At 45.8% G+C, this 144,179-nt stretch overlaps 1 protein-coding gene across 1 annotated transcript; it reads right to left on the bottom strand.

The window, feature by feature from the left end:
* Positions 1-46,560: 46,560 nt before the first annotated feature.
* IYD (iodotyrosine deiodinase) lies at positions 46,561-81,809 on the bottom strand. Its single transcript, XM_090031469.1, has 5 exons — positions 81,533-81,809; positions 60,305-60,499; positions 55,112-55,271; positions 52,108-52,264; positions 46,561-48,949 (listed from the first exon to the last, which is right to left on the bottom strand). Exons 1-5 carry the CDS (start codon positions 81,717-81,719, stop codon positions 48,767-48,769), a joined length of 882 nt encoding a protein of 293 aa, XP_089887595.1. The 5' UTR covers positions 81,720-81,809; the 3' UTR covers positions 46,561-48,766.
* Positions 81,810-144,179: the final 62,370 nt, after the last annotated feature.

Genomic DNA, 144,179 nt, shown 5'->3' with positions numbered 1-144,179 from the left:
TTTTTCTCTCCTGGCACCAGTCCCATAACCACAGAGCTGGTGCTGAGGGATCGCAGAGCAGGGGCTGGAGAGCTCCCTGCTGGCAGCAGCTGGGAGCCTGTTTCCTGTCCAACAGACTCTCCAGTCTGTTCCCCACCCAGATCCATGATCACAGAGCTGGGTAGGGAACATGCTTTCCAGTCCCCACCCTGCAATCACAGAAAGGGGTGTGGGAACTTTCCTAGTCAGGGGCAGATCCCAGCCCCGTGGCCTGATTAAACAATCAAGACATGGAGCTTGGAAAGATCTGCAGGGGTGGGATAGGTTGCAGCTGCCTGGTGGGGCAGCTAGCAGTGAGACCCTGGCTGGGTGGAGAATCCCCACGCAGCCAGGGACTCACTGCTACCTGCCTCACTGGTGACCAGGGCAGGAGGTTGGGACCTGACCCTCCCCTGCACCTCTTTCCAAGTCCCCTGCCCCGATCAGAGACCTGGGGCAGGAGCTTCCTACTTCCGAAGCAGGGGGGCACTGTCTCTGCAACAGGCAGCCCCCTAGGGGCAGGGAGCAATGTTTCAGCCCCGGCCAGGATACGTCTGTCTCCTGGTCTGGTGCTCCCTGCCAGCCATTAGGCTAGCACCCATGGGGAACCATAGCTCCCCCTGGTGGCAGCAAGGCCCATTGTAGGGCTCCAGGAAGCAGGAAGTTTGCTGCCATTAGCAGCAAATCTGCTCCCACTTCCCTGCATGTGTAGATGGCTGCCCAGGAGCAGTTATGTGTAATTTACTTGCAAGTAAACTGTTTCTGGATCTAATGCACCTGTTGACACACCCAGTAACTAAACTACATTTGAAAGAATAGTTGCTGCAAGAAATGGTGCATTCCTCAATCTGGAATCTACAAGACTACTACACTGAGGTATTAAGAAAAGTGGATTTCTTTTACTCCTTTAGTTTTTCCTTCCAGAGCCAAATACTTAATGAGTTCTCTCTTGTAATCAGTGGCAATATTAGCTGGATTTAGCCTTGAAAATCCATTCTCCCCTTTCATCTGTTTACTTTCTTTGCTATAATCTCTGTTATAAAAACCTTGCTGGTATAGTACTATCTGAATTTGAAATTTCACAGATTTCATAGACATCAGGGCTGGAAGGGACCTTGGAAGATCATGGAGTCCAGCCCCCCACCCAACGGGGAGGAAGTCAGCTGGGGTCATAGGATCCCAGCAAGATAAGCATCCAATTTGCTCTTGAAGGTGTTCAACGGAGGTGCTTGAACCACCTCCGATGGCAGGCTGTTCCAGACCTTGGGGGCTCGGACAGTAAAGAAATTCTTCCTTATGTCCAGCCTGAAATGGTTTCGCAGTAGTTTATCACAGTTCGACCTCGTCATCCCTTGGGGCGCTCTGGTGAACAAACCTTCCCCCAAATCCTGGTGGTCACCACTGATAAAATTATAGGTGGCCATCAGATCAGCCCTGAGCCTGTGCTTTTCCAGGCTAAAGAGCCCCATGGCTCTCAGCCTGTCGTCATAAGGTCTGTTTTTCTGACCTCTGATCATGCGCGTGGCTCTCCTCTGGACTCTCTCAAGCTTCTCCACATCCTTTTTGAATTGTGGAGCCCAAAATTGGACACAGTACTCCAGCTGCGGCCTCCCCAAGGCCGAGTACAAGGGGAGAATGATGTCCTGGTCTTCTGGAATTTTGTTCTCCTCTCCCTCATAACGTGCTCTTTGCTTTGGCTTTGTGTTGTACATATTTTTAAAAAGTGCTAATTTAGCTGGTGATCAGTGGGATCACTCACCATTCAGGCATTTGAGGTTAATAAAAACACTTTGTTGTAAGTATTACTGCCCCTACCCAATTCTAATGAAAAAGGTAGGTAGGACTGGCTTATCAGGAAAATATCACTGAAGTATAGAAGAAGTTTAAGCAAAGTTTACAGTCTCCTGAATCAACATGCCAATACTTTAAAATAGTTGGCTAACAGAACCATAATGTGAGGTCCCTTCCAGCCCTAAACTTCTGTGAATCTTTGTAAGTAGGGCACGCAGCTTTACCACAGTGATGGTAACGTTCATCCAAGACAGAATGTGCTATGCATGCATATTAGCAGCTTCTTCACCCCAACAGTTCAGAAAATTTCACAATATTGATACTGCCTTTTCACAGGTTGGTAGTGTACAACATGACACAGGAGGCAGCAGGCATTCTTCACCAGAACCACTTCAGGGCACATGGATGTGATCACATGGCATTCCAAATTTTCCAAGCTCTCTTTGCTTGGGGATATGTTATCCGAATACTTTTTAGCTCTGGGATTTGGCTGTGGATTCTCTCCGTGCCCAGGCTCCATTCCCTGCAAAAACACTCTTCTAGCTTTGTAGACCATAACCAGTGTCTAAAGAAGTGGTATTCAGTCAACTTAGACTCAAGGCACCCCTTGATAAACAAGAGGCACTCCTGGGAAAATGCCGGCTCTTAGTTTTCACTCATACTCATTTTTGACTAGAGAAAAATGCTTGAGTAGTTCTTCTGTTGCAAAGAATTCATGAAGATCACAACAGGTCAGATAGGAATCCATAGTATTTAATACAACTTAAAATCTCTGGGTTTATCTTGTGAAATGTTTGCATACCCAGCAGTGTAAGCACTGTGTAGCCCTACGGACCCTGGTTGAGAATCACTGATCTAAATGACCTGCAGGTAAACAACTTTCAGAACACCACTGCAAACGTCTTCTGCCACATTAAGAATTGGCACACCAAACTGGTATGCCATGAACTTGTGGCACTGCTCATTCAGAAAGCACCACGCGTATTTAAGTATTGTGCAACAAAAGAAAGTGGTAAGTGTTCATGAATGGATTTCTCTAAATATTGTGAAATTATTACAAAAGCCTAAAACTATTACTTTGTTTATATATTTAGCCCCAGTCCTGAAAAAGGGTATGGACTTACTGGGACTTTGCACCTCTGGGACTCAAGGTGAACAGTGCTAATTCGGTACAGAAACTGCCTGCTCTAAATTTCTCATGGCCCTTTAAGACTCCTGTTTCTCACAGCACCATATGCCTATATTTGGCCCCTGGCAAATGTTATACTCAAGATGCATTCAAACAGTTAATTGTTAAAAAATGTCAACTGGCTACATGTTCAGAAGGGTAATGGCACAAAAAAAGCCACAAAATTATTGCACAGTAAACGCATAACAACTCTGTGGCTGGTTTTCATGATGCCTTAAAATGAATATGTGGCTGAGTGGACTGCACCAGGGTCTCCAGCTAGCTCCATATAGTCTCTCTGGGCCAGCTGATTGTCTGCTGGTTCCAGGATGGCACCAGGGCTCAAACCCCAGTACAGCCCTAATGCTGCTGGCAATCAGCTGCTCAGTAGCAGGATCAGGACTGGGGCTGCTTGGTGCAGCCCTGATACTGCCAACTATTAGCTGATTGTTGGCTGGCAGGGATCACACTAAACTTCAAGCCTGGTATGGCTTCAGTCCAGCTGAGAATCATCTGATTGTCAACTGCTCCAGGGACTGCAGCAAGGCTCAAATTGTTATACACCAAATAGCAATGCCCAAGACAACTACAGATTCCCATATGTACACGTTTTAAACTTTTAGTTATACTAGAAATACTAAGAACTATAAATATTAAAAGTCAGTGGCTTGCATTTGGAACAAGAGGTAGACTTAAAACTTCTGTAAATATACCATGATAAAGTGCTGCAAAAGAAAGGATTATAGATGTTGTAGCCATTAGAACACACAGATGTGCATTGAAGTTATGCTGCCTGTCATATGCCTAAGTTCTCTTTGTGCAAGAAGGCTGGAAATCTTGGTGGCCTTTTTGGCCTGTTGGTTGCCAGCAAACAACGTGGTCTGAACTTCAGAAATTCATAGATGTAGGGTTGGAAGGGACCTTGCAGATCTTCTAGTCTGACCCCCTGCCCTGGGCAGGAGAGAAAAACTGGGCTCAAATGACCCCAGCCAGGTAATCGTCAAGCTTCTCTTGTGAAGGCTGAACAGATTAAGGTCCTGTAGCCTCTCCTTGTCGGGTCTACCCCGCTTTCCCCGGATCATGTGCTTCTCATCCCTCCTGAAGTGTGGCACCCAGAACTCCAGCTGCGGCCTGACCAGTGCCGCATAGAGGGGGAGGATCACCTCCTTGGCCCTGCTTGTGATGCATCTGTGGATGCATGACAAGGTGCGGTTAGCCTTACTGACCGTGTCCTCGCATTGGCGGCCTATGTTCGATAATGATTCCAAGATCTTTCTGCCACTGTGCTTTCAAGAAGGGAGTTCCCCAGCCTATAGGTATCATGCTGGTTCTTACTGCCCAAGTGCAGCACCCTGTACTTGTCAGTATTGAATCCCATCCTATTCTCATTTGCCCACCCCTGTAACCTGTCCAGGTCCAGCTGTATCCTGTTGCTTCCTTCTAGCATGCCCACCTCACCCCAAATCTTGGTGTCAACCTCAAATTTAAACAGGGTGCTTTTCATGCCCTCGTCCAAGTTGCTAATAAAGAAATTGAACAGTGCGGGCCCAAGGACTGAGCCCTGGGGGATCCCACTGCTCACATCCCTCCAGGTTGAATATGACCCATCTACCACCAGTCTCTGAGTGCAGCCCCTCAGCCAATTTGCTATTCATCTGACTGTGTAGGCATCAATGCCATAGTCGCTTAGCTTTTTAATGAGAATGGGGTGGGACACAGTGTCAAAGGCCTTCCTGAAGTCCAGAAAGACTACATCCACCGTGACACCTGCGTTCAGTAATTTTGTGACCTGATCATAGAAGGCAATCAGGTTGGTCTGAGAGGACCTGCCCCTAATGAAACCATGCTGGTTGCCCCTGAGCATCATCCCCACTGCTGGCCCTTCACAGATGTGCTTCTTAATAATCTTCTCAAAAAGCTTCCCCAAGATAGAACTAACGGGCCTATAGGTGCCCGGGTTCTCCCTCCTCCCTTTTTTGAAGATGGGGACCATATTGGCCCTCTTCCAGTTGTCTGGCACCTGGCCAGAGCACCACGAGTGCTTGTAAAGTCATGCCAGCGGCCCCACAATAACCCCTGCCAATTCCCTCAACACCCTGGGGTGGAGAGCATCTGGACCTGCTGATTTGAACATGTCCAGCCTCTCCAGAAATTCTCTAAATCGGTCCTCCCTGACGCTAGGCCTGGCGGAGTCTCTCCTGAGTCCATCCTGAATCTCAGTGGGCGAGTCCCAGTCCCTGCACAAAAAAACGGAGGCAAAGAAAATGTTAAAAAGATCTGCTTTTTCCTCTGGTGCAACCACCAGATTGCCTAGCATATCCTACAGGGGCCCCACATTATCCAGTGCCTTCTTCATACTCCCTATGTATTTAAAAAGGATTTTTTTTGTCCTTGATGCTAGCCCTAGTTCCATATCTGCCTTAGCTTTCCTAACAGCCCCCCTACAGACCCGAGCAATGGAGGTATATTCCTCTTTGGTGATAGCCCCTCCCTTCCACTGGGTGTATGCCTCCTTTTGGCAATCAGGCATTCCTGAATACCCTTGGTGACCCAGGGGGGCTTTTGAGCACTCTTTCCCCCTTTGATTCTTGTTGGGATTGTCACCCCTTGGGGTCTGAGTATCGTCTCCTTAAAGAACGACCACTCATCTTGGGCACCTAGTTCCTCTACTCTGCAGGACCTTAGTGCCTCTCTTACCAGTCTCTTCAGCTCATTGAAGTTGGCCCTCTTGAAGTTTAGGGCTATCACCTTGCTGCAGGCACCCTGTGCTGGATGGTGAATTCCAGCAAGCGATGATCGCTATCACCCAGGTGGCCAAGAACCTGCAGTCCCCTCACCAGGACCAGGTCCAGCAGGGTATTCCCCCTCGTGGGACTGTGCACTTCATGGGTTAAGTGGAGGTCCTGTATTGTGGCAAGGAACCTTTGTGAGTGGTCAGACCTGGCTGACTGCTCCTTTGAGCAGATGTCTGGGTAATTTAGATCACCCAAGAAAACTACACCCCTTGCCTTAAGTGCCTCCGCAAGCTGACCTGAAAATTTGAGGTCCAGCTCTTCCCTTTGGTTGGGAGATCTGTAGTAGACCCCACCGTTAAGTCCCTTTCCCCACGACCCCCCCTGTATTCTGACACAGAGCACTTCAGCTTGCCCCTCTTTTGACCCCAGCCTGATAGTTGAGGATGTGTATTACTCTTTGACATAGTGTGCCACACCTCCACTTTTCCTCCCTGCTCTGTCCTGCCTGTATAGTCTATAGCCCCTAATGTTAACCACCCAGTCATGGGATGGATTCCACCAGGTGAGCCCTACTATGTCCGGATTTGAATTAGCTATCCGGAGGGCAAGTTTCCCCTGCTTATTCCCCAAACTAAGCATTGGTGTAGAGGCATTTAAGGCCTTGAATTGGTGTGCGTGCCACCCCCTGATTCCCAGGACTATCCAGATCCCTGCCACTTACCTGGGTACTCCTTGTGCACGTCACCTGTCTTGGTTGGGAGGTGTCCTCAAGTTCTCCTGGGGCCCCATCCCCCGGCAAAGCTAGTTTAAAGTGCACCACATAAGATCAGCCAACCTGGAAGAGAAGACACGCTTGCCTTTAGGGGAGGGGTGTAGCCCATCCCACTCAGGCAAGCCCCCTGTGTGAAAGTATGGGTCGTTATCTAGGAACCCAAGGCCTGCCTGGTGGCACCAACTCTGTAACTGTTGCTTGACCTCAGCGAGGCAGGCCTCGGGTCGCTGTCCGCGTCTACTCACCAAGAGAATAGATAGCCCAGGAGGCCCCTTCCAGTGCAATGTTCATATTAATCCCAGTGAATATCTCAGTATAGCAGGCAGACAACAAACACATTACACTTTTCCCATGTGTCAGAGGATTATATTAAATATCTTACATTTGCTTTAGACCTGCTAGTGTGGTTGAGCAGTCTAAAGTGCTGGATTAAGGCTCTATTTGCTTTAGGGGTGTGGGTTTGAATCCCACTGCTACCAGCAAGCCCTTTGTAAGGGCAACCAAAACTTGGAATGGACTTCCAAGGGAATGCTCTCCCCTACCCTGGGGGTCTATAAGAGCTATCTGGATAGGCATCTGGCTAGGGTCATCTGACCCCAGCACTCTTTCCTGCCTAGGCACAGGGTTGGACTTGATGATCTGTTGAGGTCCTTTCCAACCCTAGTATCTATGAATCCCTGTAGAAATCCAACTCTTTGGATCATCACCTAATTCTCAATTAACAGAAGCTGGAGGAAGCATGGATGTAGTTAGATCAAAGCTCCATGGGATCTGTCACCCAGAGCTTGTCTATGATTAAATGACAATTTACTTGTCTGTACATAAGTTTGAGTTTCAATATGGGAGGAAGGAAAAAACAATTCAATGCCAATAGTCATGTATGTAAAGCTTCTGTGATGCCAATATGAGAGAAGGGAAATGAAACATTCAACAGCAGATAGGAATCCTATGCAGTGTTTTGGGGGTTTTTTTGCGAGGGGTAGCAAAAAAGTAGATCAAGGTTTTCAGATTATTGTGTGAATTGCCATAGTGATATATACTTTTAAAAGAGAACATCTAGCTATGGCCTAAAGCCATGAAGTTTTTGCTTATATGGAGTATGTTTTAACACTGGTTGAAGCCTATGGAAAAAGCTCCTACTGACTTCAAAAGGCTATTGATGAGAGACTGTAATTCCCCTATACTCATCTGCTGCAAACTGAGTTTAGAACTACTTTAGAAAGCACTTGAAAAGGCAACGTAGGAAGCAAGCACTTGCTGACCAGAGGATGTTAGATTACCAAAAGGCTTTCCTTTCCTCCTCTTGTGTCTGTTATTCATCCCGGGACAGACCACACAATCATACAGCTCCAAACCATGCTCCACTAAAGAAGAAACAAGTGCTTACACAAAATAAGAAGCAGAGAGTGATGGGAGGTAAGTGTGAAATTTAAATTAAAAAAATATATATATATATATACGGAAAAGTGGAAGCAAAATATAGTAAGAGAGTTTCTTTTGCTGAATAGGACTGTCCATTGTTCAGTCCTCAAGAAGCCTGTATTCCTGCTATCCCTACCCCAAGGGACATATTTTCAGTCAAGAAACATACAAGGAGTCCAATTCATACTGTAGCACCATTCATAAAGCATATTACAAAATATTGGCAAATTCCTTTCTTGAATCCTAAGAAGGTCAAGGGCTTTTATTAAAAATTAGTCCATTTGAAACCCAAACACTCATAAACATGCTTGGAGAAGAAATAAGAGCTGCCTTTATAGCAATGTGGTTGCCTCTTCCCCATATAACTTTTGTGGGAAAAGCACAGCATTCAGTTCTGGTTCATCTCTGGGATAATTAAACTTTTGGGCATTGTTTTATGCCCTGCCAAGACCCTTGCATCTCAAAACCTGTCCTGCCTGCACGGTGCTAAGGAATATTCAATCCCCAGTGGAAAAAAACCCCCTAGGGCTGTCAATTAATCACAATTAACTTGTTAATCAGTGTTTATGTTAATTGAAATGCATTAATTTTATGTGTGGTTTCGGAGCCTGTGCCTAGGCCCCGCTCTGCTCCCATCACTGCTGCCTCTGGGCCACCCAGTGGTGGCAGTGCAGAGGACTGCAGGGAAGCCTTGGCATGGGCTCTGGGCTGCTGCAGCGGGGGAGCAGGGGAGGGGTGTGCACAGACACACAGACAAGCAGCTGCAGCCTGCAGGCAGCCAGGAATGCAGCCCAGTGGCATGTAGAGCACCACCCAGCAGGCAAGTCTGTTGGGGAAAAGGGGCAGGGGGAAGGGATGGGGCAGGGGAGGGAGTCAGGCAGGGGCAGGGGCTGGGGAGAGTCATGGGACAGAGGGGCACATAAGCCCCAGATATGTGTGGGGTGGAGGCGGGCTGCAGCTGTCTGTACCCTGCTGCCTTTGCCTCAGGAGCCACACACTGGCTGTGCCGCATGTCCCCTACCCACCCAGGGATGCACAGCTCCCAAGGCAATGGCAGCAGGGTGCAGAGCCCTAAGGCCACCTCCACCTTGTGCACAAACCTGGGGGTGCGCACAGCACCAGGTGCTGTGCGCCCCCCTGCACCTGGACCACTGTTCTGTCCCACAATCCACCCCAGCCCCAGGGCCCCATTTAACCCAGTCCCTGCCCCACCCTCCCTTACCATGGGAGCCTCAATTTGCCTCCCCTAATCTCTGCCCTCTTCCATGCCCCTTCCCCTCCATTGACTTAACCTGCTGGCTGGTGTCTGTGTTTGTCTCTGTGTGTGTGTCATTGTGTCTGTGTGTTTACCCCTCACTTCCAAGCCAGAGCTCCCCCAGCCCTGCTGTTGCCCTTCACTCCTGACCCACAGTACCCTATATTCTGCCAGGGCATTAGGGAGCCCCCACCCCAGGCTCCAACTTCCCCCCCACACACACAGCCCCACACAACTTCACAAATCCCCACACACACTCCACCCCCAACCATATGAGGTACCTGCATAATTTGAGGTTTTCTGCACATAATTTTGAGTTTTAGCTGTGCAATTAAAATCATATTTAATTGTGACTCATTTTTTAAGCATGCAACTAATTATGATCGATTTTTTTAGTAGTTTGACAGCCCTAAAAAATGTGACATTTACTTGTGTTGGAAACACTGAAAAAGTTGAAAAAACAGGTATAGAAACAAAGGATGATTCCAGGAAGCTCTTGGCAGAGATATCCATTACAGAAACAAAAATACTTCTTATTTTGGGGTGAATCTTCAAATTACTAGGTGCTTTCCTGAACTGAGCTCTAAATGAGAAACACAAACCCTTTATTATCTACCTAGCATAAATACAGAATTGTAGCCATTGGTGATTCAAAAGTGATGGTGAAAAAAAATATTCTCTAGGTAGGACATGAACAGAGCCTGAAATGAGGTGGGATAGAAGAGAGCAAAAAGAAAGAGGACAACGAAGAAAGGTAGTCACTTTTCTCACAGAGAAAATTTCTACTCTAGATTGAATGGGGATGAGTGACTGGGATTCTTTCACCCAAAATCTTTCCCTTCCCTACACAACCAAGTAGTTCAGCAATCATAGGGTGAAGTTAAACATTACACTTAGGCCATACAAAGGGCACCTAAAACACACAAGCATCCACATATTAAAACTCATTAACTCCTGCTAAGTGTCTCAAAAGTTACACTACTTCAGACAACGGTTAACTCTAGGCCATGCTATCTAGCTAATGTTAGGGTAACTTCGGTCTGCTCCACAAAGATTTAAAAAAAAAATTGCAGTCCTCCAGCATCCCAGGATGCATGGCTCCCCTCCTTCCCTGCCCCCACCCCATCCCTCATCCCACACCCAGCAAGTAGAGTCCAAGGGTGTCCCCACGACTGGGAACATGCTGGGGACAAACAGAAGCAACGCATGTGCTGGTATAAACCCCCCACCCTATGCTGAACATTAGCAGCATGGGGAACGCCTGCGTGTAGTGTGTGCCAGGTGCAGTATGCAGTGCTGCAGACTGCACGTTCGCACTCAACTGGACGCAACCCAGGTATCCTCCCTCTTAGCCATGGCCTTGCTCACCAGCGCTCTAGTCGCAAGTCAGAGCTGTGCAGGCAAGAAACATTATTAACTCTTAACATGCAACTATTTGCAGCATGTTCTAACTTTAGCACCATTTAACATTCCACAAATTTAGTATTGTCATATGTTAGCAGCTTCCAGTTGAGGGGTAAGAGTCTGTCAATATAGAATCGATATGTTTTCTCTCTTTCTTTTCTCCTGCCACCTTAGGCATATTTTGCCCTCTTCACCCCAAGATGGCTTTGTGGAGTGTGAAGCAGAGTAACTACACTGTTTAAAAGGAGGAGTTGGAGACCATGGTTTTGTGCCAAAAAGTCAGGACTGACAGACTGGAAATCAGGGTTTTCTTCCCAGCTTGATTCTGTGCAAGTCACTTAAACCCAGAACCTCAAAGATAATTCACTACCTAATTTTCAGTAAAAAAAGTTAGGTATCTAAGCATCTTTGAGGATCCAGGCCTGGGCATCTCTATCCTTCTATCTGAGTACTTGTAATGCAAGGATATTGCTACCTCCCACTCCCTGATGATCTCCCTCACCCACCCCCGATGTCACAGGGGTATCATAAAGGTTAATTCATTAATGGCATTTTGGTGCTATGGCAGCCTTTAATAGAAGATCACAGAACTAAAAAGTCTTCATACCATTTTCTAAATGTTATTAAGCCCATTATAAGGGTCTGAATCCTCTTTTCCAGTGCAAATATCCAGGAAAAGGGGCTTTTGGAGTCAATGGATGGGAGGCGAAACAGTCTTTCCTAGAAAACTTCTTAAAGCACATGTCCAGGAGGTTAATGACCTCCACAATGACTCCTTAGGGACCTCGTACTCTCCCCTATATCTCCCTAACAATGAGGCTTCCATGCTGCCAAGTTTCCTCACCCTCAACTACATCTGGATGACTTTCCCCCAGGTTGAAGGGAGGAATGGAACAGTGAACAAGGCCCCAGGCTGCATTATTTCTCTGCCAGTATTTCCAGGGCTGCTAGACAGGAGGTAATAGGCCCACAGGGACAGTAGAGGGGGAGAAGGAAAAGGGATCCTCAGTTGTCATCATTCAGATTATCTGGTCCAGAATCTATGTGAAATAATTATAGAGAAGCACCAACCATCAGAATATGCAGGGCTTTCCCCATTACTGTGACATTAGCAGTTCCCAGGCAAGACAAGAAAGCATGGAGTCTTGCCAGTTTCACATGGCACATGAACAAGGCACTTACTGCTGACTCAGAAATATGTACTAGTGGGATATGGCTGCTGCAACAGCAGGTTTTCTTGTAATTGTTCTAACAAGAGGCTTTTCCTGCAGAATTTACCGCAAGGTCATCTCTGCACAGATTACTGTTACTGCCCTGAAAGGCTGGCATTCTTTGTAAGACAGAATGTCCCCATGGGTTCAGTAACCAGAGAGCATTGTGGAGACCATATGCAGTAGTGGCTGGAAATGACCTGGAATCTGGCCTGAAACTTTTGGGGTTACATTTTATCAAATTTAGTAGGTAGCAGGTCTTCAAGAGTTAGAACTTTATCAAGATCAAATGAATTGAGCACTGTAAGAATAAGGGCATGAGAGAGAAAGACAAAGGGGCAAATACTTTGACAGCAATCAAATGAAAGAGTAGTAAAACGTTACAGCCAACTCATTGCACTAACTGCATCCAGCAAAAACCTCTCGGCCTGGCTTTATACAAAAGTGCGGCTATAACGGGAGAAATGACAACCGTGAATGAAAGTCCTGGGAGGCACTGAAGCAGATTCTAAGCTCTTGATCACACTGCTCTTGATCAAGAAACGTTTCCTTTCACTGCCATCAGGAAAGATGTGCATTCTTGAACCCCACCCCTAGCATCCAGTGTCAGCTATGGCAGAAGTCAAAGAAGAGAGGTAAAGGTATGTGGCTGCCTACTACCCCTTAGTGGAGCTACTATGCAGTGGGCACTGAAAATGAAGAAACATGCAACCAAAGAACATTCCTGGAATCATTTGGCCCATCACCCTACAAATATAATAACCATATGTGGGCAACTTTATATCTGCTAGTGCAGATGGGAAAACACAGCTCTAGTTCTGTTATGGACTGTATCAAGCCATAGTGATTACAGTAACACAAAGCACCTAACTGACATGTAAACTGGAGAAATGTACCCCAAAACTGCTTCAGGCACTATGATGCTTTGTTCCAGCTATGCTGAAGCAAGTGCTGCATGCCCTTAGTGCAGAAGTTAGATTCCCTTGTTCTGAATGCTTTATTTGAGCTGTCACAGAGCATGGGGAGAATTCTGTTTCACCTAGTGGACAGCCAAGGTACAGCTCATGACTAACTGTGTTATCCAGCTATTGTGTAGAAGCAATTCTATCACCCTCTCTAGGCATGAAAGTGCTCCATTATAAGGACAGGAATGCTCTCCAGACCTGCAGACACCTACTTGTTCCTATAAAGGGGACCCTTATGTTCCCAAGGGAGGTAATAGAATCTCTCCTGCACAGTAATCAGGTAACTCAAAGTTAGTCTCAAGCTACACTTTGGTCATCTACTAGATCAATGCTTCTCAACCTTTTTTGTACTAGGACCTGTTTGTAAACATCAGTGGCCAATCCCAACCCAGTAAGTAGTTTAAGTAGAAAACAGCCCCCTGGCCCTGCCAGTGCCTCTTACTCCCTCCCCCACACCTCCCAGCCCTCACTCCTGACCCACTGCCCCTTTCCGCCAGGTCCCAGCCCACTCATGTGTGGGGCAGAGGGTAGGAGTGTGGGGGGAGGCGCATGCCCCCCCATATTTGTGCACCCCCAGTGGGCATGGGGTTCAGCCTGGCTGGATCAGCATGGGCAGAAGCCATTTCCATGGCCCAGCAGGAAGGACCCAGTGTGGGAAGGCAGGCAGGCATCAAGACTCATTGCTATCACCACTGTTGGAACACCTGTGCCACCAGCAGCACAAGGAGTGATGGATTGGGGGGGGCATGCTGCCCTCACCTCCTCCCATTGTCAGTGTGCTGGGCTGTGACTACCCCACCACCATAGCTTGACCACCCATGCTTCCTGCCACCCCACATTTCCTCCAGGTTAGAACTACAATCTGAAGGGAGCAACAGTGGTAGCTGGGCCATGGTAGCAGGGTAGAGGGTGAGTGGCTGGTGGCAGGAGGAGGGGAGGGCAGCACACCCCTCCATCCATTACTTCCATTACCATGTGCGTGATTACCCCCCTCCCACTTCCCCCAGCCCCAAGCAGTTGCCTGCAGGCTGGAACTCTGCCAGCCTGCAAGGGGAAACCCAGGGTTTCCTGTGTTTTTCTCCTTTAAAGGAGAATCCTCTTTTAAAGTTTGTCTGCAACCCTTTCATATACTCTTGCAACCCAATTTTGGGTCGTGACCCACACTACATGACAGAATTTTACCCCATGTGAATTGGTCCTGATTTCTGGAGAGAATGTCTGTGAGCTATCATAGTTAACAGATTCAGCAACAGAGTAGGATAAATAATAAAAGAAATGCTTGAAATTAATTTGTTTGAATATTTACCCAAAAAGTAGGCAATTGTGGCATTTTTACTTCCACACTGCAAGAACTTAGCTGGCAGGAATGTTCACTAAAGCAACTTTCAAATCTGCATACATATTTGCAGATATTAATTTTAAATTTGAGTGAAAAGTGCATGCATCTTCACAACCATGGAACAGGAAAACAAAGCATGCAAATTACTTGCCCATACTTCAACCAAATAACACAGCCTGAATTAAATAATGAATGTTTACAGTAAACTATTTGTCTTAGGCTGAACAAAAAAGATTCAGACAAACATGGTCAAATACTATCAAGTGGAGATTAAATAGAAAGAAATCAGAATTTGTTTGCACAATGAACAGAAATGGCTATATTCATTAACCAGTTCACTGCGAAATATTTGTCCTGCTCTGTGTAGAGACAGATTTGAAAATCTATAGGGAGCAAGTTTCAGGAAGATGATGCAAGGAATTCAGCATACCCTTGAGAAGTCACTCAGTCAATGACACAGTGACCCTCTGATCCATTGTTACAAGTATCACACATCCTCCCAAGGCATAGTTCATTAAGGAATATAAACAGGGCCATGAAAGAACAAGTGAAACAGTTTACATTGATTATTTTGATCCATATCATCTAACAGGGACTCAAAACTCAAAATTGTTCAATTCAAAGCTGGTTGGAAAAATGCCCAGTGGCCTTGTAAAATTACGTAAGACTGGGGGCTTTCTCAGGATTTTGTCAGGGACCACTAAAACTTCCCTTCCCCCACAAAGACAGTCAACTATTTAAACATAATCCCAGGAAATCCTGTGTTATTTACAAAAGATATTGTCCTCCTGACCTGTGCTTTTCAGTTCTCCTCAGATGCAACTGGTGGTTTCCAAATGAAGCTTTTGGACATGCATGTATGTTACAGTTGGACGAGAATGCCAGGCCACAGCCTTGAGGCCAAGGCTGCAGTCTACCCGGATAAGCTAGTCACCCTGGTCTGCCACTTTTTTAGCTGACCATCCAGACTGAGCAAAGCTGGCCAAAACCCTCCATCTGGATTTGGCCACCCCCCTGCTGCCACCAGAGTGGCCAGCCAGTGTCAGCTGACCTTCCACTTCCCCCCCCATATAAAAGCTTGACCCAGAAGTAGTAATGTCCACGCAACAGGGCTCAGTCCTTAGCAAGGTGCTTTGTTGTTCCTTGCAGCTTGTGTGTCCGCCTACTCTTTGCTTCATCTCCTAGGACCCCAACCTGGTTTAGCCTTTGAGTCTCCAATGCTTCAGTTTCCTAATTCATCTTATCTTGAGACCCTATTCTCTGCTGAATCTCTTAGCTTCCTGACCTGGCCCACACCTGGATTCTGCCCACACCTCCCAACCCCAGTTGGTCCCTTGAACCAGCCCCTCCCAGGCCACTTACTACCAGGGGACCAGGACTGGAGCATAGGCAGTGAGGGGAGGCAGGGGCTAGATCAGAACTTGAGAGCCAAATTACTAGAGGAAAATCTAGGGGCAGAAACTGGAACACAGGCCAGGGTCAGGATCTAGGAATGAGATGTTGAGTCACTAAATCCAAGGGATAATTCACTAGCCAAAATCTAAGAATAGAGCCAAACCAAGGTCAGGAACCAGAAAGCTTAGCAAAGCAAAGGAGGCTCAGAACTGTTGGCTAGTCTGCTTCTGCAGCAGGGGTTAAATGGCTGTGTAGTGCATCCAGCAGCCAATCAAGCAGCTAGGTAGTTATTAAGCTGGGGCAGAGCTTATTAGCTAGATCACGGGTGAGCAAAATGCAGACCACGGGCCAGATGCGGCCCACCAGGCCATTCTATCCCGCCCACAGGGCCTCCCCAAAATTTAGAAAATTAATATTTATCTGCCCCTGGCTCCCTGTCATGAGGCCCTCAATGGCTTGCCAAAACTCAGTAAGTGGTCCTCCACCCAAAATAATTGCCCGCCCCTGAGCTACACACTCAAGGCAGATGTGGCTGCCTAGGCAATTAGCCCAGGCTGGGATGCCTGATTAGGGTCCGTAAACACTTTCTTATTCTTTATCTAATGGAAAGTGTCAAGTACTGAGAACAATGCAAGGCCTTTGTGCTTAATATTGCAACACTGATATCACAGCCATCCCTAACAGTCAATTACAGCATCAACATATAATCAGGAGGTAACCTGCCCACTAAACCTCTTGTTCAAGGCCAGCCCTGGCATAGAGCAAAAAACCCTACCTTGCAGGGGTAGTTTTGTGGCTGACCAATCCAACAGTAATATCTGGAGCAGGCCCCTCCTATTATAAAGTCTACCGGGGAGGAATGAGGAAGAGACAATCTGTATAAGGTGCCACTGTGAAACTCCTCCCTGATTCTTCCAGCAAATGAATCAGGTTTCTTTCCCTTTCTCCCCACAGAGAATGAGCCATGGGACCCATCTGCACAGTATGTTGATTGCTTAACTTTCCCAGATGTGCAGGAATTCCAAGGATCTGAGCTTTTGCATCACTTTTTGCCTCCAGAAGCCCTTTTCCCCCATTTTCTGGCATTACCGCTTTTGCACAACCCCCGCCAGTTCAGCTCTGCCTCATTCCAGACATCAGTCATAGATAGAATCCAGTCCCACTCCAAGAGATATATATACATGTGGTCTGTAGCATGAGAGAGGAATGAAATGGTGCTGTAACACAGCTCTGTGATTTGCTGATGGTGTGATTTGGCCCAGTGAAGTTAATGAAGGGATCAGATTGTGCTCCCTGGAGTCATGCAACACCACTTCACTATGGAAGCTGCTCCATTGATTTCAATAGTGGTCAGATTCAGATGAAGAAAACAACAACCTCCAGAAGAAACTCCCTTTCTTTTATTGCTAACTTGTCTGAGTATCTGTGTCACTTTATCAGTCACTTCACCTGCAACAACAGGATATAACTGCTACTTACAGCTGCAGTTTATCTTTAAAATAACAAGTGATGGGAGCTGTGCCCAGCAGGAATTTCACACTGAGAGCATGGACAGGTTTAATATGTCTGCAGTACAGCTCTTAAAAAACTGTATTTACACCAGGGAAACAGCCTACACCCCATGTTTTGTTGTATGAGACCTGCCATTTCTGGGAGGGAGGTTGGGGAATCTACCACTCTTTTAAAGCAATATCTGACCAGGATATTTAGGACAGTTAGAAACGGAATGGCCTAGAGACTGGGACAAGCTTAGGTATTGGAAAACCTGGGTTCATTTCTCAAGATAATATGTTTCAAGCTGCTTTGTAACAACTTAAGAGAATTTTATAATCTTATGTTGTTGTGAGGGTGTATATTTGCATGTATGTTGTTATGCTAGAAGGTATTAAGGGATGCAACCAATCCCAACCAAGTTAAACCCCTCCTCTTCATTCAGCCTGACGATAAGGAACAATAAAATGCATCCCTGTATAGTGTAATTTGAAATCCAAAGGATGAGACAATATGATAAGGCCTCAGCAGAAGCTTAGCTATGTGCAGGCCTTTCTTGTAGGTTGATTGCAAATAGAAGGACTGAGGCGCTGGTTGTTTGCAGGTGTGTGTAGCTGTGCACGAAAGGGACAGAAATCCAGGAGAAAGAGAAGCAGTGGTGAGCATAGCCTAAAGGGAGAGGAGTGGGGAAGGGAAAGGAAAGCCAAGAGCCAGATCTTCTTTTAGACACAGAGCTCACTAGAAAAGCAGCCTTAGATTTCTGAGCAAGGAATTTGCTTCCTTTAGTTTGTTCCTACTTGTTGGGGAAACAAGACTTTGTGTACATCTTATGTAAACAAGCAGGATTGTGCCAAAGAAATACCTGACTTTTATCACCATCTTTTTCTCCTAAGGGGAACAACACAGCAAAGCCTCAAGTTGAATCAGTGCTTCTTAAACTTTTGATACCTGGGGTACACTTTTCCTGGATTAAAACCCGTGGCACGCTTCATTCGTACACCCAATAAGGAAAGCAGGGAAAAGCAGCAGTAGCGGCACAAATGCTTTTTGCAGATGTATGGTCCTTGCACAGCTTTCCAGTAAGTGGAAGCTGCAGGCACATCACAGCCAGGGAGCACCAGGGGCTGGGAGAAGCAGGGAAGAAGAGGCTGGGAGAAGTGAGGGAAAGCACTCCTTGTGGTAATGTCAGGCTAAACCAGGATAGCAACCCTTCCAGCAGGGTACATGGAGCCATTTTGCTGTGCTCAAAGCCTATCAGGACTGAAGGGGGAGGCGTAAACAAACTCTGCGCTACCATGAGAAGTGATGATGTGCAGGCACAGGTAGAGGCACCAGGACACTTCTTGGCGAGGACTCCCTGGAGCTCAGCACAGTGCGGATGAGGGGGCTAGGTGAGCGGGCTCCATCTTCCCATGATTGGATGGACCTGTGAAAGGAGAGGAGGGTGAAGGGCATGACCTGCACCTACCTGCCCAGCATGGGGGCATGGCAAGAGTGCAGAGCAGGGCACGGAGGAGTGTGGCATTGAGCACCCAGGTGCATGGCATGGCCATGTCCCTGGAGTGCAAGCAGGGCGCTGTGGCATCAGTTTGTAGATGTCCAGTCTCAGTGCCACTGATGCTTCTCTCAGCCCCCTCACATCTGCAGTGTGTACGGCCTCCAGCCATTGGGGGTCTGTGCCAGGCAGGACCCCTGTGGGGCATCTGCAAACTGGCACCACTGCCAAACCCTGCCTGCACAATAAGGACATGGCCAAGCTGTGGTCTGCTGTGCCATCTTCTGTACCGTGCTCTGCACACTCACTCTGTCCCGCCCATCCTCCCCCACCCCCGTCACCTTAGAATAGAATAGAATAGAATAGAGTAGAAATGAATAATTTTTCATGGCACACTTCCACTGCTCTTTCAGCACTCTTATAGTCCTGATACTCTGTTTTGTGCATCCCTGTGCAGCCTTGGACTGCATGATGATCTAGGGGCCTAAGTGCTGTATAATTGTCATTATATGTGCCTAGTGCCAAAATTTAGATCCTCAAAATCTATAGGCAGCAACATTTCTATTGCTAAGATGATGGTAGCCAGGTGCCTTGCTGATTGCTATGCCCTATCAGTGTCCATAAAGTAGGCATTCCACTCTGTCTTGCTCTAGAGCCTGACCCAGTATTGTTCTCAGAGCCACCTCTTGGATTGAGCCCCACAAAAATACAGAGGGGGAAGTAATGATGCTCTTGTGATTCTGAGTAAGAACTCTATTGTTGGAAGCTTACCTCTTTCATTTTGCAAATGGATGTTTGAATGCCTAAACTACTGGGTACTCTGGGGGTAATGTCTGTTAGTCAAAGCTGTACTACTTCTCATTTAAATATCCGCTGGGCCAAAGAGAGAAAGAGAGAGATTGAATCTATAGACCAGTAGTGAAGGCACTCAGCTGGGAGGAGGAGACACCTGGCATCCAGGTCCTGGACCTATTAATAACTAGTACATAATACTTGAACATTTGTTGGCATAGACTGGAACTTAAGTGTTCCCACAGAAGACTACTAATCCTTAGGTAATACAGTCACACTCCCATGGGGTACCCCTAAAGCAGCCTTGCTGCTACATTCCAGGTTTGGCACTTGCAAGCTGAAACAGCTGGGTGACACTTCCTGAGAGCACTGGGGACATAATCTAGACTTCCCCCTCAGATTTCACTCTGCCTATTAGGTGCCTAAAGTAGAGATAGGTGTCTAAGCATCATCCTATCCAATGCTGATCAGGTTCCATCAATGCATCTACGTTTGCTTTACTAAGAATGCAGGAACAAACCAACCTGATGTGCAGGGAAACTAGCAAGTATGGCAGAAGACCAGCCTGGCTTAGGAACTCTACAGTAAACTAAATCACAAAAAGGAAGCTTATAAGAAGTGGAAATTTGGACAAACAGCTAGGGAGGAGTATAAGCGTATTGCTTAGGCATACAGGGATGAAGTCAGGAAGGCCAAAGCACAGTTGGAGTTGCAGCTAGCAAGGGATGTGAAGGGTAACAAGAAGGGTTTCTACAAGTATGTCAGTAACAAGAGGAAGATCAGGGAAAGTGTGGATCCCTTACTGAATAGAGGAGGCAACCTTGTGACAGAGGATGCAGAAAAGGCTGACGTATCCAATGCCTTTTTCACCTCAGTCTTCACAAGCAAGGTCAGCTCCCAGACTTCTGCACCTGCCAGCATAATTTGGGGAGCAGCCAACAGTGGTGAAAGAACAGTTTATGGACTCTTTAGAAAAGCTGGACATATACAAGTCCATGGAGCCAGATGGGATGCACCCAAGGGTGCTGAGGGAGTCGGTTAATGAGATTTCAGAGCCATTGGCCATCATCTTTGAAAACTCATGGCTATCAGGAGAGGTCTTGGATGGTTGGAAAAGGGCAAATATAGTGCCCATATTTAAGAAAGGGAAAAAAGAAGATCCAGGGAACTACAGGCCAGTCGGCTGCCTCCCCGCCCTCCACCCTGGGCTTTTCCCTGCCCTCAATCCCCTGCTCCCAGCTGTGGGAAGGGTTGGGTGGGGGGGAGTCCTTCCTGACCTGGTGTGGGCCTCGGTACCTGCTGCATGGGCAGCACCTCACCGTGCATGGCTATGGCAGAAGGACAGGGTGCACGGAGCTGGCTGCCTCCCTCACAGGGCTGCTCTGCCACCCAGCTTTTACCCGACATGTGACTGCCAGTGGCCTGGCAGCCAAATCTTTGTGGCCCAGTGCTTGGGAACCACTGGCATAGAGTGCACCCTCAGCAAGTTTGCAGATGACACCAAGCTGGGGGAGTAGTAGATACACTGGAGGGTAGTGCTACGATTTAGAGTAACCTCAACAAATTGCAGGATTGGGCCAAAAGGAATCTAATGAGGTTCAACAAAGCCAAGTTCAGAGTCCTGCACTTAGGACGGAAAAATGCCATGCACCAGTACAGCCTGGGGGCTGACTGGCTGGGCAGCAGCTCTGCAGAACAGGACCTGGGGGTTACAGTGGACAATAAGCTGAATACATGCAAAGTATGCCCTTGTTGCCAAGAATGCTAATGGCATACTGGGCCGCATTGGTAGACGTGTTGCCAGCAGATCAAAGGAAGTGATTATTTCCTTCTCTTCAGCACTGGTGAGGCCACATCTGGAGTAATGTGTAAAGTTTTCAGCTCTGCACTACAGATAGGATGTGGACAAACTGGAGACAGTACAGGGCAACAAAAATTGTTCCACGGGCTGGGGAACATGACTTCTGAGGACAGGCCGAGGGAACTGAGCTTATTGGCTAGGGACAGACATTATACATAAACTGGTTTAAGTGACTAGAAACTGGTTTAAACCTGTAACAGAACAGATGTTATGTACACATAAGCCAGTTTGAAAATGGCTGAAACCAGTTTGAGATAAACCTGGTTGGATGTAGTATCAGACTTAACTGATTTGGCTCAAACAAATTTGTGCAATATCTGTCCCAGACTCCTTGCTGGTTTAAGATAAACCAGACTCCCCCAGCATCGTGGCAAGCTCTCTGGGCTGGGTGGGACTCTCTGCTCCACAGCAGGGCTTGCCCCTCCCCTCTGCTCCCTGGCTGGAGCTCAGGCAGAGACTTGCAGGCACACCAGGGTCTGCCTGTCTTCCTCTGCTCTGCCCCCACCACCCCTGCCCCCCTGCTCTCTGCTTAAGTAGGAAATCTCCCATCTCCCACAGCAGGGACCCCAGCCCCACAGACCCTAGACATGTGGCATGCTAGCTAAGATGCAGACGTATGTATGCATCTCCAATTTCACTGGGGCAAGCAGACAGAACTGTGACTGCTTAGGGCTAATCAACAGGTCAGCTGGTAAGCTGTTTAAGAAGAGTTTGAAGTAATGGAGAGAGGCTATTGTTTTACTGATCGGGTGATAAACAGTGTTATCAGGCACCTGCTGGCTTGCTCACCTGTCAGCTTGTGCAAGGCAAGGGAGAACTGCTCTAGCACCCCTCGGCTTCTAGCCTGAGCCACATCCCTGGATTTCCTCAGTCCAGAGAGAATGTCTATCTGGTTACAAACGGGTTACAAACGGGTTCATCCTAGCCAAGTTAACTTAACCTGCAAAGATTGAATCAATTCAGGCTCAGACTTTTTGAATGTCTGTCCCTAGCCATTTAGTCTAGAGAAGAGAAGACTAAGAGGGGATATAATAGTAACCTTCAACTACCTGAAGTGGGGGTCAAAAGAGGATAGAGCTGACTGTTCTCAGTGGTGGCAGATGACAGAACAAGGAGCAATGGTCTCAAGTTGCAACAAGGGAAGTTTAGGTTAGATATTAGGAATCTTCTCACTAGAGGGCAGTAAAACACTGGAACAGGTTACCCAGAGAGGTTGCAGAATCTCCATCCTTGGAGGTTTTTAAGACTCAATTAGACAAAGCCTTGGCTGGGATGATCTAGTCGGGGCCGGTCCTTCTTTGAGCAGGGGCTTGGACAAACTGACCTTCTGAGGCCCCTTTCAACCTTAATTTTCTATGATTCTATGGTTTGTAACATGTCATCCTCTTAGCCTTAAGGAGAGCAGCAAGGAGAAAGATGATCTACCCACTTTTGCTATTAGCAGTTTTTCCAGGGACTTGAGTCAGGTGGAATAGGCTTGCAGTTAAGGCACCCAATCGGTGGAATAGAATCTGGCTCTCCCTGTCTCAATTTCCCAACACTAATAGCACTCTTAGGGAGGTAATGTGAGGCACTCAGCTATTGCAATGACAGCAGACAGACAGACTCCATGTCCATTTCTGCCTCCCTTTAATTATGCAGAACAGTACCTTTATTCCACAATTAACCCACTTTTCTTCTAGGTTTTAGCTTGATACACTGATCAACACAGGCTGTGTCAGATATGGGATTCCTCATCACAAAAGGATTTTGTGTGCACACAAAAACAGAGGTACTTTTTTACATTATATCAGGATGTAGGTGTGATGGAAAGGAGCCTGCTGAATGCTGGATGAGAATTTTTATTTGATCTTTCCTCCACCCTGCAAAAAAAAAAGAAAATTATCTAGTCTTTCTAGTCTAATTGGAGTCTTTCATGGGAGCTAGGCCTAAAGGCCATGGGATCATCGGCTTTATTTCCAATTCCATCAAAACAAAGGATTTCTTCAGGGAAAGAAATCTAAAATCTTGAAACCTATCATGTTTAAGGAGCACAATTCCTATTTGCTTCTATGGAAGCTCTGTATTTGTGGGGGAGACTTGCTTCTACTGAGATGTAACGCCACCAGTTAATTTTTATAAATGGTCTATTGCCAAATTTAGAGTAATTTAATAAGACAAATACGTTGGAGCAAATGCATTTGTTTCCAGGGAAAGGCGGTGATAATCTCTGCATTACTCAGAGCTCTGAGGATTCATTCTTCCTTATTTTAAGCACTCTACTCACTCACAGTGCCCCCCTTCTCCATTGCATTGTCTAGCTAAGGTTATCTCCTGTTAGGGACCCTCAACTCTGGCAATAATTCAGATACTTCGGTCACAGGTCAGCCCAGAGGAACAATCCTACCTCGCTTTGCATGCTGCTTCTCTTCTGAGAAATGCTGCAGGAATGCTCTTGTAGTTTACAACCATGCCTCGGCACTGTGTGAAGAGATTCCTGTGGTATACCCATTAACTGACTACTGCTAGGAATACAATTCATCACCTCCTACTTATCCTCCCACACAAAGCCATGAGATTTGTTCTTTTCTTGATCAACCTGGAATGCTCAGTGTGCTCAGGTGGACTTTTGTCTTCAATAATTCTTTTAAATACAAGTATAACAACCACAAGAACTTTGGAGTGGCAACCAAGGCCAGATACACACATTCAAAAAGCCTGAGGCAGAATTGATCTAAATTATACGGTTTTCTGTAAGCAACATAGTTTAGATGGGTAGTGAACAGAACACATATTCGCCCTTTGCTGGGGTGGGAATAGCAAATCTTAAACTGGGGTCTGCCATTTTTAAGCCAATCTACCTGTGTGAAATTTTGTTCTGTTATAGGTATAGATTGGTTTTGTGTGTTGTACTTCTGTTCTGTTATGGGTATAGACCTGTTTCTGATCATTTATACTGGTAAAAGTGTAATGTGTGTACCTGGCCCAAACATACTAGACTGTGTGGCATGGGGGGGTGGGGGCTAGGAGAAGTCAGTGTAGTAGAATAGACATACAGTTTGACTAAGAAGCCACGTATGGAAGCGTAGGCTACATCCTTATGTATGTATATGGTTTTAGTTACAAAGTAAGTTAAGTGCTAGTGTTATTGAAAATATCCAGTATTTCACCTGATGTTTGCACTACAGATATTACATCAAGAATGAAAATGTGGTGTACTTTTCTCAGAAGCCTGAAACATCTTTCTCATTAATTATGGTCCACTGGCTGCAGTGTCAAAAGTTCAAGGACTGTGCCTGGATGATGCAAACAAGAATTGTTTAATCAAATGTTAATAGAAGAACCACATACGGCTCCCACCTATTTATTTAGGATCATGCATAGAATAGGCTTGGGATTTGCTTCCATGACCATTGCACTTAGACACCGGCTAGAAAACATGAACGCTCAGTCTTATAACAAGAAGTCACTTTCTTCCTGATGAAGAAAAAGAAGGTACACACTAGAGAGAAGAAGCTGCTTCTATGATCATCATTCATCATGTTTATTAATAAATTTTACATCATCCTTGAGAGGGAAAAAACTCCAAATGTGAAAGGCAGAGGGAAACCAACCAACCAAACAAAAAACAAATCAAAGAGGATTCTATGTTCCCTCTTACTATTTTGTTTCCCCTAGTGTACGTGTTTCACTGCTGTCAGAACGTGCACAATGTTAAAATATTTTCAAAGTGTTTATCCTTTCCTTCTTGGCCTCCTACATTTCCAGTACTCTTTTAGGATCTATGACTCTTACGGAAAGAAAAAGCTCATGATTAATGTGCAAATAAGGACAAGGTTTAGTCACATACAGCCCCAAAATGAATTCTGAAATAATGATGTGCGCAGCAAAACAAAGCTTGAGTTATCAGATCATCTCTGTTTCAAGGTCTGCTCTGTTATTTTTTTCTTCTGAGTGTCTTATGTGGATTGATTCAGTATACATAAAAAATGACACATAAAGAAGTGTAAAGGTACAAAGTGACTTATCCAGGGTCACAGAGGGAGAGTGACTAGATTAGCAAGTCCCAGGTTATAGCCACCTGACTATTACCTGTCACCAAGTGTCACCGCTTTTTGCATGTTATATCTGCTTTATAACTCAACACCACACAGATGTTCAGTGGGATTGTTTCCACATCCACGTATACATGGGGAGATACAGGATTTTTTGAAGTGGAGTGCGGGAGCAGTGATCAGAGCTACAAGGATGGCTGCTCCCCCTTTCCTGGCATCCTCCCTCTCCCCTACATCCACACACATACACGATCACTTCGGACTAGACATAAGCAAAAACTTCTTTACAAGTCAAGTGCTGAAGGTTTGGAACAGGCTCCCCCCAGTCACCCACACTGGCAATGTTCAAAAAGCGTCTTGACACCCATCTTGCTGGGGTCACCTGACTCCAGCAGTCTTTGCTGCACATGTGCAGGGGGGCTGGATCTGATGTTCCAGCCCCTAACAATGATGAAACAGGGGCAGGCAGAACATGCTACAGGAATCCTTGAATCCAATCCCCCTATGCTCTCAGCACCCCCTCCCTTCTCCTCCATGCTCAGCAGCACATCCCTTCCCTTCTGGCCCTCTCATCCCCATTCGCTTCCCACCCCCTCGCCTGCCACTGCTGCTTCTATCCCATGTGACCTGGGGGCTGCTCCAGCCACAGAGCCAAGCTCAGTTGGGGACAAGGGCAGCAGTGATGGAAGGTTTCCCCCCGCCCCACCCCTTGCCTACTCCTAGCCTGGTTGGGAACCCCTGGGGGGGGATGAACTGTTGCCATTTTCTCCAGCTGAGCCCAGTGCCTATGTAAGTCAGTTGGAGTGGGGCTGGTGCAGCTCTGGAGCTCCCCTCTCCCATGGGTCTGTGGAGGATAGCAGGATCAGTGGCAGTGGCAGGGGATGTGCCACTGAATACAGAAAGGAAAGGAGCAATGGCAACATGTAGGGGATACACAGGGGTTCACGTGCACCCCTTGAGAGTGCCGGTGCACTCCCTGACTGGCTGCGCTTGCCCCTTAGGCAATGAGCAGGGGGGCAAGTGGGAGTGCTGGTGCCCCCCGTGCAAGTGCCGGTCAGGGAATGCTTCCAGAAATGGCTGCAGTGATTGGTCACAGTGATCGGCTATCTCACGATTGGCTGTGAGGAGCCCCCCCCGGTTGGTGGGATTGGCCATGGTCGCGGGGGGGGCACATCCCCCCCTGACTGAGGTGGCACCAGTCGCCCATGAAGATGAGGTAGGGAATACTTAAAGTTCCCAGCTTCTGCATCCACAGCATGGCTCAAAAGGGTGGTGTGACTGTGCCACTGAAGCCCTCTGGCTCTGCCCCTGCATATTCATAGTTTCAGAATTCATAGTTGTTAGGTGCTAGAAGGGACCTTATGGAGCATCAGGTCCAGCCCCTCTGCACTTGGGCAGGAAAGGCTGCTGGGATCAGATGACCCCAGCAAGATGAGCATCAAGACTCATTTTGAAGATCACCAGGGTGGATGACTGTACCACCCTGCCTGTTCCAAGCCCTCAGCACTTGACTTGTAAAGAAGTTTTTCCTTATGTCTAGCCTGAAGCAATCCTCAATCAGCTTGTGCCATAATTTCTTGTCCTCCCCTGGGGGGCCTTAGTGAACAGATGCTTCCCCTAAAGTCCTTAAATTAGTGGTTCTCAACAGGGGTGCCATGGCACCCTGGGTGCTTTGAGAACCTTTCAAGGGTGCTGCAGGGTTTCATGCAGTATTATTAGGTGTGCACATCATTAGGTGTGCAAATATAATTGTCAAGATATACCCAAAGTTTTCAAAGAGGAATCTCTAATGTCAAAAGCATTCAGACACATTGTGGTCCCCGAGTTCTTTGCAATAGAAAAATTGCTCTATTATTTTTCAGTAGTCAAAGAACAGGTGCAAACTAAGAGCTGCCATTTTTAAAGGGGTGCCTCGAGTCTAACAAGGGGTGCTTTAACTCTAAAAAAGTTGAGAACTGCTTTAAGTGTTAAGAAAGAGAGAGATTTTCAAAAGATACAAAGGACACTTAGGCAAACAGCTCCCATTGACTTTCAGGCTCATGCACAAAGCTCTATTAGAAAATCCCTAGCCTATGTGCCACCAGTAATTAATTTCTCATCTTTGACACTATATTAAAGATAGTTTATGCATATCACTTTACCATGTATACAAATTTGCATTTTGCTCCTTGCCTTCTACCTTTTTACTATATTTTCTTCTGACAAATGACTGGATCTTAGGTCTACTGAAGTCCATTGTTTAAAGGGATTTGTAAATATTTATACTAAGGTTACTTTACACTATTTCTAGCAGTGGATTAGAGTCTTAAATGAATTTAAACAGACCTTACTGCCCACTCTAAAACTCTTTTAACTTGCCAGGGTGAAGTCAGAGACCCTTAATGTAAAACTGAATTATGTTCCTTGGTTTCTAAAAAATTAAGAAAAAAGTTCTTTAGTCAATTTGGTTTTCTGTAATTGATCCATTTATGTAGCTGTATCCAAAACAGCTGTAAACCCCTTCAGAGCAATTTCCTGTCTTCTAATCATCTTCTTCCTGTCAGATGGAGGAACCTTAACATGGAACTCCCAGAGGTCCTCACCATTTAAATAGCACAAGAAAACCAAAATAATTTTATTCACATTTGTGAAGCCTATGGAACTAGTTGTAATTGGATAAGTTCCTATTTGAAGAGACTGACCACCTCCTACATGCTAGCTGTAAGAAGGGGCAGCCTATGGCGATCTGAGCAGGGAGAGAAAAATCTGAATAGGGAGAACATTAGGGAGGAAAGGAAAAGCAAACAGGAAATGTACTTTACAAAAAACAGGACGCTTTCTTCTCAGGAAGGGAAGGACCTCTTATTTAAAGCAAGCTCATATACTTGATAGTCTTTTTGGACGACTAATTTGCACATCTATGTTTCACTCATCATTCTTATAGTAGTAATAAAAGCATAAGGATTAATCATTTATAACAAAACCTTGGCTATTCAAGCATGCAGCAGATTTTTAATTATTGCACAACTCCCAAAGCTTTAGGCTTTTGACCCTGCAGACAGGAGATTAATAAGTTTATGGACAGGATTATAGGAGACTTAGAAGGGGATTGTACAGGATATTGTCTAGGCCTGTGTCTTGTGACTATTCAGTGTAATTCTGCCATCTAGTGGTCCCAAGATAATGACATTCAGTACAGGTCATGGACAAAGTGACACACATTGTGTGAATCAGAAAGAGACAGACGCACAAAAAATATTAATGCTATACAAACAAAGAATAATGAAAAAATTCCCTGGCAGGTGACAAGGTCTTATTTTAGCAGCTAAAGACCAATGAAAATCTGGCACATTCTTTTGACTTAAAAAAGCAGACCAAACATTCTTAGATAGTGTTGGTGTTCTAAGAAGTAAGAGGAAAAGGTCCATTTATACATTTTAATTGCTATTCTTTTGAAAAAGAATTTTCTAAAGGAAAAAAAATACTGACAAGTAAGGAATAAAATTATTTCATTATAAATAAAGGCCACATTCTTCAAAATAATAGACCAGAGGGCTCCAACCCAACCTTATGATGCTTTAGGAACTCTGACTTGAAAACCACATGTTGGGGTTGGGAGCAGGGAGGAAAAAAGAGGGTAATTTAGATTTTAAGCTCTTTAGAGTACTGGCTTTTATGTTGATTGAGGACCTACATGTTGGAAGAGTCACTATGGCTTTGCCCACACTAGGCTGGGTTCAGGAATGCTACTGTGAAGCTCACCCTTCTTTCCTACTCGGTGGGTGCGCCTACACAAGATGCTTTACTGTGCATTAGACCAATCTAATGCTCAGTAAAGCATCCCCATCTACACATGCACAATAGATTAGTGTGCCATTTGCTACTACCAATACAGACAGATACTAAAAAATGGTGCATTAACTAATGCCCAGTAGTGCCTATGTAGACGCTGATGTCAGGTGCAAACTGTGCCCTGTCAGCTGCACCAGCAGGGGGCCAGCCACATGGCTGGCAGTTTGTGCAACCACATGGTCGGGACAGCTCATTGGCCCCCATGGCCTGTGCCAACTTCTGCCTGCACCCTGGGTACTGGACCCCACCATCTCAAGCATGTGCAAAGTGCTGCAACCCCACAGACTCCAGCTCTGCCCTCCCAGGGCCCAAGCCAGCACCTGCCTGGCCCATGGGCTCCATACTCCATCGTTGTGGGCACATGCTGGGCCCTGCAGGCCTGTAGACACCAGCTCTGGCCCCCAGGACTCCACACAGGCACAGTCTGCCCCCCAGTCACTTTACCCCACCCCAGTGGGCATGTGCCAGCTGACGCCAACACCCAGAGTCCCGGCCTGAACCTAAAGACCTTGGCAGCAGCTGCTATGTTGGCCTCACCAACAATGGAGAGAGTGGCCCAGGGGCTAAACCAGACTGAGCATGAGACCATGGACCTCACTGCAATCTGGAGTGACACGGAGGTCCAGCAGCAGTTTGGCCAGTCCACCCAGGCCAACATGCACATAGATGCAGCCATGGTGGAGTACATGAGGAAGCACAGCCACCAGTGCTCCAGTCACCAGTGCTGTGTGAAGGTCAAGGTCCTACAGGCCCAGTGGGTCCAAGTCAGGGACCACAACTGTCAGTCTGGCCCTGCCCACAGGTCCGTGCCCTTCCAGTGGCAGCTGGACCAGATCTTGTGCCTAATAGACCCTAGCAAGATGTGCCACATCTATTCCAGCATAGGCAGGCTGCTGGCACCTACACCATGGTGCAACGACCACAAGGACTTAGACAGGGAGGGCCTGTTGGGCCTCAAGCTTCAGGTCTCGGCATGCTCCCTGACCATGCCCTCAGATAGCAGCTTGGACAGCCTGAGCCACCACCTGCCTGCCAACTCCAGCAGTGTACCCCAAGTGAGAACAGGCCACGGATGGCCCCAGCAGCAAGCACCTCCAGCTTCTTAGGCAGCCAGGCACCAGGCATCTGTGCCCCAAGACACCGCAGGCAGCCAGGCCACCTTACCACAGCCAGGGACTGAGTCTAACCACCAAGAATGCCTGCCATGGGAGAAGAGCCAGGAGGAATGGGGTGCCATGGCTACCCGTGCCCATGCCAGCTTATCTGCCACCTCCGGGGCTGCATGCCTGGATCCAGAGGCCCCACACAGGGCAATGGGGGGCCCTTGATTCCCTGCCCTGACTGGCTGAGCTCCCCCCCTTCCCAGCAGAGTTTCCATTCCCAACATGCAGAGAGGAGAGAGGCAGCTCAGGACTTTATCAAGCCGGCCATGTACTGCCAACCAGGCATGCAAGGGGCCTGTCATAAGCAGAGAAACTCATTAATGGCAGCCATGATCTCTTTGGTCTCAGTTGCCAGGCACTTACAGTATAGGCACAGATACCCCTCCAAGTGGCAGTGCATGATGTGGGGGAGTATAGGCTTGGTGGCTCACCCTCACTGCCCACCTCAAGTTCACCAAGGCCAACATCCACCTACAGCCTATGTACTGCACAACATCTGTGAAAACTGAGTGAGCTCTTTTATGAGGCATGGACAGAGGAGGCATGGTGGGTGGAGGATGCCTGACATCGGGAGCCTCATCTGTGGCAGCAGCACCAAGGATGCCCCTGCCCACACACACACCATGGCCCCGGGTGAGCCACACACCTGGCAAGGAGGGCCACCAGGTACTGTGTGCACAAGGCATTGGCAGACCACCTCCTCTTCAACTGCCCCCAGTAGGGCACCTGGCTAGCCACTCACTGACCCCAGGCCCACAGTGCAACCCCAAGACCATGTGTACTGTGGACAGTTTCCAAACACCAATCTTTATTTCCTTCCAGGACATAGCAACAGACTTCCCTCCCTCCCCAAAAACAGACTCTTTCCCTGCCCAACACTAGACCCCAATCCTAACCCCAACACCTACCACCAATAAAGCACCCTTTTCCCCATGAAACTATTTAAACTAGTTCATTGACAACTATCAGGTGCAGGGAGGGAGCACGGAGTGGAGGCACTTATGATGTGGATCCCAAGGAGAGGTAGCTGGTACCCTGACTTCTGGTGACACCACTGCATATATGGACACCGGTGAGGTCAGTGGATTGGGGACTAGCCCAGGAGTGAGGGCAGGTGCTGCTCAGACCTCTCTCCCTCCTCCTCCACAGGGCTGGGGCCAGCAGGGCCTGCATGCAGAACAGGCTGAGCCTGCATGCAGCTCCCATTCAGGGGCTGCCTGGAGTCAGGGCATGTGGCAGGTGGAAGCCCAGGCAGGAGGCCAGATTTCTGGTGGATCAGGCTCAGGAGCTGGGACAGGGGACCCTGGCCATTGCAGGAGGCACTGCATCTCCTTCTAAGCTCACTAGGGGGCTTGGTGCTGGGACATGGGCAGCTGCCAGAGGCTAGATGGGGCTGGGGCTGGGGCAGGGACTGGGCATCATGCAGCACAAAGGTGACTGCCAGGATGTTGAGGACCTGGTGGTCCTCCTCTGTTGCTGCCACTGCCCAGGCCACCATAGCGCCCTCCCAGGCCTGTGCCTCTAGCAGCCTCTCCAGGAGGGTGATGTGCCTCTCCTTGAGGGCAAGGTACATTTGGTCCCTCTCTCATTTGTTCTCCAGGTCCTGGGCTTGCCAGGCCCAAGAGTCCACAAGCTGCTCCTCCACCACAATGACCAGGCAATCAGCAGGACAGTATGGTCATGGGTCCAGCACTGGTGGAGGCAAAGTATGTGGAGGGCACTGGCCAATGGTAGTAGCATCCTTGCAGCTGCATCTCCAATGGCAGCTGTTGGCTTTTTCTTGCATGCAGCTGCTGGACCTGCAGAGCAAGGACAGAGGAGAGTGCGGATAATGATTGCATTGTAGACCTGGATCTTGGTGTCTTTCCAGAGATCACAATGAATAAAGACAGCCAAAGCAATTTCCCAAAGTACGCACTTGCACACTGGATCCGGCTGGATCTCCTCATCAATATTCACTCTCTGAGAGAGGAGGGGAAGTGCTTGACTACCTCCACAGTCTTTCCTTCAATGATAATTTGTAGGGCTGTGTGAAGCTTCGGTCCCTGATTTGATTCAGTGGAGATTCAGCCTGATTCGATGGCTGAATCTCTGAATCTGAATTCAGAGAGATTTGGAAAGATTCAGCGATTCGGACATAGACACAGCTTTAAATGTTTTTTCTACATACCTCTAGGTAGATGGCGGCTTGTGAATGCTGAGATGGTGGGGCACATGGAGCATCCCATAGGAGTGCGAGGGCTCCCCAGTGCGCTTGGCAGCAGACTCAGAAGTGGACCACCAGGGAGTATGCAGGCTCAGCGACTGATGCCTCCTGGGTCTGGGGGGGCACCCAGGGCCCCCCTGTGGCTGATCACTGAGGTGGGAGGGCATGGGATGGAGGGACCCAGCACGCTCCCTGGCAGATGAGAAGTACTTCCAGTTCACTTCTGGGGTGGCCGCCGAGCACTCAGGGGTCCACCCTGCGCTCCTGTGGGACACTACACGTGCCCCAGCATTGTAGTGATTACGAGCCACACCTGCTACATACAGGTATGTAGAAAAAACTTTTCAAGCTATGTCTGATGTCTGATCACTAATTCTCTGAATCAGCATCGAATCTTCAGATTCGGATTTGGCCGAATCGAACTGGAGACAGTGATCTGAATCAATGAATCGAATCGCTGTCCCCAATCCATACTGAATCCGAATCCAAATCCAAATTGAATAGGGCCCATTTCACACACCCCTAATAATTTCAGAAGTGGACCCTACCCTGGCCACAAATTATATAGGTACGAACACATACAGAACTAATCCAGTGCTGTAGCAGGTACGTTGATTGGACAACATCTAGTTCATATAGATAAATAGTAATAAATTAGCTTTGGAATGGAAGGAAATTCCCTAAAGTGAATGTAGGGGACCAGTTCAATAGTGAGAATAGACTCAACAATATTCTTAGAAAAAACATTCCTATTTCATGCTATTTCACTATTTATCATTTTCCATTTGCCCACAAACTAGAGCAGGTTTAGAAAGTGACAATGCTCAGTATGTTTGTAACAAAGGGTGACAGGATCTGAAGTGACTAGAGGTCTTACATAACATGGAAAGCAGAGAGCTGTCTGCTGCCTCAGCCACAGAATAAGGTGAGTCATACCACCGCTGTGAGGTGCAACATCAGGCTTTCACTGTTGGTGTAGGTGACTAGGAATGAGTGGGAACGTGTGTATGGGAAAGGGGTAATAATATGTATAGATCAACAACAGATTTATCAGATCTCAAAAGAAGCAGTAAACCTCATTCAAACAACAGTTCATTGCAGGTTAGATGCCGTATTCTTTAGCCACCCCTTCTGAATCTGAGCATTAAATTAAAAAGGAAAGCAAAGCTGTGTACATACAGATAGCAAGACCCATTTCCTTCCCTGAGATGACAGATGGGAAATAAAGAATGGAAAAGAAAAATAAAGTATGTAGCATTTGGAAAAAAAAAGGATAAGTATTAATGTCTCATTTTACCCAGTTATTACATTTTTCTTGTAGCACCAACATTTAATCTACAGGCTTGGATTTGGGAAGGAGAGAGGCTTTTCAGAAGGTTTCATCTTCTCTTTGTCGTTTTGTTCCCCCCTAAAGTTATCCTGTGTTTTTCAAGAGCAGTGGTATATGAAATCTCCCTAAGGAAATGAAAATCCTTCCTTCCTGAGACTCCAGAGTTACAGATCATTCACTAGGTGCCACTCTTGCTTGATGAAGCAACCACCCTTTCTAGTGTGGTTTTCTGGTCATTGCAATACTTGCAATGGTATGCCAGCAAAATGAAGATGTTAGTGTTCTGTTCAAAACACAAAATTTGGCTGAGAGCATAGAGTAGTTATTTTTGGATCCAGGCTTCATTTAGTCCTCTTTAATAGCCTAAAAATGTATCTTACCTAGCTTACAATTATGTTTGTCCATTACAGCTAGATTTTGAAAGCAGCATAAGGAGATAGGCAGACAAGGTTCTTTCGGTGAACCTGTTATCTGTTATTAGACCAAATTAAGTAATTGGAAAAAAAATTAGAAGCAAGCTTTTGGGTTTAAAAATCCTTTGTCAGGCTGAGGAAGTTTGTGCAGTTGTTGTGTGCTCTTCCTGGATGGAATGAAAAGTAAAGAAGCCAGAGGCTGGGCTGGTATGCATGTGAGACAGGCAGTCGGTGAAGATGTAAATTGAGGAGTCAGTGGGTGAGAGACAGGGTAGGGGTGGAGGAGTGAAAGGGGGGGTGAATGTAGCAGTTAATACTGGAAAGGTACCTGGGGAGTCAGATGTCAGGCAGGTTATGATGTGTCATAAATCCAATGTCTATATTTAGTCCATGATTTTTTGTATCCAGGAGGTTGATGAAGTGGAGTTCATAGGCTCATCTCTGGGAAGTGTTTTGTAAGTTTCCTTTGAGGATCAGGACTGAGAGACTGGAGAGAGAGTGGTTTTCTTGTGAGAAGTGTGCCCCCACCGGTAATTGGGTATTCCTGTTTGCGATAGATTTCCGGTGTGCGTTCATTCTGGTGCACAGTTGTTGTTTGGTCTCTCCTACATATTTTCCACCAGGGCATTTGGTGCATTGGATGAGATATATTGCATTTCTGGAGGTATAGCTGTAAGACCTGGGAATGCTGATGGCTCAGTTGTGGGGGGTAGTAACTGTGGGGGTGGTGGACATGTGTTGGCAGGTTTTGTGTTTCTTGTCATGGCAGGGTCTGGATCCATTCAGTGTGTTCTGGACTGGGCAACATACACCCCCATAAAGAGATAGTCATCTTTAGGTCCTCTGGTAATTGGTCATTAACATTTTGTCAATATTTCCAGTATCTTTAATTTCCAAATATATTTTTTAAATAAAAAATTTTAGTGCTTTATTTTCCTTCATGTTGCAAGACCAGAACTGCCAATGTTACTAGAACCCAAAGAACCACTTTAGGTTGAGCTATTATTGCTTTACACTTACACTATACTTTACATGGTTACAACATTGTACATCATTTAACTATGTATTTCCAGTGCCATTGGTACTATTTTTCAGTAATCTTTTCAATTTTATATTAGAATTTTGCCTTTGGTCAGCATTTTTATTTGTTTGCCTGACAATTATAGGTAAAATAGGTTTGCTATATATACACTTCCAATTTATACTTAGAGCATATGGAAAATTAAATAAAATGCAAGCATCAGTGAATCCTCTACTTTATTATATTAACTCTGCATCACATTTTAAGAAATAACTTGTATGAGAGACATTTAAAAAATTACTTGTCTTAACTTTTCTGAATATCGGTAGCTAAATCATTACTTCTTAGTGTAACTCTAACTCTCAATCATTCATATCACACCTATTGTCACTACAGTAGTTTCAAAAGCCTCGTCAAATTGAAACAGTACTGTCAATTCATAGTTTGGAGTATCTAGGCACATAACTAGACAGAGGTGGTTCACCTTAGTTAAACGATTCCAATGAAGTAGCAAAGCTTACAAGGTCTGAAGTTGGTGTGGGAGCACTTCTTCTGTTCTTAAATCTTTCCTCTAATTCCATAGATTCTCAGGGAGTGGCTATTCTGTACATCTTAAATATGCTTGTGTGCCTTAGTTTACTCACTGCAAAGCAGCAATGACAGTGTATTCACTCACTGGGGCATTGAGGTGACACTATTAAAGTGTGTTGATATACTAAGGTGGGAGGGAGAATCTATATACATACTAGTAAATTTATATTATAAGGCAGAAAACTGACCAACTAAACCCTTTCAGAACAATTGAATCTATCACCCCCGAGAAAACAGCCCACATTTAAGCCATCAGGCCTTCATTAACCTGATTCAGCAGGTACCGTATATTATTAACCTTGGCTAGTCCTTGAGATGCCAGCAGGATCTGCAAGCCGGCTGTAGAGAGCAGCATTCCTGCAGGCTCCTGTAGCTTTACAGCATGGAATACATTATTTTATTTTGTTGCTCATTTACAATAATTCTGTTTTTACAAAGCTATTATTGCAGATGGTCAAGGCTGAATGAGAAGTGGCTCATTCTGCACGCATGCAAGGCAGTGCAGGCTTTTAAAATACTGCAGAGAGGAAGAGTTTGGCTCTGCTTTGAACAAGAGCTTAGCAAATGTTTTATATGTTTTAGCCTTTGTAACTTACCTGGTATCACTGGGAGAAGTGCCTACTAGTCCAAGGTGTGTCTGTATCATATGTTATATTTTGCCCCCTGACAGTGAATTAGGAAAGATGATGCTGTTCACAGCGAGCTGACAGGGAAAAGGAGATGAGGCAGGATTAGTGAGCCAGGTCTATACCCACACAGAATTATCTATAAAATCTTTTTGCAAGATGCAGAGATTGCTGTGTTTATGGGTACTGCATGATTTGAATGGCTTGCAAATGTAAAGCCTGGAGAATTTTAGGCCATTCATAGCACAGGACAAGAGAATGCCACAGAAGTAGTATAGGACTCTAATACAGTAGTGTTCAACAGTTGAGTAGCTTGGGGCCAGTCTGCAGGCCAGACTTGACCCTGAACACCCCTGGATTGGCCCCATGACACCTCCACCTGGTCCCACATGCCTCCATAGCAAGTCCTGCATGCCCTAGCACAGGGCCACCCTACCCAGCCTATGGGGATCCCTGTAGGTCTGGAAACTTGTCTCCAGGGAGTGGCTACCTCTCCACCCTGTCAAGTTTTTGTGTCCACGGGAAGCCTTGCAGGCCAGATGACATAATTGTATGGGCTGGGTCTGGCCCATGGGCCAGGGGTTGAGCACCACTGCTCTAATAGATAATGTAGAAATAGTGGCACAAGCATTCCTGGAGCATGTGTAATGATTCAGTTAATTGGTGCAGATTCTACATTTGATGCATGTTCATATTGCAATTTCCCTGATCTTGTGGTTGTTTGTTTCCACCCCTCTGTAAATAAGGGTATTTTGCAGTATTTTTAAGATGTTGCTTAAAAATGTGCTGCCAGAGCCAATTTTTAGGTAAAAAAGATGTGAATGCTTGTCTCTGCCCTCCAACATCAGCAACAGCCTTAATTCACTAGCAACCCGTTGACCAGATGGCAGAAACTTTGTTTTAAGAGCTTTGCCAACCAGTCCTTGGCAATCTGCTTTTTAAGATCTATTTAAAAGGAGGTAGTATTAAGTTTTTTTCCTAAACACAATGCAGAGGACAGTCACTCCGCACAGCTTTGCTAAGTTTCCTGCTGGCCTCTGGGCTTCACCCTGTCTTCAGCAAACCCTGCCAACAAGCTGTCACATTCACTGGCTTGACTGGAATGACAGGATGAATAGTCTCTGCTCGGTAGGTATCATGATTGTCTGTTGTGCAAACTGAACTCCAGTTAGTTAACTCCAGCTAGTTAATTCCACTCCTCATTCTGAACGCAGGTAAGATGGTTGCATTGTGTTTGCTAAAAGTGAAAGGCAAAGCTCAACCAAGACAGGCTTTTCACTCAGTTTACATTGCAAGAGTGCTGCCAATTTGTCTGCAGTCAGGGCAGAAGGCAGGGTACGTTGTCCTCAGCTGGCCATTCTTACCTGAGTGGGCCTGGCTGCCAAGAGCTTATTTCCAGCATGGCCCTAGTTGCCTGTTTGATTGTGGCTGACTGCTTATAAGCAGCAGCTCTTTCATTGCCAAGGAGGCTACTCAACAGGACAGATGCCCTTGTCTACCAGATACCCCCTGATCGCTTTGCTTCAGGCTTGCCAGATTTTGATCCTCTCCCAAGTCTAGACCCCTACCTGATAGCCAGCTTCTGGCTTTAGTTTTGTAACTTTGTCATATCCTAGTCCCTTACAGCTACAGCTGCATGCTCTGGAAGCCTTGGCTAGAAACCGTGACCTGAATCCCTGCTTCTTGTTCTTGATCTCCCTACCTCATGGCTTTACCCAGAGTGACTGCCTGTGTTTTAGTTCTTTGCAGACCTGACTCTTAACTGACGCATGGAAATTCTCTGTTCCTGACCTTGTCTTCTGATTCCCTATGTCTCAGTTATAGCCATGATATTCCTAGCCCTAAGGCCCCCTCTAGTTCATGCTTTATATACTTCTGAACTTGAGCTGAACACACAGCAAACCAAGCCACAAGATAAGGACCTCTACCAAAAAGATAAGCTGTCTCTTTGTGAATGTCCACCCATCAGCTCAAGCTCAACTTGGGTAGAACAGAGCTTGTAATTCTCTCAAGTCACCCCCATTACTCCCTACTGGGTCACTGTGGACAACATCACCATATTTCCTGTCACTTAAGTCCAGCCCTGTATTTTTTGGTCCCCATGCCCTGGTGACCTCTAAGTCTTGCAGACTCTGTCTCCTTAATATCTCTAAAACATGCCCTTCTCAATCCAGTCATACCACTAATCCAGGTTCTCTGCATCATCTGGCATCCTGATTACCACCACTTCTTTTTCTTTGGCATTAACAAATGCAATCTTCCTGCCACTCAGGTCCATGCAGAATGCTACTAACAATATTGTTTTCCTAGCCCACTGTCAACCCTCTTGATAAATGCCTTCACTGTTTCCCTCTCTGCAACCCTGGCAAACAGAAACTGTTTGTTTTCACTTTCACGGCCCTTCAGTCAATAATCATCACTATGTTAGGAAACCAGGATGTGGGTGATTTTGCATAGTGGTTAGGCACCCATTGCACATGTGCAGTCTACATCAGCTCCCAGAGACAGGGAGTTCAGAGGGGTCTGGCAAAAGAACTGGATTTGGGGCCCATAATCAGAGTCAGGATAGGACAAGGTCAGAAGCCAAAGGGTAAGCCAAGTGTTAACCAAGATCAGAAGCCAGAAGTCAAACCAGAATCAGGAGCAGAGAAATGGAATCAGGGAATGCCAAAGACCTTACCAAAATTCAGAACTAGGCATCAAAACCAGTAAGGATGCACACAGAAAGCCAAGGACAAGAGCAGACAAGGATATTGAACAGTGGATCTAGCTTGCAAGTGCTGGAGTGGGCGGGCCCTCCTGCCTTGGCCTCAGGGGATTGGCTACTTTGATTACCTCACTCATGTGATCTGGGTTTGGTGTAGATGATGCTTGTTCAGGGGATGACTTGACCTAATTTTGTGACTGGGACCAGCTGGGTCCAGGGTTCTCCCCTGGCCTCATGCTACCCTACCTATCGTCTCACAATCATTACCAAGAAGTTGATTCCCAGTTCTGATCAGTCATGATGCCAGGCTCCATTGCCTGCTTGTTACATTTTCTGACAAGCACTTACATGCTTTCTCTGATGTTCTGAAGGAACTCCCCAGAATCAGAGCATTTTTTGTCTAGCCAGGTCTCAAAAATGTCCAAGGATGGAGATTTCAACACTTCACTGAGTAACACTTCTCCAGTGTTTTACTACCCTCCTAGTGAGAAAATTCTTCTTATATCTAACCTAAACTTCCCTTGCTGCAATTTGAAACCATTGCTCCTTGTTCTGTCATCTGCCACCACTGAGAACAGTCTAACTCCATCCTCTTTTGAACCCTGCTTCAGGTAGCTGAAGTCTGGTATCAAATCCAGTGGTGCAAGGAAATTTTTAATTTTATTTATAGAAACACTCAGCGGTAACTGGTGAATGGTTTAGCATTCAGTGCTGATCAATTGGTGGCCTGCAGAGCACCTCCCCATCTACAGGAGCCAGAATGTGTGTGGCCAGGCAATTCCACACAATGGGTCCCTGACCAGCGTTTGCATGCTGATTGTAGGGGGTGTCGTGTCCTGCCTGCCCATGTCTTTGTCTGGCCACTGCCTCCCTCACTTCCCTCACTTCCTCAGACCAGGAGTTGCTGAAAACCTTCCCCCCGGTCTTGCAAATATTGTGGAGCATGTAGGCTGCCACAGTGAAAGCTATAATGTTTTCTGGCTCTACTTTGAGCCTGTCGTTCAGTGACCTCCACTATGCTTTCGGACAGCCAAATGTGCATTCAACAGTCATCGGGCATTTGCTGAGGTGGTCATTGACTATAGTCTTTTGCTGGGTAGTAATGTGTCTTCCATATGGCTACATGAGCCAGGACAGGAGGGGGGTAATCCATGTCCACTATGATAAGTAGGGACACAGCAATATCTGGGATCATGGCATCAGGGACCCCAAGTGTATATTATCCTTTTCCCCTTATTCCAAGCAGCAGTGAGTTTCAAAAGACATATGCATCATGCGTGCTGCCTGCCCAGCATGTGTACATGTTAGTGAAGTATCCTCAGTGATCAACTATGGCCCAAGGGGTGAGCTTTGGGGGATGGCAGGGCTCTCAACGCCCAAGATTTTATTACTGTGACCAGAGAAAGGCACAGTGGGCAAACCAAGGCAGGTTGGTGAACTGGCTGACCTAGAAATTTGCTAATGTGGGGAGTGCTAATTGGGTGTGTGCTCTGACAGCATCAAGCTCACCAGGGATCAAAAGGTGAACAGGATGATTGGCAGTGTTGGCGATCAGAACAACTTCAAAGCAGTCAGGCAGGCTTGACAAAATTCTAATTACCAATAAAAGCCAGCAAACCTCCTACCCCCACCCTCCCACAACCTAGTGACTATTTCCCCATCTTCACTCCCCCTCTTAAACAAGGGGTACGTGAAGTGAAGAGCTGAACAAAGCAGATAGAAACCGTTGTTTACAATACCAAAAAATAAACAAAATTAAACAAACCACAGGAGAACTTTTACAAGATAACAATGCATAATTACTTAGGATTACCATACATTCGGGTTTTCCCAGACCTATTCTCTTTTTAGATCCTCTGATCTCTATCCAGGTGGTTTTTTAAATATGATGAGCTTCAAATTTTTCCCCAGCACTTCCTGGCTTGCCCTAATAAGAAGCTGCTTTGGGCTGGGGGCAGTGCGATTGGAGGCAGGGTGCACACACACGCGGTTGGCATGTAGCCAGGCAGAGGATTGGCGCAGCCTGGCACCTGGACACAGGTAAGTCTGCAGGGGGCAGGGGCTGGAGGGGTTGAAACTATCAGGGGTGTGTGTTTTTGTGTAGGGGATGGGTACCTGCCAGCACTGGGGAAAGGTGGTTGGGTACCCGGGCTGCAGCAGGGTGGGGGAGATACCTGGTGCTTGCCCCTCCAGTGGGGGAAGGGGGTCCTTCAGGGGCAGCAGGGAGCTCTATCACTGGCCTGGTGCAAGTGGGTCCAGTATCTGTGCTCGCAAGGGCAGGGCAGCCGGGGGACACTGCAGGGCTGGGGGATGAGGGGGTCAGGAGCACGGGCACTGGCAGCACTAAAGGGTTGTGGGTTGGGAGTGAGGGGCACTGGCAGGGCTGGGATCTGTGGGTCAAGAGTGAGGGGAAGCAGCAAGGCTGAGGGGGCTGTGGCTTGGGAGTGAGCAACAGAATGGGGAGGGGCAAGGCACTGGCATATCACTGCTCCCCCACTGTCATATACCCCTTCCCCTCCCCCCTGCATGACAGGTGTCCTCACTTTTTGAACTAGAAATATGGTAAGCCATGAAAAAAAATCAATCTAAGCAATAATCATTTCTAAGTAGCCATGGGACTCTTTAGCCTGGAAAAGCACAGGCTCAGGGGTGATCTGATGGCCACCTATAAGTTTATCAGGGGTGACCACCAGGATCTGGGGGAACATCTGTTCACCAGAGCGCCCCAAGGGATGATGAGGTCGAACGGTCACAAACTCCTGCAAGACCGTTTCAGGCTGGACATAAGGAAGAATTTCTTTACTGTCCGAGCCCCCAAGGTCTGGAACAGTCTGCCAGCGGAGGTGGTTCAAGCACCTACACTGAACACCTTCAAGAGTAAATTGGATGCTTATCTTGCTGGGTTCCTATGACCCCAGCTGACTTCCTGCCCTTTGGGCAGGGGGCTGGACTCGATGATCTCCCGAGGTCCCTTCCAGCCCTGATGTCTATGAAATCTATGAAGTAAAAGAAACTGGCTCTAAGGTAGAATCTCAGAGCTTGACTGAGAACTTGTGGATGGCAGAGGGTGGATCCATACTGGTCTGTGCTGCTCGCAGGTAGGGGCAGGGGCAGGGGCAGGGTCTGGGCCAATGACCAACTGACATAAAATCGTAGCCAGAAGTATTTGCCAGTCCTGCCGGGACTTGGAATGCCTCCTGGACTTGGTGCAGATCCTTTTGTGCTGCACAGCCATGAATCTGCCTGTAGCCTCATGGACCTGTCTGACCATCTCACACAGCCAATGCTCACAGTCCCTAAAGGCAGTCAAGATCCTGTCAGTTCATGCATCGGTGGCAACCTGCCTTGGTAGCCTGCATGTCCTTGGCTGTGGCATTGCATGCGGAACTGAAAATCAAGAGATGTGGGAAATAGAGTGAATTAAGGATATTAGGTTGCTCTAAAAAGACAGACTTGGTGAATCTTGTGAGCAGATAAGAAGCTGTTGGCCCAAAATGGCCGAGAAGGTGTGCTAGGCCACGGGTGGTGGCAGCCCCTGATTGGCTGCAAACAAGTGTCCACTAGGGCTGTGCAAAAGGAAGCGTTTTGTTTCGACCAGCGTTTCGACATTTTGACAGAACAGTGTTTCATTTTTATTTTTGTTTTGCATCAAAACAGCTGTTCCATTTCGTTCTGTCGAAACATTTTGCCGTTTCGACCCTGTTTCAATGTTTCGTCCATAGGATATAATGGGGAAGGTTGAAACAGGCTATAATTTTGTCATTTCTGGCTTGATTTTGATGAAGCTTGCAGAAATGGTAGTGTCTTCTGAGGGCATGACACATACCAAATTTCAAGAAGATAGGTGTAGGGAGTTCAGAGAAAGGTCACCCCAGAGTCTTGAGAGAAAAACTCATGTCACATGTATGTGGTAAGCCACAGTGGGGTCAAAACTGCAGGCTTGCTAGCCCCTGCTGAGGCCACAAAGTCTGCCAAATTTCAGGAAGATCAGTGCAGGGATTTGGGGGGAACTGCACCCCAAATTCTTGAAAGCAAAGCTCATGTCATGTGTATGTGTTAAGCCATGGTGGGGTCAAAACTGCAGGGGTGGTAGCCCCTGGTGAGGCCATGAAGCCTGCCAAATGTCAAGGTGATAGGTGCAGAGGTTTGGGGGAAACTGCATCTCAAGCTGCTGACAGGCAAAACTCATGATATAGATGACACTGTGTGTGTTAAGGCGCAGCAGGCTGAAAACTGCAGGGCTGGTAACTGCTGCTGAGGCCACAAAGCCTGCCAAGTTTCAAGGAGATAAGTGCAGGGGTTTGGGGGAAACTGCACCTCAAGCTGCAGACAAGCAAAACTTGTGACATGGGTGCTTGTGCAACTGTGTCTGTCTTGGGGCACTGAAGGGGGGGCGGACTACTGCAGGCCTGGCTGCTAAGCTTCTGTGTTACCAGTTACCAATGAATCATGATTCACTCAGGGACTGGCTTTATGCACAGTACCTAGCTATTACATAATGACTTAATGAGCATGGATTAACACCTACAAAACCAGAGACTAAGGGGAGGAAATAATCAATACAGACAATCAACTCCCTCCAGAGACACAGTCAGGTGCACAAGCACCCATGTCATGAGTTTTGTCTGTCTGCAGCTAGAGGTGCAGGGCCCCAGAACCCCCCTGCACTGATCTCCTTGACAGCTGGCAGGCTTCATGGCCTCAGTGGGGGCTAGTAAACCTGCAGCTTTCACCCTGCTGTACCTTAACACATGGTGTCACCCATGTCACAAGTGTTGCTTGTCTGCAGCTTGAGGTGCAGTTTCCCCCAAACCCCTGCACCGATCTACTTGAAACATGGCAGGATTTGTGGCCTCACCAGGAGCCACCGCCCCACAGGAGTTCCTCATGGTGGTTGGTGGGAAAAGTCTGGGAATTTTTGCTGTGAACACAAGACCTCTTGCAAGTTTTTCTGCCAGTCAACTGTTTGGTTCCAGACTGGGCCAAGCCAGGCATGGGGGCTGTCTGCACCCATGGCAATTCTTGTGTATCTGTTTAATGGGGACCCAATTAAACTCCTTTTAGGTGTTAAATGCTCAGAGAAGAACCCACCCAACTTGGCAGGCAGGCAGGGTCAGGCTTCTTTATACCAGGCATGGTACAGCAGCCATGGGGGAAGCCCTGGTCCACCGTCCCTGCACCCCAGAAAGTCCCTGTCCATGCACGGCATAGCAGCAGGCCATGTAGTGACCCATGTGTCAAGACACTGCTCCTAGAGGCACAAACTAACAGACTGACCACCTGCCCAAGAGCCCATCTGCCCCCACCCCAATGTGAGGCAGGCACAAGCCTCGAGTCTGGCTTGTGCCTCAAGCCTAAACCACCAGGGTGAACCAGAAATAGTGCCTGGCATCCTGGAACTGCAGGTTGGGTTCGGGGGGACTGCACACTGAAAAAAAATTTTGATGCCTGCAGGCTAATATCTACCATCCAGAGACCAGGCACTTGCTTACTGCTTTTAGCAGCAAAAAAACCACACTCAGCAGCCCCCATAAAGCAGGCCATTGATTATTAATTCCATGCATGAACCCCAAACTAGGGGAACAGGATACACCTTTCGCTGGCAAAGGCACAAACTCATTTAAATCACCAAAGACTCGCATACATGTAAAGTGTGATGTAATTAAGCCACACAAAGGGAAATTTTTGTCTTGTGTACATCGTCTGGTCGTCACGTGTACAAGCGCTCTGTTATTCCAATCACATAGTCCTGTGACTCTGCAAGAATTTCCAGTTCTTCCTACTTGTTTCCCAGGCTCTGTGCATTCATGTACAAGCACCTAAGGTAACTAGTCGCCCCTTCCTGCTTGCTCTTCCTCCAGGTCTCTCGCTTTCCCACTTACCTCAGGGCTTTAGTCTCCATCCCCTGGCCAACCTAGTTTAAAGCCCTCCTCACTAGGTTAGTGAGCTTATCTGTGAAACAGAAACAGCCACAAAGCTACATCCTTCTCATCCCTTTGTAAAGCTCTCCTTCCATTATGCCCAGAAAAAAGACTTGCCATTGAATGTCAATGTACGGGGTCCACTACCTATCATACTGACCAAAGCTATCTCATTTTTTAGCCAGTAGAGAAACAATGTAAAGCCTTGTGAGTTATGAGTCAGAAGTGCAATGCAAATTCGATAATAGTAGTGTAGCTAAGTCATACTAGCTAGGTGGGATTTTCAAAAACATTCTGGTGGTCTAGCTGTGCACTTGCTGAAGTCCATGGTAGTTCATGCATCTTCAGTGAAAACAGTGAGGCCAATCTAAACATGTTTGAAAAATCAACACAGAATTATGTATTTCTGGTTCTGCTTACCTCTTTTTTTTTCATCTTTGCGCTAAAGTAGCTTAGCTCTACACTTTTGGGCTAAGGATCTGACTCCTTTGCTTGTAGCTCCCCTTGCTTCTCATGGTCTAAGTAGGTTTGGGATGTGAGTTTGTCCGCTCTCTGAAGTTGTAGTACTTTAACAATACCAGCATGGTAAATCCTATGCAAGAAGGACAATAAGCTATAGTGGGATATCAGATATCTTCTGCCACTATAAAAACCTTAACTGAAATAGCTATGTTGGCACTGCTGGTACAAAGACTACATGCAGACCCAGCCATAGAGAGACAGACTGTTTCTGGTTCAGAAAGTTTAGCTTATTACCCACTGTCAGTGTTAATGGGATCTCAGGGTCTATACCTTGGTGTTGTTGTGCCCCATGAGCTGTTCCTGAACACATGCAACACATCCATTCTCTCAGGCACATTCCAAACTCAGAAATAAGACAGTGAGGCTATTCTTGAGACTTCCATGTCCAGTATGGTTGGTAGTGGCTGCTGGTGATGCCCCAGAATGGCCTCTCTTCTAGGTTTGGAGAATGCTTTCAGGAGCAGCTGGGCATGGCATGTTTTGGAATAGCCCAGCCAGGAAGTGCCATTATGCCAGGCACTCCTAAAGGCTCAGTGTGATAGTCAGAGGAGCTTAAGAACACAGAAAAATTCTGAGCTATAAAAAAAGCACAGTAAACACTGAATAATGAAAACATCTAAAGTGTCTTTAAAGGAATGATTGTGCACTGGAAGTAGCATTGACTGGATAATGTAAGGGCTCTTTGTTTTTCAGCTAAGATCTTAAATTCCCAGGCTTTCAGGCATTCCTCACTAAGGGCTAAATTTCCAAAACATTCAAAGCCTACATTTGAGATAAAATTTTCAGAAGAACTTGGCTCCTACATGAGCACTAAAACAAGTGGCCCCCTCTTCAGTACATTGGGTGTCAGTGAAGGCTTAGCCACTGTGGGAGATGCAATGGGCTGAGTGCTGTAGAAAATCTAGACCAGTTGGTGATTCTTACTTGATATTTTTAATGGGTAGCTGAATATAAAAATAAAACCCCCATGGACTCCTTGTGAGACATTTCTACCCACTTAATCTCTACCAAGATAACACAGTTATTAGAACCAAACAAACGAAAAGCCTTTAATTAATACATGTAAAACAACTGGTAGATGGAATTTTTCATTTTATTTAAGAATGTCCTGCAGGGAAATGCAAGAGCAAAAGTTTCTTATCTACGCTTTTCATTTACAGCTGAAAAAATGACAGCACAATTGTTAAAGAATAGTGGCAGTCCCAAGCAGGTTTGACAAAAGAGCAGTGCTAAAGCTTGATTTGTAAGATTCTCACTGGTGTCTCATCAGCAGTGTAATATGATTGAAGTGGTTGCATCCAAATGCATATTTTAGAAACAAAGAGTTCTGTTTTGTAGCGTTAAAGGTGCTTTGGTGGGTGAAATCTTTAAATGAGTCATTTCTATGTCACAGCTGTGCAATTTTCAGGTTCATTTTTATGAGCTTCTTCTCTATATGTTAATTTGCAAAGTCCAAAAATGGGAAAAACAAAACATATCTTCTTTTGGCAATTAATTTTGTGTGCTCTTTTAATTACAAGTCACCTTTCCAGCAGAATCCCTGATGCAGATGCTAACAGAGAGCACTTTTGTTAGCACAGTGTTGGGGATTAGCAACCTATAGCTTACAGGTCAGATCAGGCCCCACAAGGAATTCCATCCAGCCCAGGTAGCTGAATGGCAAAGGCAATTCCCCGGAAGGAAGTAACAACTGGATCAAAAGTGCAGTAGCGACATGGAAAGCAGCAGCTGGGTCAGAAGATCGGCAGGGGAAGTGATGACAGCCCACCTTTGGAGTGAGCTGTACTAATTTGGCCCACCACTCCTAAAAGATTGTCAGTCTGTTTTGGGAAGATGGGGTAGCTTTGCTGGCAGCAAAAAAAATCCTCTTTGCATATGCTGTGTCCCCTCTAGGGGTTTTTTCCTGATTTAACTCACCAGCATAGCTTTAATGACAGAGGCTTTTTTTGTAACAAACCCAGGGTCAGTGTTATGGTTTACTTCATGCATGCCAAATCAGGAGCAACAATGTTGGATTCTCTAGGGCAGACAAGGCACCAGTGATTTAGCCACCGTATCATGTATACATAACCAGGGCATGTGTGGAGGATACCAGTTAAAACACCTCAGATGCCTTGCATGCTTTAGGCAGGCAAGGTTCTTTGGGTAGATGTGATATCTTTTATTAGGCCAACTGAGTAGTTAGAAAAAAAGTTCTTTGCAACCTTTCAGGCACAATCACCCTTCTTCAGGCACAGGGAGACTCCGCTGGTCTGAGACTCCAAGAAATGAAAGAAGCTAGAAGTGTGACAGGATGTCAGTGAGAATGTAAATAGGTGGAAATTAGCTTGTGTGCTTTAGATCAGTGTTTCTTAACCCATGGTACGTGTACCCCTGGAGGTACGTGAGACACAGGCAGGGGGTACACGGGTGCTGCGTTTTGGTCTTTCCCTGCTCAGGCCGGAAGTTCCAGCCGCCGTCCTCCCACCGTGTCTGGTGCGCCGGGGCTTTTACTCCCCAGTGTCAGCGTGCTGGGGGATAGGGAGGGAGGCCCTGCACAGGCTGCTTTGCCCTGGGTCGTGATGGAAAAAGTGGGACTCGGCTCATGGCAGTGAAACCAGAAGTGCCATGGTGGGACTTCTGGTTTCGCTTTTTCCGTGTCGATTGGCAGGGGGTACCAGAGGTTGAGAACCACTGCTTTAGTCTGCCCACAGCTGGGGGCTCCTATCAATGACACCAAAGCAAAGGCAGTCTGAGAAGAGTCTAGTTCAGACAGGTACAATCTCTATCCTTGCAAAGTTTAATAAAGCTACTGGAGGAGTGCTTGAATAATGCATGCTCAGCAATATCAATTATCTGAGCCACTTAGGTCTCCTTAAGCTCTCTAATGCTTCCCTTGAACAAAAGCCCTAATATGAAAATAGCTGTGCAAGTGACAATCACAAAAGTATCACACAAGGGCAATTTCCCAATTCAGGAAAAAAGTTGTCCCCTCAGGTGGAGAAGCAATTTGAGTGATGAAGGTCATTTAAATGCCATTGTGTACATCCCCTGGAACAGTCAACCAGGCTCATTGATAATAGCAGCTGTCAAATTCACCATGCTTGACTACTCACTGCATATAGTGAATGTAGCCACTGCAAATGCTAGCACTAAAAAGGCATACCAGTATAAACAGCCGGCGCAGCAGATGCATAAAAAAGAACAAAGATGAACTGTGCACAACAGATATGAAGAGAAGCAGAATTATGGGAGTTGTTGATTTACAACAGGCATTTTGGTAGTTGCTCGCCTTGATTTTTTCATGCTCACATAGCTACCATAATATCATCCAGGGGCTTCCGTGTCAGATCAGGCACAGTAGCGTCTTTGCTGGGATATCCAACAGGGAGCAGCAAGAGTAACTTCTCATTTGCTGGGCGGTGAAGCAGCACCCTGAGACGAGGGCCACAATTCAGAGGGGTAGAAGTCACTGTCACCAGACCCACGTTCTGGAATGAGAGAGGAGGAGGTAGGGACAGGCAGAAACACTTTTAAATGAACAGACCAAAATAAAATCCTTACTCCCGAGTCTGTGACTGCCTCTCCATTCCTACAATAATGTCCACTGTACAATAATGTTCATTGACTGCCATTCCTACAATAATGCCCATACTGTCCATCAGGCTTTAGAACTCAACTTTATTTTACTGATAGCCTTAGCAACAACAAAGAAGGTTTCCTATCGTACTTAAGGCAAATCTTGGGGGTTCCTGCAAACATAGCATATTTGAGGATTTGGGGAGGCAGAAATTCAACATTCAGAATACTGTTCTGTCCCCTCTACATGCCATCAACTGCATAAAGGGCCCCACAGGAAGAGCCAAGGGACAGGAAAGGATTTCCCTAATGATGAAGTAACAAAGACTAAAGAAAGTAGCCTCACAGGTCCTACCATATTGGGGTGGGGGAGTGGAGAGGAGCCCACCTGAAGCAGCTATTACAGTGGGGCTTCTGTAAAGAAACTGTCTTTCAAGGAACACAGTCTGGGACACAGTGGTGTAACTACCAGGATTTGTGGCCTGGGCAGCAGAGGCTGGGCCAGTGGCAGCAGCTGCTGTTCTTGCACCCTCTCTAAGTGGGCACCCAGGGCTGGTGTCGCAGTTGCCCACCCCTCCTTTTGCTACTGTTATATTACTGGAGTAGCAAAACTACTGGAACTACTGGTGTAGTTGACCCTATTTCTGAATCCGGTTGCTGCAGCTCCCACAGCGAAGTGTTGTGTACAGGCTAACTAGTGCAGCTGAGGTCCAGGTGAAGTGTAACATGCAAATGTTGACTGCAGCTACCTCCTGAACCAGAAGCAGCAGTGCTACATTCCCATGGTACTGTACCCAACCTAATCATCTCACTGGTCACCAGAGCTACTTAGCACAGCTGCATTCAAGCAGCACTGAGAGGCAGGGCTAACAAACCTGGGCATGGTGCTGCATGAACATGGCTATGCTGCTTCCAGGTCAGGAGGAAACTGCATTCTCACAACAGAGAGCATCAAGCTGCATCCTCTCAGCAGACTCCATAGGACGCTGCCTAGATCTGATCCAGAATTATTTATTTTTGTCCAAATTTGGAAAAATGCCCCAGGTTTGGAGAGCTGAAATCTGGAGCTGTTCCAGGATATCTGGCATGTTCTGTTACTTTAGCACTCCATGCTATGCCACCGCTCAGAGACAGTGATGAGGAGGGTGCTGGGAGTTAGAGCAGCTTGAAGGATTGATCTGATTTATACTGGGCCTGTCTCAGTGCCTGCAGCAAGTGCAACAAAGGGTGTCTCAAGTTTGCTGCCCTCTCTATAGGCAGTACTCCATAGGCAGGGGTGTGCCTCTTAAGAGGTGTGACGTTTTCCCCTTAGGAATAGCTTGTCACCTGCTATGAACATGCACTTTATTTAGTTCGGATTTTACAGAAAAACAAAGACATTCGTTCAGACCAGTCACCTGTTGCCCAGTCTGCCAATGACAACACCCACAAGGAAATGGGGAAACATGACAAACACTAAAGGGCAAACATAACCAAGAGATGAGCATGCAGCTCTCCCCAGTTCAGTGGGGTTTCTGCCTGAGGATTTAGGGCAGTGCATGGCCTGCTATTTAATCTGCTAAGCATTTGGGGAACCTTTGGGATGAACGGAGATCTATTAAATATGGAGGAGTGCCAGTTTCATAACATTTTCACAAGCTGAGCTTCTCACACCCAGAAGTCTGCCCAGCACTCGTAGCTCAGCAGTGGTCTCCCCCCTCCACCCCCAGTGCCTCTTGCTCAGTTCATAGTCATTGACAGGACTCCATAGCGCTCAACACTACTCGACAGTCTTGTCAGCAACTATGCGCTGAGCAAGAGTCAGGGAGGAGGGAGCACCACTGCTGAGCTACAAGGACCATCAGGTATCTGTCTGCATAAAGGCCCAGGGAGGGATTATGGAAGGAGGAAGAGTGGAGCCTAAAGAGACCAAGACCTAATGACTGGTGAGGAGCAAGACAGTACAACCTTTGGGGGCTTAGGATAGCTGCAAATAACTGACTGCAAGGACTCCTAAAGGAACTGAAGAGCAGGAGGTCTGTGGGAAGAGTAGAGCTCCATGGTGGTTGGTGGCCCAAGGTGGTGGGTCTGCTCCCTTCTCTTTTAGCCACATGCCCAGTGTGCCCTCTTCCTACTCAGGTACTGGGAGGGGAAGTGGACAGCTACCCAGGCAGCTACAGAGGAGTGGCACACCAGTGGCACATTTCAGTCACACGGACTGCTTCCTCCTCAGCTCTGTACCTCGGAAGATTTTCCTTTGATACAACCACCAGACATCAAAAAGGGCACAGAAGGGAAAGACTTATTTCACTAGTAACAAGCTGGTTCAGTGTAAGCGCCATTTTCCTGCCCCGTTATAGTGATATAACACCCAGGAAACCTTGATGATTCATATATTTATCTGTGTGTATTACAGATAATAAAATGAATTAAATGTTGAGAGATTAATAAGATTATCTGATTGCCCAGTGTAAAACATGCAGTTTCATATGCCTTATACATGAATTCATCTTCAGAAATGCTTTGAACAAAATGAGTGAAACTGCCTTGCCTACTAAGTGCTTCCTCTTTTTTTGCAGTGCTGTGCCTTATAAGACTAAAGATGATCTCAGAGCAATGATCCTTAAAGTATTTTCTAGGGATTAATGAAAGGAAGGTGTTAATAGTATTATGGTTTATGATTGTCAGACTGCTATCTTGAGAATCTTAGCTCTGCCATTTCTGTGCTGTATGTGCCAGGATCAACTCTCTAAAAGGAGGTGCAGGCAACATGAGACGCACGGTTTTTCTTACTGTTAACCAATATTAAAGGAAGATGGGATTTATCTTCCTGGACCTAAGCCTCTTCATATTGGGCAGAGCATTTTTCAGTACAAATATGTACTAGCAATATAGGAGCATTCAAAGCTTCAAGTTTTCATGTGATTCTATTAATTTTTTGAATAGTAATGTCAAGCTTTTTCACACCTCCCATAAGACTTGGGTTTAGTCCCAGTTTGGGGCTAAGGTTCAGTTTTGTTATTTTATTCAAACCAATTCATCCATGCCTTGTCTAAACCCAACCCAACTGTGTGACAAATCACTGACATACCTGCAGTGCAGCCAGAAGGATACCACAGGCAATAGAAACACTGATCTCATTGTAGTAATGGGTCCTCTTTTTGCCATTTGGAAGTCTCCCATATACCTGCTTAAAAATGAGGATCAGATAGGGAGCTGTATCCAGGTATTCTTTGATCCAATTTGTTCTGCAAAAAGTTCATTGTTAAGACCATTATTTTTTTGTTGCCTAATCCTTTTCACTACATCACAAAATACTTGCATTGGCCATAAAGATTTGGGAAAAGGATGCAACAGTTATGATGATGGGGCTCTTAAAGACAAAAGAAAACTTACCACAAATTATTGTTAGTGAACACTTTAGAATTTTAATAAAATATTAAATGTACTGATATTACTAATAATATTTTTATTTAAAATGTTGAGTGTTTTTTTTTATAGAAATAGACCTGAACTAGAGCCCTAAATCTTAGTACATGTGGACAATATGGATAAAAGACTTGTTTTTTTGTCCAGCTCTGTAGTGTTGTTGTACAGAAATGTGATACAGATCTATCTTTTCTTACCTGTGGCCTAGACTCAGGGCACTTGCCTTCAGGCATCAGGAAGATAGGAAGTGACTTAATCTTCCAAAGCAAAATACTGTAATTCCTACTGCAATGCTTATTTTCAGTCTATCAAGATGGGAATTCCTGACATAGCTTAAAAACAACCTTGTCTCAGTTATGCACACAAACGCAACCATCCACAGAGGCACAGCTGGGCAGCTCCATGCTCAAGACATCCATGCAGCACCTAGGGCAATGCCAGCTGCCGTGAATCTCATTGAGTGGCATGATCAGCCACCACTGTGGTCATGGCTGTTTTTGAGCTCCTGCACAAAGGTGGTGCCTGGGGACTGTCCCATCTGCTCCTCCACAGTTACACTTATAGTCATAGAGCCATAAAGAAGTAAGGCTGGAAGGAACCTCCAAAGGACATCCAGTTCAAAACCCCACCTGGGGCAGGGCCATCTCTATCCAACTCAACCTATGCAAACTCTACATAAGACTACCATCAACTCTGACACAACACAAGATCTAACACTCTAACCTGTCACACAGGTTTAACAGGTGAACCACAGCAGCCAATGTCCTGCATAAAATGTTGTGAATATATGCTCAAGAGGTCCCAGGTAAAGGGCAGGCAACCCAGAGGAACTACAGAGGAACTGCAGCCAACTACAGAGGAAGGCAAAACTGCTCACATTCCCTATCAATCTGACCATGAGGTATAATTCCTTCCTGATCCACAAATATGGCAATCAGCCTGACCCTCAGTAGAGGGACAAGACCCTCTAGCCAGGAACCTCCAGCTTTGCTCCCAGCAGGAACATTGGCACACGCCAGTCAAAGTCCCCAGCCTTGATTGTAGCCAACACCTAATGCCTCTGGGAGGACATATAAATACCCTGACATACATAACAGAAAAGGTGGGGGGGGGGGCGGGCAGAGACAGCCAAAAATGCCCAGAAGCACAGGAAATACCATGGTAGAACATAGGCATTGCTATGCCTAGATCATCCCCAGCCAATGGCTGTCCAACCTTTCCTTAAATACTTTCCATGATGGAGTGATGGTCATCCAACCTAGCTCATTGGCCTGTTTTTCAGACATTTTTACTTCAGTGACATTGGTTCCAGGAGTGGTATTATAGGAACTCACAAAACAAGCAAGGATTTTATTGGTGCTATTTGTGAAGAGATAATATATGTAATACCATCTTATGCAAATATTCTAATCTCATTATTATACAGAAAGAGCTACATTTAAATTATTTATATAGCTCCCATGTATTCTGGTTCTGTACCAGAACAATAAATACTATTGATATGAATAAATAAAAACTATAAATGCTATTATCAAAGAGGTGGGGCATATGGAACTGCTAGCCTCTGATCCCAAATGCTTAATGTAATATGCTGCGAAAGCTCCATTGATTTCAGGGGGTTTCCTTATTTCTCTAAAGCTAAGGATTCATGCAAGTCTTTACCTTGAATCATGTAAGCTAGATTATGGAAAATATCTGCCCCCAAAAGGAGGAATTTAATCCTTTCAGTTATGGAATTGAAACAGCCACTCTATGAAGAAGTAGCCTGGTGGAAGAAGCTGCCATGATCTCAGCTGTCTTCTTAGCTCTATTGAAATGGGGTAGAATCTAAGGAGGGATTAATTTCTTCTCTTTTGGAAAATACCTTGCAAAATGAGGAATACTTAAAGATCCTTGGGCAAAAATATTTTAAAGCAAATATTTGTATTTGATTCAAAAAGCTTCTTTGTTTTCCCTTAAAATAAATAAAAGTATTAGTTAGAATATGTTTTCTGAGCAAACACAGCTGACAAGTTTTCAGTTATGAGTTTACTTTTTCAAGATTTTCAGAAGCAACTAAGCATTTTGGGTGTCTTGACATTTGTCTGTCTAACTTTCATTACTTTTTGCTGTTGTCTGCTCACCCAGTTTTCCAAATCAAGCTCTTTTTGGGCATGTCCAGATGAGAGTACACATGTGTTTCCCTGAAGACAAAGAGCAGTAGCACATAGTTGTGCTGCTGCTACTTGTCCCTGGAGAATGCTCATGCACGCATGCTCTGACATGTGGCGAGTTGCCCTGGGTGGAGTAGAGGAGGCAGCCTTACCTAGTGGCCTAGTGTTGCTGCAGCAGCCGTAATCCAAGTGCATAGAGCCTGGCTGGCAGCTGGAATGTGGGTCTGGCCAGCCAGGCTCTGGTTTCAGGTGGTGCATGTTGCTGCCATATGCACTGCCCTGTTTTTTTCTGCCACAGGTTCTTTTAACACTGGGATTTTCCAGTGTCAGAAAAACCCACCACACTGCAAATCAGTAGCGTGATAAATGCCTGCATGTGTGGTTTGTGGCACTGCAGATGGGTGTGTAGCACTGTAAACTGTATGTGCACACTCATCTGGATATGCCCTTCATGTCCTCTGATTTGTCATCATGTTGAAAAATCTTGGCCGCTTTTTGTATTGATGTTTGTACCTCAGTCTTTTTAGGTCATGCACCCATTTGTCTCCCATCCTTTTCCTGTAGTTTACTTCTTCTTCCTCCTCGATGATCTCCCGAACTTTATGTTTTATTTCTGGATCATGCACTACTACAAAAGTCCACGGTTCAGTGTGTGCTCCACTGGGAGAAGTTCCTGCATACAAGTAACAAATAGTAAATCACTCAACAAAAGGGTAGCAGAAATGAGGCACAAAATCATCATTCTGTTTACTAAAGGACTGCAAAGCAGAACAACAAGAAATTAGGCTGACCAATGAGAGAGAATGGACTCAGTCCCACTGATCCTGATAGTCTCATTTATTTTTCTGTGGAAAAAAGTATTAAGTGCTACTCACTACTGGCTATCCTATTTAATTCTTGTTCAGATTTCTGTCATAATATGAGAAGCAAGGAATTAGAACTTTTTAATTTAATACATTTAAGGTGTCTGTCTAAGCATCACACAGTAAGTAATATTAATGCAAAACAAAATCAAAGCAAAATACTAAATGGACTAAATATGCAGCTGATTCAAAGGATCTGGCTGAAGGGCCCTCAGGCAGTCAAACCTAGAAGCCAAAATAAATCAGGTGCCACATGATTAAAGAAGGACACTGCTGTGCAGAAGTCTGCTAAGTAGCATTCAGTTTAACTTGACAGCTCCAAAAGCAGCTGACACATGTAGGTACATATTACATTTGAACCTCGCCCCTCACATGTGAAGCTGGCTAAAAAGGACTAAGGTGGAGAATTTTGCTAGCTGAATGGACTCTACTTGTTTCCTTTTAAAAATAAATATTTTAACCACTCGTAGGTCTTAGAAATGAATGTTCATTTATCTAAGCGCTGACTTTAATTTGAGATGTACTATGAACAGGCTACTTAAAGACACGGCTGTCTTTCATATTAAATACGGTTTATCAAGTACTTAATTTTTCCTTAGCTTGAGACCATAATTGCAGGTGTTTACATTTTCCCTTTTTTATATTTCTCAGAACTTTTTTTCTAGATTAGGAGATGCTTTATGTGCATTCCAGGCATATGCGTATACACTTTGCTGCATTTGCCAAAACATGTTTAGTTTCTTAATGATTGCCACCTAATCAGGAGACAAAAGAGGCTCATGCCATGCAGGTATAGAAACAAAATGGCTTACTGTGTTTTAAAGGGGAAACAACCGAAAGCAAATGACTGCTGGAATCTTTGTATGAGTACGCCTACCGAGTCCCTGAAATTTCTTAATGCTGCTTTCAAATGTTATATTTTACTAACAACAGCCAGCTTGTAGAGCAACAGAAGTAATGCAGGTCCAGTTCAGAGTAAAGTCAATGCTGTTGGAGCAGAGATGACTTTGGGCCTGGACAGTACAATAACAGTCTGGGGTACATAAATCCTGGAAAAAACACTAAAATTTAATTTCTGAGAGGGTAGCTTAACCCACAGTGAAAATGGGGTAGCTGTGTTATATTTATCACAGAGTAAGAACAGACAGACGTGCAGTTACTGTGGAAAGAATGGTGCACTACAAGTTTACAGCCTCGCTTACCTCATAATATCTTCTCTGGGTGCCAATAGCCAGACTCAGTCAAATGGGGCCCTTGTACACGTGATAAGGGTTTAGTTCTTAAGGGGTGCATGTACATGTCACGAAATTGGCCTTTTAAGTGGATTAATTGCCCTTTTTTACTGGTTTAATGGTGTCACAGTTTACACCTGCGGCAGTGTATTACGTTTCAGTTTCATCAAGCTGTGCACATCTGGCAGTGTATTTCTTTTTAAATGACTTTGTTACTCAGGAAAGTAAAACCCATCCAATGTTTTTTAGTTTGTTATGTAACAAATTGCAGCGATACATCCAGAGAAGGCAGCTGGGATGGTCCATGGGTGCTGAAAGCCCAGGTGTGCTCAGAGAAGCTTGGGCTTGGTGGGCTTTCAGCACCCTGTGCACCATGCCCCCACCTTCTCCTGCCACCAGCACACCCAGCCACCCTCCTGCCACCTTTCTACACTACCCCAGAGGCAAGCCAGCCAATTCTTGGGCAGTCCCAGGTGTCACGAAGGTGCAGAGACAGTGCATGAGGCACTGGAAGTCCGCCAAGCCTGAGTTTCCAAGCCTGAGTATGCCTGGGCTTCCAGCACCCTGTGCACCATTGGATTGGGCCAGGTGCTGCCTGTGACCTGGGGTAGCACTCCCCCACCAGCATGCCAACCAAGCGACCCTGAAGGGCAGTACTGCCTTGGAGGGAAGCACCAGGCCCCCTGCAGCTCAGGGGCTGTGTGACTCAGCAGCAGCTCATGTGGACAGGCTCTGCCAAGACAAGAGAAAACAGTGGCGAGGGGCCTGCTTTTTTTTTTTCCAGCGGAGCCTACCTACCTCTCTTGCAGCTGGCAGGGTGAACTGCCAGCAGGCCCTGAGCTGCAGGGGTTCCTGGTCCTTCCCTCTGCAATAGTGATGCCCCAGGCAGCACCCGCCTGCTAGCAGGCAGCTCCAGTGGGCACCACTGCCATGTAGAGAAGGACCGGGCCCCCCACAACTCAGGACCTGCTGGCAGCTCATCCCCTGGCTGACGGTGGGCAGGCTCTAGGGGGGAAAAAAAGGATCAGGGATTGGGTCCCTGCTTTTTCTTTTTTTTTTCTGGTGGAGCCTGCCTGCAGCCAGAGGGGTGAGCTGCCGGTAGGCCATCACTGTTCCATACCAGTGATGGAAGTCCCTAAATTGAAATGGTGGGTTTTTAACTGACACAATGATGGAAAAATAAGTTTCATGATTTCCACGGTGATGGAACCATTGGAGTTGGAGTACTGTGTCCAGTTTTGAGCACCGTACTTCAAGAAGGATGCGGAGACTCTTGAGAGGGTTCACACGAGGGCCACTCATACGGTCAGAGGCCTGCAGGGAAGGCCCTACGTGGAGAGACTGACGGACCTAGATCTCTTTAGCCTTCACAAGAGAAGGCTGAGGAGTGATCTTGTGGCTGCCTATAAATTCATCAAGGGAGGGCAGCAGGGAATAGGACATGCTCTATTTACTAGGGCACCCCCTAGAGTAACTAGGAACAGTGGCCACAAATTGATGGAGACCAGCAGATTTAGGTTGGACATTATAAAGAACTTCTGCACAGTAAGGGTTGCCAGAATCTGGAATGGGCTTCCAAGGGAAGTGGTGCTCTCCCCTACCTTGCGGGTCTTCAAGAGGAGAATGGACAAGCACCTAGCTCTTTCCTACCCAGAGCAGGGGGTCAGACTCGATGACCTACTGAGGTCCCTTCCAACCCTAACATCTATGAATCTATGAATTTAGGGAGAACTAAAGCCCCATCGCTTGTACAAGGGGCCCAGGGTTGCATTCTATGCCTCCTAAATTGAAACAGTGGGTTTTATTTTTCCATCACTGTTTACATGTAATCAGTCTGAAATCTCATGAAATGCTCAGTGTGCTATTCACAGTAAATTGCTGCAGGGGGCACCACATAACAACCCACCCTGCTGATCTCTTTGTACTAAATTACAGCAGGTAACACTGCACACTGCTAATCCCCACTACAGACTGGTGATGTCTATAGTTCAGTTTGCTGATATGTAACCAAAAGTGGTTAATTAATTTAATGAATTTTAGTGTCATTTCATTAATTCAATTATTTTTTACGCATTTTTAAATTGTTCTGAATTTTTTACATCAATATTTTAAAATTTAATTCTTATTGTATTCTTATTATTTTCATCCCTATCTTTATTTTTATACTTATTTTTTATTTTCCTATTTCTATGTCATCAAGCAAACTTTATTTCATGTGTAAATCCATGTGTTTGGTTTTTTTTTCACTCAACCACCCCTAGGACCAGGGCACTGAAATTCTCAGCGCTTATAATATGCACATAAATACAGATACAATGTTTAATTTCAAAATTAATTAAAGTAAAATATTTTGAAAAACTAAAGAAAGGAAATAAAACATTTTATTTTGGGTCAAATGAAATGATTCATTTGTTTTTTTTTCATTTATTTTTTAAATTTAATTTTTGTTTGCTACAATTTTTTTTATTATTATTTTTCAGAACTGCAAGCAAACCAAGATGAATCAGTTATTCACATGGCTCTTCAGATGATAACCTTTCCCCTGCCCCGCCCCCCTGAAACTTCATTCAGTGCTAATTCACTTTGGGGGAAAGCATCCACACTAGAAGACAGGAGGCGATCCAGGCTGACTTGGACAGGCTCAGCAAATGGGCGGACAAGAACCTGATGGTGTTTAATGCTGAAAAATGCAAGGTTCTCCACCTTGGGAGGAAAAACCTGCAGCATCATTATAGGTTCGGCAGTGCTACTCTGGTTAGCACTATGGAAGAAAGAGACATGGGGGTCATCATTGACCACAAGATGAATATTAGCCTGCAATGTGATGCTGCAGCTAGTAGAGCAACCAAAACTCTGGCTTGCATCCATAGATGCTTCTCGAGCAAATCCCGGGATGTCATTCTCCCCTTGTACTAGGCCTTGGTGAGGCCGCAGCTGGAGTACTGTGTCCAGTTTTGGGCCCCACAATTCAAAAAGGATGTGGAGAAGCTTGAGAGAGTCCAGAGGAGAGCCACACGCATGATCAGAGGTCAGGAAAACAGAACTTAATGATGACAGGCTGAGAGCCATGGGGCTCTTTAGCCTGGAAAAGCGCAGGCTCAGGGGTGATCTAATGGCCACCTATAAGTTTATCGGGGTGACCACCAGGATCTGGGGGAACGTTTGTTCACCAGAGCGCCCCAAGGGATGACGGGGTTGAACAGTTATAAACTACTGCAGGACCGTTTCAGGCTGGACATGAGGAAGAATTTCTTTACTGTCCAAGCCCCCCAAGGTCTGGAACAGCCTGCCATCAGAGGTGGTTCAAGCACCTAATTGACTGCCTTCAAGAGCAAATTGGATGCTTATCTTCCTCAGACCTATGACCCCAGCTGACTTCCTGCCCTTTGGGCGGGGGGCTGGACTTGATGATCTTCCGAGGTCCCTTCCTGCTCTAATGTCTATGAAATCTATGAATTCAACAGGCTGGCATTTAAACCTGGAAAGATACTGTTCATGCTCTCAATTCTTATTCCCTAAGTGTTCCCCATCCTTACTCTTCTCATCCTATGTGGCTGAGCATCAGTCCTAAACTTGTGTCATTATCAAGAACCATTCATCCAGTATTGTACCTGCTGTTTTGATGACATTATCAATAACCTCCTTTGGGACTGGCTCATCACTTATAAATCTGACAGTCCGCCTCTTATTGAGAAGCTCATAAAATTCCTTTGACCTTTTAATCATTTCATCCTCAGAATAGCGCTCGGCAGAGAAAGAGACATGTGCAATGTTTTCATCTAATCCTTGCCACTCCTCATCAATGTCTGCAAAAAAAAGAAGAAAAGTTCAGTCTGTGCTTTTTGGATTAATTTCTTGTAGGAAGCCATTAATATATTTGACATTAATCACTGTACTATAGTTGAACCCAAATTTGCAGCTGTACAGTAGGCCTGTGCAAAGCGGCTAGGATTTGCTTTAGATACAGCCAATTTGGGGAATAGGGATTCCATTCAGTGATTTGAATCACTGTCCCGAATCAATTCGGTTGAATCTGCAGTGCATGGGGGGCTCTGCCACAAGCCCCTAGAAGCCCCAGGGCCGCTGCAGCAGCTGGTGAGTGGGAGCTTCTTTTTTTTTTTTTAAAGGGCTGGGAGCTGGGGCCAGGTGCAGCACCCATGGGGGGGGGGGCAGGAAGAGTCGGCAGAGATTGTGGGGCTTGTGGCAGACCCCCCATGCAGCATGGGGCAATGGGGGGCAGCGGGGAACACCCTGCACCTCACAGCAGCCAGTGGCCAGGGGCTTTTTTCTAAAGAGCTGGGAGCTGGGGCAGTCAGGGCAGCCGTGGGGGGAGGGGCTGGGAGAGTGGGCAGGGATCAAGGGGAACTCAGGGGGCTGGGTGAGCAGGCAGGGGATTGGGCCTGGCAGGGGTCCCCCTATGGTCCCCTCCTCCCTTCTCCAGCTCCCCCTTTCCCTACTTGCCAGCATGGAGTCTGGGTCCAGCTCCCTCCTGCAGTAAGCAGGGACTGTCCAAATTGCTAAAGCTCTCTGAATCTTTTCGGAATCAATTTGAAGAGCTTCAAATTGATTCAGACTTTTTAAGTGGTCTCCTGATGATTTGATTTGTATTTGGAGATTCAGTCACTGAATTGGGCCGAATCTCCTCTGAATCAAATCAGCACCTGAAGCTTCGCACAGCTCTACTGTACAGCACTGGCAAGTCAGAATTCCCTATATTCCAAATGACCAAGCTTTAATTTATACCTCAGGTTATAGCAACCGCTGAATAAATAGGCTTTAAAACAAATAATCAGGAGCATCCTAGCAGCCTAGGTTGTTAACATGCTCTAATCATTTGTTATCTGCGTTACCCTTCAATATATCATAGGCTGATTGAAGTGTAATAAGCCATCTGCAAAACTGGAGGCATTTTTATACATGTTCCAGGAGTGTTATGGCAGGGAGCTGCTCTAATTAAAGTGCCTTGAGCGTCTCGTGTATCAGGGCCCCTGCACTCCAAAATGGTGGTAGCTTATTTGAATACACTTTAGTTAAAGCACCCTTGCCACCATTTTGAAGAGTGGGGATGCTGATACACCAGATGTGGAGGCTGGCTGGAGTGCAGAGATTGCCATGCTCCAGCAGACTCAATTCACTGAGTCTGCTTCAATGTGTTATAATTACAGTGTGTCAGAGCATCTTCCTAGCTCATGTATAGGCACCCTGGGTTCCAAAAAGCTGTGGGAAAAAGGCCAAATGTTACTGGCTGACTTAAACAAAAGTAAAATGAGAGTGGTTTCCTCCTAAAACAAACACCTAAGAAATCAATCAAATTAACAAAATCCAGGGAAGGGCTACTTTTTTAAGAAGTATGAAATTTCCATTGGGGGTTGACAATCAGTTTCCTCAATATCCACGTCTCCTTTCAAAGATATTACAATGCAGAGCTCAGTTCAAACTGTGTGAATTGACAGATGTAGAAATTATACCATACTAAAAGGAGTGGTCAGTTACTCCATGATGTTCAGTCTGTCCACCCAATTCCATGGCAAGTGGAATCTAAGTTGTGGCAACTTGTTTCAAACAGGGGTAAACTGGTCATATTTAGCTTTCACTAACCATGGGACAGAAGTGGGCACACAAAAGGGTTATTATGGATGTTGTAAGCTCCTCCAAACTCTTTTAGTTTGATAGAATGTATTTATGCGTCCACAAGTTTTGGAGTTAAGTTCTGTGATTTTACAGTGCTGTAAGTATGAGACAGGACACAGGAAGGGGAAGAGGGGCATCCACACCTGGAATAAGGCCAGAGTCGATGCGAGATCCTGGTGATGGTCTCTCTTCATTCCTTTCTCCTTGTAAAAAGCTTTAACTGTTGCCACATTTCACTGAAACATGGTCTTTCATTTTCCATGCTATAATTTTTTTCTACATAAAATGCAACTTGTTGGTTCCTTCTACCCTGTGTTCCCCTTGGCTAGGTACAGACATTCAAAAAGCCCCAGGTGGGATTGATCTAAATTACACAGTTTTCTGTAAGCAGTGTAGTATAGATCGGTAGCAAACAGAAAACAATAGCCCTTTGCTGGGGGCGCAAATCTTAAACTGGCTTCCGCCATTTTTAAACCACTCTATGTGTGCTGAACTTCTGTTCTGTTATGGGTATAGACTGGTTTCCAATCAATTATACCGGTAAAAGTGTAATTTCTGTACCTGGCCCTAGAGTTGAAGGGTTTTAAGGGTAACGACTTTTCTTTTTTCCAGTTTTTACATCTGGTGAAACTCATCTGGTGAAACTCATTTAGATTTTATCTATTGACTATTCAGCAATGCTGTAGCTGGCAAAGATACAAATAGCTCCGGAAACTGGGATATTTTCTTCCTAATCTTATTGTCATTATGTTATTATTCCAAAAACATAAGCAGCCTCAAATGTACAGCTGTATCATTTTTAAGAAATATAAACAGAATTATCTCTGCTTTTTAGTATATGCAGTTGTCTTGGAGACCAGTACAATAATTTCACATTTCATAAACAGATTAGTAAAATGTTTCCAAGGATGGACCTTCTTGTAAGAGGAGTTACAGTCTATTCAATTTCACACTTAGAGTCTGAACAAAGACATACTGGCTATTAGACTATTTGCGTTTCGTTCTGCATACAAAGATATCACCAGAATATTGGTCCCTTTTAACATTTAATGACTTTGTAACCACCCTCATTTGTTGTTTACAAGGCATTAGCTCTAGGGCAGTGATTCTCAGCCGGGATGCCATGGCACCTTGGGATGGTGTGAGATTCTTTGAAGGGTGCCACAAGGTGTGAAGAGATTTCAAAGGTGCCCCAAGGTGCAAGGAGATAAGCAGATAAGAGCAGGCTCGGGATTGTCCAAGCCTGGCTGATCCTTTACCCCCACTGCCTGGTCTTTTTGCAAGGAGATCAGCACTAGTATATCAATTAGTTTTTGAAACTGGATGCCACTCAATTCACAAAAGTTATAGAGGGGTGTGTTGAGTCTAATGTAGGCTGCCTCAAGTCCAAGAAGGTTGATAACCTCTACTCCAGGGCAATATCATGAGGTAATAGATTGCAACATATTTTTTCAGGAACATGGTTATATCCCCTATGAAAAAGTAAAACTTGATGTCCAAGAGAGAACGTGCATCCTTTCAGTCTGCCGCAGCATTTTGTGGTGCACTGGGGGCATTTTTAATTCAGGAGGCCCAGTTCAGCGTTCTTGTGCCCTTCTCCTTCAGATGCTTTCACATTGGTGCAGCTACTCTCTACGGTTCTGCAAGGGAAACCCCCACGAATGACAAAATTGCCATTTCCTGGTTCCACAGAATTCCCTTCAGAGATATAAACTACTCTAAATTATTATTTTCTCTCTCTTTCAAGCCTCAGGAAAAAATCTGGCAGCCTGCCAAAACAGTAAATAATACAAACATGCTAAAAGCTTGAGGCGATGCTGTTATGGGAGTAGCAGCACCAGGGAGATGTCAGAACAGCTGGAAGGGAGAGAAAAGAGGGAGAGACAAGCATGTCACAGAAGAAAACATGACACAAAGACAGAAGCATCTTTAGGTAACCTAGAACCACTGTATATAACTTGCAGAAGCAATATGTAACCAGTAAGAGTATATGCCATTGAGGGCCCTGTTACAGGTTCAAATGAAAGCTGGAGAGAAACCAGCTACAGAGTTGTTACACATTTTCCAGCGCTAACTTTATAGCTGTTTGGCTCTTTTTATAGCAGGAATGTCACTTTTCTGCTGTGATAATTACTTTGCAGGTGTGGCTAGTCGAAATTTATTGCACAGTTAACCAGTTAATTGTGTGATAATTACTTTGCACTTGTGGCCAGTCTTACTTTGCACTTGTGGCTGGTCTAAATTTATGGTGTGATTAACCAGTTAATTGCTAATATATGTAATGTTTAGCAAGGGCCTGAGAGAGAGATTTCACAGCACCTTTGTCTAATTTTACTAGTACCCTTTTGCTGCATTCACATCTTACAAGCACATGTACACTGCACACATGCTCAGACCCCTTGACTTGATGTAGCAGGAATCAGCAGGGCTAACCAAAGCACATTTTGCTACATTAAGTCTAACAGCTACAGCTGTTCCATACAACTCCTAATGAAGTCCTCTGTACCTGAAGGCAGAATGTGGTCCAAAGCCTGCATTTAGTTTCAAACTTTATTCTAAATAAAATCAGATAGGCTTATTTATGGAAGTAATAAGTCAGATTGTACTGACTGCTGTTACTGCAACACAGAGACATATGAACACTCTACAAAGCTCATTCCTATCAATTTCTCTGTTGTGATCAAATAAACTGAAATGGATTTGGGGAGAAAATCATAGCAATATCCAACTGAAAATGACCGAAGGACCCAGACACATCCCTATTCTCTTATTATTTGCTTTCTTACAACGAGGATTATTTGGAGTACAGAATGAAAGAAACATGATAGAATGTACTGCACTTTCTATGAAGCCAATTGTTGGAGGAGACCCACCGGTCTGACCTTGGCTCCAAAGCAAATCAATGAACAAACACCCACTTAAGTCGTCATTCTTTATAGTACTATTGCAGAACCAGCAAAAAACTTATTAATTGAAAAGAGAACTATACTAATGTGTAAGCTATTGAAAAGCATAAAAGCAGGCATTAGTAGATGTGTTTCAAGTGACAGAAGGCTGGGGGAAGAACTTGTGTAACCTTCTCCTCTAATTTTAGTTCATGGAAACAGGAAAATGGAGATATAATGGATAAAGAAGTATCAAGAGGATAGAAATTGGAACAGGAAGGGGAGAGAAAGTGGTTATGTTGCTGAAGAGGTGGTCAGTTTGTCAATACATTTAGAGAAAAATCTTTACCTAAACCAGTTGGGGAATTGAGAGTGGATAGTAAGAAGCAATTGAACACACACACACACACACACACACACACACACACACACACACACACACACACACACACACACACACACACACACACACACACACAGGACAACAAAAAGGATCAACCAGAAGGACTAGCATCAGAATTAGAGTGATATGAAACCAAATATTATAGGGATAACAGGAACATTGTGGAACATCAATCATACAGAGAATATCATTATCAAAGGGTATGAGCAGACCAGAAAAGATGTACATTAATGATATGATCCACCCTAATGATTTAAGAAGGGGTATCATAGATCAAAGAGAATCTACTTTGGTCAAAATCACTATGGGACTGGAAGGTAAAAATATGAATATTCTGAAGAATGTTGTCATTATGGAACATTTTAACAAATGTCACTAATAAGGGCAGGGCACAAAAGATTTGTGACACGATAGCTGACAGATTTGTCCACAAAATGTGAAAGATCCAGCAAGATGCGATGCTGTTTTAGACTTGGCTTTGGTAAATAGTGAAGATACTAAAGAAAAGTCCCCCATGGAATAAAATCCTGGGATTCTGAGTTCCCAGTCTATTCAATTTACAGTTAGTGGAAAGACAGATAAAAACAGGTTAGTATTTAAGATTTTCCATTTCATAGTATAAACTTTAAGGAAACTAGTTGGTGAAGTCAAATGGATTAAAGAGCTCAACGATTTGAACATAAAACAGACTTGGAATTTCTTTAAGTCAAAGGTACACAAACAATTTGAAACTTGTGACCAAAACAGGAGGGGAAAAACCTGAGAAAAAATGGATCATCAAAGAAAGCTATGTATTCAAGCTCAGGAAGTTTAGGAATTCAGTGAGAGATACTAGAAGTTAAGCTGAGCTAGGTCTTGAAAAGGAAATTGAAGATAATCAAAGGTTCTTCAACCAGTAAATGAAAAGAGAAGGAAAGAAGTTAGGCCATTATGCCATGAGGATGGTTTTGAGATTAGAGATAATTGAGTGATGGCCAAAATCATAAATGTAAAATAAATTATAGTTTCATATTTATAGTTTCATAGTTACTAGGGTTGGAAGGGACCTGAGCAGATCATCGAGTCTGGCCCCCTGCCATGGCAGGAAAGAGTACTGGGGTCAAATGACCCCAGCAAGGTGATTGTCTGGCCTTGTCTTAAAGACCCCCAGGGTAGGAGCCAGCACCACTTCTCTTGGAAGTTGGTTCCAGATCCTAGCTGCCCTGAAGTAGCGCCTCCTGATATCTAGCTTAATCTACCGTCTGCCAGCTTGTGACCATTATTCCTGGTCACCCCTAGCAGTGTTCGGGGGACAGGGAATCCCCCAGTGCCTGCTGGTCCCCACTGACTAGTTTGTAACAGGCCACTAGATCCCCCCTCAGCCTTCTCTTGTGGAGGCTGAACAGGTTCAGGTCCCGTAGCCTCTCCTCATAGGGCCTGCCCTGCTGCCCCCTGATCATGCGAGTGGCCCTCCTCTGGACCCTCTCCATGCTGTTGACATCCCTCTTGAAGTGCAGCTCCCAGAACTGGACACAGTACTCCAGCTGCTGCCTGACCAGTGCCACATAGAGGGGGAGTATCACCTCCTTGGACCTGCTTGAGATGCATCTGTGGATGCATGACAAGGTGCAGTTGGCCTTCCTGACTGCCTCCCCACACTGCCGGCCCACGTTCATCTTGGCATCAATGATGACTCCAAGATCCTTTTCTGTCTCTACTGACGAGAAGGGAGTTCCCCAGCCTGTAGGTATGGTGCTGGTTCTTCCTCCCCCGGTGCATCACCTTGTACTTGTCGGTGTTGAATCCCATCCTATTCTCGTCCACCCACCCCTGTAACCTGTCTAGGTTCGATTGCAGCCTATTCCTCCCTTGCAGCGTTCTCACATCCCCCTACATCTTAGTGTCATCAGAAAATTTGAACAGGGTGCTTTTCACTCCCTCGTCCAAGTCACTGATGAAGATGTTGAACAGTGCGGGCCCGAGGACCAAGCCCTGTGGAACCACACTGCCTACATCCCTCCAAGTCGAAAATGACCCATCCACCACCACTCTCTGGGTGCGGTCCTCCAGCCAGTTGGTGACCCATTTGACTGTGTGGGTGTCTACACCACAGCTCCCCAGTTTCTTAATGAGAATGGGGTGAGAGACAGTGTCGAAGGCTTTCTAAAAGTCCAGGAAGACTATGTCCACAGCTACCCCTGCATCTAAGATCCTAGCTGCCCTGACAGTGAAGTAGTGCCTCCTGATGTCTAGTCTGCATTTACCCTCTGCCAGCTTGTGACCATTATTTCTAGTCACTCCTGGCAGTGCTTGGGGGAACAGGGACTCCCCCAGTGCCTGCTGGTCCCCTCTGACTAGTTTGTAACAGGCCACTAGATCCCCCCTCAGCCTTCACTTGTGGAGGCTGAACAGGTTCAGGTCCCGTAGCCTTTCCTCGTAGGACCTGCCCTGCTGCCCCCGATCATGCGAGTGGCCTCCTCTGGACCCTCCACATCCCTCCTGAAGTGCGGCGCCCAGAACTGGATGCAGTACTCCAGCTGTGGCCTGACCAGTGCCACACAGAGGGGGAGTATCACTTCCTTGGACCTGCTTGAGATGCATCTGTGGATGCATGCCAAGGTACGGTTGGCCTTCCTGACTGCCTCCCCACACTGCCAGCCCATGTTCATCTTGGAGTCAATGATGACTCCAAGATCCTTTTCTGCCTCTGTACTGACAAGAAGGGAGTTCCCCAGCCTGTAGGTCTGGCGCCGGTTCTTCCTCCCCAGGTGCAGCACCTTGCACTTGTCAGTGTTGCTTCCCATCCTATTCTCGTCCGCTCACCCCTGTAACCTGTCTAGGTCCAAGTGCAGCCTATTCCTCCCTTCTAGCATGCCCACATCCCCCCACATCTTAGTGTCATCAGAAAATTTGAACCCCCTCGTCCAAGTCGCTGATGAAGATGTTGAACAGTGTGGGCCCAAGGACCAAACCCGCGGAACCCCACTGCCCACATCCCTCCAGGTTGAAAATGACCCATCCACCACCACTCTCTGGGTGTGGCCCTCCAGCCAGTTGGTGACCCATTTGACTGTGTAGGTGCTGACACCACAGTCCCCCAGTTATTTAATGAGAACAGGGTGCGAAACAGTGTCGAAGGCCTTCCTAAAGTCCATAAAGACTACGTCCACTACTACCCCTGCATCTAAGGATTTAGTGACCTGGTCATAGAAGGCCACCAGGTTGGTCTGACAGGACCTGCTGCTAATGAATCCATGTTGATTGCCCCTAAGGATGATCTGCCCTGCTGGCCCCTTGTGGATATGCACCAGAATAATTTTCTCAAAAAGCTTGCCCAGGATTGAGGTAAGACTAATAGGCCTATAGTTTCCCAGGTCCTCCTTCCTCCCCTTTTTGAAGATGGGAACCACGTTGGCCCTCTTCCAGTCCTCTGGCACCACACCAGAGCACCATGAGTACTCGTAAAGCCATGCCAGGGGTCCCACAATGGCCTCAGACAATTCCCTCAGTACTCTAGGGTGGAGGTCATCCGGACCAGCTGATTTGAATACGTCCAGTCCTTCCAGAAGTTTCCTAACTAGTTCCTCACTAACCCTTGGCCTAGGTGTGCCTCCCCGGGGTCTAAGTGGGGCCCAGAGGGAGGGTGACTGTTCCAGTCCCTGCTTAGGAAAATGGAGGCAAAGAAATCGTTAAATATGTTGGCTTTGTCATCTGGTGAAATGACCAAATTTCCTAGCATGTCCTGCAGGAGCCCCACATTACCCGGAACCTTCTTTTTGCCCCCCATGTATTTAAAAAAGGACTTCTTGTTGTCCTTGATCTGGGAAGCTAGTCCCAGTTCCATCTCTGCCTTGGCCTTCCTGACGGCCCTCCTGCATCCCTGAGCAACCGCAGTATAATCCTCCCTGGTGATGGCCCCTCCTTTCCATTGGGTGTACACCTCCCTTTTAGCTAGGAGACATTCCCAGATGCTTTTGGTGAGCCATGGGTGCCCTCCTGCCCCCTTTGATTTGTGTTGGGATTACCTCCCTTTGGGCTTGGAGGATCGTCTCCTTAAGGAGCGACCACTCTTCTTGGACACCTAGCTCCCCTGCCCTCTGGGACCTCAGTGCTTCCCCGACTATTCTCCTTAGCTCATTGAAGTCTGCCCTCCTGAAATCTAGGGCTGCTGCCTTGCTGCAGGCCTTTGCCACCTTCCGCTGGATGGTGAATTCCAGCAGGCGATGATCACTGTTGCCCAGGTGGTCAAGCACCCTCAGCCCCCTCACCAGGTTGTCACCTGTGGCCAGCACCAGGTCCAACAAGGCTGTGGGGCTGTGCACCTCCTGGGTTAGATAGAGGTCCTACATTCTGACTAGGAACCTATGTGAGCGTTCAGACCTGGCTGACTGCTCTTCCCAGCAGATGTCTGGAACGTTCAGGTCCCCCATGATGACCACATCCTTTGACCTAACTACCTCCATGAGCTGACTTAAGAATTCCTGGTCTAGCTCTTCCCCTTGGTTGGGTTGTCTGTAGTAGACCCCCACCGTTAAGTCTCTTTCCCCGCAACTGCCTTGTATTCTAACCCAGAGCACTTTAGTGTGCCCCTCCTCTGACTCTGTCCTCCCTGGTGAGGGTGTGTATTCCTCCTTAATGTAGAGTGCCACGCCACCACCTTTCCTCCCTGTTCTATCCCTCCTGTACAGCCTATAGCCATTGATATTCACTACCCGGTCATGCATTGGGTCCCACCACATTTCAGTGTTCCTCACTATGTCTGGGTTGGTGTCAGTTAGCAGGAGGTTAAGTTTCTCTTGCTTGTTTCCCATACTACGAGCATTTGTGTAGAGGCATTTGAGGCCTGCTGTGGATGTGTGCACCACATCCAATTAGATGGAATGTGGCTAAAGGGAGATGACAACTGGTAGTGCTGAATGAGAAACATTAAATGGGGAGGAAGTTACTAGTGGAGTTTCTCAAAGACTTGCCTTGAAAATATTGAATAAGATTGGTTCCATGAATGCTCTTGGCCTAAAAATAGGAAGGTGCTAAAGAAACTAGCTCCTGACACAGAATTGGGAAGCAATAATCACTGCAGAAGAGGACTGGTATATCATCCAAGCAGACCTGGATAACTTTGAGGACTGGAAAAATAGATAGGAATGAAATTATATAGTATAGAGTATAAGGCAAGGTGCTTGAGAACTAGAAACAAGAATTTCTACTATAAAATGGAAGCTTATCCATTAGAAATGAAAAAGAACGAGAAAGAACTGGGTGTATTAGTTGATCACATATGAACCACTCATATAATGTGACTGTGAAGAAGGTGAATGTACTCCCAGAACGTATCAAGTAAGGCATTTCCAGTAGAGACAGAAATGTTTTAATGCCAGCAAACAAGGTAGTGGTGACACCTCATCTAGGATGTTGGATACACTTCCAGTCATCTTATTAAAGACTGAATTCATAAGGGAACTGGTACAGAGAAGTTATGCTAGAATGACACAGGCAACATGGGGAGCCTGTCTGACAAGAAGAGGCTAAAACTTGGCTTGTTTAACCTAGTCTGAAAATGAAGACTAAGAGGGAATATGATTGCTATCTATAACAATGGGGGTGGAAAATATGAGGAAAGGAAAAACATTATTTAAATTAAACAGCATTGTTGCCTTATAGACAAATATGTATAACCTGACCCTACATAAATTTAGGCCAGGAATTAAGTTCCTAACCAGCAGGAGGGTGAAGTGTTAGAACAGCCTCTCAATAGGAGTACTGAGGATAAAAGAACCAACTATTTTCAAGAAGAATCTGTTTTTAGTGGGATGACATGACAAGGCTGTCTGTGATAGCATGGAATGAAATTCATCTCAGGAAGTCCCTTTCTCATTTCTATGAATCTTTGTATGAAGCTGTAGATTATGCTGCCAAACAGTCTCCACTAAGAAAAGACTGCATATATGAACTATACGTCACCCCTACTAATGACCTCAATGGACAATGTTCTGTACATACAGCTGCAAAAACCTTCATCCAATTTTGAATAAAATAGATTACAATTCTTATATTATAAAAAAATCAAGGATTCTCTTAATAGAGTTACAGATTAGCTCTCTAGTTTGAATTGGTGTTTTTGACCTGTCTAAATCTAGGTGGAACATCTGTATAGTTTGGAATCAAGAGTGGGGAAGTATTTTGTTTAACTATGTACCGCGACTATGGAACTGGCTCTTTCCTGTCATCAGAAGTACATAGCTTATCTCACTGTTTAAGAAAAAGCTAAAAAAAATGTTTATTATAATTTTCAGCAGTACTGAAGTGGTTGGAATCCTACTTTGGTAAGTGAACAGTGATCAGGGCCCTCTGCGCTGGTATGTGACCATAAAGGCTGCTAATATATACATATATAGGCTGTAAATCCAGAGGAGAAGTCTCCCATACTGGACCACATAAATAAAGGAAAATTACACAAAGGATAGAAACAGGCAAGGAAACAAATCTGCAGTGTTGGCCTCTACGGCACCAAATTACGGTACTCTAAACCAGGCTTGTCCAACATGGCCCGCCAAGTCATTTTCTGTGGCCTGAGGTCCCTCACTCGGGACAGGCAGGTGGAGAAGGGGAGGGGAGCTGCTCACCCTCGTGGGACTGGGCTCGTGTGACCTCCCATGTCACCTGAGCCAGGTCCCGCCACCGCCCCGAGGGCTGCGCAGCACAGGGCTGCCCCAGCTGTGCCTGATGGGACGAGCTGAGGATAGCACCCACTTTTAGTTGTCTCCAGCTTGGCCCCTTACCTCTGGCATCCCACCCGCCTCCCAGGACCCGCCAGGCTCAGTGGCTGTGGGGCAGGAAAGGGGCACAGTGCCTAGCACAAGCAGTCAGCAGGGCAGCCCTGGGGGGCCTTGGCAGGTGGGGTCCTGGCATGACCTCTGCAGGGCGAGGCAGTGGGAGCCAGTGTCTGTGGGCCCCGCACTCTGGGCTCACAGCACTGAGGCCACCAGTGCTGCGTGCACAGGTAGCCAGGCACCATGGTGAGCAGGGCCGTGTGGGCAGGTGAGCGAGGGGCTGCAGTGCAGTGGCCACCTCACTCCGGCACCCCTCGGGCAGTGCCAGCTCATGGGGCTGCGCTGCTTTGGGGCGGCCCGGGGCAGGGCATCGCTCCCAGTGCCAGGGCTGGGCGCTGCTCCTGCTGTGGCGGCTGCCTGCACCCTCCTGGGGGCCATTTGCCTTTGCCGCAGGGAAGCGCAGAGGAGCAGAGGGGCCCGTGTTCCCCCGAGGCCTTCCTCTGCCAGGAGCCTCCCTGGGCAGACCAGGCCTGAGACCCTGCCAGGCTGGGAACTGGTTTTGCTCCCACAGTTCCACCATCCCCCATCTCACGCATTGGCTGGGCCCCAGCCATGCCTGCCCAAGCACTGCCAAGACTTTGGGCAGTGGTGTTGCTGGTGTGGGCAAGGCCTGGGGAAGAAGTTGCATAGGCGGCCCCTTGACCTGTGTGAGAGCACCAGCTACATCACTTTGGTCACATATTTTAACATGGCTGTCAAATATCTTCTGGGGCTGCCTTCAGATGGTGGTTGTAGTAGACAGAAGGGGGGCCCCACCTATTGGGATGGCTGGTCCAGGACATCATTTACTGTAGTTTGTCACTAGCTGAGCACAGGTTGGGGTTTATGCCAGCTTTGCCTTATTTCAGGCTTGGCCAACATACGGCCCACGGGGTGATAAATATGAATATGGCTCATCGGCCCACTGGGTGATACAAAGTTCATGATCCAGACCCACATTCAAAAAGATTGGACACTCCTGCTCTAAACCTTTCACTCAACAAACAATTGGTTTTCTGACTGATTGGTCTGACTGGTTTTCTCCTTTTTAGGCTGGAGAAAGAACAACAAAGAAAAGCTCTGTTGCATCTAACCTTTTACCACTCTGCAATCTAATTCCATTAAGCACCTCTAGTAAGCCCATCCACAGGAGCTAAATTAACTGTGCCTAACATGGGTCTGCTCAAAGGTATGTCATTTTCAGAGCACAGGCCCTGTGCCACTTTCAGACTTACTGGATGGATGGACAGTCAAGCAAATCCAAGTGCTATCCTAATGGACCTGAGGAATGTGGTTTTGATTCTTTTAACATGCTGGCTCAATTAAAGCAATATTTCAGTTTGGTTTGCTTTATCTTCTTGGCAACTTACCCCCAGTTTATTAAAAAACTCTCTGTAAGAGTCATGGTTAGATGTAGCTGACTTAGACTGCACTGAAATTAAAAACATCATTTTATAGCTTGCTTTTTTGGGTCTATATAATTTATAGTTTCTGGTTCAAAAAAGGCTTATCTGGTCCCATTGCCAAAATTGCTTAGAATGAGCTAAATCCTGTTCCCCCCGCTCACATAATTAGTCCAAATTAAAACAATTTCTAGACGTACAGTTTTGTAAATACCAGCTGCCACGTCTATCAAACTGACATTACTTTCTTTTTTCTCTTTCCTTTTGTAGCAATTGTTTCTTGCTTCTGATAACCTAGTAAAGCAGTTTCCTCCTAAAACCAGGAAGAAAGAACTGAAATTGAGACAATGGATACAACATGAGCCATAGGTATTTTTTCAGGGGTCAGTAGTCTATGGCCTCTGAAGAGACTGGATCTGGACTATGTTGTTCTCTCATCCCCTCCACAGCAACTTCTGCTCACCATTGCTGCCAGATTAGACCTTCCAAATGATAGCTATCATGGAGAAGTAGGGCTGGAAGGGACCTCCAGAGGTCATCTAGTCCAACCCCCTGCCTGAGGATCAGCCTTATCCTCGTTTGCCATGCTTTTCAGCAGTGATGATGAGCAGCAAGTGACTGGTAGGGAATGCATGGGGGTACACATGCCCCCCCGATGGGGCTGGTGCCCCCCTTGACGGCCAACACTTATGCTGTCAGTGGGGCTGGTGCCCCCCCGACAGGGTCGGCGGCTTCTGCAGGTGCTCCCCCAGATTCAGGAGGCACCAGTCACTCATGGCAGCAGGGGGACAATAGAGCAGCCCTCCTAATGGAGCATGGAGAGACAAGCGGGGACTGTCTGCACCCCTTCCCCTCTACCAAATTCCCATTCCCTCCCCTACACAGCCAGATTGGGACTGGGCCACATGCCTTCCCTCCTCATGGCCAGGATGCATCCAAGCCATGCCCTCTTCCCCCCCCACACTGCTGAATGTAAGTTGGGATGCCCCCTTCTGTATGGCTGGATCAGACCCTGTCAGGTCCTCCCTCATGGTCCAGATCAGGCCTACCAGCTGAATCTAGCCTGTGGATGGACTGGGCACTGTCCATCTGGCCTGCAGGGCAAAAACATTGAGCACCACTGTTCTAAACTACAAACAATATCATCTTGCATTTCCTATATTTCACACCAACCAGCCTGCATTTGCCCAGTGGCCTTAGAATACACTTGGTCACATTTTTCCAGTCTAATACTGGGACTTAACGGTGTTGCCAGGTTTGCCACTAACTCTGCATTCCAGCTTGAATCAACACAAACATTGATCAAATAGCACAGTTGCAAATAGCAGAGTTGCAAATATGGCAGCTGAATGTAGACTGTGCATATTGAGTCTCTTTGGATCTGCTAACATTACTGCAGATATCCTTTTCTTCACTGGAAACCTTTATGGTCTCAGTCACTACCATTCTCTCCCATAAGACCTAATGCCTTCCCTAAAGGTTGGGCATTTATTTTCATTTTGCTTTTTGGTATATATACCATGCTTCCTGCTTTCTCAGTACCTCTGGTGCTGCCCCTAGGTCTGAGTAGTCCCACACATTGCTAGACCAGCCCTGCACACAGGACTTGGGACATGCTCTCCAAGTGGTACCCAGTCCAGTCAGTCTGGGATACACACCACATGTAGCATTTCCCTCTCCCCTGTTTGGACCAGGACTGTGCTGCATGCAACATGCATCCTAACCTCGCTCGTGTGGGTAGACTTGCATTCAGTGTGGATCCTGGGCTGGCCAGAGTGACTGCCCTGTGTACCATGGATTCTTAACTGACTGGAGCAGGCACTGCATGCAATATGCATCTCAGGATCCACTTTGCATGTGGCACCCGTTTTGGCCAGTCCGGATTCACACTACACATGGCGCCTACCTTGGGACCTTTGCCCCAAAGACAAATGTGCCCTCCACCATCCCCACAGCCAGTCTGGTATCTGCATCATATGCAGCACCCCTCCCCACCCCCAGATGATACAGGATGTACTCCACATGTGGCATAGCCATGTGCAGTATGGATCCTGGACTGTCTTGTTTCATTTGGTCTGGGATCTGCTCCACAAGTGCCCCCCTCCCCCGCCCCCAGCCTGGTCTAGGACAGGCTCCACAGTCTCAGATCAGATTTGGGGGGTGGGAGGGGCATTGTATGTAGTGCAGATCCTGGACCAGCTGGGTGGGGGGTCATAGTGGACGCCATGTGCTCTGGATCTTCTATAGGGGGTGGCTGCTCTGGGATCCCCCTCTCAGTACTGCAGTGCAATTCTATTCCCCTCTATGAAAGTCCCTGAAAAAATCCATGTTGCATCTATTTTTGTAATCTGTCTGTACCACTGTCTGGTACTTACCACTGGGCACGCCTACATGTACAAATACTGCAGTGTAGGTTTACTCTAGAGTAAATTACTTTAGAGGAAACATGTGTGGATACCCCTAAGAGTGTTATGTATAAGTCCTATTTCTCACAAGAAAGCCATTCTCTCTCCAACCTCTCAGTTTTAATCCTCAAAGGGAATTTACAAAATACCTTCCACAGACAAGCCTATGAACTTCACTTCATCAGTCTACTGGATACAAAAAATAATGGACAAAATATACACATTGGATTTATGACACATTACAGCATGCCTAACATCTGACTCCCCAGATAAACCCTCCACTTTTTACCAGCTATTATCATTCCCTTCCCACCCACACTCCTGTCTCATCCTTTGACTACAGCTACATTCATTCCCCCTTCCCCTTGCCACCTGTCTCTCACCTACTAACCACCCATAGGCAGAGGGAGAAAAAATTATTTGGGGGGGCTGAGCAAGTGCACCCCCCCACCAGCAGGTAAGTCTGTGGGGGAAGGGGAGGGGGAAGGGAGCATATCAAGGCCCCCGTGGTGTGGTGAGGGAGGGAGTGGGGTGGAGGCAAGGGCAGGGGCCGGTGGGAGTGGGGTCCCAGCTAGACCAAGTTGTCAGGATGGGGATGGGATGGGATGGGATGATCGGAGCCTGGGCAGGGGTGCAGGGGAGCTCCCACCACTGTGCGCACCCCGGAGGAAGGCCAGGGACCACGTGTCCCTCAGATCTGTACATGGGATGGAGGTGGGTAGCTGCTGTGCACTGGACTCTGCGCCATGTTGCTGCTGCCTCGAGAGCTGAAGGACACTATGTGCATCCCGCCGCTGGGCAGGCAGGGGGTGCAGAAGGCAGCAGAAGGCACATGACATTGCGTGGCTCCTGAGACAGTGGCCAGCATGCAGCAGCCGTCCGTCTCTGCCCTGCACACAGATTTGAGGGGCATGTGCCCCCCGGGCCTCTGCTGGGGTGTACACAGTAGTGGAAGCCCCTCTGTACCCCTGGGTGAGCTGCCTAGGCTCTGATCATCCCACAACCAGGCCCAACCAGGCCCCCATTCACTCCTGCCCATGCCTCTGCCCACTCTCTCATTGTGGGGCCCTTGATCTGCCCCTCCCCACCAAGCCCCTTCCCCTTCACAGAGTAGACTGATACTTGCCTGCCATGCTGGGCAGTGACCATATGCTGGGCTATGATCCTGGCTGCATGCATACCCCTTCCCACCCCTGCTACATCCACCCAGAGCCCATGGCCAGACTGCCCTGCAGCCCTACCTGCTGCCCCGCATTTGAGGGGGGAGGCCGAGCCCCACTAACTCCAGCCTTCCACAGCCTATGTAACCATCTCAATTTACATTTTAACTGACTGTCTTTCTTGCATATGTACTGCTTTACCACTTCATTTAGGAAGAGCACAGACCATCTGCAAATGCTTCCTTAGCCTGATGAAAGGTGCTTATGCCCAAAAGCTTCCTAAGAAGAATTTTTCCAACTATGTGAGTTGATCTAATAAAAGATACCAGGTTTACCCAAAAGAACTTTGTATGTCTATGTGTTACATTGGCCCAGGGACTGTAGAAGGGAACAGAGTAACTGTAAGCAAGGTACTGCTCTCTGTATAAACAAGCTTTCTCATTCTATAAGCTTGACTCTTTGGTCTTTTGAGAACAACACATGGTACTAGAAGTGGGATACAAAGAAAGACCAAAAAAAAAAGGAGCATCTCACAATTCCAGAGGAGTTAAATCTGTCTAGCAATTCAGCAAAAAACTGGAAGAAATTTAAGCACAGCTTCACCATATGCATGACGGCCAGTGGACATACAGAGAAGCCACTCAAGCTAGCTATTTTTTAAAATATAGATGGCACAGAAGTTCTCTCTCTTTATAATAGCCCACAACAGTCAGAAGCAGAAGAAAAAAGCTATGGCACAATAATAAAAAAAGTTTAAGGAATATTGTATACCCAAACAAAATGAAAGCTTTGAACAGTATATAATTTTCACGAGACAGCAGAGAGAATGTAAAACAACAGAGGAGTTTGTCAAAGACTTCAGACTGCTGAGCCAGGCATGAAACTTTGGAGACCTAAAGGAGTCCATAATCAGAAACCAAATAGTATTGGGTATAAGGGATACAAGCCTCAGGAAACAACTGCTAGAGGATCCTGAGCTTAGTTTGGAAACAGCAGTTAGAATGTGCCAAGCGGCTGAGATAACAAATGCCAGGCTATAGAAACTGGAGGAAAAAAACAGAACAAGATGAACTAGACAGGATTATAAGACTGAAAAAACCTAAGGCAACGCACAAACAATATAGAAAGGAGGACTTTACTACAAAGCAGGTAAGCAGAGGCCAAAACATATTGCTTGAAGAAACAATGGTCAGTGGCAGATACTGTGGCAATTACTACAAACCCATGCAATGCCCTGAATTTGGTAAGTGCTACAACAAATGCAAAGGATTCAATCACTTTGCAAGAGTTTGCAGAAAGGAACAGGATGCAACACATAAGAAACAGCAGATGCATGCTCTATGCAATGAGGAAAAGGAAGAATTCCTCATTAATACAATGCAAGAAGAAATTCATTCTTCTGAGAACTGGACAATCGCCTGACACCCTGGACACCAATGGGCTAATGGTAACTTTTAAATTAGATACAGGAACAATGTAATACCAGAATACATTATTCAAAAAATGAAAACTAAACCTTTGTACTATGAGAATAAGAAAGTAAAACTTAAAGCATATAATGGGAACATGATTGCAACTAAGGGTATTTGTGCACTGCATGTTAGACACAAGGATAATATAGTAAAAATTCAGTTTGTAACTGTCCCAGGAAAGCTAATGCCAATTATTGGGCTGCAAATGTGTAAAACTCTAGGCTTGATTAAGACAATGCATGCCACTGAGGGATTAGAAAGCAAGAACTTAGAAGAACAGCTTTATAATGTGTTTCCAGGCATCAGGAAACTGCCAACTGTGTACAAGATAGAATTAAGAGGACCAAATACTCCTACTTTTCATGCTCCAAGAAATGGAGAAACTGAAAAAGGAATTAAATAGATTAGTTAACATGGACATAACAGGAAAAAGTCGAGCATTCAACTACTTACTGGTCATAATAGAAAAACAGATGGAGCCTTGAGATTGTATCTCAATCCTAAGCAAATGAACAGGTACAACAAAAGCAAACATTTTCCCATTTCAATCAGGGAAGAGGTTTTTGTCAATGTGGCAGAAGCTACAAATTTGTCCACTTCGGATACCTCTTCTGGGTTTTGGCAAGTTCCCCTAGAAAAGGATAGACTGTATACCGTCAATACACCCTTAAGAAGGTATTGCTTTTGTAGGCTTCCCTTTGGACTGTGTTCTGCATCTGAACTATATCACAAAAAGATGCAACACATTTTTGAAGGTCTTGATGGAACCATGGTTTATATTGATGATGTATCAGTTTGGGGATATACTGTGGAAGAGCATGGTTTGAAGCTAAGAAAAGCACTAGAAAGAGCTCGCAGAACAGGTTTGAAACTGAACAAACAAAAATGCAAATTCAGGGTCAAAGAAATAACATAGGAGAAAAACTTTCTGAGAAAGGGGTACACATAAATCCTGCAAGGGTTAAAGCCATTATGATTATGCCACCCACTACAGATAAAGAAGGAGTGCAAAGATTACTGGAAAGGCTCAATTTTGTAGGCAGAGTCAACCCACCCTGGACAGGCACGTACACATGCAGAGATGCGGGAGCAGATTTGGTTCTACTGGCAGCAGTCTGCTCCTGCCCGCTCCAACCCTACACTGGCCCCCTGCAGTAGCCAGCCCAGGGGTTGGCAGGAAGCATCGGGTCAGGAGACAGCTGTCTTCTGGAGCAGACTGGGAGACAGCTCCCTGCCCCTGGGAGTTGCCTGCTGCCCGGGGCAGGCTCCGGTGGCAGTGCCCAGGCAGGGACCATGTCCCTCTATCTTGGCAGCAGGAAGTTCCCAGCCGTGGCTCCCCAATCAGGGGGCAGGGGGCTTGGAAAGAGCTGCAGGGGGGCAGCAGCTAGCCACGAGCCCCCAGCTGGTGGGGAATAAGTAGAAGTAGAACCTGGCCCAAAGTGAAGTAAAAATGAAATGTTGATTAGTAGCATGTGCAGAAGCAGAAAGCAGGCTGAAGTTTTATATGAGCTAGAAAACCTGGCTTTGGGGTGGATATGCAAACCTATGCATAAAACTTGAAAATGATTTGGTCAAGAAAGGTGGTTACATTAAATGAGAACTGAAAAAAGCCCTTCTTTATCTCAAGGGATAACAAAATTCTGCAGCTTTGCTTTACAAAAAAAACAGGGGAAACTGCATATTCTAATAGCACAAAGGACTGTGCCTTTTGTGCACATACACACTTATATCCCATCTACTCATGCAGCCTTGAGACTTCATGCAAGGACAGAGACCCTGCGAGTTAGGTTCTTATTTATTTGTTGAAAATTTGACCCTAGAAATGTCTCCAAATAGAGCTCAATCCCATAGTACTGAAACAGTTAAAGGCCCCATGGTTATCAGCATATGCACAGCTGATGACTGCAGGTCTGAGCCAGTTATTGTAACTGAAGGAAAAATACATATACTTTACATATTGATAGACAATTAATGGAAATGAGCTGGAAGGTAAGACAAACATGTTGTACCAATGATAGCAATGAGGAGGATAAAAGTATAATGAGCAATGTATAATTTCAGAGCATACAAAATCAGATAAAATCATGTCCCCAAGATCCCTATGGTGATGGAAACCCATATGTTTTTGTAGAACCCCTCCTTTTTCCATATCTGATGTTGGGTTTCCTACCCATCAGGGGCTCAAGAGGGGAAAAGGGGTATTGATGGTACAAAGAAATGTGCTTTCTTCAGAGCTCAGAATAGAAATATACACTGAGAACTTGTTACAGCCCTACATCCTGCTTCCACAGTAGAGACACCCTCCCCTTTGAGTAAGCAGAGAAGTATCCAAAAGTCCTGTTCAACAGGAGGTAAAACCCCACTTTTCAGTATAAAGAATGGGAGAACTCCACAGTGAGAATTAATATTCATTTTCTCCCCTCTAACTCCCTCTCACAGGTTTTGCTACAGGATCAAACAATTAGACACCCCCCCCATTACTTTTTTAAAGCTAATTGAGTTAAATAGTCCTTACTACTGTCACTTTCTCTGCCAGAATCAGAAATGCATGACCTCTGCCATACTAAAGAAAGTGGACTGTAGCTGCAGACCTGTGTGCATACTCAGTAGTCCAGAGGATCATGTCTCCCTTATTCATATCAACAGAAAATTCAGACAGGAGAAGTGGTATGCTGATTTCTATTTTCCTTACCGTTTTCTTCTACATGAAGGTCAGTGCTGTCTCTTAAGTCTTCATCCACCCATGGGCGAGAGTCTGGCTTATTTTTAGTATCACTCTTTTCTTTCTTGCTGCTTTTCCTTGTGCTTTTCAGAATCATCCCAATCAAAACACATATCACTGCTATGAAGACTGGGGTCAGGGAGGAAAAGAGTACCATGGTCAAAGAGTTAAATTGAGAAGGGGGTACTCCTCCTCAGACAGTTTCTCTTCCAAAAAGAAAGAGAGGAAATAGGGGCTGTTTGGAGGGTGATGGGGAAAAAGGGGTGGAACAAAATGTAGAGTGAAGGAGGAAAGTTCAGTGCTCAGACTTGGTTGCTTTCCCACTTCAAGGCAAACATTTCTGATGGCAGCAGTGCTCTGGCATGGCTAATTTGCATGCAGTGCTAGGGAGGCTGCCAGCAATCAGGACATTTTCAGAATGCTGGAGCTCTTTTGTCCCCTCAGGTGTGTCTTTTCTGCATCTGCATCCCAGTTACAGAATGTGACTATCCCAGTGCTTCCACAACCTCTGAGTTTGTTTGCTCTTGTTCTTATTCCATCTTTAGGGTATCATTTTTTTAATTTCAACAGCCTGCAAAAGTATTGCAAAAGCCATACATCAGGTTCTCTAAAGATCATAAGCTTATCTTAAAAAATGTAGGGGCCTGTTGGTTTCACATTTTTCTCTGCAATCATGAGGCCTAGACGTTTACTCTTCTTCCTTAATGAAACCTGAAGTCATGACTCTAGGAAAAACACCAAATATTGAGAAACTACAAAGAGCTGGAAACACTGCTATATTCTGAGTGTCCTATGTAATTGCTTATGGACGATGCACTGGCTGAAAGGATCCAGCTCTTTAGAGCTGAGGTATTGCTCAGACACTGAAAAGGAAGATGGATGATGGCCCCTCTGTGCATCCTAAATTTGTTTGGAAGTGTTTGCCACAGGTGGGGTTAAGACCACCACACACATGATGTCTCCTCCTGTCCTTCTCTACTTTCTCTTTGTACCCCTTTGATTCATTTTTGTCTCTGCTGCTGTTCTTAAGACTACACTACACTATTGTAATTTCCAGGAAGTAACATATCACCAGTGACACTGACTATACACAAAGTGCTGTCTAATGTATAAAAAAAAATTCTAAAGGCAAAACCCTGGATGAATGCAACCTTGTTCTCTAACGTCCTTCGGTCTTCTTAATCATGCTAGTTTATAACAAGAAGCAGAAAAACCCAAGCGATAGAACTCTGACTTTCAATATTGATGGTGCCTCTTAAAGATGGTTAATTATTAACAACTAATGATTAGTTAGGGTAGACTCTATCCTGGAGCTGTGACTCTGAAAGGGTCTCATGGGTCATGTTAGATAATCAATTGCCCGAGAGTTTCTGGTCTAATTCTTGGATGTATAAGCAGTGGGATAAGCACTGCCTAAGCACCCTGCTGGCTGGTGGAGTTGTTTAATCTGCATCGGGTTCTCAGGTTCACAATGCATGGGAAGAGTTAGGCCTAAGGAAGGATTCCCAAAACCTACCTAAGTCTTACCCAGGGGTGAAATGAAAAGGAAAAGGGTGAGGCTTGAGTGACAAACTCTGGCAAATGCCTCCCCCCTCCCCCCCCCCCCGCCCCCCCCCCCCCCCCCGCCAGAGTTTAGTCAGATCAGCTACATAATTGACCACAGCTGATTTTTCTTATCTGTAAAAAAACATGAGGGAAGGGGGTGGGGGAACCCCCCACAAACAGCAAATAGTCTTGTGATGTGGGACACTGAATTCTCTGCCTGATCTGGACTCAGGTCTCCCACCTCACTAGGGAGCACCCTAACCACCAGGAGACAGACAGGTCTCACCAGCACTCCCTGTGTGGTGGGCTGCCACTTGGTTTTGGTGTGATCAGAGCATGCCTAAAGGTCTGAGAAACCTATTTCAAAGCTTTGACTAGAACAGCAGAGCTACAAGCAAATCATTAACTGAGAGGTGAAATCAATTCATAGGTGGCGTTGTGTAGGTCATTGGTTCCCAGCCTCGGGGCGCGACCCAAATCAGGGACACAGGGGGTCCTCAATAGGGTCACGAAGGGCCTACACATACCCGCACATGCACACTCATGCATGTGGCCCAGAAGCAGCGTGCGGGAAAGGACTGCCATACACAAAGGGAGCAATGGTGGCTTCCCCGCTCCTGCGCCTGAGCTGCACTCCGCTCCCAGCAGCCCCCACGGTGCTGGGGTGGGAGGTCCTGTTGGTGGCCAATTTAGGGTTGCAGCATAAAAAGGTTGGGAACCACTGGGGTATGTGTTAAACAGCAGATGAGCAGAGGGTCGCAATGATATCAGTGCTGTCTGAGTGTTAGACTTACAAGTATAAAGAGACAAATGAGCGAACAAAGACCTATAAGAATCTGAGCCCAACTCCCATAAATGGGAGAAGAGTAGACGGCTCTTTGGTTACATAAGACGTCATCAGCTCCAATGGCTGAAAACTGAAGTCAGACAAATTTGGACTGAAACTAAAGTACATTTATAAATGCATGGGTTATTAAGCACTGAAGCAACTTGCCAAAGGTTGTAGCAGACACTCCATCCTTGAATTCTTTAAGTTAGAACCAGGTATCTTTTTAAAACGATACACCTTCTTCAACCAGAAATTATGGGTGTGATATAAAAATGATTCAGTGGATTTCTGTGGTCTGTAGAAGATCAGAAAAGATCATCAGAATTGCCTCATCTAGCCTCAAAATTCACAATTCTATGAAAACTGCCTGTGCAATATTTGTCTTCTTTAGTTTTTCAAAAGAAGATGGTGAGGTAGGGCAATGGTTCACTTTTCATTGTTGTGTTTGAAGTCCTGGCTTCATGACAGCGATGGAATAATTTTGAGGCTGCAGGAACTGGGAGCTGGAACTCCAGAATTATCTTCCTGGTTCTGTTTCTAAGTTCACTCTGTGGCCCTGTACCTCAGATTCCCCATCTTTATAATAAATGAAAATGGAGCACCTTGCAGGGTTGCTGCGAAGCTAAATGCATTACATCTCACAAAGGACAGGTTCAAGCTCAAATGAAAGATGCTGGAGAAGTGCATATTACCATAATGAATCTATGGTTGCTAAGGGTTCGATGGTTGTCACTATACCAAAGAATTTGGCCACTGAGGGTGCTGGAAGACGTTCATTTAATGGCACAATGGGATCTGATCCCAGATCCCAACAGTTGCACATCCTGGCAAGCTGAAAGCCACACACAGTACAGCCCATCAGTTAAGTGAGTGGAGTCAATTGTCTGCCCCCTCCACCATTCCCCCACTCAGCAAATTCAGATGCAGGGTGACTTTTAAAGGTCCCAGGGTGCTGGGGCGCCAGAACTGGGGTGAGTGCTATGTTCCATGCCGCCTAGGGCTCTGCTTGTCTGCACACACCCTAGCCCGTGCTGAAGCAGCCCCGGGAGCAGCTGATACCAGCTGCCTGCACCAATGCACAGTGCAACCCAGGAGCTGGGGGACAGGCAGAGCATAGTGCAGCCGAGTGGCTGCAGGCTGCTGACATTGGCTGCTCCCAGGGCAGCTGCAGCCGGGGCTGGGGTGAGTGGAGTTACAGCCCTTTCCCCTTCCCCCACAGACTTACCTGCTTGGGCGGGGCATCTATGCTGATCACATAAAAGCGAATTACCTTGCATGGGTCTAAATTTGCTTATCATATAAGAGTGAATTTGCATGCAAAGAACCTGCATAAATCAAGGGAAACCTGTACCTCTCTCTTCTTATCCCTCTTAGTTTCTCTTCCATCTACTTGTCACTCCTGCCCAAATATAGATTCCTGTAAGTGGATTTTCTCTTATTTTTCCAGGCAGCATTTTTGTTGGGTGTACCTACTTCTATTCCATCTCATTTAGCTGTTGCTATCTCCATATGGTCTTGAGCCTTGATTGCCATTTCCCACAAAGGACAGGAAAGGCAAAAGTCTAGGAGTAAGGAATGACTGCAAAGGTACACATTAATCTAGCTGGGTACAGGATGAGACCTAGCAGTTCTACTTACTGCACTGTACTTCCAGTCTGTCACAGGCTCTGGTCCTTTTTGTCCCAAAAGTGATTCTCTCTGTATCTGTCCTAGAGTTATCACTCACAAAATGGAATCTTTATTCAAAAGAGCTATAACCACATTACTACAAGTAATGCATGCCACATATGTGCAACTTTGCTCAGGTGAGTAAAATTATGCACATGCATACATGTTTGCAGGATTAGGGCTTAATGCTGTTAGAGAGCAGGCATTTCCAGGCTTTCCAGCTTTGTAGCTGTACAAGAAAGAATTTAAACTGCATGCTATTTTTTATTTTTTCTCACAGGGAATCTATTTTTGACAGTTCCAGATGCTCACGTGCATACAGACACTTATGGGCACACACATGCAGATAATACAATATTTATATATTTTGCAGCTGAGAAAGAATTCTACCAAAGAAGGGTACTGTGCTAAAGAAAAGAGGCAATATAATAAGCTGAATGGTAATTACCTTTTCAGCAATGCTGAGAAACCTTATCATATCTTTCTTTTAGAATGCCGTTAACTTTCTCAGAGGTTATGAGTTATTAATTATTTTCTTACAGAGTGGAGAAAGACAGCTCTATAAAAGTCCCTTTGGTATTAACTTAAGCAAAATCTATATTCAGATTGCTAACTTGAACTTCAGCCTCATGGAACTCCCATGATGCCTTGGTTTATTAAACCCTGATTTAGGTTTCACTAATTCCACAAGCAAACTTTCAAAATATAAACTCAACAATTCACAAAGGAACTGAGTGGAGAGAGGTAGAGGGGGTGGGGAGGAGGAGGAGACAGTCAATTTAAAACATTACCTGGATTTTCAAAGCGTTTTGCTTAGCATACCACTGAATTTTCATCAAACCCACATTTGCATAAAATGTAATGACTACTGTCAACACAAGCAACACCAGCACTGTAGCAATCAAGTCTCTATTTATGTTACAAACTCTGATATCCCATTATTACCAGTTTTAAATTAAAAAACCCCATCATTCTGATGCATAAAGCGGTTCGTTTCTCTGGAGGCCACCAAAATCACAGACACACACTCATTAGATGGCACAAAAGGTGTATTTGCAAATAGGGTCAGAGCAGAGTCAAAAACTCAGATTACTCTGAACCCACCAAGGAATTTTGCAGGCTGTATTTATCTTTTTCCTCCTGGGCACGTATGCAGAAACAGGAACTCTTACAGCTCACTTCCGTTTCATACAAGCATACATGTGGTTACATCACTACATATATCGCATGTATATTATAATTAACTACTTAAGTATGCAGGGCGGAGAGGTAAATATGCATCAGCTAATTAAGCATGCTCAGAGACTACTATAGGTCACCAAGAGTTTAAACCCCCCCGCTTTCAAGGACACAGTCAATTGAATTCCAGCTTCTGTAATCTGCATGAGAAAGGCTAGGGAGAAGCTGGGGGAGAGTCTGTGATTTAGTATAAGAAGAGCTGTGGCAAGGCTGGGCAAGGAAAAAAGTCCTTGGCAGTGTTTCTTTCTTATCAGGTGCAAGATGCAAGCTGTGCATTTCTAACAATACTCCATTTCTAACAATTCAGACAAAATATTACTCTACACACACATAGCAAACTATTTTGCCCACAGGCTTGAAAGGAAGGTAGAAAATTGATCTAGTTTCAAAACTCCAAGAAGTGCTCAGAACCTGTATTACAGAATCTACAGGGACCTAGATAGAAGCAGACCATAATGCCAAAAGCACTTACCCTCGAGGTTATTTTTCTCCCCATTTATTATTAAAATCTTTATTTTTCTGTTATAAAAACAAATAAAAAAGACTTAGTTTTCAGCTCTAGATATAACCTTTTCTTTCAAAATGGATAGCCCCATGTTGAGTCACTCTGTGCCCCAGACAGCACCCTGCTCCCCCAGAAAATAGAGCCCAGTAGGACCAGCATGTCAGGAGCCGGGAGGAGCTGGGCACAGGCAATTTGCCCACAAAAGGACAACGTGTCTTGCAACAAAACACACATGCAGGGGTATGCACTAAGGCACAAAATAGCAGCACAAATTTGTGCTGCTACTATTTGTGCCACTGCAAGCACACACCCCTGCTTGTTTGGATGTGGCCTAAGGGCATATTTCTGTGACACAAAGCTATGCCATACAGAGATACCTAACCTATCTTGGCTACTTGGAAGAAGCATAGCCAGATTAGCATGAGGCTGTGCCCAAGATAATATAACCTGTTTTTCAACAGGGTTCTGCTGAGGGAAGTGTAGTAATAAGGCTTTGGGGACAGTCCCTCACAAGGGGATGTCTTATCACGTGAAGAATTTGAACATGACCTCTGGAGAGGAAGGAGAAATCAAGATGCAGGCAGCCACACTGTCTGTGCTAGAGGAACCCTGTGCTGTGGTATCATCAAGCAGGTGAAACAGTTTTCAACTGTATTAGCAATGTCCTGATTGATCCTTGGCCAACACATCACCTCTCTTGCTTGCTTCTTGCATTTCTCAATACCTAAGTGTCCCTCGTGGATCTTCTAGCATTCCTCTTTGGAGGGTCCATGGTATTACAACTTTACTGCCTTTGAAAATAACTCCTTCAATGATGGAAAGTTCATGTCAGCAATTCCAGTAGTCCCGCACATGCAAGTCACAGGTACTCCTGTCCTCTGGCTAAGCTTAAATTCTCTTTTCTTTCAGGATCCCTAATGAATGGTCCTTCTCAGTTTCTTCTTTTATTTGTTGTAGCCTCCTGTCTGAGATGAAAAGTAAACTAACAATCAAGTCAACGTAGGCTTGCATCTCTGTTTTGGAGGTCTTTTCTGCTTGTCCAGGAGAAGCATATGGCCCTGGACAGCGCATGCACTGTAAGCAGAAACTGGCTGGGTGTGTAGTTCACAACTAAGTCATACTTCTGCAGCTGAATCGTCGTTCTTTGAATCCTTAAGATGCAGTCGTTCAGAGACTTGCGAAACAGTGCTATCAAGGGCTTGTGGTCTGTTTCTACATTCACTTTCTGTCCATAAATATATTGATTGAATCTCTGGCATGCAAACAAAATTCCTAACAACTCTTTGTCAATCTGTGCATACCCGCTTTCTGCCTCAGTTAGTGATTTAGATGCAAACACAACAGGTTGCCATTGGCTGTCAAAATTCTACAGTAACACAGCACCTAATCCCAACTGTGAAGCATCTGTTGATGTTAGGGGTATGCAAAGTGGGCCCTATTCGATTTAAATTCAGATTTGGCCTGAATCAGGGACAGTGATTTGATTCGTTCTTTCAGATTGCTGTCCCCAATTCGATTTGGCCAAATCTGAACCTGAAGATTCGATGCTGATTGGGAAAATCAGTGATTCAGACATAGACACAGCTTTAAATGTTTTTTCTACATTTCTTGAGGTACCAGCACGGCTTGTGAACGCTGCGATGCTGGGGTGCGTGGAGCGTCCCACAGGAGTGCAGGGGGGCCTCCATGTGCTCGGCAGCAAACCCAGAAGTGGACCAGAAGTACTTCCAGTCCACTTTCAGGTCCTCTGGGGAGCACACTGGGGGGCTCTTCTGCACCCCTCTAGCTCGGTGATCGGCCACAGGGAACCCCGGTTCCCCCCCCAGACCCAGTCATCGCCCTGGGGGAGTGCAGGGGGTCCCCCTGCATGCTCTCTGGCAGACCAGAGTCTTGTCCACTTCTGAGCACTCTGGGGAGCCCCCCATGCTCCTGACCTGCCTGCTACCTAGAGGTATGTAGAGGTATGTCTATATCTGAATCTCCAAATCTTTCCAAGTCTCTCCGAATCAATTTGGAGGGTTCTGATTTGATTCAGAGAGATTAAAGGGTCCTCTGATTCAATTCAGATTTGGAGATTCAGACACCGAATTGGGCCGAATCTCCGCCGAATCGAATCAGGGACCAAAGCTTCACACAGCCCTAGTTGATATCTGTATTGGTTTGCCAGGGGTATAGAATTTTAATACAGGTTCTTGTATTAACTGCTGCTTCAGTGCCTTCAATGCTTCCTCCTGTTCTGGATTCCAGCACCATTCATTTTTACTCTCAAGAAGCATCCTTAGAGGTACAGCTGTTGTAGACAGGTTTGGCATGAACCTTCCAAGATCATTTACCATTCCCGAAAAGTATTACAAGTCTTTTTTGACACGGGGGGTGTGGCATCATTTCAATAGCCTGAATTTTTTTCTTTTCCGGTTTCACCCCTTCTCTAGAAATAATGTCTCCCACAAATGTCAATTCTGTAGCTCCAAAAACACATTTCTGTCTATTGAGTTTCAAATTTGCAGCCCTAGTTGCCTTCAACACCTCTTGGAGCCTTTGGTCATGCTCTTCCTTGATGAAGCCCCAGATGATGATATCATCCATACAGGTGTATACGCGTGGAATAAGCTTATAAATCATATGTATAGTTTTGTGATACACCTCTGGAGCTGAAGCTATACCAAAAGGTAAATGCAGAAATCTATACCTTCCAAATGGAGTACTGAATGTACATAATTTATCACTTGCCTCTCTTAACTTCAGCTGCCAGAATCCCGAAGAAGTATCTAATTCACTGAAGAACTACACATTTGCAAACTGAGCCATAATCTCTGGTGGGCAACATAAAATTTTCTTTCTTTATGGCCTTATTGAGATCCCTTGGATCCAAGCATATCTGCAGCTGTCCATTAATCTTCTCCACAATAACTAGGGAGTTCACCCACCCTGTTGGCTCCCCCACCTGGGCTTCTTCCATCCTTTTTAGCTCTGCCTTTAGTTTATCATGGAGGGCATAAGGCACCTTTCTGCATGGGTGTATAATTGGGGGGGACCTGTTTATTTATCTGAATTGTATGTTCTCCTGGTAAGCAACCAAGGCCTTGAAACAAATCTTGATATTCCAAGATAAGGGCTTCATAACCCGAGCTAGAGTGTTCTAATGCAAGCACCCGCTTAACAAAATTGAGCTTTTCACAAGCTGCTGGGCTCAGAATAGGCGTCACCTCCTTAAGTACTATAATGAATGAAAGATTGTACACCACATTTTTATGTTTGATGCAGGCTAAACACTTTCCCTTGACCGGTATCTTTGCTCCTGCATAGGCAGTTATGGTTATTTTTGTAGGCCTCAGTTTTGGTTTACTTTTCAGCCTTTTATACTCTTGCTCCTGTAAAATGTTCACCTGAGCCTGTGTATCCAGTTTGAATGGAATCATCTCATGCACTGCCAGTGGCAGGATCCAGTCCTCAGTAACTCTGTTTGATTCTAATATATCTATATAATACTTTGGCTCTAGAGTATCTTCAGCCATATGCACCTGAACTTTATGGGCTTGCACTTTGTAACATTCGGCAAATTGATTATTCTTACCACAATGAAAACAGAGCTTTCCAAATGCAGCACATTGTTTGGAACCATGCTGCATTCCACACCGGGTTCGTGCTTGCCTATATTCCATCTGCCCTTAGTAGTAGTTGTGGTAGCTGGGGCGACCTCCATGTGAAGTGGCCTTTTCTGTCTGTCTTTACTATCTACTGCATAGACAGTGCTCTCAGGTGCATTCAGCTCTTTGATCTGAGCCTTTACAGTTTCAGCTGCTCTAAAGATCTATATAGTTTTTTCTAGGGATAGGTCTCCTTTCCATAGCAGCTTCTCTCTTAATCCATTGTCTATAATGCCACAGATTATTCTATCCCTGATCAGAGAATCTGTTGCGCCCCCAAAAACACAGGTCTTGCTGAGACTTTTTGACTCTGGGATATAGTGCTCTATGCTTTCATCTGGTTTTTGCATGCACATAAAAGATTATGTCTTTCAAAAGTCTAATTAGATTTTGGCACACAATAATCTTCAAATTTGTTCAGTATCTCATTTAACTTCATGTTGTGGCCTGGAGCAAATGTAAAGTTGTACACCTCAAGTACTTCTTCCCCTACCACAGGCAGGAAAATGGATGATTTAACTTTATCAGTTTTCTCTTCTGCTCCTACAGCTGCTAAATACAACAAAAATCTTTGTCTAAATTTTCTCCAATTCTCAGCTATATTGCCTGACAACAAAAGGCAAGAAGGGGCTTGTAACGCATCCATGTTTAACTGTGTCTCTGAACTGGTTACACTTCTGCCTTGCAGGGAGGGTACTGTACTTGCAGAGGCCTTTGTTCCTTGCTGAGTGTAGCTTCCAGGCCCTGAATTACCAGCTTTCTGCTAGGGATAATGCTGCGGTTCCATCTGATCTTCCCTATTCACCACTTCTGACACCATGTAATGATGTAGACTGCGCAGTGATTAAGGACAACTATGAATGAGGAAGAGAACAGACTCTGCCAGCAGGCAGAACTGCTAAAGACTCACCCTGTTCCACACAGGGCCTGAGAAGGTGGGTGCCGATCTCTTTACGTGGAACTCTGGGGTTATTTAATAGTTACTGATTATTACTCTTTGTATCTGGAAATGTGTACACTGCAATGTACCAGCAGTAGCTCAGTGATAGCTTGCTTGAAGGCCATATTTGCAGGCATGGAATTCCAGATAAAGTATTCAGAGATAAGGGGCCACAGTTCTCCAGTGCAGAGTTTAGGCAATTTGCCATGGACCGGGATTTTCATCATACCACTTCAAGTCCAATTATCCCAAATTGAATGGTTTGCAGAGCGATCCCTTCAGACAGTGAAAAACCTCATGAAAAAAGTATTGGACAGTGGAGGGGATTTGTATAAAGCACTACGGGCTTATCATAGCACACCTCTGGACAATGGCTGGTCTCCGACACAGTTGTTAATGGGCTGATGGATATGGTTACTATTACTAACACCTTATTGGAAATTCCTAACACAGTAGCCACAAGGAGAATGAAAGAAGATCAGAAGAAGAAACAGAAATATTACTTTGATACAAGAGCTCGTGAGCTTTCACTACTAAAGCCAGGTGATAGAGTTTATCTGAGGAATTACTAGTCAAGAGCATGAGACTAGCAGGGTACGGCGAAACAGCTGGTGCACCCACAGTCCTATCTAGTTCAGACAGATCAAGACAGCATACTTCGACGTAATCAATGAGACCTACTCAGCTCTCAGATATCAGCAGGAGATACAGACTTGGATCAGCCTTAGTTAACAGTTCCTAGTTCCTCATCATCATCCTCATAAGGTGAAGATACTAATGATCCAACAGAGAGCCCCCAAACCTCCAATGAGGAGCTGATACTCCGGCGATCCAGGAGACAGGTGCAACAGCCAGAAAGGTTCATAGAGGTCTGTGAATAAGTTAAAGGGACCTGAAGAATAGGACAGTGAGTGGTAAAGGCTCACTCCAGTGTAAAGTGCTGGTAACCTCTCCTCTGTAGGTTAAGGATTGTTTGGTGTGGTGGGGGTTTTGTCTCGTATTGTTATTGTGTTGTTGTTGTGGAGTACTTGTTGTTATATTGTAATGTTTATTTTTATTTTAAAAAGGGCGGAGGGGAGATGTAGTGATAAGGGTTAGACTTTGGAGATATTCCCTTACAAGGAAATGTCTTATCACGTGAAGAATTTGAACATGATCCCTGGAAAGGAACGAGAAGTCAAGATGGAGGCAACCACATGGTCTGTGCTAGAGGAACCCCATGCTGTGGCATCATTAAAGGTCTGTTCTCTTCCTCATTCATAGTTGTCCTTATTCACTGTGGGACCTAGATCATTACAGGAAGCAGAACATTTACCCCACTGTACTGCTTCTGGTACCTGAGCCAAAAATTCAGAGCTAGTTTTGGTATCTATACACAGCACTACATTCTGCAATTGAGACAAACCCTAAATAAAAGTGTAGCAGTCTGGTGGTTCTAATTCATTCCTGCCTGGTACTCCTGCACACATGTCCCGCTGGCCACCACTCCATCTTCATGAACTCAGCATGCCCCTCTCATCCTTCTCTGAATTCATTTTCCTTAAAAGCAAGTTCATCATGTTATGACAAACTCTTCTTCTCATGGCTAAGCCCAGAGAAACCTCTTGTTGAAATCTTACATGCTCTGGGGGATAGAAATCTGATGTACAATATAGCCTGGTATGTCACTGGAAGTTGTGCAAAGGTACCAGTGAGTTTGCCACCTAGGTAAGTAAGGCAGCATGAAAAAACAGGGGTAGTAGATAGAGAGACTGAGAGTGGCCAGGTAGAACATAAACCAAATGTTTCCACGCACGTTCCTAAGCAAAGGCATTATGCACAAAAGAAGAACTAGAAAACAAATAGCAGAAGAACTTAGAGGACAAGAACGATACTGGGGGAATGAATAAGAGAGGACAGAATAGGGGGAAAGGTATAGCTTGGTTGGAAATACATGCTTAGGGAAACTGGAGCTATTGAGGAAAAAAATATCACTGAGGGACAGCTTTTCAAGAGCTAACTTTCACTTATCCATGGAGAGACACTTAGAATCATAGGGCTGGAAGGGACCCCGAAGGATCATCAGGTCCAGCCCCCTGCATGACCAGGAAAGACATCTGGGGTCAGATGACCCCAACCAGGTGACCGTCCAGTCTTCGCTTGATGACCTTTAGGGTAGCTAATTGCACCACCTCTGGGGGGAGCTTGTTCCATAGTCTGGACACCCTAGTTGTAAAAAAGTTTTTCCTAACATTCAGCCTGAAACTATCTTCCAAGAGTTTGTGGCCATTGCTTCTAGTTTTCCCCCAGGGCGCCCTGGTGAACAGTTGTTCACCAAGCCCCTGATATACATCTCTGATATAGTGGTAAGCCACAATCAGGTCCCCTCTCAGCCTTCTTTTCTTTATGCTGAAGAGTCTGAGATCCCTCAGCCTTTCCTCGTATGGCTAGCCATGCAAGTCCTTGATTATGCGGGTAGCCCTTCTCTGGACTCTCTCAAGCTTTAGTATGTCCTTGTTGAAGTGCAGTGCCCAGAACTAGATGCAGTACTCCAGCAGCAGCCACACCAATGTTGAGTAAAGTGGGAGAATCACTTCTTTGGATTTACTGGACATGCATCGATTGATGCATGCCAGAGTTTTATTGGCCCTAGCAGCTACTGCGTCTCATTGCTGGCTCATAGTCTCATAGTCATGCTGGGGTCTATTGTTGCCCCTAGATCCCTTTCATTTGTAGTGCTGGTTAGGCTAGTGATGCCCAGCCTGTAGGCATGTTGGGCGTTCTTCCTTCCCAGATGAAGCACTTTGCATTTCTCTATGCTGAACCTCATCTGGTTATGTTCTGCCCAACATGCCAGCCTGTCTAGGTCTGCTTATATCTGCAGCCTACCTGCAGGTGTGTCCACACAACCCCATATCTTGGTGTCATCCGTGAACTTGGCCAATGGGCTTTTCACCCCATCATCCGGGTCATTGATGAAGATATTGAACAGCACTGGGCCAAGTACCAACCCCTGGGGTACACCGCTGCCCACATCTCACCAGTACAACACCAGTCCATTCATTTGGGCTCTTTGTGTCCTACCCCACAACCAGTTTTGCACCTACTTGATCGTCCCATAGTTGAGCCCGATATCATCCAGTTTTCTGATCAGTACTTTGTGGGATACCAAGTCAAAGGCTTTCTGGAAGTTGAGGTATATGATGTCAACAACTTTTCTCATCCAAATGATGAATCACCTGGACATAGAAAGAAATGAGGTTGGTCAGACAAGACCTGCGTGTGATGAAGCCATGGTAGCTGTCATTCATTATCATCCCTTCTGCAAGTTTGTCACATGTAGCCTCTTTGATGAATGTTTCTAAGATTTCCCCTGGAATAGAAGTTAAGTTAATTGGCCTGTAGTTTACCAGGTCTTCACACTTCCCCTTCTGGAAGATGGGCACAGCATTGACCCTCTTCCTTTCCTCTGGGATTTCTCCAGAGGCCCATGATTTTTGAAAGACCTTTGGCAGGGGCTCTGGATTACTTCGGCCAACTCTTGCAGCACTCTTGGGTGGAGTTCATCTGGTCCTGCTGATTTCTATGTGTCTAATTTCTTTAACTGGTCATACACCAGTTCTATGGCAATGGTGGGAATGGTGTCAATCCCGTCCACCTCGTTCTGTGCCTTACCTGGCATGTTGTTCCTATTGGTCTTGCGAAAGACCGAGGTAAAATAGTCATTTAGGAGTTCCATTTTTTCCTGAGTGGTAGTGACCAGGTATCCTGAGGCATTGAGCAGCAGCCCCACACTCCCATTAGTTTTTCTTTTAGTCCCTATGTAGCTAAATAAGGACTTCTTATTGTTCATGATTCTTGCAGCTAGTTTTAGTTCAGTTTCTGCCTTAGCTTGCCTACTCTGTTTTCTACAAGTGTGGGCCATTGTCAAGTAGTCTTCCTCAGAGGCTGTCCTAAGCTTCCATTGTTTGTACACCTCTTTTTCTGTAGGAGGGCTGCAACTTCCCTACTTAGCCAAGAGGGTTTTTTGACCCTCCTGCTACTTTTTTTCCATAAGGGAATGGATTATCTCTGAGCCGTAAGGATTGTATCCTTAAGGAACAACCATTCTTCTCGTGCTCCCTTTATCTATGGTCCTTGGTCTCTCCGGGCATTCTCTACTAGTGACCTGAGCTTATTAAAATTTGCCTTTTTGAAGTCTAAGACTTCGAGCCTGGTATCTGTTTCTCAGCCTTGTGACAGACCATGACTGTAATGATTTCATGGTCACTATTGCCTAAGCTGCCCTCTATGTTTAAGTTGGTCACCAGGCCATCCCTTTTGGCCAAGACCAGGTCAAGAACTGCATTGCCTCTAGTGGTCTGTGCACCTCCTGAGTCAAAAAAAGCTCTTTGGTGCTCGTCAGGAAGGATTGTGATTGATCCGAGCTGGCCGAGCACTCTTCCCAGGAGATGACAACCATGTCCCATGCATGCGCGGCCTCCATTAGCTCATGGGTGAATGCTAAATCAAGTTCCTCCCCTTGATTAGGCAGCCTGTAGTATACACATACAGTCAGGTCTTCTCGCCATGCCTCCCCCAGAGCTTGACCCAGAGGGTTTCAAGCTGTTCTTCTTTGGGTCCAACATCGCCTTGTAGGGAGGTGTACTGCTCCTTCACATAGAGGGCAACACCCCACCTCTCTTCCCTACTGTCACGGGGTGGGGCCTAGGAGTGGCCGTAATCCATGTAGCGCCCCCCTACCATGTCAATTAGGCAATCCAGCACCCTCTATCCTCGCCCGCCACGTCTTTGCTGGTAAATGTTCAATTAGGGAGGCTGCCTTTTATCTCCTAATCCACGGTATTTGGCGAACTATCCCCTGTTCCGTATGGGGTGACTTGATACACCCCAGTCTTAAGGTCTATGCATGCCTCCTACCTCCCCTTTAGCACGCCCCAAGCCTCGCTGCTCTTCCAGACGTTGTCATGTCCTTCTCTTCTCTGCACCCTGCCCAGCACCCCTGGGCTTGTCACGCAACTGACGCCCCTCTCTGATGCCCTCAGGCTTGTCACGCAACTGACGCCCCTTGCCTGGTGCCCCCTGGGCTTGTCACGCAACCGACGCCCCTCTCTGATGCCCTCAGGCTTGTCACGCAACCGACGCCCCTTGCCTGGTGCCCCCTGGGCTTGTCACACAACTGACACCCCTATCTGGTGCCCTCGGGCTTGTCATGCAACCGACGCCCCTCTACTCATTAGCCCTATTGGGCCTACTGGTGGTGCTTTTACCCACTGGGGTCGGCGGCCTAAACCTTTCCTGGCCCCTCTGGGTTCCTGTCAATAATAAGTGTCCAATTAGGCTCAGGCGACCTAAACTTACCTGGCCTCTCTGGCCCTTTTGGATCCTGTCAATAATATGTGTCCAGTTAGGCTCAGGAGGCTGGAGCCTTACCTGGCCCCTATGGGTTCCTCGGGGTTCCTATTACTGCGGAAACCCTCTGGAACGCCTTCTAGGCCGCACTCCTCCTGGGGTGACTGTCAATCATGCATGCCCCTCCTGGGGTTGCTTCTTGCTACCCGTGCCCCGCCTGGGGCCTCTCTTCAACACATGCCTGCTCCCACGGCTTCTCGGCACCTTCCCTGGGCTCTATATAGCCACGGATTCGCCCTCACTGGGCTAGTTGTGTTTATAGCACCCACCCTAGGCTTTCACTCGTGTGGCTCCCACACCTGGAGCCCAACATGAGTCCCTACAGGCTTCACTCTGGTGTTAGGACCCTCGGGCGGGGTCCTCTGCCCTGCTCGGGTCTCTCACTATCACCCATACAGGGCTACCCGCTGTGCCGCCTCAGCACTGAACAGCTGTGTCATCCCAGGCACCACTCGTTTGCCCACACAGGGCACCGGGAACCCCTAAGCAACTGGGGAGCTCCCGTGAGGCCTCCTCACACCCCTACAGCCTCACCCGGTCCTCCGGTGTTTACACAACAAACTAAACGGAAACATAAGCCCACAGGCCATAACCCAACAACCAGCTTCCCCGCTCAAACATAGGAACTAAGCTCCCTTGGCTCTCTAACAATACCCTCCCCATCAGGGTTCTTGCCACCCTCACCATGCAGTAGCCACCAGGGTGATCAGCCTGCAGCCGTCGGCTCCGTTCTGCTCAGGTCTGCTGCCGAGCTCCTGCACACCAAGCTGCCAGAAGGGAACTGCTCCTCCACAGAGCTCCTGCTCCTACAGCTGCCAAAAGGGAACTGCCAGCTAGGCTCCGGCCTGGGCTGTTTATAAAGGCCTGGCCCTGCCCCCTTCTGGCCACCTAACCAACACGGTTGCCCCAACACCTACCCAATCCTTTCTGTGAAGGACATATCCCTTTATGGCTATGCTCCAGTCATGAGAGGAGTCCCACCAGGTCTTCGTGATCCCTACTAGATCATAGTGCCCAGTGGAAAGCAGGAGAACTGGTTCCTCCTGCTTGTTCCCCATACTTCTGGCATCAGTGTACAGTCCCAGCCAATCTGAGACATATGCTCATCATATGTATGGTACATATGCACTCAGTTCATTACCTACACATAAGACAACTAGGAAAATCTGTTGCTAATGGCCTACTGATAAAGTAAGGTTACATTCTAATCACATAAAAGAAAAAGAAATTAATAAGAGCTCATGCATAGTCAAAAATAAAGGACAGGTCATTCAAAAGACATCTAGGGACAGTCACAAACTCAGAACTCATCTACTGAGGCATAAGCAAAGGTAACTGTGAAGTGACTGAATATTCTGATTCCCAGGCTCAGAGACAATCAGTGCTCAGAGACAAATGACTAGGAACAATAGAAACCTGTTCGCAAGGTATTAAATATCATTGCTTGATAATGCAACATATCCTTTGTATGTCTGATCCACTCTTCTGTCTCCACTGGTGACTGAAATGTGATGCTTCTGAGCAAAGGTGACCTTTATTTCTAGCTAGACCCTTCCTCCCTATACACCCTTCCAGTTTATTCTGTGACTTTTTATGACCTCTGGAGATTTAAGCTTATGCCGTGAACCATGAGATTTGATTATCTTTTTCATTAACTTAGCTCAAATAGCCACAAATGTTATTACTGGTTGTAAACTAGTTCTTTTTAAATCCAACAATGCAGTATGTAGCTGAATTACATTCTGTGGCAGTGAATGACTATACACTGCATACAACAGTACTTTCCTCTTTTTCTTCTAAACATGCAGTCCTTCAATTTCAAGTTACCCTTTACTCCTATACTAGAGGACAAAAGAATGGACCAAATCTAAAATTATCTATAAATATGACTGAATAGAAACATTGCTTTTGTATGGTTTACAGAGCTGTACAAATCACAATTCACAAATTCTAGTACAACAGCAAGGGATTCTATAAAAATTTTTATGATTCCTGAAAGTAACTCAAGTTTAAGTACAAAGTAATTTGCCCAAAAAGTTCATATTAGAAATGTGACATTTACTCTTTGGGTGCTGTTACAGGCAACAAGCATGCCTACAACTTTAGACACATGAATAATCTGGTTGAGGCTAGTGGGAGTTACTCACTGAAGCAAAGACATTTACCTGAATAAACATTTTCAGGACCAGGCTCTTCAAATGTTTCAGAATTTCAGTCAGGGAGCAGAAACCATCCCATGATTTAGACAAACAGCCACAAAGCATAAATCATGAGTCATCCAAGTGAAAAGATGATGAATGGCCCACAGTACTCAATTGTTGGGTGAATATGAATGCAATAAATATGGAGCTATATGTTGTTTTTGCACAAATTATGCTGTATGTACACAGTCATGTATAGAGACAGATTGTTCTTAAGTATATTTCTTTCTTTGACTGCTGTTTATCGGGTTGCTTTTTAAAAGCGCCTGATTGTATTTGTCTGCAAGGGGGGAAAAAAAGGAAAGATGAAGCACCCCTGTTCTCCTGTGTACAGGTTCCCATATTGCAAGGCACCATGTCAGGAACAGATCAGCCTTCTGGGGGCCCTGTACTCTCTCCAACACAGATAGGGGAGTGTGGGATGAATGTTTCTGCCCCACCCCAACCTGCTGAACATAACCTATGGGTAACTTATGCTACATACAAAGCAGGTCAGGTACTGAGAGCAGTGTAGGCATGGCAACACCAACTAGTAGTACAGGTTGTACAAACATGCCTGGGACCCTGGGTACATACTCAAGCATCCAGACTATACTGAAAGTCACGTTGTCACAGCTTTACTGCTATTTGGTACCCAAAATGGCTAACTTAAAGCTAGCACAGGTACCTGTCCTCCCTGCAATCACATCTCTGAATGAAATGCAGTGTGGGACTCTCAACCTTGACTTGCTCTTACTTAAAGCTTGTGACAAAGCCACAATATAGACGGCAATGAGTGGCCTTTGAAAACAGTAATACAATATTATACGACTAAGAGAGGGATTAAACAAATGAAAACATAGGCTGTTTGTAGCTACAGAGATGTGTGTTGCCACTACCTTTTTTTAAAGTAAAAATTTCTACCACTCCTGAGAGAGGTAAAAAGCCTGCCACACAAGCCTGTGCCAGAACCATTTAACCTTCAGGGACAGTCCATCACTTGACTCCAGAGTCACCGCTCCTGAACAATAAAACTTTAAAAACTGACTTGAACATGAAATTGAGGAGGAAGAAATCATCCACAGACTGGATTGTGTTAAGGATGGTTTCAACAGGGACTGTAGATCCTGACCACCATACCTGAATAAGTTTTTATAAGTGGCTATGTCCCTCAGTGGGTAAACAGCTTTGCTTAGTCCCTTGTGATCTCTTTAACCCACCTTTGCCTGTTTCAGCAATCTTCTCCCTCTTCTTCTATCCATTGTACTTTGACTAATATATTCCTTTTTATTTAGTACCTCTGCTCTCTGAAACTAGCATCGGACAAAACAGGCTATAAACTATGCAAGCTGTGTGAAATAATCTATAAGCAGTCTATAAACCAACCTGCCCTTCCTTCTACCTCTCTTGAGCAAGGGATCTCTCTTTCTGATGATCCCTAGACTTTTTTTTCTGCCATAATCACAGGGAAATGGTGTTGCATTCAATGCTGCTGCAACGAGGCAGTGGAACAGGTGTACACACGATGTTTAGTCAGCACTCCAAAGCCATCGCTAGTTATGGATATGTACATTTTAGTGCACTAAATTAACCACCGCCTTTTCTTTGACTTCCTTTGCTGCCTCAAGCTGCTCTTGAATGTGTAAAAACTCATATGGAAAGATTCATTTTTAGATATTAAGCTTATTAATCTCTTAATTTCACATATAAGTATCAGAAAAAAATCTTCATTTTTTTAAAAACACATAGAGCAATTTTATCCTCTCTATCCCCCTTTAAGTTTCAGAGAAAAACCCTGAACTTCCTTCTCTGTCAAAGAGCAGGGATAGTATCCCTCACTGAAGTATCTCAGCTCCTCCCAAAATGATAACGTGAGCATCAGTTCTCATTCTTCGTCCCAAGCCTATGAGGTGTGTCTGCCTTTCCTTTTTTCACAGCCCTCTCAGCCTCCATGCAGTTTCACTCAGACAGTCACACCATCACAAATGATCAGCCAAACGTAGCAGCAAGCAGCTTCCCCTTCCCTGCAGCACCTCTGTAACATCACCAGCAGAAGCATTACATACATTATCTGGTAAGTAATAGTAGTAGCTAAGCAGTTAATGGCCAAATTGCTTTCAGTTCATTTGTACCAGGAAAGAGTTTGTCTCTTCATTGATTCCCATCTCACCCTGCTATTTCTTATGTGGGAAATGAAGAGCAAAGTGCCAACACACATGCTGTAAGTCAGACTGCATATCATATCTGCCTGAATGTTGAGCATATGTACAAGACTATCAGACACCATGGCCACAATTTTCAGAAGTGGGAAGTGATACTAAGAGGCAAGAATTCTTGTGGATGATATATTTTATTGGACCAACTGTATGGTTGGTATAGACATAGGCTGAGGAGAAAGCCACAGGACTTGCTAAAATCTTAGATTATTAATTCAGAGACTGGATGCTTTCTCTTCTGGACTAAGGAGAGAGTCCTCACTCAGATTCTGCCATAGTGCTGCTGTAAACTCAAATGCCGGTCCATGTCAAAAGCATGATTCCCAACACAGTGGTAGTTTACAGCAGTGTTGTAATGAAATCTGAGTGAGGGGTCTCTTCTCCTCTCTTCCAAGAAAAAAAAGATCAGAGTTTCTGAATTAATAATCCAAGTTTTTAGCAAGTCTTGAGGCTTTAACCTGTTTCTTTAGATCTACAATCTTCAACCAAAGTGCTGGGACACCCTGGGATGCTCCTATATCAGGGGTGAGCAATTATTTTGGGCGGTTAGGGCCACTTACTGAGTTTTGGCAAACCATCAAGGGCCACATGACAGGCAGCCAGGGGCACATAAGTATTAATTTTCTAATTTTTTTAGTGGTCCTGTGGGCTGGATAGAATGGCCTGGTGGACCACATCTGGCCCGTGGGCCACATTTTGCCCACCCCTGTGCTATATTCTTTGAAGGATTCTGTGAAATATGAGTAGATAGGTGAGGTATGAAGAGATACAGGGTTATAGGTTGTAGCTCTGTTGGTCTAAGGACATAGACAGACAAGGTTCTTTGGGTAAGTCTGATATCTTTTATTAGACCAACTCAAATAGTTGGAAAATTCTTCTTTGCAAGGTTTTTGGGTATTAAACACCCTTCATCAGGCTGAGGAAGCATCTGCAGTTGGTGTGTGCTCTTCCTGGATGGAATGAATAGTAAAGAAGCCATGGGCTGGTATGCATACAAGAAAGCCAGTCAGTGAAGATGTAAATATGAGGAGATAAGCAGATAAGCCAGGCTTAGGCTTGTCCCCCCCTGGAGGATTCCCCACCCCTACTGCCCAGCCCCTGTGTAAGAAAGAAAAAAGAAGAATCATAGAAAATTAGAGTTGGAAGGGACCTCAGAAAGGAGCTTAACATTGTAATATATAAATTAGTTTTTGAAAATGGTTGCCAGTCAATTTGCAAAAGTTATGGAGGGGTGTCTCGAGTCCAGTGAAGGGTGCCTTAAGTCCCAAAAGGTTGAAAACCACTGCTTTAGATTGAGCTACTTTCTACCCCTTTCACAGCCCTCTCAGCAGCCAGCCATTCGAGAGTCTTCCCCTCCAGGCTCCATGCTGCACTATGACCAGACACTGGGGGGGCATGAGAACATTTTGCAGCCTGTATCTTCCCTCCAGGATGAAGTGACCATAACCACAGGTGTATGTATTATTCTGGTTGTGACTGGAGTCCCAAAACCAAAATGTGAGCTCCCTAACGCAGAAGTACTGGAACACCTTTGCTAGACATTTACTCTATGTAATTGGACTGTAATAGGACAATTGAAAATGTATATGTAGTGCCAAGTGGGCTATTCAGAGCTTGCTACTTTACCACATCATGTAGACCCAGATCCACAAAGGTATTTAGATATATAATCTGTTTTCACTGGTAAATTCAATGTTGACATAGGAGTTAGGTGCCTAGATACCCTTGTGGATCTGATTCTTAGCCTCTCTGCACTTCATTTTTCCATCCAAAAAATAGGGATAATATCTCTGCCCTGCCTCACAAGGGTGTTGTGCAGACAGCATTAAAGACTGCGAGGAGCTTACCTGCAGTGGTGATAGGCCAAAGTATATAAACTAGATAGGCTTGTATGACAAAAGCAATACTCTTTCAAAGCAATTTGGAAATGTAAAGCATATTTGGGGGCTGCCATCTTCCTCCTCCCCCACATTTAAAAGTCAACTGGAAAGAAAAGCTTCATCTTATATTTGGGAGTGAATTAATCAGTGTCCAACTAGGAGATCATTTCACCATTTGCCACGTTATTCTCTTGGAGAGTGATTAAGAGAGCACATGGAGCAGCAATGGAGCAGCCTAGTCTGCCAAGGAATTAGAACATATTTTGAGTCCCCCCAGCACCACTGCTTAACAACTACCATCTCTATTTAGAGCAGTCAGCCTGTAACCAGCTTGCAGTCCAGACAAACACCAAATGAAAGCTACACTTCTGCATTTAATGGACCTGATTCTCCTTCCAGTTAAATTGCCTGTTTACTCTGATACAAAAGTAAAAGGAGATTCAGCCCCTGTGGATTCTAATATTCAAGCTTTTATGAATTGGGCGTTCCCAGAAAGACCGACAGCCCTGAGGTAATATGGGACATTATATGAGCACTTCCTGCAGTTCTGCCATTACATATTGATACTGACCTTACTGTTGTAGCACTGGCTGATAGTTGTGCCCCATTGCACTGTCATCCCTGTGATGTTAGATGCTTTTTCAGCAGCATCAGGAAGTAGTGTGGTGTTACACATGAATCAACACTGTTATTGCTGCTCTTTTACAGATTACCAAAGCATGCCCCTGAGTCCTCAGTCTCTCCACCAACAATCAATCATATTGTGTCATGCAACTAGTCCTCTGCAGTCAGCTTTGGCTAATCAATGCTGCAGTGTCTTTGAAATTGAAAAATATAAGTTAGCTCATTTTTCAGTATTGACTGGATCTATTTGCTTTTCTAAACTTAATGAGATTAATGAATTGTGCACTCGATTTTCTCTCCCTTGGACTCCCCTTTTCTATTTACCTTAAGAATAGAGCACACAGCATGTTTTGCAGGTGGGTCAAAAATTGAACATGTTCTTAAATAATTCTCCTTTGTTGATTTTGCCTGTGGATCATGGCAGATTAAGGGCCTGATTCTCCATTCTAGCAAAGCTCTGCTCAGCTCAGAAAGTAGAAACTAAGAAGGTGGAGACAGCTTGGTTGCAGAGCCAGGTGAGGGTCCTATCTAACTCCGGGTATTGATCAAGGCAGCTATTGGAATTCCAAATGACCCAGTCAGTAATTCAGCTAAAATACCTTTATTAAATCTAAAGGCCAATAGCAGTTGTACGGTTAGGTGAAATGAATGTTCTAAAGTACTATAACAAAATACTAACTATACACTAGATAGTGTTATAATACCTATAACCCACAGAGTAAATATAGTTCCTTGCATTTGATCAGGGTATGTAACAACTGGGCTAGCAAAGGCTATTCTAGCTGTCCCATGCTGATTGGTTCCAGCAGATCAGCTCACACTAACAAAGAACATTTCCATTCCATTTTTACCCCTAGATTTCTCATTCCGTAGCTGGAAACTTCACATAATTCATCTTCCACACATCAGTGACACTTCCTTTGCCAAAGTGCTCTAGATTTCCCAGGAAATACTTCTTGTATGCAGGCTGGCATCACATGCCCCAAGATTAGCACATTTATGTCTTTTCATGCTCCTCTGTGATGGCATTAGCATTTTCATTACAGGTGACTATCTGTCTCTCCTTCTGTTTCTCTTTCTCTCTTCCTTTCTCTCAACTCATGGATACCTATATAGTTATGCTTGTTTTTGGTAAAACATCCCATCACATATTCATTACATTTCTTAATTCCCACAGCAGCCTCTGGGATGGTCTAATTTATGCCAGTTTCTCATGATGTCAATCTATAGCCAAGAAAAGGGCGGGGGTTGCGCTTTATGTCTTGGGTTGCCAAGAAAAGGTGGGGGTTGCGCTCTATGTCAAAGAGCTCCTCATATCATCAAAGATTAGCTTTGGGTTAGAGGAGGGTCAGGCAGAGACACTGTGGGTCAAACTACAAGCGGGGCGTGGCGAAAGGGATCTTATGGTGGGTATCTACTACAGACCACCCAACCAGGGGGAAGAGCTGGACCAGGACTTCTCCAGTTAGCTTATGGAGGCGGTCAAGGGATGGTATTGTCATGGGTGACCTAAACTATCCAGACATTTGCTGGGAGGAGCAGACAGCCAGGTCTGACTGCTCGCGTAGGTTCCTGGCTGTATTACAGGACCTTCACCTTATCCAGAAAGTGCACAGCTCCACTAGGGGTAACACCTTGCTAGATCTGGTCCTGGCCATGGGGGATGACCTGATGAAGGGACTGCAGGTCCTTGACCACCTGATCAATAGCAATCATCACCTGCTGGATTTCACTGTCTAACACAGGATGTCAAGGGCTTACACCAAGGCTAAAGCCTTTGACTTCAATGAGCTTAGGAGACTAGTGGGGGAGGCACTGAAGTTGCAGAAGGTAGAGGAGATGGGAGTCCACGAAAGATGGATGTACCTTAAGGGGGCGATCCTCCAGGCCCAAAGGGTAACAGTCTCTGAGAGAAGCAAGGGGGGTAAGAGTGCTCAGAAACCCGCCTGGCTCAGCAACGGCATTCAGGAATGCCTGAGGACTAAAAGGGGGGCGAACAACCAGTGGAAGGGAGGAGCTATCACCAAGGAGGAGTACTCCTCCTCAGCCTGGAAATGTAGGAGGGCTATTAGGAAGGCCAAGGCAGAGCTGGAACTCAGGCTAGCGTCCAGGATTAAGGACAACAAAAAGTCTGACCAACCCGATTGCCTTTTATGACCAAGTAACTAAATCCTTAGATGATGGTGTCACCGTGGACATAGTCTTTCTAGACTTTAAGAAGGCCTTTGACACTGTCTCTCACCCCATCCTCATCAATAAATTAAGCAACTGTGGTATTGATGCCTACACAGTTGGATGGGTAAAAAACTGGCTGATGGGGCGCACCCAGAGAGTAGTGGTGGACGAGTTGTACTCAACTTGGTGAGATGTGAGCAGTGGGGTATCCCAGCGACTTGGACGAGGGGTAGAAAGCACACTATCCAAGTTTGTTGATGACACTAAGATGTGGGGTGAGGTGGACACATTTGAAGGAAAAGAGAGGCTGAAAATAGATTTAGACAGACTACAAAAGTGGGCAGATGAGAATAGGATGGGGTTCAATGTAGACAAATGCAGGGTGCTGCACCTTGGGAGAAGGAATCCACAGCAAACATACAGGCTGGGGAGTTCCCCTCTTGAAAGCACAGAGGCAGAAAGGGATCTTGGAATCATTATTGACTCCAAGATGAACATGAGCCACCAGTGCCAGACCGCAGCCAGCAAGGCCAGCCATACCTTGTCATGCATCCAAAGATGCATCTCAAGCCGGTCCAGAGATGTGATGCTCCCCCTCTATGCGACATGGGTCAGGCTGCAATTGGAGTACTGCATCCAGTACTGGGCGCCGCACTTTACAAACAATGAGGCCAGCCCGGAGAGAGTTTAGAGGAGGGCCAGCCACTTGGTGCAAGGACAGCAGGACAGACTATGAGGAGAGACTGAACCTGTTCAGCCTTGGCAAGAGGAAGCTGAGGGGGCACCTGGTGGCTGCCTACAAACTCATCAGGGGAGATCAACAGCAAATAAGAAGAGCCCTATTCTCCACAGCACCACCTGGGGGGTAATAAGTTGATGGAGAATAGGTTTAGGTTAGAGATCAGGAGGCAATATTTTACAGTTAGGGTGGCCAAAATCTGGAACCAACTTCCCAGGGAAGTGGTCCTCACCCCTACCTTGGGTAAATTCAAAAAGAGGTTAGATGATCACCTGTCTGGGGTGTTGTGAACCCAGTATTCATTCCTGCCTGTGGCAGGGGGTCAGGCTAGATGATCTGTTCAGGTTCGTCCTGACCCTAGCTACTATGAAACTATGAAAAGATGGCACACAAAAACACCCTGGTCTTATACCCTTATACCTTCCCACTTCTGCCTACTCCTTGTTCATGAGGGGATTATAAGGGATGTACATATTGCAAGCCATCTAGGAAAATCAGTAGCTGGGAGACTCTCAGGTGGCAATATAAATGGGTTAGATCATGACAAAACGGGCCTTGCATTACTGCTATTGTCAAATATTAATGTGTTTTCCAGTCAGGGATTGGGACTCTATTGTTACCTGCAAAAATCTAATAATCTCTGTAAATCTTACAAAGATGACCTTGGTGAACCTTCTCTGTTCCTGCATAAAGGGAATATTCAGAAAGGACTAACACTGAGCTTAAAGAGAGAAACCTAGTTAATCAGACTGTTGGTGTCTAGCAATCCTGCAAGTTGAACCTAGCAGCAGAGACATTGTCATAACAAATCAGACTAGTGGTCTGTCGGCTTGAGTGTCCTGGCATTGACAGCACCAAATGCTGCAGAGGAAGGTGCCAAAAAACACAGAAGAAAACATAACATACTCTAGACCCCCTGCAGTAGGCAGCTAGGAAATAATCTATCCCCAAGGAAAGTTTTCTTTTTTCAGGGGTTATTATCAGACTAGGAACAATAGTTAGTTAGAGGTTAACATAAGCCAGAAACATAGAGAGTCTTCTCCCCCAAACTCCAATCTGTTTGTTTTTTATAGTAACTTTTCCACAACTCTGGATATTTACATATCCACATAAATGGATCATTCTTTTCTGGTTCTGCCCTTGTCTACAGTGATGTCTTGTGGCAGGGATTCAAATATAATTATTCAATTCATGGAAGAATCCTTTCCTTAATTAGTTCTGAATTTGCTGCCTTTCCATATCATTGGCTGTCCTCTTGTCCTTGCATTATAAGAAAAGCATCAGTTTTTCTTTTGCTACATCAGTCATAATTTTTGTAGCATATCCCAGCTGATTTTTCCTCAATCGTTTCCCAGATGAAGGCAATGATGGTCCCTGGGACTGAGAAAAACAATGGGATTTTGAGAGTGTTGTACACAAGCAGATAAGGGGAGGAGTTACCACCATGGAGAACATGGCATTTAAAGACTAGCTAGATTAGACAGATTTACTTTTGTGGCACTCAGCAAATGAAATCATACAGACAATGCAAATTCAAACAAAAAGTGGAAACTTAGTAATATTACCAGGCAAGAATATAAGAGTATTGCATAAGGAGAAAATTAGCAAAACCTAAACAATATCTGAGATGCAACTGGCAAGGGACATAAAGGCAATAAAAAGAGATTTTACAAGTGGAAGAGAAAGACCGAGGAAACCATAGGTCCCTTATGAATGTGGAAGGCAATCTAGTTATGGATAATGCAGACTAGGCTGAAATAACTGAATGCCTTATTTACTTCAATCGTCACAAATAGGGGCAGATGATGAGCGCAGTTGGTACCAAAGATAGGGAAGGAGTCAAACAGCCTGGAGTAGTAGAAGAATGGGTTAGATGCTTTCAAGTCAGCAGGGCCGGGTAGGATACACCCCCGCGTACTAAAGGATTTGGCTGAGGTGATTCCAGAGCTATTAGCTGTCTATTAGCTATCCTTTGAAAACTCATAGAGGTTGGGTGAGGTCTCAGATAATAGTATGAGTGTACAGCTTTTGTCAAATTCTTATTAGACCCATCACTTTTTAATTATGCCATAGTTAAAAGCAGACAGTGTTGAAGTTGGAATTAAAAGTTAACAGAGCTAAAGTCAGACTTGCAGGCAGACAGAGCTATATAGTGTCGATTAGTAGATGATTATAGCCTGTAATTTGATAGTATGAATACGAGAATAAGTGGCTCTCTTTTTGTAGGATTTTTTATACATTGATTGTGATATTAAATTAATTCCTTTTATAGATTCCCCCTCCCCACACACACACACCTCCTCAGGAGCTATCCAATCAGGGCAGAGAATGGTGTTTGGGTGTGTCTAAGCCATGGCCAATGGCCATGCCCCCCAGCCAGTCAGGTTTGAGAATCCACCCAAGGCCCATGGCCAGACAGGCTGGTCAGACTTGTGGTCAATAATGCACATCCGTTGGGTGATTATCAGTGTCACCCCACCAGCCATTAAGGTACAAAAAGTGCTCTCCATCTGAGAGAGCCATTTGATGAAATCAGGTGAAACAAGGCAAGATACCGGGGATAACTTTCTTATTCCTGTGAGGCCATTTAGGGACCTCTTGTACATGTTCACAAACACCAACTTGCGTGAAATCACCCCACAAGACAGGAATGACCTCAGGGTTCAGCCTGCCTCCTACCAAGATATTTCTCCCATGTTTTATCTAACTAACCTCATGCATAGTCTCTTTCAATAACCCATATTAAGCCATATTGAACTGTATAATGTATCATGGTATATTTTAGGTTATGGGGTCTGTATGTGTCTTTACAATTTTGGGACATACCTTAATCAAAAATGTCATCTCTCTAGTTAAGGTATTTTTTTAAATATCTGCTTGTATTGTTAACTTTTTGATTGTGTATTTTTATTAACATTGGCTTATATTTAATTGTAGACTGTTGTAACCTATCTTATATTTATTTGTAGACTATATCCAATGAATCTGATGCTGAGATATCTGCTTAGGACAATTGTTTTCCAGGCATAGGTACATGTTTATGTTTTCAAAACAAGACTACTACTAAAGCAATTTTTCAGTTGATTACACTTAATTTACATAAACTCATCAAAAGCATATTGCTAAAATAACATTTTTGTTTGTTTTTAAACAAGGTTTGAATGTGAGTAGAGAAAAGCAGAAAGCTAACTGGAACAGTGGGCTTAAAACAAGATGCTTTTAAACCAGTTGTTAGTAGATGTCTTTGTGTATATGGCTGCTTCCAAACATTAAAATAACCCCCCCCCAATAGTGCTTTATTTTAAATTCTGTGCACTCCCACACTGAGCCCAGCGCATGCCCAGAGGAGGCACTGCATTAGTTGGACCCAACTCACCTGATGTCTGTATAGATTGGGCACTTTAGTGGGGCTTTTTGGCACTTTTCTCTACTAGCTTATCGAATCAGCTTTAAATAAAAGCACCAAAATGCCCCACTGAAATGCCTGACCCATACAGATGCTGCGGAGCCAGCTCAAAGTAGGGCACTGCGCCTTCCAATAAGGCAATTTGTTTGTTTGTTTGTTTTAACACTTACAAGCAGCTTACATGTCTGTCTGTCAATCTGTATGACAGACATGTTAAATACACAAGTCTGCTAACAGACCCTGCTTATCCCACAGTGCTACCAAATCACCAGAACCAGGCCAGGATATTAACAAACTCAAAGAAAAAAAAATTGAGTCAACAGAAGAGAAGGCCTTGTCACCAATTCAGTCTGACAAACATACAGAATTATGCCGCAGTTATGACGTATTAAGTTTAGTAATAATATTGGCACAGATAAATGGTTTTTAAGTGACATTAATGCACGTTAGACAGAGTCTACTGTGTATTAGCATGGTTTTTCATGTACTGTAGAATTAGTCTAATGTGCATTAAGCATCTCATGTAGATGTGTCCCATAGGTTTAACAATCTAGTACAATTTCTTAGGGCTGTGCAAAACAGCACTGTTCCACTTCAGCTGCCGTTTCGACGTTTCGATGGACCAGTGTTTTGTTTCATTTCAAAAGCACTGTTCCATTTTGTTTCTTTGAAACTGTTTTGCTGTTTCATGCTGTTTCAACATTTCACCCATAAGCTATTCCTCACCCAGTGCCGGGAAGATGGGTGCTGCCACTGGCCCCAGCTGGCAGCACCAGCCTCCTGTCATCTGGCAGGCATATCGGGGCTCACCTGCACCCCCCGAGGAGAGCTGTGGGGGTGTGGGCCCCTGATCTGCCTGCCAGATGACAGGCTTTGCATCTGGCTCCTTGCTACCCCGATGGTGGCGGAAGCCTCTTCACATCCAGGCCATGCAGACTCAGGGCAGGGGCAGGTCCCCGCATGAGCTGATTTGCCCCAGGCCTCACACCCTCCTTGGGTCAGCTCTGGCAGCCTGCAACCCAGCACCGACCCGAGGAGGGTGCAAGGCCCAGTGCAAAGCAGCTCATGTGGGGATCCACCCCACCCCAAGCATGCACACCCTGAATGTGAAGAAGCTGCTGCTGCCATTGGTGCTGGCACCAGCAGTCGGAGGGGGCAGTAACGAGCAGCCAGATGCAAAGCCTGCGGTGGCAGCGCAGAGTTGTCATGGCGACTCCTCTTGGCACTGCGGGGCTCCCCCAAAGCATGGGGTCTGGGACAGTTGCCCTGATACCCTCCCTCCCTCCCGCCGCCCAGGGATGGCACTGGCTGCTGCTGGCCTGAGGCAGCAGAACCAGCCTCCTGTCATCTGGCAGGCTGATCAGGGGTCCACGCCCCCAGGACAACCCCTGCATCCCTCCTGGGGGTGCAGGTGAGCCCCGATCTGCCTGCTGGATGACAGGAAGCTGGTGCTGCCAGCTGGGACTGGCTCTGAGCATAGCCCGTGTCGGGAAGATTGGTGCTGCCACTAGCTCCAGCCGGTAACACCAGCCTCCTGCCAGATGATCGGAGGCTGCTTCTGCTGGCTTGGACTGGCTGAAGCCAAGTAAGCCTGGCTTTGAAACTCAAAATGTTTCGAATGCCCTGGTTTTGTTTCAAAGCTGTTTTGGAGGCTTTTGTTTTGTTTCAATTTTGCTGTTTCAAGCTCGAAATGCATTGAAGCCGCTTTGAAACGAAACTCTGAGCAAAATTTCACACGGCCCTATTGTTTATACTATTTGGATTGATACTGATTACTGTATAATTTAATTAACGGATTTCTTGTTGTTTCTTAAACAGGTCTGTACACTTCAGTCATAGAAGTTTGTAATGCCAACACAGCAGCAGCAGCCATTTCAAATGTCTTCAAGCCACGGAAGATCCTGTCCTAAGAACAGAGCCAGTCCCACACTACTCCAGCCTGTAACAGGGATCAGGAGTCCTAACAACAAAGACCTGAACAGTCTGGTACAATTGCACTTCATAGCAAAGAAATGTGGTAAAAAAAAATACACCATTCCTCTGGCTCCTCAGGGCTTAATGGAAAACCAGGCCCTGAAGGAGCTGTGAGTCAAAACATGGCTCTTCATGCCCCTGAAGCACATGCTTCAGGAAGCATGAATAAAAAGCCAAGGCTTGAAAAGATAAACACTGTAGAAGACTCGAATCTTACACAAATGTAAATACAGATCATCAGATGGCACCCAAACAACTGCAGCGGTCCCAGAGTCCTTATATTAGACCTAAGAGCAAGACAAAAAATCTGGCAGGCATATCGGTCAGGTAAACTCAAAGGTTAAGACACCCTGAAACCCAAAGGGAATGGTGAGGAAAAATACAGCTGATCACAGCTCCAAAAGAGCTGTGCATGAAAAAACAGGGTCTGCAGATGCACACTTAGTTTTCAGCCATTCACAGGGGTTGTGACTTATTTAAGTATATTAGCACCCTCAGGTTGTGACTTAATGGGTTGGGAAAGGCACTTGAAAAATAGATTGAAAATGCATCAAGGGTTTTTTCTTACTAGAGAAGATATTTATTTAATAAAAACAAAAAAATTATAGCCACCAGGCTAAGGATAGTCATGCAGCTTTAGAAAACCTATTGTCTATACTCAGGAAAGTCAATGGTGGGAAACATCTACAACAACTAGGCAGGGGCCTCAAACCAGTGCAAAGAAAGGTTATGAATTTAAGCTAAGCTCATTGGGTGTATCTATGTGAGATGTTTTACTACAGAGTTGACTAGTTAGTCCTGCAGTAAAGCATCACCATCTACATGTGCACTCCTATTAGGCTGGAGTAAACTAATGAATACCACCATAGAATCATAGAATCAATGAGTCGGAAGGGACCTAGATAGATGATCAAGTCCAACCCCCTGCCATGGGCAGGAAGCAGCACTGGGGGTGGCAGGGGTCATAAGACCCCAGCCAGGTGCCTATCCAGACTCCTCTTGAAGATTTCCAGGGAAGGTGAGAGCACCACCTCTCTGGGAAGCCCATTCCAGGCTCTGGCCACCCTTACCGTGAAGTAGTTCTTCCTAATATCTAACCTAAACCTCTCCTCCCTCAGCTTGTGGCCGTTGTTCCTGGTGACTCCAAGGGGGGCCCTGGTGAACAGACTTTCCCCGAGTCCCTGCTGCTGGCCCCTGATAAGGTTGTAGGCAGCCACAAGATCCCCCCTCAGTCTCCTCTTGCAGAGACTGAAGAGATTCAGGTCCCTCAGCCTCTCCTCATAGGGCTGGCCACGGAGGCCCCCAACCATATGAGTGGCCTCCTCTGGACCTTCTCCAGGTTCTCCACGTCCCTCCCGAACTGTGGCACCCAGAACTGGACACAGTACTCCAGCTGTGGCCTGACCAGCACTGCATAGAGGGGGAGCAAGACCTCTCTGGACCTGTGAGTGATGCCCCTGTTGATGTATGACAGGGTGCACTTGGCTCTCCCTATTGCTTCATCGCATTGGCGACTCATATTCATCCTGGAGTCAATCATGACTCCAAGATCCCTCTCTGCCCCTGTGCTGCCAAGAGGGGCAGCCCCTAACCTATAACTATAATGCTGGTTCCCTCTCCCCAGGTGCAGCACTCTTGTTGAACCACATCCTGTTCAGATCCGCCCACTTCTCTAACCTATCCAGGTCTGCCTGGATGTGGTCCCTGCCTGCCGGTGTATTCACTTTACCCCACAGCTTGGTGTCATCAGCGAACTGGAACAGGGTGCTCTCCACACCCTCATCCAGGTCGCTAATGAAGATGTTGAACAGCACCACCCCAAGGACCGAGCCCTGGGGGACTTTGCTGCCCACACCCTCCCAGGTCGACATCGACCCGTCCACCACCACCCTCTGGGTTCGCCCTTGGAGCCAGTTTGCCACCCATGTGACCGTGCATTCGTCAATGATGCAGTCCCTCAGCTCGCCCACCAGCATTGGGTGGGACACTGTGTCGAAGGCCTTCTGGAAGTCCAAGAAGATGACATAGACTTCCTCCTTCCCATCTAAGCTCTTTGTTACCTGGTCATAGAAAGAGACCAGGTTAGTCAGGCAGGATTGGCCTTGCATGAACCCATGTTGGTTACCCCTCAACATCACTTCCCCTGCAGGGCTCTCACAAATGTGGCCCTTGATAATTTTTTCAAAGACGTTCCCCAGGATAGAAGTGAGGCTGACTGGCCTGTAGTTGCCAGGCTCTTCTTTCCTCCCCTTCCTGAAAATAGGGACAACATTGGCCCTTTTCCAGTCCTCAGAGACTTGGCCTGAGCACCAGGAGTCCTCGAACAGCCTTGCCAATGGCTCCACACCAGCCAATTCCCTCAGCACCTGCGGATGAAGGTCATCTGGGCCCACTGACTTGGATACATCTAAGCCCTCCAGGTCTTAACTAGGTCTAAACTAACAGTCGGGGGACTCACATCCTTCCTGGGCCTCTCTACGCTGTCACCCAAGAGCACCCCATTGTCAGCAGACAGGAACACAGAGGCAAAGAACTTGTTGAACAGTTCTGTCTTCTCTCGCGCGTCCATCACCAACTGCCCTGCCTTGCCTCGTAGGGGTCCAATATTACCCCAAGACTTCTTCTTGCTACTTATATACTTGAAAAAGGACTTTTTGTTATCCTTAATCCCAGAAGCTAATCTAAGATGTAGTGCTGCTTTAGCCTTCCTTACCAAATCCCTACAAGCTCGGGTCAGGGAGGTATACTCCTCCTTTGTCCCTGCCCCCTGCTTCCACCACCAGTACACTTTTTTCTTTGCCCTCAGGCCAGCCTGGATATCCACGCTCAGCCATGAAGGTTTCTTGGACCCTTTTCCCACCTTCCTGCACAGAGGAATTGCGTCCTGCTGTGCCCCAAGGATGGCCTCCTTGAGGAAGGACCACCTTTCCTGGACCCCCATACTAGCTACACCCTGGGCTCCAAGTGCCTCCCTGACTACTGCCCTGAGCACATTGAAGTTGGCTTTCCTAAAGTCAAGCATTTGTGCTGTGCTAGTTACCCTCCCCACCTTTCTCTGAATAGCAAACTGGATCATTTCATGATCACTGTCCCCTAGCCTCCCTTGTACTAGCACATCCCCCACCAGGTCGTCCCCAGAGGCTAACACCAGATCCAGTATGGTGATTTCCCTAGTGGGGACGAGTATGTCCTGCATGAGGTGTAGGTCCTGTATGCACGTCAGCAACCCTCGTGAGTGGCTAGACCTGGCCGACTGCTCCTCCCAGTTGATGTCAGGGTAATGCATATCACCCATGACCACAACATCCTTTGCACGCATGGCCTCTCCAAGCTGCCTGGAGAATTCCAGATCCAGCTCTTCCTCCTGATGTGGTGGCCTGTAATAAACCCCTACCACCAGATCCCTCTCCCCCCGCCCTCCTTGAAGTTTTACCCACAGGGTCTCAGTTAAGCCTTCCTCTGGTCCCACTTGGAAGGTAGAACTGGTATACTGTTCCCTAACATAGATTGCTACCCCCCACCTTTTTTCCCCTTCCTATCTCTTCTAAACAACCTATAGCCCTCTATGTCTAATGCCCAGTCAACTGTTTCATTCTACCATATCTCCACTAGGCCAACCAGGTTGATTTTAGTATTTGCAAGCAGGAGAGCAAGCTCCTCCTGCTTGTTCCCCATGCTTCTTGCATTAGTGAAGAGACACCTTAATCCCCCCATGGGAGACCTGGGCACCCCCTCTACCTGAGAGACAACTGGTCCCATGATATATACCTGAGCTCTTACCTGGGCAGGTCCTACACCTTGGTTGAGTTTTCTCTTGCTCCTGTGGAACCTCATCCCCCAACAAACTTAGTTTAAAGGATAGTACTGCCTAACACAAGTACTAGCCTATGTCAGAGTTATTTACTTTGCTGCAATGCACATGTAGACAGTGACCGGGCTGAGTGCTACAGTGTAAGGGCTGCCTGCTGGCTAGCCCCACGCTGCAGCATCCTCATGCTCCAGCCTGCCCCTCCAACAGACCCCTGCCAGCCAGGGCTGCGCTGCCCCAGCTCAAAGTGCTGTGGTCCCAAGCACATGTGTAAACACTGTGCTCAGGAGCAATAAAGTCCAGTGCAAACTGTGCTGGAGTTTATTGTATCACATTAATACCATGTGTAGATACACCCACTGTGTATGAGTGACCAACAGGATGGAGGCATCTGTAAAGAATGTGAATAATAAATGGTTGAGGGAGAAAATACTGAGGGTCTGGCTCAAGTGTCAAGTGAAAAAAAGGCTACAAAATTATTTCTGAGGAAAAAAACAGTTCAGGAATGCTGATTCACAAAACACAGCTAGAATAGAGTCAGGGAGAGGACCAGTGAATCAGAGGATGACACACAAAAAGAGCATATCTGATGGTGGGAGCAGTGAGTCAAGGGACTATTCAGAGTCTGTGTCTAAGGGTGTGGAGAACGATCTAGCATGGTGGTTCAGAGTCTACATCTTAGCATAGGATAAATGGCTCAGTTGGTGATAAGCCAGAAGAGTCTGGTGTGGAGTCTGAAGAGAACCAATTCTGAAAATGTTGAAAACACTGGAGGTTAGCATAGAGCTGGTAGATAGCAGCCGGGGGAAATGCAGTAGTTTAGGGCTACAATAATTTTTGAAGAATTTTGCTTTGTTAACCTGGATAGATGCTGGTCTAGCACCAAGACTTGCACACAGGGTTTTAAAGTTACCCAGCTTGATAAAGCTAATACACATAAAGATCTGGAAGATTTTATACATCTGACTTTCAATGTGGTGCAGCTGAATAATCCATTTTATTCTGTGAGGAGAACTAGAGGGCCCCTAAATGCAGAAAAATGTCTAGAAAAGGTGTCTCATTGTCTTCAGAATAATGTGGAAATATCCAAGGATAAGAGGTTATGCATCATAGTGTTTATCATAAAAAAGGGCAGATGCAGTGCGTAAGGTTTTAAGATCTATCCCCTACAGTCAGATCAGAGACAGTATTTAGTGGATCTGAATAATTATAGCAATAACCTGTGATTTGCAGGCTGTCTTGTGAGTGTTGTGAATAATGAAAACCATGCAAATGAAAGGTTGCTAGACGAGTCCTGAAAGCTGTATGAGCAACTGAGATTTTTCAGATCAGAAAAAAGATCATGCTTAGTCAATGTGGCATAATTTGAGCATTGGTTAGGTGTGGCTCAGGGTTGTCTTTTACAGTGAAAAAATGTTGCTGGGAACAGCGATATTCGTGATGTCTATCATGGGCAACTGATGCCTCCTGAGTTGTGGGGGGGCCAGCAGGCGGGGGGGAGGGTCTCCCCATGGCTGATCCTGCCAAGCTGCAACTAGCAGTGGCGCAGCGTGCCACTGACACTTCTGGGCATGCTGCTGGCTCTTCTGGGTCATTGGGATTGGCCACAAGAGGACCACTTCTCCTGGCACACTCCCTGGTCGGTGCTTTCAGTGGGGGCACCAGCGCTCTTGCCTGCCTCCCCCTGCCCGAGAGCGCTGGCTGACAGGGGGTGCACCAGCGCTCTCAGGGGGTGCATGTGCAACCCCATGCACCCCCTATGCATCACCAGTGATATCCATGATATTTGTGACTGGAAAAGGTAGCTGGAATCCACCCATGGGTGATTATTTAGGAGAGCTGATGAGACAAATACCCCTAGATCAACATGTTGTTGAGTATGTGTTGGCTGGGTCAAAAACCTATGGGTTCAAGCTGTTGGATGGCAAGGTCTGCATGAAAATTAAAGGTATAACCCTGAATCTGAAGAATAGTCAACAGATCAACTCTGAAAGCCTGAAAGACTTGGTTCTCCCAGATCAGGACTCACCTAAAGAGATACTTATATAGCTGCTGTCAATTGTGATGAACAGAAAGTGCAGGTTAATAGAAATGAAAACATTTAAAGGGTACAAAAAGTTGTACAAGAGGATCATAACAGAAGATTTAAAAATGGTGCCCTACTACTTTTAAAAATGGACACCCATTGGAAGTGCCTTTTTCTGTTATTATTGTTGAGTCTAGTAACAGCAGGAAAAGTCATGGGAGACTTTTGTTAAAAAGCTGCTGGAAAAGCGTAACTTGTCTGTTATCCCCAAGAATATTGTATGCTGTTATAGTTGTTGACAACCTTTATATAATGAATTTCTTTGTAAATATCTTTTTCTTAAAAGTTTATAGAGGTTCTGCCTGATAGCATTAATGATAATAGGCTGTTCCCAACTGAAGAAGTAAACTTGGTCACTATTGATGATCTGATGGACTCCATGTATGAGTGGTGTAACTGAGAAAGCCTTTACCAAATATGTGCATCACAGGAACTTCAGCATCATGTACATAGTACAGAAGGTGTTCTTCCAGGGGGAAAAAAAGCCATACAATTAAGCTAAATACAGAGTTTATGGTTCTTTTTAAAAATCCCAGAGATAAGTAGGTGCCAATTCTGGCATTACAAATGTCAGACCACCTAGTAAGACCACATTTTTTCCTAGAAGCCTTAGAAAATGCTACAAAAGAACCTTATGGTTACCTGGCGGTAGATTTAAATGTGCCTATGCTTGAGGCTTACAGATTAAAAACTGGCCTCCAAACCAGTGATTTATACTTAAAAAAAACAACTGCCAGATATAAAAAGAAGTGAATTAGCAGCCTTTCACACTATAACACTCAGGCCACTGACCATGAACATGACTGGCTGTGTAAAGAGAAATCTAGCCCTTTTAAAGTTACTTATTAAAGCCTCTGCCACATGGTTTTTGATGATCTAGTAACAGCCATCATTGACATCACTCTCAGCACCTTAAAGGGAAATGTTCCTCTGACCCTGAAGCAAGTGGGCATACTGAAAAGGCACTGTAAACACATAAAAGCCCTTTCCAATAAAATAGTGTCTCTAAAGAGAGAAAAATATTTGGAGAAGCAATTTGTGGGGTTTATTGCCCCCTGTTAAGCCTTGCTATTAGTGTGATAACTGTTTTTTTAACTAGCTGATCATAATGGAGTATGTAGAAAAAACATACCTGGTGCCTAGCCATCAGCTGGAGCAATACAGAGTGCTGACAGATGCACAGGCCTCTGCTCTAACTCATAGTACTTTACATAAAGTGCCATGACTTAGAGTAGCCCCCCAATCCAATAGACATGCACCTGTTGGATTGAGGGGGCAGGGCAGACTGAGCTTTATTTTGGAGCCTATTGAGTGGAGGAGCCTGCCTGCAGCCTTTCTCCCCTAGCTCTGCCTGTACCCCCTCCCCCCAGCTCTGGTGTAGTCCCCAGGAAGGGAGTGGGGAGAAGGGAGGGGAAGTGAGCTGCACACTGGAGTTTGCAAGGCCTGAGCTGGAAGGGGAAGGGAAAGGGGGGCCACGAGGCAGGGGGGGCTCCAATCCACTCCCTCCCTCCAGGTGAACCTCAGCCTGCAGCTTGCTCCCCCTCCCTTCTCCCCCCTCCCTTCCTGCAGATAGCACGGGGGTGAGAGTGGAACAGACTGACTCTAAGGAACAGAAGTTCCCTAAGGCACTCCAAAGGGGAGACCCTTCATCTGGTCCCTCATTCGATGAGGGTTAATTTGTTGCACTATCTGCCACCTTTAAAGCACTCTGCAGCCATGCATGGGTGTCACCCTACTGCTTGCCAGCCCTCTAGTGGCAAGCCAGAGCTGTGCATGCAAGACATGATAATAACCTTTAACATGCAACTTCTCACAGCATGTTCTAACTTTAATACTGCTTAAAGTTACAAAGATTTAGTATGGTCTAACCATAACATGTAACTTTACCCCTTAAGATTGCAAAGTTCTGTTAAAAAGCTCTACAATCCCTGCTTTGACTTTGTTATCAGTAATAGCATGGTGCACCCCCTACACCTTCAGCAAATTTCTCACAGGTCTGTTTACAAACTCTTTCCCCTAGCTGGTCTGCAATTTTTCTGATATGCATGTGGCATCAAAAACCGTTTTAAAAGCCTGGGATACTTGATGGCCTGTCCTTTTTTTTAGGCCTATAGTACAACCATGTTTAGAAAGTACATCTGTCATTGTTAAAATGCACCTAAATCCCACATCAGGCTCACATAAAAGGACTGTCATGGCCATACACCCAGCAACAAGAAATTAGTGTGTAAAACAGTGTTTATTAAATACATAATGAAAACATTTTACAACATAGAGACCTGAACAGTCAAAGTTGTGTCATCATAATCCAACTCTTATTCCACATCTTGGCATGAGCTCTCCTCTAGAAGATGCAGATGAAAACAGCTTAAGTAACATGTGGTCTCTATCACTGGGCTGCTGATATGCATGTTTTGAAAATATACTACAAGGGTGGCATGTACCTGTGGAGAGGATATAACCATTACAGCCAACACACTTATAACAAAGCCCAACCCCACCCCAAATTCCAGTTTAGTTACTGTGGCAATATCTACTGGGGCAGAGGTGAATTATACCTCCATGCTCTCCAGTGGTGCCTCCGAGGTCTGCACCTGGGGTTTCCCCCCATTAACCAGAGCAAGAAAGTTGTCCATGGTGTCTCGCCTTGTTTCACCCAATTTCAGAAAATGGCTCCCACAAACAGAGGGCCTCTTTTTGCACAGCTGGCACAGTGGCACTGATGTTTGCCGAATGGGCATGCCCAAATTCTTGGCCCTGATTGGGTGGGTCTTGAGGAGGTGGAAAATCCAAGAAACATAATATAAATTTAACATCACAACCAACATATAAAAAATCTCCCTCCCCACCGAAATGGGGCCACTTATTCTCACATTCATAATGATAGATTTCATAGACATTTGGGCTGGAAGGGACCCCAGAGGATCATAGAGTCCAGCCCCCTGCCCCAGGGGCAGGAAGTCAGCAGGGAGCATAGGATCCCAGCAAGATAAGCATCCAAATGTGTCTTGATGGCTTTTGAAGTGGGTGCTTGAACTGCCTCCGGCAGCAATCTATTCCAAAACTTGGGGGTTTGGACAGTGAAGAAGTTCTTTCTTATGTCTAGCCTGAATTGGTCATGGCGGAGTTTGTGACCATTCAATCTTGTCATCCTTTGGGGCGCTCTGGTGAACAGACTTTTCCCCAGATCCTGATGCACACCCCTGATAAATTTATGGGTGGTCACCAAATCACCCCTGAGCCTGAGTTTTCCAGGCTGAAGAGCCCCATTGCTCTCATCCTATCATCATAAGGTTTGTTTTCCTGACCTCTGATCAGGCACGTGGCTCTCCTCTCAATCTTCTCCACATCCCTTTTGAATTGTGGAGCTCAAAACTGGACACGGTACTCGAGCCGCAGCCTCACCAGAGACCAGGGAAGTTTAGACAGAGCCTTTCTCAAGCTCTTTCAGCCTCCTGCTTCTTTTTCTCCCACCCCACCAACTCAGAAGGATCTTTGCAGCCTCCCAATACGGGACATTTCTTCTCATTTGCTGGGTTGCTTTGGTTAATCTCACCTTCAGCCTGCCTCCTCCTACCACTGTAGTACTTCAATTACTCTGCCTCCTTTTTCTGCTCACTCTGAGTCCCCTTTCTCTCTCCTCTGCTCCATCCTTCCCCCTTTCTACCACTATCTCTTTTTATGTACTTCCCAATTTCAACCTCAGCAGGCACATCTACACATTCATGAATGCACCTTAGATACTGCACATTTGGTTTACTACTTCCTATAAAAAGTACTAACTAAATGTGGAGTACCTAGCATTACTATACAGTAGCATTGGCAAATCATTATTTAGTGATATTTACTGTGCATTAGCCTAATAACACTGCACAGTAAGCTATTAGCATGGCTTTTGCCGTGCCACACTACTGCACAGTGTTATTAGGCTAAAACGCAGTAAGCATCTGGTATAGATGCATCCAGTGAGTGTCCCCCCAAAATAAATCAAATTCTTAAACCTCTGCCTCAATAGTCTAATTAATTCTGAGTTTAACTTGTGACATCCAGTGAGGGCCTGACTTGAGACAGGACAGATACTCATTCCAATGCAGAAGAGAAGGATTTATTCAGACTGTCGAGGTTATGTTCATCTGAAAAGCAAGCCTGTCTTTAATAGGTACCTGAATCTTTTCAGTACTGCCTTAAATGAGCTTTCAGGCATGTATAGAAGTTGGTTTTTTGCCATTTAAAGTGCTTTATTCCAGTGATATAACGGAAGTATGCAGCTTTACCATACTTTAAAAATGGTTACGGTGCTTTAAATTAACCCTTGTTAAATGAGGTTTTACATTTGAAGTGCCGTATTTTACAGCACTTGAGCAACCTATAGTGCTTTAAATAAAGTCTGTATGCTGGTCAAATTTCTGGCCAGTGGAGAGGCCCCAGAAGGCTGCAGAGCACCCCCTGACTCTTAGTTTGGAAAGTGTGGGCAGCCTTAGAGCCCCACCCCCACCAAACACTGCACGTAGAATCAGAAGATGAGGGTTGGAAGGGACCTCAGGAGGACATCTAGTTTAACCCCCTGCTTGAAGCAGGACCATCCCCAACTAGATCATCCCAGCCAGGGCTTTCTCAAGCCAGGCCTTAAAAACCTCCAAGGATGGAGATTCCACCACTCTCTAGGTAACTTTGCTCCAGTGCTTCACCATCCTCCTAGTGATAATTTTTTCCTAATATCCAACCTAAACTTCCCTGGCTGCAACTTGAGACCCTTGCTCCTTGTTCTGTCATCTGCCACCACTAAGAACAGAGAAAACACTTCTATTATGTTTAAGAGCACTGTAATTTTATAGTGCTATTAAAAGTACTCTGAATTAAAGCACTGTAAAATGTGCATGGAGCACTTCTATACACACCTTTCATGCCCACATTTAGGCATTCATAGATTCATAGATGTTAGGATCGGAAGGGACCTCAATAGATCATTGAGTCTGACCCCCTGCATAGGCAGGAAAGAGTGCTGGGTTCCGATGACCCCAGCCAGACGCCCATCCAACCTCTTCTTGAAAATAGGGACCACATTTCCAGTCCAGTCCTTTTCCAGTCCTCTGGGACCTGGCCCATGCGCCACGAGTGCTCAAATATTCTTGACATCAGCCAATGCCTTCAGTACCCTCGGATGGAGCTCATCCGGGCCTGCCGAATTAAACGCATCCAGTCCTTCCAAGTGACTCTGCAACATCTCAGGGTCAACACTCGGTAGTCTGGCACCCAGCTGTTGCCTCTCTACAATCCCATTGTGAGACTTGTCTTGCCCCTCGTTTAGGAAGGCTGAGGGAAAGAACTCATAGAGGAGTTCAGCCTTGCCCCCCTCCCATCTATCACCAATTGCTTTTGCCCATTCAGTAGTGGTCCTGTTCCACCCTGGGCCATCCTTTTACTCCCTATATATCTGAAAAACAATTTTTTGTTATCCTTAACTTGGGATGCCATCCTCAGCTCCATGGTAGCTTTGGCCTTTCTAACTGCCTCCCTACAACTGCGAGCTGAAGAGGCATACTCCTCTTTAGTAATCTCTCCCTGTTTCCACTGTTTATATGCCCCCCTTTTTGCCCTTGGGCTGCTCTGGATTTCTCTGGTCAGTCAAGGAAGCCTCTTGGCCCCTTCCCCTTTTTCCCCCACATCGGGATCATCTCCCTCTGTACCCAAAGGATCTTTTCCTTAAGGCACAGCCACCCTTCCTGGGCTCCCATCTCGCCAAATCTCCTACTCTGCAGTGCGTCATTGACTAAATACCTGAGTTCACTGAAGTCTAGCACTTCCACCCTACTAGTTACCTTACCCACTCTACACCTTATGATAAATTCTATTATTTGGTGGTCACTGTCTCCCAGGTGACCACTGATCTGTAGGTCCCCTACCATGTCATCCCCTGTTGCCAATACCAGGTCCAGTAAGGCATTCCCCCTAGTGGGACCATGTACCTCCTGCGTCAGGTGGAGGTCCTGTACACAGGATAGGAACCTGCGTGAACAGTGGGAATTTGCTGTCTGCATCTCCCAGCAGATGTCAGGGTAGTTTAGGTCTCCCATGACTACTGCCTCCCTAGTCTTTATGGTCTCCAAGAGCTGCCTCAGGAGTTCCAAATCTAGTTCTTCCCCTTGGTGTGGGGGTCTGTAGCAGACCCCTACCACCAAATCCCTTTCTCCTTGACCTCCATGTTTCCTAACCCATAATCCTTCTACTTTCTCCTCCTCTGATTCCATTTTGATAAGGGTCGATGTATAATGCTCCTTGACATAGAGCGCAACCCCTCCCCCTCTCTCCCCCACTCTATCCTTTCTGTATAGCTTATAGCCCTCAATGTTTACTGCCCAGTCGTGGGTAGAGTCCCACCAGGTTTCTGTTAACCCCACTAAGTAGTAAGTGTTTTCTGCAAGATGGAGTGCTAGTTCATCCTGCTTGCTCCCCATGGTCCTAGCATTAGTGTATAGGCACTTGAGCCCTGTGTGGCCCCCCAGCTCTGATGCCCAGTGGGCCCCTTACTGCTTACTTGCCTGTTGCTTACCTGTGCTGTACTGCTGGACGCCCCATGGAATGCAGGTTCCTGATGATCTTCTTCTGCCTTCCCATCCCCTGTCTGAGCTAGTTTAAAGCCCAATGTAGCAAATCAGCCAACCTGTTGGAGAAAAGACTTTTACCTTTCGCTAAGAGGTGAAGTCCATTGCGCCCCAGGAAGTCCCTTGCCAGGAAGTGTGGGTCGTGGTCCAGGAAGCCAAATCCTGCAGTATGGCACCAACTCCTGAGCTGCAGGTTGACCTCTCTGATGCAGGCACTGTGATGCCTACTGCAGCCTCTGACCAGGAGAGTGGATGAGAAGACCACCTGTACCCCCACCTGTGCTAACTAGCATTAGCTAGTTCAAGGGATGGACCTCAAGTTCCCTCAGAGTCACATGGCATGGATGGAACACAGGATCCTAAAAGTGAAAGGAAAAGCACATTAATGGAATAATTCCCTGCTTCTAGTCCTTCTCCGGAACCCCACCCACTCAGATGACAAGCTAAACCGACAACAAAAGGCTTGGGAAACTCAGTGCCAGATTCTGCTATATCACTGTTCATCTGGAACAACTCCCTCTGGCTTGTTCTAAGTTTAAGTCAGAATAATTAAAAACCGAATGTGCCCCTATCTCCATAATTCAGCTCCTTGTCTGCCACATGTAGGGTCTCAGGATAGGACCTCAATATACTTCATTAGCTCCAGTCACAGCAGGGTTAAAACCAGTGAGAGTCTTAACCTTACATTTCATTGTTCTTGTCGTTTTAAGTTAGCTACACCGTGTTATTATGGTTTTATATAGTACAAAAAAGCAAGCTGTTCTTTTATTATTCTTTTTAACTAGAAGTCATTTCCCTTCCAGGCAGTGGACAGTAAAACTAATGACCGTTCTCATAATACTTAATGATCTTGAGCATCAACTATTCCCTGGCCAGTGAATCAATCAGGATTCATTGACTCCTATTAATGGCTAACTGGGCCCTGTGTTCTTAAAGCAACTATTCACATTAAGGTCTTGACTATGAAAAATCATACTGGATATCCAATAAATCCATTTACTATGTATTCTCATTTGCAAAAGATCAGCAGCATTAAACAGGCTTCTATCTTGAATGCACTGAGGAGATTCATTTACTTCAGGGATGCAAAATTCATTTGGCCCCATGGGCCAGATGCATGGTGTGGAGCTGGTCCATGGAGTGGATCAATGGTTCATGGCCAGCCCCCACAACTAGATTGGACCCATGGACCTGCTCTCCCCCATCCTTCCTGCATGCTGGACTGAGCACTTGTGATGCTCACTCTGGCCAGTGTGAGACCCACACTGCAACCCATGTCCAGTCCAGGACCCACAATCTGGAGCATTTGGGTGGCACTGTATGCAGGTCCCAGACCAGCTGGAATGGGTGTTGTGTGCAATGCACATCTTGAACGATGTACATAGGACCAGTCCAGCATGTGTCATGTGTGGCATGTAGTTTCAACTGTGGACCCAGGAGCAGTAGTGAGAGCTAGAGAATAGGACTCTGTGGGCTGTATCTGGCCATGGGCTGTATCTTTAACACTCCTGATTTACATATAACTTTTATTATTTTACTTTGTTTATAATAAGAGAATTTCTAATAGAACTAAGATATTATTATGTTTTCCCGAGGGCCTTCATAAATAAATTACTCCAGCTACAAGCTTGGGGGAAAAGTGCTGCCAGACTTGCAGGCACAGAATATATTGTAAACTTAAAGTAAAACTATACATGAATTGGCATTGGTAGAGTCATCAGAAAGTAACAGAAAATAACCTAATAGTCACACATGCAGATTCAACACATCCACATATCTCATAGATACAGCAAAGATGAAACAATATATAATATCAAAAGTCACATATAATAAGGTACTATGTAGCACAGACTGCTACAGAGAAATTAGTTTCCCCTTTTTGGCTAGACTGCACTCCTGCAGAGAAGGACCTAGGGGTTACAGTAGATCAGGGGTGGGCAAAATATGGCCCATGGACCAGATCTGCCCTGCCAAGGCATTCTCTCCAGCCCGGGGCAGGTCCCTCGGTCCTGCCTGGCCCAGGCACAGGGGACAGCCCAGGCTGTGGCATGTGCGGCCAGTTCCACTGCTCCATGGCATGAAACAGGGCAGAGGTGGTGTGGTAGTTGGACTTGGCTTCCCAGCACCTCCTGCAGTGGCACCTCACTCTGCCCAGATGCTGCTGCCAGTCCACCCTGGACCAACCTTGGAGGCACCGGACGAAGCAGGAGGGTGGCCAGGCAGGGTCTCTATGGAGACTGGCCCAGTACTCCTGCAGGTCGGGTGCACTCAGCTGGGTGGATGGGATAGGTTCACAACATCTGGGAGCAGGATGGGCAGGTGGGGGCTGGGGCTGGGGCTAGGGTTGCAGGGTGGTGATTGTGGGGCTGGGACCCAGGGGACAGCTGCAATCAACTCCCTGTATGCCCCTGCCTATGGAACTGGCACCCATCACAGGAGCACATGGGGAATGGATCAGATAGGATGAATTACCTCCCCCCACCCCCATCCTGCCCTGTCCCACCCAGCCCACAACAGCTCTGCAAAAGTCCTTAAGTGGTCATCCCGGGCCCTGCACTCTGCTATGCTGCAGCAGCTGCCACCTCCCATGGGCAGCAGCCAGGGCTCAGGTGCTGCTGCGGGGGGGCAGGGGGCTGTAGACCCAGGTCTCTGGCCCCATAGCCCTGGCAGTTGGGGGCCCCCTCCAGCAGCCTAGGTGGGGAGGGAGCTGTGGGTGGGGAATGAAGGGCACCAGCAGGTCTCAGGGGCTGTGGGTGGGGAGTGAGAGGCACCAGCAGGGCCAGGGAGCTGTTGGTGGGAAATAAGGGGCACCAGCAAGGCTGTGGGGCTGTGGGTGGGAAGTGAGAGGCCTGGACCAGCATCCTGGTGAGCTAAGGGGGTAGGGGGAGCTCTGGTTTTCCATGATAAAAAACCCCAAATCAAATACCAAATTGTGTAGGTATTTAGAATTTATTATATTATAGTGATTGAGGCACTGATAGGCTTCCAAACTGCTTTAAAGTGGTAAATATATCAATAAAACATTGTGTTCAATTGATACCTATATATATAGTGGTGTTTCATTTTAATTGCAGATTTGGGAGGGGGGTGTTATCAGAGAATTTGCAAGTTTTTTATGAGACTAAACCAGGATCCCTGGTGATGATAAAGAAGATGGAGATAGCTTTTCTCTGGGATGTAGGGGACAGAACTAGGAGCAATGGCCTCAGGCTGCAGAAGAGGACATTTAGGTTGGAGATTAGGAACTAACTTCTCACTGTGAGAGTGGTCAAGCATTGGGACACACTACCTAGAGATGATGTGGAGTCTGCACCTTTGGGAGTTATCAAGAGCAAGTTAGACAGACATTGGGGTGTTTTACTTGGGGATGATCCTGCCTAGACCAGGGGACTGGATTAGATTAATGAAGGACCTCATGAGGTGTTGTCTTACGTTCCTACAGAATAAAACTATGACAACTGTCAAAGCTCCAGATTCTTCAGTCAGCACTACAGAGGAACATACAGAAAGGTGTTATTTAAGCATAGAGTATTGTCACTGTACAGAATGCTGTCCAGCTGGAGGAGTGTATCATCCATTGTACAGGGTGAGTATGTACACTATGCTGCACTGGTTCAATAGTATATAGACATTCTTCCCAGGCTTATACAAATGTAAGTTTTCAGAGGTACTTTGGTAGAGGAGAAAGATAAAGCAAAGATAAATTGACTGTGGAGGCAAGCCCTAATCATCAGTGCAATACATTGGGAAGAGTGCCCAGTGGAGAATCTGTGGAGAGAGGCCTGTAACTGGGAAACAGCGCCCAGTGGAGAAACTATAGGGAAGATCACAGGTACCACCTACCTCTGAGAAGTTGGAGTTGGGATTATTTACTGTGTTTTATCAATCATTTCTTAGAAAAGTTAGTAAACTTTGTCTTCTCAAAGCCTGGCTATTTGAGGTGTTTGAGACAAACTGACTCTGCTCAAGTGTCTTGACATAGTCAAAACTCAACAAGCCAGAACAAGAATTCTAGTGTTTGGCCCCTGCTGACAGCCTAATGTAACATTTAGTTCAACAAAAAAAGATCTCTGAAAAAACAGATTGCAAACAGCATCTGGACATTTAATCTGAATATGACAGGACTAGCTATTAAGTTAGAACAAGCAAAGCAAATAGTTTGCTAAGAAGCAGAGATGTGACATTTTTGTATGGTTGGGCTTCTAGCCATAATGGTACTCAAATACCATTAGTGTTGATTTACTCACCTGCTGTTTTGCCCAAGCAGCATCTGCAGGACTCAGGCACTGGCAATACTGGTTTAGCATTTCCAAGAGCAGACACCTTCCTTTTCTTACTAAAATTTATTATCTGTTTTGCAAAATGTGTTTCTCTTTTTCTTGCAATTAGCAAAAGGTGTAATTCATACATTTTAGGTTTTCTCCATTTCCCAAATTTAGTTGCAATTATTTTATATGAAGTACTAATTTTAGCTTCCGCATTCTCCTTTGCTACAGCTCTATTATTTCTTTGGGCCCAGTTTTAACCCAGGGGTATATGACAATTAAGCGTGCAATAGCTCCATGTTGTCACGTGCAGGCACCACACTAAACCAATCAATCATGATGGATGGCCAGGCACAAAGCGTAAAGTGGGTGAGATGCACTCTGCATTCTGTTAGCGTACCTCTCCTTTTGGAGAGAAGCACAGGAAAGGAGAAACCCTGCTGGAGCTTCCCCTAGCCATGCCTCACTGATCTTCAACCTCTTGTTTTCATTCCATATGCTTATAAAACAGGAAAGGTTAATGAATCCCTAAGGCATTCCTGTTCCCTTTTGATCTATTCTTTATCATAGACTGGAGAAAGGAGTCAGAAAAGAACGATGAACAAAATTGCAAGTAGGTACAGACAACACATTTACACACATATAATTTACAATGCTTTTGTTCACCAATATAAATTACGCTGGGATCAAAAGCAGACACATGAGCAATTATTCTGACATACTTGCTCACAGTAGGTACTATTCCAGAGCTAGTTGGTGGGAGAGCAGATAACCTGTTTGCATTGAGCAAATGGCTACCCATGAACAGAAGTGGACAGACACCACCAATACCACTACAACTTATACTGGTGTATTTTTACTGTAGTCTTTTCCCAAGGTAAGTTTACTTTAGCTTTAGATACTAAAGGCACTCCTTACTTACACTAGTAAACATGTATTGCATATCCAAATCCTAATATAGGGGAAAATCATTTTTATATGCCAAAGATATCAGAGTTGCATCTCAGACAGCTCCACTATTAGCGTAACGGGTTCAGCAAAATACACTGGACCAGTCCCTACATCCATGAATTCAGCAACACAACTCTCATTCCTCTCAGCAGGAGTAGGTGTTAGTCACTCTGGATGCATGTACATGAGATATTTACTATGGAGGTGCCTAAGTCGCTCCTCAGTAAAATCTAGTGTCTGCACATGCAGACCTATTAGGCCACAGTAAACTAATAAATGCCACTGTAGATTAGTACTTGTAAATAACAAGTAACATCCTGTGGCTGCATTATTTGGTGTGCTTCACCACACATCTAAATGCTGACAGCATTGGCTAGGGCATGAGGGTGCTTCAGTGCAGGGGCTGCCTACTGGCTAGCCAACACTAAAGTACCCTCATGCCCCAGCCAGCTGCTCTGCAGCACATTGAGCCAGGTCAGAGCAACTCCATGCTGGCAGGCTGACACCCCTGGGCCTCCTGTCAGCCGGTGCTGCTCTGCCCCAACTAACATGCTGCATACACAACTTCCACCCCCCCCAGACTTACTTGTATCCAGCTGCCAGGCTGCTCACACCCCCTGCCTGGTTACATGCCGACCACATGTCGGAAGTGAAGCACATGTGTGCACCCTGCCTCCAATTGCCCTGCCCCAGCCACAAGCAGCTCCTTTCTAGGGCAAGCTGGGAAGGGCCAGGAAAAACTTGGAGGCTGAACAGAACAAAATCGTGGAGATTTGATCATATTTTAAAAAAAACCAAATGCTTGGATCAAGATTGAAGGCTCTAAAAAGAGGGCATGTCCAGCAAAACACAGATGTATGGTAACCCCACTAAAAGAGAGATGCACAGAAATTAAACTTCCAGTAAGCCAGGACCACCCCAAAGAGTTCTGCCAGGCTTCTTGGCTGGATAGTATCTAAAACACAGAAGTGTAATGTTCTACATTGGGTTAGCAAGCATGATGGGAAAAAGACCAAGTTCTGACTGTGCTTTGATCTCCCCCAGTGATATTTTTCTCTCTTACCAGTAGTGAAAGCTGTGCCAGTGGTAAATTAAAAGTCACAGTCTTGCTAGTGTGGAGAAGGCCATTGTGTTATGGCAGGAAGTCAGACTGTAACCAGTATTCCCATCAAATGCAACAATACTCTTATCTACAGCTTAGTTATACTAAGAAGCTTCTTTCTTACTTTTGAAAAAAATCAAGGAAATAATTCCCAATTTAAGTAGCAGACATCAACACCTGTCAATAACTTTGGAATGTTAACATTTGGTTCACATGGCAAAAGATGTCACCACAATTCAATTTCACCACAAGTGCAAGAGCAGACACCTGATTTTCAGAAGAATTGACTACTTCCCATTCCAATGGAAGTTATTCGGAGCTGAAAGTGCCCAGTCCTTCGGGAAAAGCAGGCTCTAAATTTTCAGCGTATACTTTCAGTGTATGCCCATCTGTGATTAGAGACATAAAGAAAATGTTCCTATGGGCAATTTAAATGAGTCATGTGATTGCAAAGTTTTGCATACACAATTATGTGCCTAATTGCACATGCAATTACCCAATCTTTAGAAAAACAAACAGCTTGACTGCACATATATAAAAAAGGAAATAACCCCCATACAAAAATCTTTTTTATCGCTGCTGAAATGTTAATGGCACTTATGCTGCCCATCTATCTCATCAAATGAAGGATGGATCAAATTACTAATGAGAGAAGTTTGCCTGATTCCAATGAGTCTGCCAGTGTAAGTAGATAAGGAAGACCTGGCCCTGGCATAGCCTGCTTTTCAGCCTGGAATTTCAGAGATGCATGCCACAGTTAAAAACTTTTGCCTTATTAGAAAAGGGAAAAAAATATTTTCTCATCTCGCCCCTTAACATGCATTTCAATAATTATAAAATAATTTTAAACTCTAATCAAGGCAGATCAATTGAGTTTGTAAGAAATCATAGTCAATTATTTGTGCAAATGCCCCAGTTAGGCTTGGTTGTGTAAAAAACTCTGGTAAAATCATGCAGTCAGATGCTCCCATAAATGGAATATTCCTTCGGGCAGACTTTAGGTTTATGCCATAACCGTGGAACCATCTCTTTCTTTAAATATACGAAGTGCTTTGGGATCCTTCCAGATACAGCATAACATATATATAAATGGCAGGCACTAATTTAGCAGCCTCCACTGCAGTATCATGGAAAACATGAATGTTGTGATGCACCATTCCACCTGCAGTATATTTTCAGCTCCTCACATGTCGTAAAAAGGGTAAATTTGCAAGATGCTGGACAGGCTTATGAAACACTGCTTGTGAAAAATTCATCTTGAGCTTCAGGACCTGTTAAAATCCCTCTGGACTGGCATCTGACCATGAAACAGGCATCTGCACCCTTTGTACCACAGGCCTCGGGCACTATTACCACCTTCCACAGTTTGAGTTCTGGTGTAAATTTGGTGCTTTTCTTCAAGTGATGAGACAATAGCAGATTTCATTAAAAGAAAAAAGGTTCCGAGATCCCCTAACTATAGAAAAGCCTGAAAATGGGACCTGTCTCACTACAGGCTGAAAAAAATCCCAGAATGTAGTCAGAACCCCAAAGGCATTTCATTACTCTCAGTACCTAAGCTAACCCCATGATATTTGGTGGCCTGATATGTTTTTTTGAACACACGGAGAGTTCTCAGTGCTGCTGCATGCACTATAAAAAAAAGGAGCCTTTTAACAGTGATGAAATCCTGGCTCAGTAAGTAGCTTTTCACCTCAACCATGAAAACACCCGTGGAGCAAGCACTGAGTGTGCACACACATCCACAGAGGAAGGAACACATCCAGGAGCAGATTAATGTTTTCTTTTTCTATTGAACCCGTCTGTTAAGGTTGAAAAAACAGAAAAAAGGTGGGTTTCCCTGTTGAAACATGTAGCTATTTTTCACCAGAGATTGAGAGATTTGGAAAGAATATAAAACCCATGTTGTCGTGCTGAGCAAAAGCTGCTTGCCCTTCATCCTAATGGGTTTCCAGTAAAAAAAAAAAAAAAGTAGGTTGCAGTTTTCTATCCCTGTGTACATTTGTGATGAAGAGAGAAAGAGATCATTACAAATTAGGTTATTTTTGAAAACAAAAGCTCATGTGAAACTCCTGGCTCTATTCTCATAACCTTCAAAGAAACAGCAGCAAGCAAAACAGCACCAGAGCTCCCAGAGGGACTGCTGTAATTGGAAGGGACTTGTTCATGCTGAGCAGCAGCATTCCTCAAAAATGCTGAGGCAAAGTTATGGGATATCAACATTAGATCAGGTGGCCCTTGTAATCCGATCATAATTCTGTCTGCAGCCATTTGAGTGGAAGAGATACTGGTGGATGCAATAGGACTGAGCAGGAGTTGCTCCTGAGCATCGTGTGAGAGTGTCGGAGAGTGTAGGTAACACAAGATTTTCCAAGTTGCCTTTAAAATACCTTCTGAAATTCAGTCACAGGCTTTCTCTCCCTCCAGAAAAAAATGTTGAGCCTATTTTGCTGCTTTAGCAAATACATATTCCTTCTCTATTTGCATTTATTAGCATAGCAATGGGAAGAAGGGGTAATCTTTTGAATCTCCTGAGTGCTGAAATATGCACAAATCAATGACATCAACCACATACCAGAAATTCATTACCTCATCACTTTTGCTTTACATTAATGATGGCAGAACATGAAAAGGGTTGGCGGTTCAATTCAAATAATCATTCAGTGTTTAGCATTCTGTGAACTAAAGCCCTTTTTAGCATGACTTAAATGATTTTTCCCTTCCCTACTCTTCTCTGATGCTTGAATATATGTTGGTCTCCTAACTCCAGTAAGATTATTTGTTTATGATCCCACCTCGGGTTCAGGTAAAGAAACGCCCAACCTTAAGTCTCCCTGAGGGAAACCAATATTTTGGAGGGTATTTTTTAATTCCCACCACATTTATAAATTAAATTCAGAGAGGACTTCTTTAGCATAAAGGAAGTGAAGCACTGTAAGTAATCAAGCAAAGACCTTCAGGGCACTATTACAGTATACTCTACTTAATCAGAAGGGACTTTATTGAGATTTCCAATTTATTCTAATGATTACTGCTTAAGTAGAATAGCAATAATGAAAATCCCACTTAATTGGGGGCATATTTAGCCATGTCCAATGGACTACATAATGTTTAACTAAGTATTAAAATTTTAATCTATTTTTGATTAATGAAAAAAATGTCAGATACAAAAGAAATACAGATTAAATGCAATTAACATAATTTTTACTCCCTTTATAATCCATTGGATTTCAATCTTTTGCAGGCTTTTTGCTTTTAATGACTCCTCCCTTACCAACAGGTTAGTTTCCTGACTAATCTTCTTCAGGAGGTCAGACTAGATGATCACTGTGTTCTTTTTTAACATTAAAACATGTGGGTGATATCACTGTATAAAACAGTACCATTGCTACCAGTTGGGTCTAACAGGGAAGAATTTTGCATCCTTGTCTGAAGCCAACAACAGGGTTTGAACCCAAGTACTGCAGGATGAAAAAACATAAGGCTCCACCACTTGAACTAAAGAACATGGTGCATATTTTTAAAGAGTGAGATGACCTCAATCTCACTGAAACTCAGTGGGTGCATCTACACATGCAATTAATGTGCTGTAAGTTTACTGTGCAGTAAAATACGGAGCTATAAGATGTGGCTGGGATCACATCTACATGTGTACCTTGTCCCGCACAGATTTGTATTCATTTGGAGCAGCGTGGTCCAGGGCTGCTACTGCCTTGCTCAGCCCCCTCTGCAGCAGCCAGGGGGATCTCCAGGCTTTTCCAGATGCCAGCTTGTGCATGGGGCCAGGAGACAACTGCTCTATAGCCACAACTGCTCCACATCAGGGCTTAGCCAAGCAGCAGTGAGCCCCTGCTACCTGGACTAACTGGGAGAAAAATTGCTTCCAGTCACCACTTACATGTGTGCTATGGTGCATTACCTAAATGTGTCATTTATCTAATACAGGGGTAGGCAACATTTTTTGGCCACAGTGCTGGAAAAAACCACAATGTCTATCTTGGAAGTTGCTGGAGTGCCAGCATGCCAGGAGAAAAAAAAGGGAGGGGACTGGGGGGAAATGTTACATGACAGGATGCACTGCATATTAGTATAGTTAATAATCATAAATGTTGCCTTTTTATGGTAAATACCAGCTCTTTTAAAATTCTAACCCTGGTGACAATAAATAAAACTTCATATACTCCCTTTGCTTTTGTATATTTGTTTTGTTAAGCATGTTGTGATGCGAGTGAGAAAAAGAGAAAGAGAAGAGTGAGAAAGAGAAGAGAAAGGAGACAAAAAAGAGGGGAGAGAGAAAAAAGAAAAGGAGAAAAAAGAAAAAGAAAAGAGAGAGAGAAAGAAAAAGAGGAGAGAGAAAAAAAGAAAGAGGGTGTGACCTTCACTGCCAATGTCTCCCACCACTACCAGCTGTGGCTCAGGCCCACTGGCCCAGAGCAGTGTCTGGGAGAGAAAGGCTGCGATACACCAGCAGCAGCCACCAGGGCCAGGGCACTCAAGCCTCCCTGATGGTCCTGGAGTGGGGAGAGCCTGGGCACAGAGCTGAGAGGGAGGACCTAGCTGGAGCTCGGGCAGATGGATGCCCCGTCCCACCTGGGCGGGGGCAGCACCAGGGTGCTGAGTGCCAGGGCTGGGCGCTTGGGGCAGAGTCTGGGAGGCATAGGGAGAGGCGTTGCGGGAAGGCTGGCCTGGCTAGGCCCTTGGGAAGGTTGCACTCAGAGAAGTCAGAGGGCTGGGTGGGAAGCAGGGGCTGCTGTGGGGCTCTGCAGACTCAGGCCATAGTGGGAGAACCCAGGGGCACCTGAGGTGAGGGCTCAGCCTGGCCCAGGCAGCTCTGCAGGGATGGGGAGCAGCCATCTTGCCCGCAAGGGAACGCTGCCTGGCTGGGGCAGGACACTGGGCTTGGGGGTCTCCTGACAAAGCCTCTGCACACTGGACACAGTGCAAGTGGGACAGAGTTCCTGGAGCTGCAGGAGGCCCCCAGGTTCTGGGAACAGCTGTTGCAGGCAGTGCTTGGGGACAAGCTGGCTGGGAGCCTGCAGCCAACAGCCCTGCACAGGGCCTGGCCTAGCCCCAGCCCACTGAGAAGAGCTTGTGGGTGCACAAGGCTGGGGTCAGAGCAGGCCAGGGCAACTGCAGCAGCTGTTCCCAGGAGCTCCCATGGCCAGGCCCTTGCACTGGGAGCAGCTCCCCCTGCTCGCGCTGTGTCTGACATGCAAGGAGGCCAAGCCCAAAGGCCCTCCAAGCTCCGCGTCCTGTCCTGACCAGGCAGCATCCCATTGCAGGCAGGGCAGTTGTGCCCCATCCCCGTGGAGCTATGTGGGCCAGGCCAAACTGGATCCCAGTTTAGGTGCCTCTGGGTGCCCCCGCCTGCTGCAAGCCGACCCCACGGAGAGGCAGGGCAGCCCCTCTTCCCACCCAGCTCCTGCCTTACCAAAGGCCTAGCCAGGCCAGCCTGCCTGCAGTGCATCCTCCCACACCTGCTTCTCCCCGAGCATCCAGCCCCAGCACTTAGCACCCAGGTGGGACAGGGTGTCTGTCTGCCTAAGCCCTGGGCTTGCCCACCTGCTGGGAGCCTTCCAGGTCCAGGTGAGCTGGGCTGCAGGGCACAGTTCAGGGACAGGGGGTAGGGTCAGAAAAACACATACTGCATCCCTACCTGTGTTCCCCTGACTCCACCCCCAATGCCTGCCATGGCACTGGGACCCATGGCTGCTCTGGAGACCCCAGAGCACCAACTTAAAAATATATATATTTTTTAAACAAGTAATCTCCTGGCGTGCCAGGGAAAAATGTCTCCACATGCCACTAATGGTATGCATGCCAGGGGTTGCCGATCCCTGATCTAGTACTAGGGCTGTGTGAAGCTTCAGGTACAGATTGGATTCAGAGGAGATTTGGCTCAATTAAGCGGCTGAATCTCTGACTCCAAATCAAATTGGGACACCAATAAAAGGTCTGAATTGATTTGGAAAAGATTTGGAGAGCTTCAGAGATTCAGGCAGCCACCGCTTGCTGCCACAGAAAGTTGGACCTAGACCGTGTGCTGGTAAGTAGGGGGCGGGAGGGCCTGGAAGAGGGGGAAGGGGACCATGGGGTCCCTACCAGGCCCAATCCCCTGTCTGCTCCCCCAGGCCCCTGAGCATACCCTGCCTGTTATTCCCACTGCCTCATACTGCCCTGCACTGCATGGGGGGCTCTGCCATGAACCCCCACCCACTACCTGCTCTCTCAGCCCCATCAATAGCTGCCCTGCCCAGCCTCAGCATCCTGGCTTTTTTAAAAAAAAAAAGCCCCACAGCAGTTGTTGGGGCTTCTGGGGGCTCATGGCAGAGCCTCCCATGCAGTGCGGAGCAGTGGGGATCAACCCCCCCACTGCCTGCCTGGCAGCAAGCAGTGAGTGTGGGGCTTTTTTTTTTTTTTTTAAAGAGCCAGGACACTGGGGCCAGGCAGGGCAGCCATTGATGGGGCTGGGAGACCAGGCAGGGAATGGGGCCTGTTTAATGTGGAGATTTGGCTGATTCGGTGGCAGCCAAATCTCCAAATCAGATTCGACTGAATTGATTCGGGACAGTGATTCAAATCACCAATCGAATCACTGTGCCCCGAATTGGCCAAATCCGAATCTGAAGTGAATACTAGTTGCTTCACACAGGCCTATCTAGTACCTGTATATGTTGGTCTGGCAGAGAGCGCATTAAACTAATTTAATGCACAGTAAGTCCAGCACATGTGTAGACTGTGACACTTCAATGTGCATTAAATTAATCTAATACACAGTGAAGCATCTTGTGTAAACTCATCCAGTGAAAATTAAGCAGTTAACTGCCCATTTCTGTCTTTGAAAATCTCCACCTATGGGCCTTAAAATGAAACATGAGCAGATGTATAAAACTTGGCATGAACCAGTGATAAAAATAGGGATGAAATTTCCTGTTCCACGGTTATATGCAGCACTTTAGCATCACATGGGCTATAACTCATATCCTTTTTAATTCTTCTTACTGCTCATGCTTCTTCAGCAGCAATCATCTGCAGTCGACCAGCCTCCTCAAGAGCAGGACATTCCCATCAGCGATGGACAAGTCACACAACTTGTTCCAGCACCAACTTCATCCAATGCCAACTTTCCCAATGTCGCATGAAGCTGGCAGAATTGCAGTTGCAGTAACAACTGTATCACAGTCTACATAGAAATAACAAATATGTTACAGGACTTGAGAAAATGCTGCTGCAGAATAGAATACATTTATGCCCCCTCCCAACCAACCAAATGGCGAATGTGTGTTTTGTTTGCTACCAATCTAAATGACACTGCTTATATAAAAACACATAATTAAGATAAATTCTGCCTTGGGCTTTTTGAATGTCTGTACCTAGCCTAGGTGCCCACCCTACAATCATCTATGGGTGTTTCCACATGTGCTCCAGGGATGGGGGTGCGTGTTTTAACTAAAGTGCATGGAGTGTCTTGTGCATTAGCATCTCCGTGCTTCAAAATGGCAGCAGGGGCACTTTAACTAAAGCTCATTGAACAATTTTTAATTAAAGTGTCCCCATTCTGAAGCATGGGGGTGCTGATAACTGAGATGAAGAGGCTGTCTGGAGTGCACCCATCAGCATGCTCCAGCAAACTTGATTAATCAAGTCTGCTCCGTAATTACAGCGCATAGGAGCAGCCGCCCCACATGTTTACAGGCATCCTATGTGAGTAATTGGACTCCTGTGAGCAGTGGTCAATGAATAGGACTACTCTGATATATCAGCTACATAGGTGTTTAAGTGTCTGCTTTGCAAGATCTGGGCTTTTGTACATACACAATAAGGATCACTTCACTTCACCTGCCACCAAAAAACAGCTGCAGCAGAATGCAAAAGCCAGCACAAGAGAGGCAGCACCACATTGCACAACAGTTCTTGACTGGAAAGTGAAAAATAGCTGGGAAACACCAGGATAATATAGGTATGCAGCATATAATTAGGTGGAATCTGGCCATGATATCCTTATCCATCGTTATGTCAAGGAAGCATGACAATGATACCAAAAGTGCATTACTGTTCTGCCCCATCAGCAGGAATTGAGCACGCGGGGGCAAACTTCCAGAGCTTACATAAAATTCTGATACTTTCAGGTTCAGCCAAAACTATGCACCATGCTAAAGCCACTTGAAAAATGACACACGAACAGCAAGAGAGAGATTGAGTTTATTTCCTGGGCAAAGGGCAGGCTGGGCTGGGCTGCTAAGGATGGAGTTCTGCCAACTATTATATTTAAACATTATTTTAATTTTATGAAAGCCACTGAAAGCAAGGAAGGTGTGGTGTATACAAGTAAATAACAGTCAGATCTGGTCAAAACATTTATGGAAAGATGAAGGTTTGTAGAAGAAGCATACACTGCAGTAACATACTGGTTTTAACAGTTTGGGAGGAAAGAGTCAGAGAGCTGCACACCACAGCTTGAGCTGTGGGAGCATCAGGTTCAAGCCCTGACTCTGAATTTGAGTAATCTTCCATTCCCATCTGAGGGACCAAGGACCTGAATGTGTGTCTCTAATATCCCAGGGAGGTGCTATGGCCACCATGCTGAAAACACATACCTGAACTGAAAAGCTGCAACTTTCGGCCCCAAGCCAGCTGGCACACAATACCATGGTTGCAACCCCATTGAAATGGGTTTGCAGAGTAAAAACAAGTTTTGAAACCTCAAAAGTTGCCATGAAACAGTGCTATTGGGTTCCAGCTAGCTCCAGAAATGCTACTGAGCAGTGACTAATTTTGCAGGAAGCTGAATATTTAGCAAAGAAGAGTATACGCTGCAGAGGTAGTGTTAAGTAAAAGCTATTTTCCTGCCTTTTGGTATTTCCTGTCTCAGCTGATCTTTGATTTCATACTGGCTTTAATCTCTCATTCTCCTATTTTAAACTGTGTTGTTATACCTCCTAGTGTGTTTCTTGGGTCTCTTTGCTGCTCCTTATCTGGTGCATGCACACACATATCCCTTCTTCTTTACAAACCCTGCATTTCCCCAAGCACTTTTGTTCAGTTTCAGTTTCTCATACCCAATATTCCTGTTCTCTTTCATTCTCTATTCAGTTTTTTTTTTGCATCTCTCTCTATTGCCTTATTACCTTCTTTCCATCCTCCTCATTGCCCCTTTCACCTTTCCATTTCAATTCTTTTTCTCCTTCCCTCTGTTTCTGTGCATTTGTCTCCTGCCCTCAGATTCCTCTCTTAATTCCCCCAGCCTTGCCTGCCTGGAGGTTTTACCCCATTGCATCATATATGAAACATCATAAAAATAGCTTTCATCCCCAGCAGAACTACCCAGAGTACCAACCACACTGCTAGTTTGAACCTGCTCCATTTTCAATAGATCTCATAGACCTGGAAGGCAAGGGGAAGAGCCTTATAGAAAAGCAGGAAAAAATCAGACTTCTCACCCCTTCATTCAGCCCCAAATCTCAACTATGAAAACAAAATTAGCCACAAAGGCTGTGCATTGGTAGAACATCTATTCTGACTGGGAGGCTGCCATTTCCTGACAACATGAAGAAAAAGATGCAAAAAATTAGTGGAGAAAGAAAGCTGTGCCCCGTGTCTCAAAAATATCTCAGTGCTTTAAAGGAAAAAAAAATGAATAAGTTCCAGGGACAGTTAATATCTCCACTAGCCATTCACTTTACATTATCCAAAAAATGGATGATTTCAAATGAGAGCTTTTCTCAGCAGCTCCAATCAGTCCAGTGAAGGCTGGTGCACAAGCAGGTTCAGCAAGCACCATATGAGTCTCCAAAACGCTGTTGCTGTGAAAACTTAACATTAGCAAAATGTTCTCCCTCCTTACAGTGGGCAATGCCACACTGATGATACTTACTTCCAAAGGCATTTGAGAAGATTGCACTGGTGACTACTGGGGCAGATCCAGGTATGCTGGGGCAGTTGCACCCTCTTCCACTGTGTAGGACAGTGAGATCTTTTGTGCCCTGTGCAATGAGGGACAACCAGACCCGGTGTGGGGGGGAGCAGGTGAAAGAACAGGGGCTACCCACTGTTGCTGTCTGAGGCCAATCCCAGCATCCTCTGGAGCTTCTCCCTGCAACTGCAGTCCCTGGGCTGCCAGAAGACATCAGTGGCCCAGCGAAGGAGCTGGCCCAAGATTTGAGAAGACCCTCCTGCTACTGTTCCTGGCTGACTCAGGTGCAGAGGAAACCCCAGAGCTGCTCCTGAGCTGCTTCATCTGTGGGTAATGGCTGCATGGGGTTGCCTATCTCAGACAGGGATAGTGGCAGCAGCAGCAGCAGCAGGGTCTCCCCTTCCACCAGCAGCTCCCATTTGCCAATAGGGGACACCAGGGGAGGCCGAGAAGGAAGCAGGCACAGGAAGGGGGGATGTGCCCATTACTACTACTGTTCCTAGCCAAATACAGCTGCTCCAAGCTGATGACACCCCTAGGCCAGCAGGAGAAATCCAAGAAGTCTGTTGTCACTATCCCTACCTAAGCATGCATCTTGCACAGCCTCTCCCTGCAACTCCTGGCTGGAGTGGGACTGGAACAGCTCTGGGTCATCCGCTGGGCCCAGGTCAGCTGGGAATAGCAGTGGCAGTGGTAGGTGTCTTGTGTAGACTCATCCAGTGAAAATTAAACAGTTAACTGCCCATTTCTGTCTTTGAAAATCTCCCCCTATGGGCCTTAAAATGAAGCAGGAGCAGACGTATAAAACTTTGTGTGAACTGATGATAAAAATAGGGATGAACTTTCCTGTTCCATAGTTATATACAGCACGTTAGCATCCCTTTAAATTCTTCTTACTGCTGGTGCTGCCCCCTCTTCCTGCACCTGCTCCCTGACTGGCCCTCCCAGTGTCCCCCATTGGCCTAGGGACTTTAACTGTACTTTGTCTCCATCCCCCAATGGTGAACACTGTCATTTTACCCTACATTGTCCCATCTCCCTTTAAATTCTCCTTCAAGATGTACATCTGCAGTGATGACCACGACCACAAGAACTGTGAAATGCTGATAGCTAGGTAAAGGGCCAGTGAGGACTTAGCTAATACCTTTTAAATGATTTACAAGCTTTTAGGCCTGTGGAGCTCTTAATGTGTCTTGGTAAGGCTGCAGAGGAATATGTTCAAGCACAGCTCTGGACTCATCCCAAAGCTGACCCAGCTCTAAATAGGCTGGGGAGTCTAAGGTGGCTAGATGTTATAGTAGCCCCATCACTCCCTAGCATGCTTCAGCCACCACTGCAATACAAATGAGCAATACAAAATTGAGATATTAATAAAGCTATTCTGCAATGTTCTCAGCAAAGCCCGCTGTGAAACATGGAGGCAGAGCAACATTAATCCTAGGCTGACATAACTCCTGTCAAAGTACTTACCAACTTTGACTAACCCTTCAAGTGCAGGCCTACATGTAAGAAAGGCTCAAGGCAGCTCTGATGTGCTGTAATTACAGCACGTCAGAGCAGACTCGATTAATCGAGTCTGCTAGAGCGTGGTAATTACTGTGCTCCTGCAGACTCCAGTGTCTCATGAATCAGCATCCCTGCACAGAAAAATGGTGCAGGGGGCATGTGAACTAAGCTCATTTGATGGGCTTTAGTTAAAGCGCCCCTGCCACCATTTTTCATGGTAATATATGAGACACTCTGGGCGCTTTAACTAGAGCAGCTCTCGGAGCTGCTCTAATTAAAGCACCCTCTGACCCCCACTCCTGGAGCATGTGTATAAATGCCCACGGTGAGAGCAGGGCCAGACTCTGGATTCTCCATCGTCTTGCCCCTGGGGCAAACATTCACAGGTGTGGCAGGGAGGCAGAAAATGGTCCTAAATCAGAACTCTCCACTCAACCTCACCAGAGTGATCCTCTGACACTCACTTTGCCCAGGGGAAGCAATTATACAAGGTGAAGCTAGAGAAGAAACTGTCCGTTCATCTTTACAAAAAAAAAAAAAAAGCAGCAGATCATTTAAAGTTGAGTTTGGACTTTTGGATTCCTCAGTACAGGAGACAGGGCCAACCTCATTAGAGACAACCCAAGCAGACACACAGCAGCATCAAAATGCAGGAGGAGTGGGGAAGAGCTATCTGCAAGGGACCCTCCCCTGGGTTTTGACTCCTCCGCAGGTTCTGCAGTAGATGAGGTGCACTAGCTCTTGTGTCAGCGTACTGCAGCGCTGAGGGCCACAGAATATGGTTGTGCTCTTTAAACTGTGCCATGAAATGGGTCCCTGCAGTTAGGCTAATGACTAACAAACAGTATACTCTTCATATATCTGAACTCAAGATCCTTGGTCAGTAAAACGGCAGGTAGATGCTGCATTCATTTGGTTCTATATGCTTTTCATACCAATCAAATCTGAAAGGCAGAAACCAAAACTCAAGATATTGCCTCTTTCAGCATTTCCTAAAAGTTGCTGTGCCCATCTGCCAAAGGCACTGGACCCTGAGGCGCTTCAGGAGTTCATTAGTGTTGGTCATAGCTGCACAGGCATTGAAAAGTCTAAACATGAAACCCAGATACAGCAGATCACATTTAGCATTATGAATAACATGGATTGGGAACATGTTTTTTTCCCGTTTCTTCTATTTTCCTGAAGCATTCCTCAACCAATTCCAATTTGGGAAAAATGTTTCAGTTTTTTAATATTTTCCAAGCAGTTTGGACAAACAAATTTCAGTGCCTGAGTCCATCACAAATTATTCACTTGGACACTTGTAATGATTGGCCACTTTAGTCATGTGTATTGTATCTGCTTTTAATTAGAAGGCTGCTCTTGTAACGTAAGTGTTCTGGATAAGTTATAAATCATGAAATCCTTTAACCACTGCTTTCCTATG

Source organism: Crocodylus siamensis, chromosome 1 (genome assembly GCF_052110815.1).
Source record: "Crocodylus siamensis isolate JL-2025a chromosome 1, ASM5211081v1, whole genome shotgun sequence".
Lineage (NCBI taxonomy): Eukaryota > Metazoa > Chordata > Crocodylia > Crocodylidae > Crocodylus > Crocodylus siamensis.
This window is presented reverse-complemented; position numbering and strand designations above follow the sequence as displayed.

Excerpts from the sequence above, each read along its gene's own strand:
- IYD (XM_090031469.1), bottom strand. The coding sequence starts at position 81,719 with ATGGTACTCTTTTCCTCCCTGACCCCAGTCTTCATAGCAGTGATATGT. Across the intron at positions 55,272-60,304 it reads TAATGTCATCAAAACAGCAG|GAACTTCTCCCAGTGGAGCA; the intron begins GTACAATACTGG and ends ACTTGTATGCAG. Across the intron at positions 48,950-52,107 it reads TCCTTCTGGCTGCACTGCAG|AACGTGGGTCTGGTGACAGT; the intron begins GTATGTCAGTGA and ends CTCTCATTCCAG.